Source organism: Misgurnus anguillicaudatus, chromosome 11 (assembly GCF_027580225.2).
Source record: "Misgurnus anguillicaudatus chromosome 11, ASM2758022v2, whole genome shotgun sequence".
NCBI classification, from domain to species: Eukaryota; Metazoa; Chordata; class Actinopteri; order Cypriniformes; family Cobitidae; genus Misgurnus; species Misgurnus anguillicaudatus.
In genome coordinates, this window is record NC_073347.2 from 12,075,974 (window position 1) to 12,194,321 (window position 118,348).

The window sequence follows — 118,348 nt, forward strand, 5'->3', positions numbered from 1 at the left end:
TAAAAGCTAAATAGTATATAGCGGTGGTTCTCAAACTGGGGGTGCGAGATGGTGTCAGAAGGGGCCCGTTTTTTTGACATTTTATAAAAAACAAATATTTATCACTAACACAGTGCTATTATTTTCCTGAGGTTTAATTACACAATGTTGTATCATTTAATATGTTATGTTTAATTCAAATTCTAAGTTATAGATTGTTTATGTCATTTGGGTGGGGAGGTTGCGAAGGAATACAACCTACATAAGGGAGGGGGGCGCGCCCCGAAAAGTTTAAAAGCCATTTTTGGTATATAGGAAGTTTTAACTGATGCAGACAAATTTAAACCACTGAATTATTGAATTCACCAGCTGACCTAGTTCAATATTCCTATTTAATCCCTATTTTTAATGTTTAACTTGACATTTCATTCATAACTCTGTTTAAAACCGATAACTATCCTCAGGCAACCTTAAATCAGTGTCTAGTAGTCATAAACAATCATGCACAGTATAACAATTTATTTGAAACATAAAAACACACACATAGAAACACTTCTTAGCAAAATGGACCTCAGTTAATAGCACAAAAGAGAGACCTAACATGAACGCAAACATCTTCAAGCAGCTTTTATCTTTTTATGATTTCCTCCTTCGGATACCAAATCCATTCTGCTCCGTTTACTGTGCTGAAAAGGCATTGGGTTAGATGTTGTAGGCGATACCTGACAGCGGCTTGTCATCTTTGACAAACCTCCCTCCAGACACGCTGACAATCGTACAGACAGGTGTGTAATACATTCCGATTAGATGGGAGTACTTTGAACAGTAAGCAGTCTGAGCCGGTATGAAACATAATGGCATATCAAAATACACTGGCTATAAAAAATATCATTTGACTGTAATTCAGATCAGATTTTAATCGTAATCGTTGCACCGGCACATACATAAATAAATATCCTTTGTATGGGTTATAAATCTCAATACAAAGTTTAAGTACTAATATAGTTGAATTTAGCTCCATGCCTCTTGATTCTACGACTATATACTGTATGTAACTCCACATTAAAAAATGCTGGGTTATTATTTAACCCAGCACTGAGTCAAAAACGGACGAACCCAGAGGTTGGATTAAATAAACTCAGAAAAGTTAACATTTGACCCAACAATGGGGTATAACAACCCAGCATTTTGGGTTGAAACAACCCAGCATAGGTTCAATTACAACCCAACAGGCTGGGTTCATCTCTTTTTGACCCAACGCTGGGTTAAAAATAACCCAGCATTTTTTGAGTGTAACATATGAATCTCAGTCATTTTGATGCTATGCCAACTCAATCGCAGTGTTACCGATGTAACATTTAGCACTTTTACCCATGGCCTTGGTCCCCAGTTTGCTGGCCCATCTGCTCAGATCGAGTTCATAAGCTGTCACAAATGGCCGTGACTGATGTAACTCCACGTAGGTCAGGTGTCTTGGCTGTGTGTGAGGCCCAGAGCCGTTGTGCTGAGCTGATACAGACCATAGCTGGGGCGTCTGATCCGCAGCTGTCTGAGCAAAGGTTGGGGAGCGACGCCCCAACGGTCACCTTAGCTGGGCTGACACTCGTTCTTGCTGCAGGTGGCTTGCCGTTCGATACGCCAGGTGCCCTCCTCATACGTGCAGTAGCAGATGGTGCATTCATCGATCTTCACCTCTCGGCCGGCTGGGATCACCGCCGTGTCGGCAAAGCAGTTTGGCCCTGCGTACAGACAGGAGAGGGGCTGCATTAAACTGAAAGAATAAACCTGCAGTTTGTGGAAACATGCCAACAAAACTGCAATCCATGGCATTGAACGGCTGATCTTATTTTAGAGTGGCAATAACTCTCTGAAATGATGTCAACTGACCTCATATAAGCTTTATGATGTTGTCACATTATCAGTCAGTCAGAACAGAATACTGTACCGTACGTCAGCTGTGTCACTGCACTCTCTCTATTGAATGAGGGACTTTTTTCTTTTAAGCTTGAGGGAAAGCTTGACAGCTAAACAGCAGAGGATGACAGTTGTCACACAGGATTGTCTTTGTCACGTTTTGTGTTCGTATTTCAACTGAAAGTGATGCTGCTGCTTTTATAAAACATGATCGTATCATGACATCCAAGAGCTAATGGATGAGATTACGGTGAAGCGTAACCATTTATTAGGCTTCAAGTGCAGACTTTAACTTTTGGTGTTCAAGCTCTTCCATTGCATGCATTTTTAAATACACTTATGTAAGTCCTTTTCCAAAATGTAAAAAATGTATACTTAACTTGAGTTTAAAACTGAACTGCAAAACTACTACAGAAACCTTCGAAAAGTTTCAATGTCAAATTCCTTGACTTTTTCCTGATTTTGAGTGACAAAAACGCTGAATCTTCACGAATGGAAAAACAGGCCGCTGTTGTGCTGAGAACTGAGCAGACAAAACCAGATACAGACAGTAAAAGTGTCTTTTAAAGGTGCATTGTGTAACTTTCAGAAGGATCTCTTGACCGAAATTAGGGCTGCATGATTAATCGAAAAAGAATCATAATCTCGATTCATACATAAATGCGATCTTCACTTTAAATGACGGCGATTCACTTGCATATTTAGGGCCAATCCCATTTCTCTGTCTTACCCCTTCCCCTTACCCCTACCCCTTAGTTTTGCACGTTCACGTGAGAGTAAGGGCTATCCCAATTCTCGTTTTGATCAAGGGGTAGGGCTAAGGGCAAGTGGTAGATACCCCTTAAAGCCAAGAATTTCCGTGAGCTTACTTGAAACCAAGGGGTACCCAGAATACACTGCGCAACCGGCAAAAATGGCGGCCAGAGAGTCCCATAAATGTAAGTATTTTCGGCTTTATAATTAATTTAAAAATTACTAACGTCTTGTTTTGTGCTCTACACAGTCCTGTTCATATATATTTGAATTATGTTCTTAATTTAAATGTTTTAAAATTTCGCTAGTTTGCTACGCTAACGTTACGTTGCTGATTTGCACAACATTCCCGTATTTGCTGATTTGCACAACATTCCCGTATTTCTCTAACTAGCCATGAATGGACTGCATGCTTGTTTACAGTTTTAACTAAATTCCATTAACGTTAGCAGCGAATTTCATTTGATATCAGTGCATAACACTACTTGCTTTGGAGACATCGGTACGTGCTTTACGTATACCGTCCTGTATCACACAGGGACGCCAGAAGAAACTCGGCGGCTGATTCACTTTCGCTTACACTTGCACTCGGCATCTTGGAAGTTTGTGATCAACATTTGTCGCGTCTGGTGATGTTGCAGCCAGCAAACGACGATGTATGATGACGTAACCGTAACGAAGCGGTGTCTCATTTCATAGGGGTATGTTTTCACCCCTAGCGCTTAACACTTGGTTTTGAGGGACAAGGGCTAGGGGTAAGACGAAGTGGTAGGGGAAGGGGAAGGGGTAAGACAGAGAAATGGGATTGGCCCATAGTATTTCCCTGTATTCAGATGCTGCGTTCACGTGTTCAGTATTTACATTACAATCCAAGATGCTATAATATCAGTCAAACTTGCTAAGACATTCATGCAGGGTAAAACCAAACCCTATTCATTCTCCAATCAAACCCGATCGTTTCTCTCATCTCATTTGCGGCGTTCCGCTGTCACTCGCGTGACGTATAACAAGGAGGCAGACCTAAACACAGTCGTTTACTTGGTGGATTTGGAGTGGCAATTTTCACAAAAAAGAGAGAATAAATGAGCGTCATTGTGGAAAATCCTGGTGGCGACGGAGAAGGTGACAATGCAACAACCTTGGTTACGAAAGAAGGCAAGGAAATTAGTTACCTCCAGACATTTCTAAATCGGAAGGCTGCAGCCTCCGGAGGTCACATCTGCAGGCTGCATACGTCATCAAGCCTCGTTCATTCGAGTTAACGGAGCATTACATTCGCAAATCATAAACATACTACAACAATTTATGATTAACTAAAATACTAGTCAACTTTATAACGTTAATTGTTAATATTCTGAAATTATGATGCGCAGCTTAGAAATGCGACCTCCAGAGGCTGCAGCCTTCAGATTGAGAAATGGCCTCTGTGTCACTGCCACAAGTTCCCCATTAGAAAGGGTTTTTAGCACGAGAGGAACATTGTAACATGTCTGCGTTTCTCTCTGATGCCTTAAAATGTTGATCGTTTAGTCTTTTAAAGGTTTTAAGGTTGGCCAGTTTGATAGTACAAAAAGCACAGGTGCTATTTAACAGCCAACCAGTTTGAAATTACTCTAAATTTTAAGGGGTCTAAAATAAGGAAAAGAGACTTTTAAGACACGTTATTTATAACTGAAAGTCCTGTAGTGCATTTTTTTAAAGTTAAGTGCATAATAAATGTTTTTGTAAAAAAAAAGGGAATCGGGCGAGAGAATCGGGATCTCAATTTCCATGGAGAAAAATCGTGATTCACATTTTGCATGAATCGTGCAGCCCTAACCGAAATGCAATATAATATACATAATAACTATATTATTAGTGGTATATAATGATCTTACATAATGAACTGTATTGTTTTTATTACCCTAAAATGAGCCGTTTTTATCTACATACACCACGTGTCACATGGAAGTCGCCATCAGGTTTCTACAGTAGCCCTAAATGGTCAACCTGTTCCTACGTTTTCTCAGGCGACAACATGTTTGTCCTGTGGTGGCTACCATACGTGTTTTGAAATTGAGTGGTGAGCTGTTGGTTACAATTTGCAATCTTACCACTAGATTTACACACATCACATTTTAAAGGGTGGTTGCTTTATGGGACTACAGACGTTGTCGGGGACCAACCATCATTATGCATGAAAACCTCAAAAACAATGCAACATGGGCACAATTCCCAACAAAGATTCATCCACAGAGTATGTCCTTATCAGGGAATATGTTTTGTGCCGCTATTTTCTGGGCTGGCCTACAAAAATACATAATTCCTAAACAATATGCAACATGCGTGAAACAAGGCAATAAAAAACATGGTATAGAAAAATGGAAATTAAAATTTAAAGCAACAAATAAAAATCCCTGATATTCCAAGACTTGAACAAAAAAAAATATAAAATTCCCTGGAATAGACGTTTTAAATTCCATGATTTTCCAGAAATTCCATGAGCTGTGGTGGAAACCCTGCATAAAAGTCTTGTTACGCTTATGAGGGTACAAGTTTGAATCCTTCTTACACTCTCAGAAAAAGGTACAAAAGTTGTCACTGGGACGGTACTTTTGAGGTACCAGTATGTACCCCAAAGTACGGGTGGGCAATACAGCCTCAAAATTATATCATAATAATTTAAGAATTTTTGCTGTAATGATATTTATGACGATATTTACAAAAAATATGGAAAAGGAAGGGCAATTTCCATCCAATGAGCTGTCATTGATGACAGACTACTGTCAGGATCCTGTCAGAATCATGTCTTGAATTATATCTAATCTGTGTGACGGGGTCCTGGCAGTAACGTATTTTATGTGGGAGATGTGTGGTTTTAGTATTGGTTTATTTTGACCACGCATTTACCGGGTCTCGTCACTTTTTCCCCGATCCCTTACTTGTAATGATTTCCAGGTGTATGTAATTTATTTTGTCCATATTTAAAGTCCTTTGTATTTGATGTTCTTCACTCGTGCGTTTTGTTTCTCTCTAGTTCCAGTCCTGTTTCCCGTGAGTTTATATCGAATAATGTTTTTGTGCCTTGAGTATCTTGTCTTGTTAATTGTGTAGTTTAGTGTTATTTATCTTGTCTAAGTTTAGTGTCAGTTTAGTGTCCTGTTCTTATTGTTCTGTTTTGCCCCCTCGTGGGTTTTTGTTTTCTTGTTATTTGTTTAATAAATCATCTGTTAAACGTCATCCGCTGTCTGCGTTCCCCCTTTTCAAAATCCTCACAACTACCTAATTCAAAGTGTAAATCCAATTTCATAAAGTGGCAAAAGCAGCATTAAAGTGCAATAGTACTGACCCAATCACACAGCATGAGTCAAATGTAATGAAAATGGTATAAACATTTTACATCAATATGACACTACCGCAGATTTTCAGTAATTTTCACAGATCCCAGTAACTTAAGTAATTTGCTAACTATTTAACATTTTGATTATGAAATAATTTTACATGTAAGTGCCCTCTTGTTTGCATAAACCTCAAATAAATAACATTAACATCAATCATGGCACATTTGGGGTCGTGAGATAAATGTTAATCCAGATCAGATAAACACAAGTGAATAAATCAGATTTTCATATAAACACAGAAGAAATCAGCAAGTCATCCGTCTGTCTCTATGTGCTTGTGCCTCGCGGCAGTCACTGAAGAAACAAGAAACAATGAGTTTTAAACTCATCAGATCACATCATTTCATGGTAAATAAATAGAAAAGATGGATCTGTCTAATTAAACATTAAGTAAACGTGCGTCAGTACAACTAGAATGTGAACATTTGTGAAGATTTTTGGGATTTAAATTCAGTCAGTAAAGTAAGTAACAACTCCTTAACACTTCAGTTTAACAGTAACTAAAGTAATTTGCACAGCGATGCTCGGTTGAGTCATTAGTTTACTTTTTGGCCGCACATCACCCGCTGCTAGTATCTCCTCTTCGCGTACCTTTACAGCTTGGTTGTACTCGTGACGTGTTGCTGACATGCTTCTCGTGTTGTTGCTGTGGGCATTAGGGAACATAAATGCACCATACGTCATCGCATCGAAATGAAAATTTTTTATCATGTAAAAATTTATACCCATATTATCGTGAGCGGTATGATATTGCACACCCCTACCTCAAAGGTACCAATATGCACCTTTAAGATACAAAAGTGTACTTCTTGAAGGTACCGCCCCAGTGACAACTTTTGTACCTTATACCTTTTTTTTACTGAGAATGTACATAGAGTTGAATTCCTCCCTTACTCTGCTATATTGTTTTTGGTCTGTCTTTTTACTAAAAAACAAAAACAAATTTTGTAACATCTAGATTGAGTAGAAGATAATTTGGCACTGCAATGACACACAAGTCCTTAGAGACTCTGATCATTGAATTAACATGCACTGGACCATGCAAGTCTAAAATGACTCATGAAAACAAAGTGAGTCATCATTTTCTGAGATAAAGATGGAAAACTGAAAACTGCAAACAAGCAGCAGAATAATGACCAGAGATGGGAGAGTCGCTGTGAAAATTCAGTCAATGTACACGGTCAAAATTAAATGTTAATGTGTCTAAATGTATTTGTATAAACACATGTCATCTGTGAAAGGCGTAGGACCCAAAACATTTTTAAACAAATCATTGAACTCGGACCGAATGCAATAATTGGACATATGCAATTTTGGACATTTGCTCCTCTTCTGTGTACGTGTTTTGCATGCCACTGCGCAACCTGTTCACGCAGACATTATACAGCATTATTAGCGCGTTTATGTCCGCTGTGTAAACAGAGGGAGAATGGCAGGCAAACAGCAGCAACCAAACTTTCCTGCTGAACCGGCACAAGAGGCACAAAAAGAAAACCCGTTTTTGAAAAAGCGACAATAAAAAAGATCTGGATCAGCAGAGGGCAAAAACCCGAATTAACATCAGTGTTACTGCTTTTCCACGATGCAGACAATTGCGCACGGCAAAGTGTCTAAAAACAATGCCATGGTTGCAGTGTTTCTTTTAGACAGTTAGGAACATTTTGATGGATTTCGATAGTAATGCATTATGTGGGTACTTTGTAGACAGCGTGACTTTGGGTGGCGATATGCATGAAGGGTGGGATTGTGATTTCAATGCTAGCAGGCTAGAGTTAGCACTTTCAAAATCAGCTACACTCAAAAAAATAAAAAGTTGTATTTACTTAAAAAAAACTTTTTCAGGTGGGTTCCACATAGCTGTGTTAAGTAATGTAAACAAATAAAATGTAAGTTGTATTTACTAAAAAAGTGTGTGTAAAATTGCCAATTTAAATGTTGCATGGACTAAAGAAATCCTAGTAAAGTCACTACATTTAATTGATGAAAACAAAATTAAAAACAATGAGTTAACAACTCCATAACAACAAATCAATCAATCAGAGTGCAGCTGTTAAATACAATCTTTATTTAATTACAGTTTATCAAACATCACAAACAAATGTGAAATGCAATGTTACATTTCAAACCATTTGTTGGTTTGTTTTGTTCTTAAATATATCAGAACAAGTTCATTGACTCATACTTGGCCACTCATGTACCTATCTAATGGTGCTACACTTCTGCAAGATGGTGCCAGAACAACAATTACCCATAATACACTGCAGCATCATCAGCCAATGAGATGCAAGTCTGTATTGGTTTTATTAATCTGTTACTTTTACGCAACAATGTTATATTGGCTGAACAAATAATTTTGAAGTAAAGCTGACAAGACACAGTCTTTTGTTAAAATTACTAAGTTAAAGTAATTATATGCAGTTACTTGTGTTTGTTAAGTAAAGTGAACAAGAAATTATTTAGTAAAACTGACTCCAACCAAGTTCATTTTTTTGAGTACACTGCCTTTAAGTATAATCTTCAGAGGGCATATTAGTACCTCAAAAGGTAAATGGTACATATTAGGGACTTTTTAAATGGAAATCTGAATTTTTTTATGTTTAAGTGCTATAATTGGGTCCCTAGTGCTTCTATCAACCTAGAAAATGTGAAAAAGATCAACCCAGTAACTTAGTTTTGGTAAATCATTCTCTGCAAGCATGTGAAAAAATAGGTCATTGAAATGTGGCTCCCCTTGTGATGTCAGAAGGGGTAATACCTCCCCTTAATCTGCACTATCCAACCACGGCACTGCCATTTAGTACAGAGATTAGGTCATTTGCATTTAAAGGACACACCCAAAAATGCCACATTTTTGCTCACACCTACAAAGTGGCAATTTTAACATGTTATAATAAATTATCTATTTGGTATTTTGAACTAGAACTTCACATTTGTACTCTGGGGACACCAAATTTATTTTACATCTTAAAAAAGTCTTGTGAAATGTCCCTTTTAAATGGTAAGGTCTCTTTTGTGCCTTTTTTGACAGTGCACACTAAAATGATAAAGATTTTTAATTTATTTTCCTTTTATTAATTTCATTTACATTTAAAGTCTAAAGTCAAACCCAGCTTTTGGGTTAAATTGACCCAGAAAATGTGCTTAAAACAATGCAGAATTTTGGGTTTAGACAACCCATCATAGATCAACTTGCAACCCAGCATGCTGGGTTAATCTCTTTTTGACGTAACCCTAGTGTAGGTTAAAATAACTCAGCATCTTTTAAGTGTAATGTACCATTGTGGAAAAATATGGATAAGTTAATAAGACCCTACACTTCTGCACTGTAGTATAAGTCTAGGGAGATTTAAGGGTTTATTTAAATTGCAGTCCAGAAAAGTCTATCCAGCCAGACAAAAAAATAAAGCCTAAGCCACAGCCTGAAACACTTTGTTAGTTTGGTGGCATCTACAGTAGCAGAAACGTCTACTGAAAATCTATAGGATTTTGATTATCATATAGCCGAAGTCCATTTACTTTGAAAAGATAGCAACCCGTGTCAGATTACCTTAACTCAGTTTATTCAATTACAAAATCAATACAATTAATTAGAAAAATTTGGAAATGCCTCCTAGGTCTATCTGCTGCCAAACAAGGACAAATTGCTCTATTCATCCTATTCAAATACAGCATCACAGGGGACACAACACTACCTAATGAGGGCACACATGAGGGCCCATCAATCATCTTAAATATTTGTCCAGTGCTGTGAGGATGTCACCCCAATCATATTTATAATCATTTCAGAGCGAACACTTCAGATTCCCTTTCCTCAAATAACAGCTAAAAGAGTGTTTGTTTCTCACATCATACTGGGATATGTTCATTAATACAGCTGTTATGCATATTTTTCACACATGTATATGTTGTCATTAGAAATGGAGGAAAAATAGGAGGAGGAAGATACAGCTGCAGTATAAACAGAAACAAACTGAACTGCAGAGGAACAGTTGTACACTTTGGCATCAGCGAGTGTTTAATCACGCTGAGAAGACTCTTATCCTCACCGGGCATCAAAGCACTGCTGTAGAGGCTAAATTCAAGAGAAAGCACCATTAAAGACTTTGGTCCATTCAGAGATGAATTGCATTCCCCATGGTACAGGGGTAATTGAGATAAAAAGCAAAGGAGGAGAAAAGGGAAAGCAGGATCTTGAAAATGACACGATCTTTTAAAGCTCATTAGAGCCGATGCTCTCTGAAACAGCCTGAACTGAGCAGATACTATTCTGAGAATAGGTGAAAGAAAAGACTAATGCAGTTCTTTAGTACACATGCATTATACATTTACTTGCTTTTTGGAAATGATGTGGATAGATAAGGTATCGTTTTTCTGCAAGGGTAAATTTTGTAGATGTTGGTGGATAGACTCTTACTGAAATATTAATGACAAATTCACACATTATAATAATTGTAACACTTGCACGGCTAGCACTTTTATTTTTGTTACTTGATCTTCTACACAAATTTCTGCAATTAATTCAGCTTAATGTCAATTCACATGAATTTATTTTAGTCTTATGTGTTCCTATTAAATTACACTTTTAGTTTGAAATTACATTGAACGACTTCTAAATATCTGTATATGAATTCTGATTGGTCTTAAATTTATTTGCATACTAAATAGAGTGTCGCAGGGATGACGTATTTTTGTAGTACAACCCGGAAGTTACTGGGACATTGGTTCCCTTGCCAAAAAGCCCATTTTATTTTCAAAAAGCCCATTCATAATCACTTTTGGATTGTCACAGAAATAAGCTTTTGTGCAAAGGTTTAAGAAACTTACCTTTTTTGCCCAATAAGATAATCTTCACAAATGAATACAACTTTTGTAAATTTCGAAGTCTAAGTGCATTTGCTAGGTATAAAAAGCTAATCGCTAAAAGCAAACATTCTCCTTGAATCTTTAAGCAGCTTAAAGCACTCGAATGTGTGATAATAACCCAAGATGTTATTTACAAAGCAGGAAGCAAAACAACCCTCCGCATTCGTCATACTTCACTACAAAAAAACGTATAAACTAAAAGTTGTAAAGTTTTAAATATGAATATTTTTCTTACAAAATCACATCAATTACCCTCAGAAGGCATTTATTTTCCCCCTGGATCAGTGTGGATTACTTTTACGAAGGATGGAAGCATATTCTTTAAACTGGCTGGACCCTATATACATCCATTATAAAGATTAAAAGAGATAGTACATTTAAAAAAACATCTTAAGATGTGTTCATATGAAAAAGGATGTACATGTAACTCGGATGGCTTGAGGATAAATCATGGGGTAATTGCCTGAACTATCGCTTTAAAGGGACACTCAAATAAATAAAAAAATAGGCTAATTTTATAGCTCCCCTAGAGTTAAACATTTGATTTTTACAGTTTTGGAATCCATTTAGCCGATCTCCAGGTCTGGCGGTACCACTTTTAGCATAGCTTAGCATAATCCATTGAGTCTGATTAGACCATAAGCATGGCACTAAAAAAAACACCAAAGAGTTTTGATATTTTATTAATGATATTACGCAGTGGCCAAAAATAGTCCCCTACTATTAAAAGTTTCCAAAGGGACTATTTTCGGGCTGTGTGTAATATCATTGGGCCTGCTGCAGCCATGTTGCGGCGGCAAGGTCCTTGATTATTACACCAGAATGAGAGTATAGTTCCTAGCCATATCAGCTTAGAAAATCACAACTTTTAATTTTTCTTCGGTCTTAGTACACGATGTAACTACAAAAGAGTAAAGTTTTAAATAGGAAAAATATTGAACCGCTTAGGTCTTTTTGAGCATGTTGCTAGTGGTCTAATCAGATTCAATGGGTTGTGCTAAGATATGCTAAAAGTGGTACTGCCAGACCCGGAGATCAGCTGAATGGATTCCAAAACGGTAAAAAGCAAATGTCTTAATTTAGGGGAGCTGAAAAATGAGTATTTTTCAAAAAAAGTGGAGTGTCCCTTTAATAGTAGTTTTTGGTAACCAGTGGCGCCGGTGACTTCTTTATGTGAAACTTTTTCGATGCACAATGCGAAACTTGTCACAACATGTATGTTGTCCATCATGTGGTTCGTCATTTTAAATTCATTTCTTTTATCAGACACTTATTTTGACAAGACACGTGATGCACATGGTTAAAATTACGCAGCAAACACATATTTTGAAAACACGAGCAACACACATGACACTCCGAACACATATTTTGACTTCGTGCCCCTCGGAAGAGCAGTTAACAGCCATTCATGAACAAAGCACTGATTCTAATAATCTTAAAATAAGTGCAAAGATCCTGATGCAGTGCTATTTACACAGAAACAAAGCCTTTAAAGGGCACATACTATCCTACTATATGTAATATAAGTCTCCAACCCTATATCAAGAAATTACGTACCTATATCACGTATGGACCAACGTGAAAATGTCACGTTTTGCCGCGTTTGAGCGTGAGCATGTCACGCTTTTCTGTTTGTGTCACTGTCATGTATTGGTTACTCAATTTTTTGTCCTATTTTCAAACCATTGTCGCTTCGGTTTAGGGTTAGATTTGGTGCTTGCGTTATATGTCACTTTAAGTATTTGTCACTTTAAGTATTGGTTTATAAAAAAGATACAAGACTTATTCTTTTATATTTTCTAAACTTTAACCAATTGTCGCCTGATGTTGGGGTTAGAGTTGCGTTTGGGTAGGGATGTCACTTTATGTAAATCTAACCCTAAACCGAAGCGACAATGGTAAGAAATTAGGACAAAAAAGTTGAGTAACCAATACGTGACAATGACACAAACAGAAAAGAGTGACATGCTCACGCTCAAACGCGGCAAAACGTGACATTTTCACGTTGGTCCATATGTGATATAGGTACGTAATTTCGTGATATTGGGTTGAAGTCTCAGGTGTGGCTAGAATGTGTCTGTGAAGTTTCAGCTCAAAACACCCCACAGATCATTTGTAATAGCATGTCCAAAATGACCCTACTTGGGCAGGAGCAAAAAAGTGCTGTTTTCATGTCCGTACAGCTCCTTACTCCCCTACCAACAGACAGTGAGCGCTTTCGGTTAAAAATAGATCTGAAATCTGTGAATACAGTCTGAGACAATAGTATATTTAGCTACAATCGGCCCGCAAACACATTTAGAAAAGCTTTCGTGTAAAAATAACCAGTCAGTCAGTGGCCATGGGCGGGGCTTTGTTTGTATGACGTCAAATTAACAAGCAAATCAAAACAGCTTGTCAATCGAGACTGCTTTGATTTAATGGGAAATATAAAAGAAGGAAAGGGGGGATTATTTCATTGTATGGTTGTTATGTTCACATCCCACTGACACACATTTACGTCCAAAGTGGATTTATTATAATAACGTGCCCTTTAAAGGAATATTCCATTTTCTTAAAAAAAAAAATCCAGATAATTTACTCACCATCATGTCATCCAAAATGTTGATGTCTTTCTTTGTTCAGTCGAGAAGAAATTATGTTTTTTTGAGGAAAACATTGCAGGATTTTTCTCATTTTAATGGACTTTAATAGACACCAACATTTAATACTTAACTCAACACTTATCAGTTTTTTTCAACAGAGTTTCAAAGGGCTATAAACAATCCCAAACGAGGAATAAGGGTCTTATCTAGCAAAACGATTGTCATTTTTGACAAGAAAAATAAAAAATATGCACTTTTAAAGGCTCTCTAAGCGAATAATGTGCGACGTCACTTCCTGTTGATGTTTGAACTGTTTTCAAACAAACGGAGCGTAGCTAACACCTCCCCCTCCCTCTACCGTCCGTGCTTTCATGAACGCGCCCAAACCCCACCCCCAAATCCTTCTTGTCGTTTATTGGCTGGAACACTTTGTTATGTTTTGTTGTGCTAGGTTTGGCCACTATGTTGATATTGCCGTTTGTCGAGCCTGAGCTGTCTACAGAGATTGCGTTTTTTTACAGTTTGATCAGCGGACAGGCAGCAAGCAGATAGTGAGGAGATGTTTGCTGTATGTACCAAAAAATGTTTTATGGTCTAAAACGCGTCAATTCGCTTAGAGCGCCTTTAAAGCACAACTTCTCGCCTAGATCCGGTCGTGATGCGCCAGCGTGACCCCACGCAATACGTCATGACGTGAAGAGGTCACAGAAGACGAACGCGAAACTCCGCCTCAGTGTTTACAAGTGGTTTAAAGAGGACCGTTCCTACGTTGTTGTATGTCAACTGATACTAATTAATGTCTTTGTGTCAGTTTATTGTTTACAATGGTCCGCAAATGTGCATTGTATATATGTAACACGTGACCTCCCTACGTCACTACGCATTTACGTTAGGTCGCGCTGGACCGGATCTAGACGAGAAGTTGTGCTTTAAAAGTGTATATTTGTTATTTTTGCAAAATCCTGCAATGTTGTCCTCAAAAAACATAATTTCTTCTGGACTGAACAAAGAAAGACATCAACATTTTGGATGACATGGTGGTGAGTAAATTATCTGGATTTTTCTTTTAAGAAAATGGAATATTCCTTTAACACTTAACATAAGATTATTGCTACTCTATGCAGGCTATGAATCTTTGTCTTTGCAGGCTATGAGAGCTTTCATGTATGCATCGCTTTTAGACATTTAAGACATCTGTTACAACACACTCTTATCCGTACAGTTTGCTTCTTAAATCCTCTTCTCCCACTTTGAGCTTATATATCTCCCAGGCAAAAAAGACAGAGGACGAGTTTAGCGAACGCTGGAGGTGCCGTGCATATAAAATCACTGTCCTTTGCTGTTCCCCATACTATCAAAGAGAATCAAGCCCCATTACAAATGGATAAAACCATCAGCGCAACAAATCCCGACTAACATATATCTCCAGAGGAAGAAAGAGATGCAAGAAAAATGTAAGATGAGCCAAGGCCTGAAAGTGTTTCTAGGGCCGCTCTTAAGCCCCCATGAATATTTCTCCCCGATTTGGCCTTTTTGAAATGCGAGCAATCCTGCTTCCCCCCAGCTCCAGTTTCGAGACTCGCCGTCGCAATTTTAAGAGCTTTCGGCCCACGCTCAAAATATTTATCGCAACCTCCCAAGATAAGCAGCGACCCCAGTGTCTGAGCCCTTCAAAAAGTGGGCTTTTTTCCCTGCACGTTGCCAAGGAGATACTCCACATGAGAGCAGGTCAACAAAGAAGATGATGCAGCAGAGAAATACAAAGCATCTTTTCCTGTTTGCAACAAGCGTCCAAGCATCCTTATTTGCTCTACCGTGTCCAACTCTATGCTATTAAAATTATGACACAAGCAGCGATGCTTCTAAAAGTGCATCGATATCAATCCATTCCCAACAGGTGCATTGGTGCGGCATTCTCCTCAAATCTTAAAGCAGCTAAAAGCACTCAAAAAATCATTCGATGCCAAGTTTCTTATTTACCGGCAGGCCCCCGGTGCGTGAATTCAACGCCGGAGCATGATGACTGGATCCGAATGTTTTTTGAGACCTAATGTCGCTCGCAGATGTTCTTTGATATTCATGAACAACTGCCTGGGGTGGATATTAGCAATAGCGCTCACTTTCATCTCCCCCCATGGCACTTCCTGAAGTGTCTCCCAGCACACTCCTTCAACAACAGACTCAGGCAGTGAGCTGCACGCGAACATAATACTTCATTCAGTGGCTAAGAAAGAGGTGCTTACCTCTGCTCTTCATGAGCAACAAATAGAGATATCAGCCCTCGACTGCCTTATAAACACTTTTCACATATTAACATCCACTTAAAACTAATGAAATTGCGGCTAAATAGGCCGAAATGTAATCCATGGTGTCAAAGGTATTGGTAATCTTGAGCCACGTTTACGGCATCTGCAGCCGCGAATGAATCAGCGTGAATGAATCAGCTCAATTACGAAGCATTTACTTCCTTTGAATTGTGCGATGTCTGTGACCTGAGCTTAAACGGCGAGGGGGGGGCGGTTTTTGTGGCCCCTGCTGGGTATGGCGTGGTTAGAGCATAAGATTATGAGAGAAATGCTTGCAACCCATTTAGAAATCGATTCTCCTTGCCGTTGTCCCCATTCAGCATCAAGTCTGCCAACCAAAATGAAGACGACAGCCCCACTTTCTTCGTCTGCGGCTATTATCATTTCATAGACACCACATTTTTCTCAAAGAGCCGGTCTGAGGGCTTTCATTCACACAATGCAGCAGTCAATCCAATGGTAATTGGCTCTTAATGACCCCAATTAAATAATCATTCCGCTTAGATTTATCGGAACCTCAACTGCAGTGAAAGTTTCTGGGTTTTCAAACACCAAAAGTTGGTGTCATAGCCAATTTGAGCTCAGGTGGTTGTTATCAGCCAGTACAGGCTAAGTTTGAACCGGCTTTCACAGCCCTTACACAACCGGCACCCGTCCCGCAATGTCAAGCCACCAGTCTTTGAAGTCTTACTTTGAGGAGTGTGAGTCTCAGGGGGTCAGAGCATCTGTCTGTTTCTCTCGCTGCACCTGTGCTGAAGTCTTTGTACCTCAGACACTTACAGCAAAAGCCTCAAAGGTCTCAGACACCCTATTTGCGTTTCCACCTCCGCTCGACATGCACAAACACAGCCATTGTAATGATTTCACCTATCTATACAATTACGAAATCAAATGGCAAGCGCCACACAGACTGCATTATGATGTGCAGTGAAATCATCACCAGGCAGTGAAAATCTGAGCATGTTTGAGCACGCATGTATATTTTGTAAAGCTGATGGAGTCCCACACACCAGACTCAATGAAAGCATTTCGCACCCAAACACCAACTGAGATATTTGATCAGGAAATCTTGACAGGATCTCAGCAAATGCCGAGATGATTCATTTAAACGTGTGTGCTCTTTAAAATAATTGGCCCACATCACCCCTCCTCCACCACCGCCGCCGGTTTAGCTGCGGAGATCCATTTACCAAGTCATCATTTCTGCTTTGCTGAAGGAGGCTGTGCGGCTGCAGGTGCCGTATTAGATCAGGATCTAAGTGAACAAAAGAAGCAACAGTCTTGGACGTGCTGTCTAAGGCCATCTCAAACAGCTCTGTATAACCCACACTGATTCGGAAATCTTCTCCCGAGACATTTTAATGTGTTCCAATCGTGCTAACCCGGGGTCACAGCTTTGCTTTCCTCTTCTCGTCTGGCCAAAAAGGGAACAAAAAGACTCACGAGGCAGATAACAGCTCTGTCCCAGATTGTAGTGAACGGCTTTGCTGCCAGATGCCTACATGGACAGCTGCCTTTTATGGTAAGACTCCAGTAGTCATGAACCCTCATTAGTGATGCAGATTTAAAACGCTCTGCATAGGTAATTCATGTACTGCTTCTTGCACATAAGGCTTGATTCTCAATTGGGAATAAAGTATTTTTTTCCCAGGGTTGGGTCACTATTAGACCGAACACACTGTTGGGTCAAAATGTCCAATAGTGACCCAACCCTGGGTAGAAACAACCCAGGATTTTTTAGAGTGTATGTTCAGTAGCGGCTCCTGACTTTAAATTTAGATTCTGGTTCGTATCGTGGGCTGTACGACTAACCTTTGATTAACTGCTAGTGGTATATGTTTTACAATTAAATAACTGAACACATGCAGAACACTGAGCAGATGTCTAGTGTCCTTCCGTAACTCAGCCTGACGGGGGCGCTCTAATGCTGAATAATTTGGATTTAGCCATTTCAGACATGTGCTTTAAATTACACGTAAGCATGGGAAATAAAACACTTTATTCAGTTTAGTACAACCAGACAACCAAAGCTTTGTCATCTCACGACCCTTTAAATTAACTCTTTCTCCACCATTGACGAGATATTTTAATTAAGGGTGTACTCACACTATCCAAACCAAACCGCGCTCTGGCGCATTTGACCCCCAAAGCCTGGGTTTGTTTGACTAGTGTGATCGCTCTGTACCGCGGCTAGGCACGGATTGGTTAATCGCGCCACGGCCGGGTTGCAGAGGTTGGCCGGAGCATGGTTCACTTGGGCTCAGGCGCGGAAGGCTGTGGTGTGAGTGCAATCGTGCCTAAGCCCGATTCAAAAGGTGAAGACGTCAGTTGCGCGACCACTCATCTTCATCTGCCTCTGTGAAAACGTTTTGATGCGCGCAGCGGGGTTACGTGAATGTCCGAGCTGCACACGTGACAGATCAACTACGCAATATGATGACATGTGAGAAGGCTGTCTGTAATCGCGCACCAAACGACTCCGAATAAAAAACACAGACTTATCATTACGGTGGGTTCCAGTGTTAATGGAATAGTCTACCCTTTTGCCATATTAAACTATGTTATAACCTCAACTTAGACAAATTAATACATACCTATCTTTTTTCAATGCGTGCACTGTACAGCGCGTCGTGAATGTGTTAGCATTTAGCCTAGACCCATTCCTTCCTATGGATACTTCCGTGTTTTCCCTATTTAAAGACTGTTACATGAGGAGTTATACCAGTAAGTATGGTGCCACAAAATAAAACTTTTTTTGGTACCATAGGAATGAATGGGGCTAGCTAAATGCTAACACATTCACAACGTGCTGTACAGTGCACGCATTGAAAAAATATAGATGTATTAATTCGTCTAAGTTGAGATAATAACATAGTTTACTATGGCAAAAGGGTAGACTATTCCTTTAAAGGAGGGCTTTCCTTCCTGCTTTTTTCAAAACAATCGCATCTTAATGACGAAAGCGCGCCCGGACTCGGATCGATAAAAGTGCAATGTGAGTACGTGCATCTGTGGGAGTAGGGAGGGGTGACAATCACGCTGGGGCATGGTTTGGTTTGGATAATGTGAGTGCACCCTAAAAGAAAACATTTCTCTGCTAATGATGCTTTCCTGACGAGTTTTTACAGTAATCTGTAATTCCGCTATTATACACTAGATGGCATTCTTACCCAGCTTATAAAAAACTGAAGAAAAAACTAATTTTACAACAGTTAAAACTCTGTGTATGTTTTGATAATCATTCTGAATTTGATCTCTAAACTCTGTGTATGTTTTGATAATCATTCTGAATTTGATCTGTAACTAAATTCCTTTGGTATTTTTGATGACACCTCATATTAAGGAGATTATAAAAAGAGAACAAATTAAATTTTTCCCTGTTCTTTCATTTTATATATTTTTATGTTTATATATTAATAAAAGAACATTTTCCTGAAAGGCATTTTGTAAAACTAAAAAAAAAAAAAGGCTAGCGGGAAATAAGACAATGCCCTGTTGAACAATGGCTGTTGCACAATTTTTATATCTGGCTTGTTAGAGCAAAATTGTTTGATGTCCATTTTCTCATTAACTAACAATCTTTCAAACGAATTCTGTAAAAAAAGCTCTACATTATTACAATCGAGTTGATTTGTACCACTGACAGTGTTCACAACCTGAAAAATCAGCCATACTAACGCTGTCACACAGACTGATATGCACTTCTACATGTAACATAAAAGCTAGAGGGCTCTCTATTAGGGCTCGCTGCAATTCCTTTTTTCACCACAGATTTACATTGGAAAATGTGGGGCACTGTTGAGCTCGGGAGGGCAGAGGTTTGTCCCTCTCAGTTCGATCATTACATACAGTAGCCAGCAAAGCCCTGGGCTAAATTTCCAAACATATTCATCTTACTTTATGATAGAGATGCTCCGATCAGCATTTTTGGGGCCGATTACCGATCACCAACATCATGATCTGCTGATCGCCGATCAGTGCCGATCACAGAATGGCAGTGTAATGGGAATATTTTATCTATAATCTAGCAGAGTTTGCACCATTTGTAGAAATGAAACTAACTATAAATTAGGTATATTATTGTTTTAATAGAGAATCAACTAAATAAGCACAAAAAATATTTCTTTTTGCAAAGACAAATGTAATATGCCTTTAAAAAGGTTTATGTCTGTTAACTGTTACTGTTAACAGTAATTACTGTTAACAGTAATTAAAATAAAACACTTCACAGTCTTTACTGTATGAATTAAATATACACGCATTCGTATGAAGTACAACAGTTCTTCACTGATGAGCAGAGAGTGATTTTATTGAGAGATGAATTAGATTACTGTAGCTTTAAGACGTGGGAGAGATCGTTCTCTTCACGTGCACTGATGACCGCCTGCTGTGTATGCGTGTGGCGGGTGTCTGCAAACAAGAGCAGCTGTGAGGAAAATGGAAGTTTAAACCTTCAAAACTTTAAAACGAATGCAAATAATAAACTTTCGGCATGAGGATGCAATTGTCCGCGATAGATATGTGTTGTATACGCTGTTTGATAGGGATGTGAAGACGCATCGCGCTGAGGACCGGAGCGCGTCCTCATAGAAAATACGCATACCTCTGTAAAGGCAGAGAGAGAAATCCAAATCTGCACGGCACACATGAGCAACGGGTTACAAAATGCTCGCACTGTGTAAAATGGTCTCTAATTGCAGCCGCATCAGGAACGCTATGATCACAAAAGTAAACAGAAAGATCGGCTCATGAGATCTGCAAATTTAGCGAGTGCCGATCAAGCTACTTTGCAACTATGCAAAATCGTGAAAGGTGCTACAGAAATAAATTTAAATGTATTTTAATGCATTTTTAATAGCAGGAAACTATATTTTATTGATCATTTTCGGTTTACTTCCATTCAACAGTACACTCGCCTCGTTCACATTAATCTTAGATTTTTTACTTATCGCAATGGATTGTGTAATTGCCCCGTCTCCAAAAAGATGCAAGCAATCATGCCTTATGATCGCATCAGTACTTTTCAAGTGAACAAAACAAATGGCGAACCAAAAAACAGCTTTGAAAATGCTCCCTTCTGCACGCTGGGCGCTTTGACAAGAAAGACCTTTACTTCTGTAATTCCAGCCAAACAGACAACAAAACACTGTTTGCATGTAAAAGTTGAATCATTTGTGCCCTAAGGATGGCGTACACAGCCGAAACACCTGCCTGCGCTAATTACCTCACCTCCTGGATACAAGCAGAGAGCCTTGCAGGTTCATTAGCGATGCTATTGCTGTCTGAATAATGCATCTCGGGAACTATCCTAAACAAAGGCCTGCAGACAAATATAATCTCCTTTGTATTACCTCACTGATGTTAAACGGATGGCCATTACAGAACAATGAGATGGATGCACACGTAATGCATATAGGAAGAGGTCTGAGATCTGCAGCTTCGTGCATGCCTTGAATTTTCCTGGCGGCGCGGTAATTGAGTGCAGTGGTCGGGGCTCTCTGTGGTCATTTTAACAGAACCGATTCTTGCCTACCTTTCTAGCTCCTGGGGGACACAGCAGGGGTTTGGTACTTCAGAGGATAGAGGTGGAAACATGAGAGAGAGAGAGGGATTGGAGGAGCATATCCACTTACCGCTCTTACATACTGGGCAGCACCGGTCAGGTTCGTATTCTGGATCAACGCACTCCGTCTGTGGACAAGCTGACACTGAACACAAAACCTCTCCACTTGGCTCACAACGGCACTTCTCACATGGAGACACCTGGAAATATACATGCACCCCAATCAGGAAGACACTCAAATACTGCAGTTACAATCATTATCCCAGATTGATATGATGGGATCATTTTAATATCATCAATGTGACAAAAATGAAACAGAGGTGTGTGCATAGAGGGGAAATATAACTCATATACAGTTAACCCACAAATCACAACACTACAGAACCATAAACAATGCTTACCTAATTCCTTCTGGCAATTCCCCAGCAATCCCCATTGCCCTCCTTTTTCTCTATATTTATCCCCATGGGGATCTTGGCTTGGTTCATGCCTCATGCTCATTTATTACAGACGAGTATCAGAACCAGTCTGCCCTTTTCTATAGGGTTTTATAGGTGTTTCTTCAACTACAGACACTTCTAGGTCTCAGAAGTTGATTTTATGTCAAGAGTTACAACTAACCCCGCTGTGTAAAAATGTGTCCAATCCTAGTTATCAGTTACTAGGAGTTGCTAAAATCAAAACGATGTTATGTTTTAGATAATCAGTGATTAAAATAATATAAGGTTGTATTTGGTGACTAATAGTGCGTTTACACCAACCGCGTTTCAGGCGTCAAAATCGTGTCTACCGCGCCTAGTTTCCCGCTTGAACAGTTTGAATGCATTCGCGAGTGTAGAGCGGAGTAGACACGCGGAAAAAGCAAGCATTTGAGGCGCGTCAGAGGCAAACTCCACTTCTTGTGGGAGGGGCAAGTGCTATGCGGTTGTCTGTTTGCAAGATGACTGATGTTGATTGTGCATTTATCGAGAGAGTTACCAGTTTGTATTTGGTAAACGTACTATAGGGGGAAAATAAACGGCGCGGGACGATAAACGTCAAGCTCTGGTTGACTGCTTCGGACAATATCAAGCGTTCCTTCAGGTTGAATGAGTGACTCCGGGCGAGGCTGCCTCTACAGCAGCAAGCAGGCTCCTGATCCTGAACGAGGCGCGAAATTCCGCCAAAGTTCAAATTTTTCAACTCTGACGTCAGCCCGCACTTCGCGTCAAACACAAAATGTGCAAAAAGCACCATTCGCACGTACCGCTCACAACGCTCAATTCGCGCGAGCTAGACACACGAATGAGGCGGAAACACGTCTTACGCGCCACGCCAAATGGCTCATCCGCGCCGCGGGACCTCCAGATGTGTGTCAACGCGTCTTCACATTGACTTAACATTGAAATCACTCGCATTTCACGCCTCTACCGCGGTTGGTGTAAACACAGCAGTACACACCCAACTCAGAATTCGGGAAAAAAAGTATATGATCAAGCAATTTACTTTTATGCCTCCAAAACACTCTTTGTCCAATATCTTAAAGTCTGTGTAAAGTCAAATGTTTCTACACCGCGTTCCAAATTATTATGCTTATGCAATTTTTGCTTCTTTTTCCAATACAGTCAGTAAATTTACAAATTTTATTTTACCCTCAACACTTATATGAGAGTGTGGATGTTATTATATTTAAATTAAATAAAAATGTCAAAAGATACTTTAATATTTAAAAAAAATAATAATAATTTGCTTTTCCAAATTATTATGCATAATGCGCTTTAAAGGAATAGTCTACTCATTTTCAATATTAAAATATGGTATTACCTTAACTAAGAATTGTTGATACATCCCTCTATCATTTGTGTGCGTGCACGTAACCGCTGGAGTGCGCTGCGACGCTTCGATAGCATTTAGCTTAGCCCCATTCATTCAATGGTACCATTTAGAGATAAAGTTAGAAGTGACCAAACACATCAACGTTTTTCCTATTTAAGACGAGTAGTTATACGAGCAAGTTTGGTGGTACAAAATAAAACGTAGCACTTTTCTAAGCGGATTTAAAAGAGGAACTATATTTTATGGGGTAATAGCACTTTTGGGAGTACTTCGACTCGGTGCAGTAACACCCTCCCTCTCCCATAATGAGAGGGAGAAGGGGAGCGGACTTTTCAGGCGAGTCGAAGTACTCCCAAAAGTGCTATTACGCCATAAAATATAGTTCCTCTTTTAAATCCGCTTAGAAAAGTGCTACTTTTTATTTTGTACCACCAAACTTGCTCGTATAACTACTCATCTTAAATAGGAAAAACGTTGATGTGTTTGGTCACTTCTAACTTTATCTCTGATTGGTACCATTGAATGAATGGGGCTAAGCTAAATGCTATCGAAGCGTCGCAGCGCGCTCCAGCGCTTACGTGCACGCACACAGATGATAGAGGGATGTATCAACAATTCTTAGTTAAGGTAATAACATATTTTAATATTGAAAATGAGTAGACTATTCCTTTAACCAAATTTATGATATGCTCCACAGACTGATAATTTAAAAAAAAAACCTGATACAACGTAAAATAAATAATGTATTTACACAAGCTACATAATAATATATGAGCATATCTTTGACATGACTTTAACTCTTTCATTCATTTAACTTGTAAGTATACCAGTATAGGTTTTGTCTTTATTTCACTTAAAGACGCTAGTATTGCATCCCTAAGTTGATGTTTCGAACTATAGTGCTGTCCACCTCACAGATCTTTCATATAATGATTCTTTACAGGCTCGTAATAGGACTAAGATCAGATGATAATGGTGGTCACACCTTGATTTCTTTTTTATTTATGTATTATCCTCCATAAAAGTAAATTTATTTCACAAGACATGATTTCCTTTATATTCCATTGTGAAAAACCATCTTATATTAGCTCTACATATATTCTAGATGCCCCTTTGACCCCCTGTGGGACCCTAAAGGGACCTACAATCTTATTTCACAATATTTCATCATTACTCTGCCACCTCTCCATAATGTTACAGTCTTGTTGAACATAGTGGCTGGATATTCACCAACAATCCAGAATGACAATCATCTCTACTATTCAGTGTATTATGGCATGCCAATGAATAAAACTGTGTGAAAAGAGTCTTCTTGTATTCTGAGCTCACAGCAAATGTTTCATTTTTGCAAGTTTTAGTTTCGGGGAAGGGTGGAAATACAGCTTTATGTACTGAAGGATCCTGTATTGAGGGGTTCTTGGGATTCCAGAGACACCAGCAGGTTTAAATACAGGTTTTCCTCTTAACGGTGGCTTTTTATGGATGCCTTTTCCTAATATTTTCCTTAAAAAAATTTTTTAAAAAAACTTTAAATAGTCACATCTTTCTGTACTGTGAATCACTCATAAATCATAATAGTTCAATGATTTCTGTGTAGATCCACCAAATATAATTTGCTTTTTTAAGATAATGCACACTTTTTTGTCTTTAGAAAGAACTTTTTTCATACCCATATTGTAGAAGAATTACAACCTGCTTTATAATTTGGAACAGCATATTCTGCATGTTTTTCAAAATATGAAAGTATCTTTTGACAGTTTTATTTCATTTAAATATAATAAAATCCACACTCTCATATAAGTGTTGAGGGTAAAATTTAATTTGTAGACTTACTGACTGTATTGGAAAAATAAACCAAAATGGCATGTGCATAATAATTTGGAACACGATGTAAACACATTATAAAGGTTAGAAATGCATTGCTGAAACACGTTAAAAAGACTGTCAACTATGTAGTACTGAATTAGAGTTAGATCATTAAAACAATTATTCAACATTAAAGCCCCCCAACCTCAAAAATACACTTTTAAATGTGTTTCTAGCAGAAAATGAGTCGACAGTGTGTGCAGAAACATTATGTTATTATACAAATCCATCTACTCTTCTTTGTGTAACTGCCTTTAAACTGCAACAATCACACAAAACAGGCTGTTGGGGATCCCCTATCAATGTAATGTCACATTGATTATGCCCCACCCATAACCGCTCACAGACCTTATGAGCACGTACTTCAAACTTCTGTCAGAGACACATCTTTTGATGTAGTCCAAAGCACATGTGTAAGTGCTCTACCTAGGGCTGTCACAATTATTAAAAATCATCTCATCGGGATTGTTTGACCTCATCGCGATGATTTAAGATCACCGCAATGATTGCACATCTTTCTAAAAAACCCAAGGGGGAGCTGCAGCGCCTGTAAATGAGACATTATCAGATTACAGTTTTTCTCGGTTGCTTAAACACATTTCTTGAAACTATGCCTCTTATTCTCAAAACAATAAACACAATATCATAACACCTCACACAATTTTCCAAACATCCTATTTTCAGGTCAAAATGAAGCTGTACACTCAAAACCATTCACTCTTACTGAAAAAACAACATTTTCCCTCAGACAACACACACAAGCTTTCAAAAAACACAGACACTACAACATAGTATTACACACTGGTGCAATAAATTAAAAACAATATATCCAAAACTGGTAAGTTGCTTGTGGTTCTCCTGCTCAAAAACCTTTTCACATGACCAAAAAGACACAATCAGTGTATGCATTAGGACATTTTTATTCATACATGTGCTACACAGCACAACTGTAAAACCTTTTAAAAAAATATTCTTCCTCAACATCACGTCTTTGTTTTGGGTCAGGCCAGAGAATCTCATCCACATCACAGACAATATTGGTCCTAGCCAAACAGCGAGGGTAAAATCCTCTTGCATGATCCACCCCTGGCATTCATCTACTGATATGTCAATCTGTATGCAAGACAATTTGATGCATTTCTTTATTCCAGTAGCATAGTCCAACAGTGTATGCACACTAAAGTTACTGTACAGAGCAGTCTTACTGTAAGTACATCTATCCGTTTTCCTCCCTGAAGGCTCTGAAGATGGAGGCAACAGTGAAGCGACTCAAATTAGGCTTTACTCGTTGCTCAGCCTCCCTCATAATCATACCATGGACAAGGACATGGTCAACTAAAGTGGCTTGAGTTTCATCTGAGATTGCTTGTCACCTTGCCCTACGTCTTCCTGCTCCTCTTTCACCACATACTCCTCCTCCTCCTGCTCCTTCACCATGTCCTCTTCCTCCTCCTTCTCCCGGTCCTCCTCCTCTTCCTACTCTTTCACCATGTCCTCCTCCTTTCCCTCCTCTTCTGCCTCCTCCTCTGCCACCTCCTCTACCTCTCCCTCCTCTTCTTCCTCCTCCTTCTCCTCAACCTATTCCTTCATTTCTTTGTGGATTAATTGTTCCAAAGCTCAGTGAACTGATTCAGGCCCTTTTATCTATCTATTTTGACTCTTTGGGCCCTATTTTAACGATCCAAGCGCATTGTCTAAAGCGCACAGCACAATGTCTAAATGGGTGTGTCCTAATCCACTTTTGCTAATTTAACGACGGGAAAAATGGTTTGTGCGCCGAGCGCATGGTCAAAAAGGGTTGGTCCTATTGTAATAAGAGTATTTTGGGCGTAACGTGCAATAAACCAATGAGAGTCTCAGCGCTCATCCCCTTTAAAAGCCTGTTGCGCTGGCGCTATGTCTAATCCCTATTTAGATGACGAACTTTGTAAACTGAAAAACTAAGCGGAGGAAGATCCCCAGTTTAAGATTAATGTTAAATAATTGTGTTGCTTTTCACGTGTACTGAAATTGTTATTTTTTATTAAAACCTTCAAACCTCGTTTTCTTTTAGTCATGGAAGTAAAAAAGCAGGCTTTTAATTGCTTTAAAAGTATGGCTATCCAATATCATCAAAAAATTATTTACAAGTAAGATAAGGTTTGTACTCTAAAAATACTTTATTTGTAACAAACAGGAGATAAAGAATTTACAAACGGCTCTCCGCACGTTTCAGCACTTGGACAGTGTCAGTTTTTTTAAGCAAAGAGTTTTTTTAAGCATTACTTAAAAATGTTTCTCATCTCACCATATCCGCAGGTACAGAGTCATCATATACAATAAATCCGTGAGGTAGCATTTAAAAAAACATTTAAAAACAGATGCATTTGTTTAAAGCAAAGCATTTATTTACTTACCAGGCTGGAGGTGAAGCAGCTCTTTGCGCCTTCTAACGTCTCATAATTAGTCCTCATTTATGTCCAAGAGACTCAATAATAATCTTTTACATTCAATCCTTTAATCTTTCATATTTAAAAGCGTTTTTGTGCTGCTGCGCATTTATGTACTTTGTGATAAGCAAATCCGCGTTGTCCTCCCGTTTATAGGCGCATATTACTGCGCTCTTTAAATAACAAAAGACATATTGCGCCATTGACTTTAGACTTTAGACTAGGTTTTTGTTGGTCAATGGCGTAGTCTATTTTAGTTGCCTCAAAATAGCAACGCGCCAACAATGCGCCTGAACACACCTCGTTTTCAGACCAGAATGCCCATTGGCGCCAAAGTGGGCGCAAATGCATTTTCTATTTAAAGAACGTGGCGCTAAACGTGAAAATTATAATTGCGCAGGGTGGAAACTAGCGAAAGACACGTGTTGCGCATTGCGCTGCATTGCGCAGGGTGTAAGATAGAGCCCTTTGTGTTTCCACCTTGGTAATTGTTTGCTAATTGAGCCTAAGCTGTGCTGATTTGAGTGAACAGCATTGAATGCTAGTGCTTTCCACATGACCACATGGTGTAAGCACTGAGAAATGTAGGGATTTGTGTGTAGAGTTTTGAAGTAACAGTTTACCAAATTTGACTCATGTGTTAAAACTGGGGAGTAGTGTTTATAGTTCAGCAAAATGATTGTGCTTCTTGAAAAATGGCGTTATGGTTTTGAAATTTTAGTTTAAAAGACTGGTTATAGTGTTTTAGCAATTGAGAAAAACTGTAATTTTAACTCTTTCCCCGCCATTGACGAGATATCTCATCAATCAAGAGAAAACGCTTCCCCGCCAATGACGAGTATTTCCGTCTTTCCGCAATACCACTATTATCCACTAGGTGGAGCCCTTCCGCAACTTTTTAAAACTGGAAGTATTGCCCTATGGCAAGCTGCTGCATGTCCGTGTCTGTTTTAAAGATCGCTCTGAATGGGATCTCTATGAAAAGTCCGTCACAAAAATTGAATTATCTCTGCTTTTTGCTCAAAATGTGGTGTTTTTGCAGAAACCTACCCATATTCAAAAGCTGATTACAAAAGAACCACTGGATGTTTTTTTTTTTTGTTTGAAAGCAAAAGGTCTGTTCTTTGGTATATTGTATGTTTATATATTTAAAGAAGAACATTATCTGAAAGGCATTAAACTTTTGTGAAAATCATGAAAAAAGCTGGCGCTGGCTGGCAACTTTTTTTTAAAACGCTGGTGGTGAAAGAGTTAAATATGTGTTATGTGTATTAATACTTACTGCCATGTGTGAAAATTACTTCATAAACAAACAAAAAAAAATATAAGAGAAATAAATGTCAAAGCAATAAAACAGACAAATAATCGTCATAATTGTAAAAGCACTAAAACAGGCAATTAATCATCATAATCGTCACAATTTATTAGACAATTAACCGTTAGCCAAATTTCACAATTAGGACAGCCCTAGCTCTACCCCCACTTTGCATACAGGGTGAGAAACAGCAGCTTTTTACATTTTTCTTTAAGATTTAAAGAAACACACACAAAAACAGCGTTTTGCATTGCAGCCACAAATGGCCCTGTTCAACATCGTATAATGATGTATTTTGAGCTGAGAATTTACAGACACATTCTGTGGATATTTTTATATTGCTGAAAACACCTAGGTTTTCGGCCCTTTAAAACGGTGGCTTGATCCATTTTGCACCAAAAATACAAGCCAACCTAGCTATCTAAACTCTTTGTCTGCAATTTAAAGATCCCGTTTTTCCTGATCCCGTTTTTCAAGCTTTATTTAGTGTGTTATGTTGCTGTTAGAGCATAAATAATAGCTGCAAAATGATAAAGTTCAAAGTTCACTGCCAGGCGATATATAATTGGTTAGGGGTAAAGAGTTTTTGACTAAACTCCACCCACAGGAATACGTCAGTCGGCAGCTTTGGCTTAACGGCTCTGCTGCTGTCGAAACACAACACACTACACAATCATAATTCAATATGTATTTCTGAAGGAGGGACTTCATAGAACAAGGAAGACATCAGCCCGTTTTTAGGACAGTGAAAGCACTGGAATACACACAAAAATACCGCGTTTTTTACATGTGAAACATGAACACATGTTATATTGCGCACTGTAAACACAATCAAAGCTTCAAAAACACAGACAAAATGGGACCTTTAAGAAAACAGACCTATTACATTTGCTATTGTTTTGAACATTATCAGTCTGTTAGTCAGAGACTTACAATGTTCAACCCACAAGTGGTCGTGGTTTCAGCACCTACAGCACAGTCCCAGGTTTTGAGAGCGGAGAATCCTGCCTATTATTCCAAGATTTTAATAACTTATTTTACTTACAGTACTTGGCAGTTTTTAATCATCCAAATTTGCCTGGGTGGCTTTCAGAGGTGGACACAACTTGAGTATTTTGTTACATTTTCCAAGCATATGTGTTTTATCAGAGTGTTTGTATTGGGAAAAAAATTACTTAACTTTACTAAAATGTTCACTACATTCTAAAGCATAGAATCATACTGTGTATTCCTTTTATATTGCATATTAAAATTGATTTAATACCTAAAAATTGTGTACTTTTATTTTCTTGAGTAAAAGTATGAAAGTACTTTTTACTCAAGTAAAAGATGTAGAAGTAAAAAAGTAAAGTTAGGTAAAAATGTACTAGATGTTTAATGAACTTTATTATTAAATATAAACCAAAGATTTGAAATTATGAAATGAAGTAAAAATTCTGATAATATGCTTTGGAATGTATGTTTTCCAAAGAAAAACACTGATAAAATACAAATACTTGAAAATTTACTTTTATGTAGAAAGTAAAAATACTTAAGTAGTATCTAAAAAACACATCAAAACTATGAACAAATTTGTGAGACATCCCTTCTGACAGTGAGAGAAAATGACCAAAAGCACAGTTTGCATGAGTAACTATGTAAATTAGCTGTGTTACAATTAACCCGCGTTAGTTTTTGTCCCACTCACGCCTACTTAGGATACCTGTATTCCCAGGTAAAAAGTAGTACACTTCCATAGTGTAATTAAAGTGCTTTATTTTCGCACACTAATTTTGTACTTATGCTAAAAATTCATCTTTGGTACTTCTTAAGATGTTCTTAAGATCATCTAAGTGTACTTCACTGTGCTATTTTGAGACACCATAAATATGAACTAAAAATGTGCTAAAAATGTATTTAAAAAATTTATTTAGGTACCACTTGTAGTAAACTTGAACCCATCTTTGTATGAAATTGAATTCAAGTTTAATAGAATCGTTAACTAAATACATAATACAGAGATAGTATGTTAAAAGTGCATTTTAGTTCATATTCATGGTGTCTCAAAATAGCACGAATAAGTACACTACGGAAGTGTACTACTTTTTCACCTGGGTTGCTATTCATAAAATTAGCTTTAACAAGAAAAAATGTCTAACGTTTGATTACATTTCTTTTTACATTTCCTTTCCATCACAAAATGGAAGTTGATTTACGAGGTAATAGAACCTCCATTCGCTCATGACAACTCAGAGGGGGGAAAAATAACATAATTCTCCTTTGATGTTTGTGCTGACGGATATTATTACAAGACAAAATCAATAAACAAGTTTAAAAAGTGCATTGCAAGGTACAGTAGTTTAATTTCTAAAACCATAGGTTTGGCCTATAGTTGAAGTAACACCCATATATAAACATGAACTGAGCTGTATTTCTGTGATAGATCAGAGACTTTCTGTCTGCACCATTCATGTAACATCTCTACAGATGGCCTAGAAATCACATACCGTATATATATGAACAAACTGTTCAGTTCTGCTCACGGCTTATTCTCTGCCTCCAAGCCCAGGAAAAACACAAAGGACTTCTTAGCCATTAGCATTTCTGTGAAAAGAACCTTCTGCACACAGTATCTCCTGAGACCATCTTCGGCAAATAAAACAGAGGACAATGTGTCACCTACAATTGGTTGGAAAATAAAACACAAGTCCTAAAATTAAAAAACTTCTACAGAAGTGAGCAACAATTCTCTCTGCTTTGTGGGACTGTACAGATACGATACAGGACTCGTTTTAATTGTCAAGTTTGCATTTGCATTTGGTGCCGTTGAGCTAAACCAATAAATCCAGGCCTGGCCATTGCTGCTCTTTGTGAAAAGCGCTAAAACTGACTGCAATAATAAATCTGACTGCTTGCCACAGAGCTCAGGTGTCTTGGAAAACAACTGCAATGATTCAGGAAGAGAAGGGAACCAATGGCAATTAAATCCGCAGAAAAAAAATTAAGCGAAACCGGCTAATAGCCCTCTGGATGGACAAGATACGCAGAATCATTGTGCACCTGCCGTCTGAAACTTGATGACACACTAAAGAAGAAATTTGCAAACATCATATTTGGGCCATCATATATATCACAGTGTGTGTGAGATTTGTCCTTATTACCTTCATATAATACTTGGACTCTTAACACCCTTACACCATAAAAACATGAATAAAGCATTTTTATCTTCTTGTGAGCCTTTTCTTGAGCTCAGGCTGAGAGATAGATATAAAATGTGAAAAATGTGCAATGTTAAAAACTCATTTTTTGGGCTGTTGAAATCAATACATAATCAAGACATGATGTGCGCGCATTAGATTTTTTATACTTGATAGAAGCCTCCATTGGAGCAAAAAAATCCATTCCACTCAATAATGAATCGAGAGTCAATGAGTAAAGGTCTAAACGCAGTGATAACCTCTCTTCAAACAATCTGCCATAAAATAAAGGCCACTCTGGCGTAAAACAAAGAATAAGAACAACAAACTCTGACATTTGCATAATAAAGCATTTAATGCGGTGATCTAACCTTAAACTCCTCCAAAGATGAGTAGACCTTTCCTCTGAATTCACAGTAGTTTTTTTTCTCTTTGCACTGTGGACAGCACTGGCTGGTGTCGACACGTAGACAACGTGGGTGAAGTTTCGGACACTCGGGTTGGGCGCACAAAGGACCTTCGTCGGTGCACAAGCAGGGGCAGGTGGAAGGTCCCGGGGTAAATTTCTCCCCTATTGCAAACACAAACCCCGTCTCATCCATGCACCCTTTCCCCCTGTAATCAGGGTACGCATACTCATCGATCGAATCGAGGGAGACGTTCGCCTCTTCCGTAGGAGCCTCTTCGGTTTGCTTTGGTAATTCTTGCTCATCTAAGGACTTTCCCTGCAGTTTGGATCCTCTTCTCAGGGGGCTTAGCTTTGGTCGGGTCCGGCTCGAATTGGATTTGTTTTCCCCCAGTTCAAGATGACTGATCTCCTCCAGACGTTGCTTTGCACTGGAACTCAGCGCGCTCTCTTTGTCCTGGGTCAAACGCTCTTTTTCTCCGCCCTCTGGCACAGACACAGTTGGGTTGCCCCATGCAGTGGTATACAAGAGCCAGTTGACAAAGATAAGTCCTGTTGTCATGGCAGCTGAGTGAAGCATCTCTCAGCATAAAATGATGGGACTTCACCTGGGCTCACATAACAATCCTCAAACCACAGGCAGAGCTTTCAGCAACAAAACTGCTGTCATATCTGTAAAAAAAAACCCAGATCAGTTCAGCACCATGGACAGGGGTGTGACGTGAGACAGCTACTAAACAACTCAACCAAATGCAATGCCCTTACTACAACATTAAATACACAAAACTTCTTTAAAGTCACTGTGAAATTAAAATTGAAGTTGTTTGGCTTATGGTGCGAATATATCAGCCTGCAAAACAATGCCATAATTGCATTAAGAAGAGAAAAGCATTCAAAACGTGTACCTTGCATCTGTAATTGTGACAGTACATACTGAATTAAATGAAGTAAATTAAATGTTTCTGCTCAGTGGTACAGCAATGCATTAGCAGAACAAAAGGTCATGAGTCAAACCCAGCAAACACAAACAGTGATAATAAATGTATACTTTGTAATGCACTATAAGTCGCTTTTGGTTAAAAGCGTCTGCCAAATGCAAATGTTAATATTTCAGACACACTACATCCACCATGTTTTCTTAGTCATGTAACCTGTATGTAAGTCAACCTACTGTGTGTTGAAATAACCACCACAAACATGACTTTAACAGATAAGGTGCTGTTAAACATGCAGGAAATCCATTTCTTGGTAGATATATCCCTTACACGTGAAAGAGCCGACTGGCTCACAGTTTTCTTGTATTTTTAATTACTTCCCTATTTTAAATTTAACGGCTCTTCAGCTCCCGTTGCCATATGGGATACAAATTAGTGTCCATCTGATGCATAGTAAACTCTCAGTAGAAGCACTTGGTTATTTCTCACATATTGTTCCATACTGAAGTATGGACACTTCACCAGTACAGATCAACATTTTTTTACATCATCCTTTTGCACTTCAGTTTCTAATCACATTCCCAGCTGTGAGGTAAACTAAACGCTATTTTTCAAAAGGGGGAGGAGCCAATCAATAGAGGGTATGCACATGATGTCACCGTCGGCGAAGGGGGCTGCAGTTACGCCCACTGAGTGGCAAAAGACAGAGCGGCAGCATTTGAGTACAGCATGACATCAGCGAAAACGCTGTGAAATGGGAAAAAGCTGTTTTGCGATAGACTGTACTTACAGATTGAACAAGAATTCGGAGCTATCATTTTACAGACTACCAAAAAACACCGAAAGGAGAAGTAAATTGATAATTCATTCCAACGTCCACAGACCACAGGTGGGTTGACAAGTTGCTAGGGTCACTATCAAGCAGAATTTTTACTTTCTACTTAAACATATTTTTTCAAGTATTTGAATTTTATCCGTGTTTTTCTTTGGAAAACATACATCCCAAAGCATATTATCATAATTTTTACTCTTTTACATTTTATAAACAATACGTTTTTGTTTTACATTTAATATTTAAGTACATTAACATACAATTGAAATGTAATTACGTTTTGAATAAATTTTAATATGCAATATTAAAGAATACACAGTATGATTCTATGCTTTAGAATGCAGTTAATTAATGTTTTTCCCAATACAAACATCCTAATAAAGCACAGATGCTTGAAAATGTAACTAATGTAACTAAGTATTGTCCACCTCTGCTATCAACAAAATGGCTGGTTTTTATAGCGACTGCTGCGAAAATGCCAGTAAAACTGACTATTATCAGCTTAAATTGAATTTAGTTAGTTACATTAGTTACATTTTCCAAGCATCTGTGCTTTATTAGGATGTTTGTATTAGGAAAAATTTTACTTCACTACATTCTAAAGCATATAATCATACTGTGTATTCTTTTATATTGCATATTAAAATTTATTTAATACCTAATTACATTTAAATTGTGTACTTTTACTTGAGTAAAAGTACGTTAATGTACTTAAATATTAAATGTAAAACAAAAATAATTATTTATGAAATGTAATAGAGTAAAAATTATGATAATACGCTTTGGAATGTATGTTTTCCAAAGAAAAACACGGATAAAATACAAATACTTGAAAAAATACTTTTAAGTAGAAAGTAAAACCTCTGCCTGATAGTGACCCAAGCAACTTGTCAACCCACCTGTGGACTGTGGACATTGGAATGAAAGATCAATTTACTTCTCCTTGCGGTGTTTTTTGGCAGTCTGTAAAACGATAGCGCAGAATTCTTGTTAATCTGTTAGTACAGTCTATCGCACAACCGCTTTTTCCCATTTCGACGCGTTTTCACCATGTTTTCACCAATGCCAATGCTGCCGCTCTGTCTTTTGCCACTCAGTGGGCGTAACCGCAGTCTCTCTCGCCGACGGTGACTTCATATGCATACCCTCTATAAGTCCGACCCCAACTTCCTGTTTTATTGGAAATTATGCAGAGGCATCAAACAAACCTACGCATTTTGCTAATGGGAATCTCTGACAACATTCAAAAAACATCTACAAGGCCACCTATGGCCTGTTAATCGGTAGGGCACCTATAAACCACAAAATTTTGTCTTCTGTCTCTCCCTAAACATGTTGCATCTTAATGGTAAGTGAAACTTTGTAAGCTGTATGGCACTTCTCATGTTATTGCTTTCCTATGAGAAATCGCTTTTCTGTTGTCCCTCCCTTTTGGTAAATTGGGTTGAATAAAAGCATCAGCTAATGCCTAAATGTAAATTTCAAGACACTTCATTGAGTTAACTTATATCAGTAAAATATTACAGAATTTTTATTTTTTATATATATATATACACACAATCGTTCCTGTGTGTTTTAACACACAGCCAACTTTCCTCTGGAAATGTGTGATGGCTGACAACCTCGAGTGTGGTCACACATAGCGACAGCAATCTCTAGATCGCACCTCCACGCATCAATTTCCACGGGGGTGATGGACACGAAACTAAATTGCCTCAAGGGAACTTGAGTCACGAGCTTTCTCTATTCTCCGTCCAGCTAAGCGCAATCAATTCACTTCAATTGAATCTGTTAAATGACACCAAGAGGTTAATCGTCAAACACATTCGAGGGGAAACATACTGAATGGAAAAGCCTATACGAAACAAAATACACTGTGAAGTTGATAAAATGTCAACATTCCGTCCGTGAATACCATTTTATATTTAATTGTTAATCTAAAATCGCATGGCTGCATTAATGCGTGTATTTTAACTCGCTTGTCTGTGGAGCCTGTTGATGCAATGCACAGGTGTCTTTTCACAGCAGCATCCACGCGAAACATCACATGTAACAGCGCGGGCGCGCGCGAACACTCACACACACGTTAAAAAGATAAAAAAGTGCAATATTTCAGCTGTCAAATCACTTTGAGAACTGACACAATTATTTCGGTTTCATACGAGGCGTTTTGAGGCGATGCCTGACTGAGAATAACAGAAACGAGGCGCAGATAATGTTGCGACAGAAAGCAGATACTGATATTCAAAACCTTAATACTTAATCCGTAATAATGTATGCTAATGAAAACGACTTTACAGAGACAAGAAAATAAAAATCGATCAAATTTGTTCATTTCATACTTCACTCTTCCTCTGCAAATATCACTTGGTCAATTTTGGCACGCGTAAGCGCATCGTTCCTGCAGCGCATCGACTGCACTCACACGTCTAACTTTAACTTTATAATGCCATTTACAAATATTTAAAGACATTGCAACTCTACAAATATCACATATCCGATACCTGCATTTCTCCTGTTGGGTGTCGTTGATCTGTTGTGTAGATAATTGTTGTGACACGATAGCGTTCATCAGTCCAGATGAGACAACCTCACAACTGCACTCACTAAACACTGCTGATCGCTCCCATTACTCTGCTTCCTAGTCATCGTGTAGTATACTGTACGCTTATGTTCAAATAGTGTCACTAACGAGGGGCTGTGAATATGGCAAGCCAGAAAGTCCACATTTACGCTATAAATGAATCGCGTTTTGCATCCAAACGCCGTATTTAATGGCGTTTAATACAGAATTTGCGCCGCTAAATACGCCGTCGGGATTCCAAACGCCGTAAAAAACGCGCGAAAATCGGCAATAACGCCGTTATTTACGGCGTTCTATAATCCGATCAATGACGTCGTTTTGTGACGCCGTTTGTCTTGCCATATGACGCCGTAAATAACGGCGTTATCTTCTCCCAAAGACGGCGTAAAAAGCGGCGTTTGCTAGTGGTATAATGAGCCCCTCCCATCAATCTCCACAGCCAGTAGGCCTGAACCGCTCCCATCCAATCAACGACGAACTGAGTCAGGCCAGAGCAATCAATTACTGATCATTCATGATGAAACAAGTGTTCAAAGACTACATGCATGCGCAGCAAATCACAAATGAGCAGTAAATTATAGTTTTTCTCTAACTTTACTAAGATTAAATATATGACTATAGTAGCTTAAGGAAAATACTGCATCTCTGTATCATGTTAAAATAGGAGCGGTAATAGCACACCAACCACATTGCACGCCAGGTGTCCCAATCACTAAGCAAATACCTCGACAACAAGCAAGGGGTCTAAATATTTCACAGCTTTGAGCAAACATGAAATTGAAATCCCACCTGGTGTAACAGAGGCCAGATCAACTGTATAAGTCGACTTGTCATTCAACGTCTCAGTTAGCCTGGTGGTTAGAGCGTTCGGTTCCAATGTCAAAGCTGCAGTGGTTCAAGTCCGGTATGGAGCGGATTCAAACTCTTATAATTTTGTTTTGTTTATCAACATCGATGAAGATGAAGAGCAAGCTGTGTTTACATGTGTTTGTAAGAGGCTACAAACTTTGTGTAGGAGCCTAATATAAATTCTATGTTGAACCAGTAGGGGGCAATCTCTTTTAATCAATAAAGGAGTGCACCAGGGATAGAGGGACAGGTGTTTGTGTGTACGGGGGAAGCTTACAGTTTTTTGACCGTGAAACAGGACTTGATCTTTACCACAAATATGTGAGATTTATTGTGTGAGACTGAGCATATACTTTCACCGTTTTGGATTTTTGTTTAGCTACACTTGTATATTATGTCCAGGATTGGCGTGGACTATAAATTGTGAATGAATGAACAATGGAAATATGGTGACTGTAGCCTATGCTTGTTCCAATAAAATACACGCAATTTCAGCATATAAAGAACATTTGCCTTTATTGACACGAGTCAATTAATCACTCCCCGGAGACGATTCGCCTCTGACTTTGGTGGTAAGTCATTTACACTTTATATTATAATATAATGAGAATATTTATAATATTTATCTGCGGCAAAAAAGAATCCATTTGAAATATATCAAGATTTATTTATTCATTTGCTGGATCAGCACTAAGCGAAACTAGGCCTAACACTGAACTGCAATAAGTAAATGAACTAGTGGGTTATCAGTGGTTAATTCGGTCTCTTTTTCTATTAAATTATTTTATTAATTCACTGTATTTATTTCTATATTTGTTTTGGAAATGCTGTATTTTATCAAATTAATCTGCATGTTTTTATTGATTGTAAAGTTTGCCATTATAATGGAACGGGCGGACTCGCAGTATTTCTATCATGTCAGTTAAACTTGATTGAAATATGCGGTCCAGCAAAAAACTAAATAATTTAGTTCATGTAGGCTAATATTTTAATTATTAAGTGTATTTGTTAAACCCATGCATAATCTGACAATCAGCCTTTGTGATGGGACGCAACTTGAACAGGTTACTTTAATCGTTTCTGTAAGTACAAATTATTGCTACAACATGATATTTCACACACCGTATGTGCTGCTTATTTTATAACAACAATATATGGCCCTTTTCTATTCTAACACGGAAGGTTCTATTATACAACCAAGATTTAAAAAAATGATTGATCGAGTCTGTGAACTTGAAGAACTGACATTCATAAAAACCTGGGCCGGGTTTCCCAAAAGCATCGTAAGGCTAGATCGTAAAAACTATCGTACGAATCATCTTAGAATTACGGGCCGTTTCCCAAAGGCTTCGTAACTTAAGTTGCACTTGAAAATCATCGTAGATCTACGCAGTGGCGGATGCAAAACGTGACATATGGGTGGGCATTGATTAAGTCCGGGTGGGCCTGAATCTATGGGTGTCACTTTTGAATAAGAAATTATAACAAGTCTATAAAATTCGTCAAGACTTCAGAACACTAATTTAAACAGCATACACACAGACCCGAACTGCACGTCACATTTTTGACATTATTGATATTTTAAATTGTAATGCAACGTGACATTAATTAAGCCTTTTTGGTAAAAAGCCTACAAAGAAGAACCTGCACACAGTGCCAAGAAATATAAATGAACCCCAAAAAACCTTATACTTTTTTAAATAGCCTATTAAAGTGTTTAAATAAAAACGGCTACTAAATGCTTAAAATGAAGCTTCTAACATCATATTCTCTTCATGCAAATCACTAAAAATTAGGGCTGTCAAAATTAACGCGTTAATAACGCGTTAACGCAAATTCATTTTAACGCAACTAATTTAATTAACGCCGATAAACGCAACGCGCAATTTCTGTTTGACCCTTGGTCCAGCCCATAGTTGAATGAACAGAGACGCAGACAAATGGGATCCTGTCTAAATGATTCAAAGGTTTTCATAGAAATAAGAACATTAACCAAATCGTCTAGCAAATCCAATGCTCTAAATGCTCGTTGGACATCTGAAATGATCCATATTTATACGCCTGAGAGGTGTAACGTTCCCGTCCTCCTAATGCTTAATCTAATGCAAAGATGCGTCTCAATTCATTTTGGTTTCGCTTTTATGCATGACTTAGAAAATAGACTGCAGGACTTGCTTGATGTTAAAATAGTCATTAAGAGAGATAAAGTTCGGTACCTGATTAATGTTAAAGAGTTATTAAGAGCGACAAGACTCAAAAGCGATCTCCTCACGCTGACTGACTGACATCTGAAGCGCGTGCACACAGTGAAGGCCCGGGTATACTTTTTTTCCGCGTCCGCGTCCGGCTCGCGCGCGCACGCGTCCGCGCAGCTTTCCGAGTATAGTCCCCGCGGCTACACGCGGATGGCCGCGTTCGACACTATACGCAATACAAATGATTTCTTATTCAAATTATTAGTGTAACAGGCTGTCAGGGCAGCACTGATTTGGAGACATTTACAGTACATTAAAACATTAGGATAGGTGAAGAAAAGTAACTGATCCACCATTGCAAACACAGTTTAGAACAAACAACAAGACAACTAAGAACAGGAATCAAACAAACATGCTCCACAGCTTTCTGTTCTTGGAAGAACTAAAAGTTAAAGAAGAAAAACCATAGTATGTGTGCAAATGCTGTCTATTTCCTTTGTATAATTGTTTATAGTGTCTAAATATTTTCACGCGCATGCGCTGTTGTACGCGGACTGTACGCGCACTGTCCGCGCGGTCTCAAATTTTGGGCTGCACGCGGACGGTCCGCGCGGCCGGCCGCGGACCCTCTTGATGACGAAAATGTCGTCATGCGGCCGGCGCGCGTACGCGGACGTCCCTAGTATACTTTCGGCTTGACACAGACGCGCGAGTGCGCGACCCGGATATATAGACATCTACACAAAATTAAAGTTTTACAAATATCTGCTTTGATAAGAATTCACGCAGGTAGGATCTATAATCTGTTATGTCTTAAGTAAATGTTTGGTTAACTGTTGGGTAAAAATATCTGATGTGTAACATCATATTAGATCACTTAGATTTTAAGCAGTCTGTCACAATGTCAATCAAACAAAAGAAAAAAAGTTTAACATATATTGATGATGTTTTTGCTTTGTGTGTGCTACATCTTATAGTTTTATCAGTGATTTGAAGGTATTGATGTGGTAATTTAATGTATGGATGTGGTAATTTTTCTGGTAATTTAACTTTGCTGACTCTTTCAACTTCAAACAGGTGTAGTTCTGTCATATTTTGTTATATTCCACCAAATCATGCATTGTTCTATGTTTTAATAGAGAATGTCAAAATATGAACAACCATTTTTTTGAAAATTTGCTAATTTTCTACAGCACATGTCACAAATGATGTAGCATCAAATAAAAATGAAGAAAAAGAAAATTCTTCTTAAAGGAAAATGCATATACAAAGCAATGGCTTGATGGTTCTGTTAAAAATGTAAACAGGCTGTTGTTAACATGCATTTGCATAAAGCATCTATATATGTATATATGATCATAGTATTAAAAACCTAACAAGTGTTAAATTAGGGTAAATTTAGAACGGATAAAAATGTGCGATTAATTTGCGATTAATCGCGAGTTAACTCATGAAATCATGCGATTAATCTAGATTAATTTTTTTAATCTATTGACAGCCCTACTAAAAATATATTTTCGTTCTCACATATTTAAGTTAACTTACTAAATAAAGAAAGAAAAAGGGAATGGCTACAATAATGACTCTGAGGTTAAACGAAATGACAAATAAAGAAACATTTAATATACTTTTTGATGAGCACAAGAGCAAGCCTACTCGTGAAGAGCGGAGCCGAGGAGCGCGCATATCAGACGTGAACGAAAGGTATAATGGGTTTAATTCTATCCAGTTCACTTCATTTCCTGACAGTTTCACTTGTTAGTGAGAATATTAATGACTAACAAGATGACGCCGAATTACATACAATATAATTACCTAAATCTGAGAGAATGCAAACACATTACAATATTTTTTCCTCCGCCCGATGGCCAGGGCGCATAAATTTTTTTTAGCCCGACAGGAATTCGCCATACCCCCGGGACTTCGGGGTAGCAAATTTGCGAGTCCTGCATAGGTTTGTTTTGTAGAAAGACTTTCTTTAAAGTGAATTTCGTTTTGTATAAATTGTATCTTAATATTAATCAATGTTTGATCAAACAATTGCCTCGATTTAATAAATAAGAAGCAAACCAAGAACGTCTGTGGTGTGGATTGAAGTGAACCCACTATAATTCCGCAGCCTACACGTCTTTCTTTTAATGCATTTCTTAAATTAATGTCTCAATTACACAGTAGGCTTATAGGTTGTTATGATAGGCTATTTGTTGCTTAAAAGCAATAGGCTATATTGTATAAAGTGTAGCAAAAAACGTGGCGTGACTTATAGTGCTGAGTTAGAGAGCTGGTATTGCTCTCGGTATAGGCTATCAAACAACATCACTGTGATCAGATGTTTTCTTTCTATTTTTTACCCCGCTGTCATATTTGTTGTGTGTTTATGTTATTGAGAGGAAAGCGCGCAGCACATATTTATAACGTGTTGTTATTCAAAATACGTTTTCCACTTGCTTGCAAAAAAGTTCTCAAAGTGATCATGGCTGAAAGCTGCTCGGGAATATTTTTCTCATTAACCATAATGTAACGCAACATTCAACTGCTTTATAATAGTTTTTAGTTATCAGGCTTACTTATAATTTTACTGTTTTCAACATAACATGCAATAGATAAAATACACCACATAAAGTAGTCTAACTATACAGAGTAGTATTTTTTACATTTCTGATTGGGCGGGCCAGCTGTCAATCTACGAGTGGTCTGGAGTAATCGTTAATTCATAAGTGCATCGTAAGACAACAGTGTTACAAGGTCACCTGCAGGACAACTAGCAAATTACACTCCTGCAATGACGATAATGTAATGTTTTAAATGTAGGCTATATTTATTTATTGTCGTTTTCTATGCTTATTTGTTTAAATTACTTTAATATAATATATTTAAAATTCTAATGGAAAATACAATTTAAATGACTAAACATAAATTAACAAAGAAGGAAAACGTATTTGGTAAAATTTAGGTAAAAGTTGGTACTAGCAAATTGATAATTGTTCCAACCACTTTCTGCGATAATTCAGCTGGCTATAGTAAAAAATGGCTTCCTATGGTGTTTGAGATGCATAAAAAGCAATACCAACAAAAGCATGTAATTCCAAAAATCTTACAATTGTCTTGAACCAGCATATGGCGGTGGATATAGCCTAAACGGAAAAGCAGTCGATCAAATTATTAGAAACATGCACACCCGCTGGCCGTTCGTCCAAGAAAGTCAGCGCAGGTGTGGGTATTCCCGTAATTTCGGTGGTTTTAAATATGCATAAATATAACATACATATAAACACATCAACTATGCTTTGCCTAGTGAATTTGCCTAAATTACTTTTCAAGTACAATGCGCTCAAAATGAACAAAAATGACTCGGATAGAACAAAAAGTTAGTTAAGTCCAGTAGGAATTGTCCGCACACTTCATGATGAGCACTTAAGAAAGCATGGATTGAAACGTCTGCTCTCTAGTCTGTTTTTTATACACTTTGCACTGTTGTCACTTTTTCACTTTTGCATAAAATATTTTTGAAATATCACTTATAGACTATATACGAAATGTGTTAAATTGCATGAACATTAAAAATCTGTTATTCTATGCGTTCATTTTTATTGACAGCCATTAAAAAATAAGCGATGTTGATAAACAAAACAAAATTATAAAAATGTAAATCCGCTCCACACCGGACCTGAACCGCAGCAGCTTCGGCTTATGAACCGAACGCTCCAACCACCAGACCAACCGAGCCAGTTCATGACAACTCGACTTATACAGTTTATCTGGCCTCTGTTACACCACGTGGGATTTCATGTTTATTCAAAGCTGTGAAATATTTCAACCCCTTACTTATTGTCGAGGTATTTACTTAATAATTGGGACACCTAACGTACAATGGGGTTAGTGTGTTATTACCGCTGCTATTTTAACATGATACAGAGATGCAGTATTTTCCTTAAGCTACTGTAGTCATATATCCAATCCTAGTAACAACGTTAGAGAAAAACTACAAGTCACTGCCCATCCATGACCTGCTGCGCATGCATGCAATCTCCAAACACCCATTTCATCATGAATGATCAGCAACCAATTGCTCTTGCCTGACTCAGTTCATCATTGATTGGGTGAGAACGGTTCAAACCTACTGGCTGTGGAAATTGATGGGAGGGGCTCATTATACCACTAGCAAACGCCGCTTTTAACGCCGTCTTTCGGAGGAGATAACGCCGTTATTTACGGCGTCATATGGCAAGACAAACGGCGTCACAAAACGGCGTCATTGATCGGATTATAAAACGCCGTAAATAACGGCGTTGTTGGCGATTTTCGCGCGTTTTTTACGGCGTTTGGAATCCCGACGGCGTATTTAGCGGCGCAAATTCTGTTTTAAACGCCGTTAAATACGGCGTTTGCATGCAAACGCGATTCGTTTATTGCGTAAATGTGGACTTTCTGGCTTGCCATACTGTGAAAGTCTCCACGGCGCTTTCTGGAGTAGTGAAAGAAAGGAGTGGACTCCTCAGCTTCTTGTGACAAAAACATAACGTCACATATTGAGGAGTTTGATGAAAATAGTGCGTCACCTTTCCGACCAGCAGATGGCACATTCTCGTACTCCACTCGCAATATGATTAATCACTCGTGCACGTTGTTATGGCACAGCCTATCCATTTTAAGTTGCTTTGTAAGATGCGTAGTGTGATTACTGTTTTGGCCTTGCTTCAAGAGATTCAGAGGACAAAGTGAAATTTGAATGTGCAAATGCAAACCTGATGAAAAATGCACTTGGAGATTAAACTTTTTTTGCCATGACTTGCCAGCTCGCATCGATTGCTTTTGTTTGCTGCACTGTAATGGTATCCATACTAAGTATGTGTGTGTGTGTGTGTGTGTGTGTGTGTGTGTGTGTGTGTGTGTGTGTGTGTGTGTGTGTGTGTGTGTGTGTGTGTGTGTGTGTGTGTGTGTGTGTGTGTGTGTGTGTGTGTGTGTGTGTGTGTGGGTGGGTGGGAACAAAGTAAAATCAGAAGACAATAAGTGGGGACTGTTGGCTGGTGTCCACGATCTATGATTGTGGGGACATTTGTCATCACAGCGTAGGCAACACCTGACATTCACATAAACATTGTTTTTTATATAACGTAAACTTACCGTGCACCTAAAATATTGCAATTAAACTATTTACAAAATATGGAAAATTATAAGGGGGAAATTATTAGGAATGCACACATACTTAGTATATATAGGAGCAGTTTACTGGACAGGGTTTAGATTGATCCAGCACTATGTCTAATGCTGCGTTTACACCAGCCGCGGTAGAGGTGTCAAGCGCAAGTGATTTCAATGTTAACGGTAGGCTACATTCGCACAGGGCAAAAGCGTTAACGCTTGACGGAAGGCTTGCTTGTCTGAAGCGTGGCCAACGGCGAATCACAGTGGCCGCAACACATGCTCCATAAACGTAATTGGCTGGCTCTGCCTAGGTTATTTACATAGGGCGATCTGATTGGCTGACGCACGCGTTGCCGCTTGAAAAGTTGAGCCTCAACGCTTACACCCCGTGTGAATGTACCGTTACTGTGGGTTTACACCAGACGCGAGTTCAACGATTTGCTTGAGTAGATTACATACAAAGTATGTAATCTTGCGTGGGGCGATGCGAATGACGCGATATGGGCGGCGCGTTTGCCGTGAAAACACGTGCTATTCCCCTCAAACGCGTCCTCGCCAAAGTTGAAAGTATTCAACTTGAGCGGAAAATTCACATGACGCAAAGTTAAATCCTGCAAGTAATCTAGAGCGAGTAACGCGATGACCCACGTTTGGTGTGTACGTAGCATTAGTCAATGTGAAGACGCGTTGACGCGCGTCTGGAGGTCTTGCTGTGCGAATGAGGCATTTAGCACGGCGTGGTAGACGTGATTCCGCCTAGGAACTAGTTTGCACGAATTGAGCGTTGCACACAAGTTGAAAAAATTTAACATTGGCAGAAAAACGCGCTGCGTTAACCAATCAGGAGCTTCCTCTAGTAGTGATGTGATTACAGGATGCAAGCAGAGTCGCAGAAGCCCCTCCCACGTGAATGTTTCGATGACTAGAATTTCACTGGCGAATAAAGCGAGTAAACTCAAAATGTTCAAGCGGCAAACTAGACACGGTAGACGCGAATTTGACACCTCAAACGTGGCTGGTGTGAACCCAAGGTTATATTAAAGGGGACATGCTATGAAAATCGGACTTTTTCCATGTTTAAGTGCTATAATTGGCTCCCCAGTGCTTTTATCAACCTAGAAAATGTAAATAAGATCAGCCCAGTAACTAAGTTTTGGTAAACCATTCTCCACAAGCATGTGAAAAAATTGGTTATTGAAATTTGGCTCCCATGGTGATGTCTGAAGAGGATAATACCGCCCTTAAAGGGACACTCCACTTTAAAAAAAAAAAATATGTTCATTTTCCAGCTCCCCTGGAGTTAAACATTTGATTTTTACCGTTTTGGAATTCATTCAGCCGAACTCTGGGTCTGGCGCTGCCACTTTTAGCATAGCTTAGCACAATCCATTGAATCTGATTAGACCATTAGCATCTGGCTCAAAAATACATAAAGAGTTTCAATATTTTTCCTATTTAAAACTTAACTCTTCTGTAGTTAAATCGTGTACTAAGACTGCCAGTAAATAAAAATGTGTTATTTTCTAGGCAGATATGGCTAGGAACTATACTCTCATTCTGCCATAATAATAAAGGACTTTGGTGCTGTAATGGCTGCAGGAGACACAATGATATTACTGTCACGACAGGGTTGGAGAGACAGGACGCAAACGCAAGGTTCAAAATAAATAACATTTAATAATAAAAACACGAGGGCAGACATGGTGAAGGCAGGAACACAGGAACATTAACACAGGAACAGACAGGGTATCAATGACAATGATCCAGCAGTGAGCAAACAGAAGACAGAGGTATATATACACACAGACTAAATGACAAACAGGTGTGATGAGGCAGGTAATTAATCAATGAATGTCCAGGTGATAACAATCGGAACAGAGACAAGACATGACACGGATTAACCGTGACATTACCCTCCCCTCTACGAGTGGCTACCAGACACTCACATAAAACACAACAAAACAAAGTCTGGTAGCGAGAGTCCAAGGGAGGGGTGGAGGGCTTGGGGACCCTGGCGAAGCCGGCAGCCGGCGGGATGAGACCAACAGGACGGTTGGCCGGACTGCGCCAGGAGAACCGGAGCGATCGCTCTGAGAACCGAGGCAGACGAATTACCCCCCTCCTGGGAATCGTCGACGATCAGATGCCCCCGGAAATCATCTCCCATCCCCTCGCGGAAACGGAGACCCTCGGTAGCCACCCCAGGGAAATGATCGGGCGTGGTCCGTTCCGGATCCCCCTGCGAGCAGGATGGTGGTCCTCCGAGGGACCGTCGACGACGACTCAACCGTTGGGGGACCGCCTGGGCCGATCCTCCTCCCGCAGGCCCGCAGGAGTGAGCGATCGCTCACGGTGGTCCCCAAGAGACATCGGGGCTGATGGGGAATGAACCCCGATGTCACTACTCCCCCTCGACGAAACTCCTGGGGGAGCCGCCCTCCGTGAACCCGCTGCGTCCAGTTTGGCTGGATCATTCTGTCACGACAGGGTTGGAGAGACAGGACGCAAACGCAAGGTTCAAAATAAATAACATTTAATAATAAAAACACGAGGGCAGACATGGTGAAGGCAGGAACACAGGAACATTAACACAGGAACAGACAGGGTATCAATGACAATGATCCAGCAGTGAGCAAACAGAAGACAGAGGTATATATACACACAGACTAAATGACAAACAGGTGTGATGAGGCAGGTAATTAATCAATGAATGTCCAGGTGATAACAATCGGAACAGAGACAAGACATGACACGGATTAACCGTGACATTACCCTCCCCTCTACGAGTGGCTACCAGACACTCACATAAAACACAACAAAACAAAGTCTGGTAGCGAGAGTCCAAGGGAGGGGTGGAGGGCTTGGGGACCCTGGCGAAGCCGGCAGCCGGCGGGATGAGACCAACAGGACGGTTGGCCGGACTGCGCCAGGAGAACCGGAGCGATCGCTCCGAGAACCGAGGCAGACGAATTACCCCCCTCCTGGGAATCGTCGACGATCAGATGCCCCCGGAAATCATCTCCCATCCCATCGCGGAAACGGAGACCCTCGGTAGCCACCCCGGGGAAATGATCGGGCGTGGTCCGTTCCGGATACCCCTGCGAGCAGGATGGTGGTCCTCCGAGGGACCGTCGACGACGACTCAACCGTTGGGGGACCGCCTGGGCCGATCCTCCTCCCGCAGGCCCGCAGGAGTGAGCGATCGCTCACGGTGGTCCCCAAGAGACATCGGGGCTGATGGGGAATGAACCCCGATGTCACTACTCCCCCTCGACGAAACTCCTGGGGGAGCCGTCCTCCGTGAACCTGCTGCGTCCAGTTGGGCTGGATCATTCTGTCACGACAGGGTTGGAGAGACAGGACGCAAACGCAAGGTTCAAAATAAATAACATTTAATAATAAAAACACGAGGGCAGACATGGTGAAGGCAGGAACACAGGAACATTAACACAGGAACAGACAGGGTATCAATGACAATGATCCAGCAGTGAGCAAACAGAAGACAGAGGTATATATACACACAGACTAAATGACAAACAGGTGTGATGAGGCAGGTAATTAATCAATGAATGTCCAGGTGATTACAATCGGAACAGAGACAAGACATGACACGGACTAGCCGTGACAATTACGCAATGCCCAAAAATAGTCCCCTGCTATTGAAAGTTACTAAGGGGACTATTTTCGACTGTCTGGAAGTGGTCTGGAATAGGCTATATTTTATTGTACATGGATATTTTCATTTACTAATGTCAGATAAAATGTAAAGTTAGTGTATTAGCTAAATAACTGTTTGACGGACTACATTTTGTATAAGTAAAACTATCTAAAGTCTCACAGTCCCACCCCTACTAATAATCAGTGTCATAGGTAGCTTACATATCATGTCAACATAATATTATAAATGCTAATGGGCATTTACTGGGCAATAAACTTCAGTATAAGCTATACATTTGAGTAAGCTATAGCATGTAAGCAATAGCATTTGTTTCGTTTTGCCTTTTTTCTCCAAATAATTTTTCTCCAGATTTAATTTATGCCTTTAATAAAGCATAATAAAAATAAATGTTCTAAGTAATGAAATGTCTTGTTCATTCAGCAAAATAAAATATGACTGAATAAAGTCTTGTTTGGTTATCATACAGTTTGTTCATGCAGTGATTAGAAAACTAAAATGGAAAAATGGGGGGGGGCATCAGGACTGCCTATGCATAGGGCCTGGGACCTTGTGCTACGCCCCTGGCTGTGTAAAACAGTCAAGTTTTAAATAGGAAAAACATAGAAACTCTTTGGTTATTTTCGCACTATCCAACAACGCCATTTAGTACAGAGATTAGCTCATTTGCATGTTAAAGGACACACCCAAAAACAGCACATTTTTGCACACACCTACACATGATATAATAAATGATCTATATGATATTTTGAGCTAAAACTTCACATATGTACTCTGGGGACACCAAAGATTTATTCGACATCTTAAAAAGTCTTGTAAAATGTCCCCTTTAAGACATTTAAGTAGTTTTTACAAACATACCTTACAAAAACATAACTCGTGTGCATCTGATAAATGTTAAGATCAGTGCAAGATCTTTAAATTAAGGCAAATCAAAGATGCATTTTAGTCTGGTACTAGGATAAACCCTGTCCGGAAAAGCACCCCATAAGTTAATCATGTTTTCATGCTATAGCCAATATGCCAATGGTTTTAAATGGATGAATATTGGCAGCCGATGTATCTGTGCATCTCTAAAAATGATGACTATTTACTTAGTTTGATAGCTAAGTAAATAGAGAGAGAGATTGTGGTGCTTGAGGCTAGATTATAATGCACTTCATATCCAGCACAAGCTGCATTAATATAATTGATTATTCAGGGTCGGTCGAAGCCATTTCCATCATCTTCTTTTGATGGGGTGAGAGGGGAAAATCATTAATTCAACATTAACAAAGAGGCAGGCAGATATGTCCGCAACACTACATTTCACCACATCACAGAGCGCATGCTGTTGGCACTCACACGACCCCCATCACACAAAAGAGAGGAGTTTTGCTTCTGACTTGTCCATTCCCATTAGGAATTGATCCAGTTCGGCCACACTCGGAACATACAGACCTGATTCAGATCTTTCAGCAGCAGGGTTTAGGTCAGATTCGTATGGCTTTGCAGTGTTTGTTGGAAAGCAGAATTGTGTTTTATCAATGTTGAATGGGGCCGCTGCTCCTTAAGAACAGAACAAGGGCTCTGCATGCAGTGAGTGACAGGGTGGTAATGGTTCACTCAGAGCACATGCATGATTGAGCAACCTAAAGGAGAAAACCTGTCCCAGCTGTACCTGTGAAAAGGTATTCGAGGGTAACGCAAAGTTCATGGCAGTTTAGCCAGAACAACAAAGTTTGTTGTCCCCTGGACATTTCTGCTGGGTAGAACGTTCGAACAAACTATTAATATTCATTGAGGTCTGTCTTAGGACAGAAAAACAAGTCAAAAAACATTTGAAAAAGGCAGATTTAAAACCTGAATTGTAAAGTTCAAGTACCTATTATAATGCATTTTACTGCCCCAAATTGTTATTGCTTGCACTGTGCTATGACAAAACATGCAATTTTATATTGAAAAGCTTTACCCAGATATAATGGCTATTATTGGAAGAATTTTATTATGAATATGAATGCTGCTTTCATAAAAGCCAGTGGCATTGATGTATCCAATGGGAATGTTATGTTCTGGAGCGAAATTAGATGAATAACATTCAGCTTGTCAGAATGTCTGTTCTCCACTGCTAACATCAGTGATGTACTGATGGCATTTTCAAAAACAGCAGACATCTATCAGAAATAAATGACAGGTAAGCAGGACAAAATAAGCTCTCTAAAATAAATATGATTTCTGGAGACAAATATAAATCATGCACAGTGCATGGCAACAAACTTCCCCATTGGGCCACGTGCTGTACGGTTTTTACTTTAGCTTACTTTAACCAAAATAACCCTGTTTTAAGCACAGCATGTATTATTGAAAGACCCACAGCAACGTGGGCATGCGTTTACAGAAGCATAAAAATTTCCTTTGCTCTTACCTTTAACTTCAAACACAACAGGTCGGGCACTGAAATGCAAGGGTAACGGAGGACATTAGAAATATAAGCAGGTTTGCTTAGTCATCGTCTCGAAGATTATTTCAGTGTTGGGAAGTCGTTGGATATAAAAATGAAACTGAGAAAACGTCTGTACAATACTAAAAAACTGCCAGTGTTTAATCTATACATTTAATTTAAACAATACATGGATTTGTTTCATACATTAAATTACAACATTTAAATGTGTACAGCAATCTACAGTACATTAAAAACAAGCTCAAATCATGTGATTGAAATGTTATAAAAGAACAACATTTACAGTATATCTGTTTATCAAAAAAAGCATTTTTTATTATAAAGCCATGTTCTTTAGTATTATTTGAGTCCATACATATCCATTTCATGACTTTATCCAATCAGAGATTTATGATAAACAGCAAGGGTTGCATTACAGACCTGCTATCACTGAGGACAGCCTAGAAAGAAAACACACAATCAGATAGTAAACAAATCAAATTGTTGTCAGTGATATGACATGCATGGCTCTAATGTTATTTTTTCATTTGTTTGTTTGTCATTTTATTTAATTTTGTTTTAGATCAACAAAAAATGTAAATTATCATACATTGCATTGTACTTAAACTCGCATACACGGTAAAAAAAAAATTACCCAAAGCTGTCACCGGGGCAGAATCCCTTAAAAAGGTCCTTATATGTACCATTCAGTTACAGATATGTATATATTTCTGTACCTCTGGGGTATTAAAGGGCACATATTATGTCAATTTTTAAAAGATGTAATATACGTCTCAGTTGTGGCTAGAATGTGTCTGTGAAGTTTCAGCCCAAAATACCCCACAGATCATTTGTTATAGACGGTTTCATCGGACGCACGTGTGGTGACGCGATACGCGTCTAGTCTGAACTTTACTTCCAGTTTCGGTTTTTTTATTGTCTGACTAGTTGCTAAACTGAACTCTTGAACAAATACCAAATGTTTTGGTTTCCTAGGTAATCTATGTGTCGGTTATTTTGCTTGTTATATAAATAAACTACGTTTAAAGTACTTTGTTGTTATTTATTCTTAGCAGACTTTACCGGAAGTTACGTGAGGACCACGAAAGCCACTTGTTTTTGTTGTTACTGCTGAAACCGTCTATAGCATGTCCAAAATGCCCCTATTTCGTGGGAGCGAAAAAGCGTTGTTTTCATTTGTGTAAATGCAAATGAGCTACTGCTTTTGGTTAAAGGAAAACACCACAGTTTTTCAATATTTTACTATGTTATTACCTCAACTTAGACAAATGAATACATATCTATCTTTACTCAATGCGTGCACCCAATCTTCGCACAGCGCTCCATGAATGTGTTAGCATTTAGCCCAGCCCCACTCACTCCCCAGGATCCAAACAGGGACGAACCCAGAAGCCACCAAACACCTCCATGCTTTCCCTTTTTAAAGACTAGTAAGTATGTAAAAGTATTTTCTAAACGGATATAAAACGGGAACTATATTGTGTGGCGGAAGAGCAATTAGTTTGCAGCACTTTGACTCAGGCGCAGTAATATTGATGGAAGTTTGAGCGAGAGGGGAAGTAGTCGGTAGTGATGATGTTAAAAACATGGAAGTGTTTGGTGGCCTCCAAATTCATCCCTGCCCGGACCCCAAGGAATGAATGGGGCCAGGCCAAACGCCAACACATTCATGACGCGCTGCACAAAGACCAAGTGCATTCACTGAAAATTATTAATTTGTCTAAGAACATAGTAAAATATTGAAAATATGTTTTACTTTAAATATAGATCTGATTCATGTGTATACAGTCTGAGACAATAGTATATTTAGCTGCATTAGTGTTACAACATGCTAACAAACACATTTAGAAAAGCTTTTTGGTAAAATTAAACAGTCAGTCAGTCGCTGTGGGAGGAGCTTTAACAATGTGACATCACATTAACAAGAGAATCAAAACAACATGTCTAATGAGACTGCTTTGGTTTAATGGGGATTATAAATTAAGGAGTGGAAATTTTTTTTTTTATTGTAGGGTGGTTGTGTTCACACTGCCAACACAAATATATGTCCAAACACGTTGTAAGTGGATTTTGCATAATAGGTGCCCTTTAATATGAACACCCTAGTGAATATAAGGGATGATTTTTTTACCATTTTTCTGACAGTGTATCATAAGCATGCTTTGGCCATGATTTGCATTATGTGTACTAAGCTAAATCAGCACTAAAATTCCCAGGGGTTGGGACAAAATTGTTAACGGTGGAACAAAACAAATAGGTAGTGTTTAAATTTTCATTTGAATATTCATTTAGGTGGATCAGTTTTAAGTAGGTGTTTGCAGAAAGATTTATTTCTGTTTGTTCAGGTTGTTATGATGATGTAGGGTGAAAAACTGAACAGCAATATCAGTATGAGATTCAGACCATCACAATCTCTCCGAAATGACTTTGTTATTTTGTTACAATAACAAAGTCGTTTGCCTGCTGCAATCAGAACATCAAAAATCACACTCAGACAAAAAGCACAAAAAAATCACACGTCCAGATACAGAAATTCCCTGCGAGCTGCATAGTACCAATAAATCAAATTCTTGTTGGCTTTGGTTTCTCATGAAAAAAGAGGTGTGTCAGATAAATTATATGGCGAGAGATGAATATCTCAAACACTCCCGGATGAATTGCGAAACAAAATGGAAGACTATACGAGGAGCGATCAATCTTGTCGTGCGCTGCCTACTTGTTTGCAAAAACATTTTTTCTAAAAAAAAAAAAAAATGGGAGATGGGAAAAACACTTTTAATCTTCTTAAAGTTCATGGACGGATGACAAACAAATAAAAAATTACTGATGAGATTAAAGACCACTCAGTATGGGGCGAACTTCTGCCTCTCTGATTTTTTGTTGCTGGACGATGTGGGGATCTTTGCGGTGTAGGGCGTGAGGCCGGCTGGGAGGCCCGCGGAGCCGGCCGTGTGCACTGCCAGCAGAGGAAAGGATTTCATGCCAAGCAGACTGGAGACAGGCAGGGCATAGTGGGCACTGGGAATGGATGAAGGGCTGTGGACATTAAAAGCAGAGGGGGAGGCAGCCAGGACAGCCATGGAGGATGAGGACGCTGAAGCAGAGGGGGTGGACTGAGAGAAACCGAGGCTGAGGTCGATAGGTGTGCTGGAGGAGGAAGTGGACGCAGCCTGGATGCTCAGTTTTGCCATCTCTAAACTAAAAACACGCATTCACATACACACAAAAATGGAGGATGCGATGGAACGTGGTTATTGGGGAGTTTAGAGGATGGAGAGATTGACATTGGGAAGGGGGGTGAGAAAAATAGAGAAAAGAATAATCAATATAGGGAATGTTATGTGTTACAAAAGGAATAATAATAAGGGTATAACATGCGTGGATGAGATTAATAAAAGAGTGTCAAATAGATAAGATGAAATAAACCATGTGTTTGACTGCTTTCTAATATTATCCAACATATTATGCCTGATTTACTTTGTGTGAAATAGACAGAAATAATTCACCCCAAAATTATGGCTTAGTAGTCCACACTACCAATGTGCTAAGTCTTCAGGAGACCATGTGTACAGACCATGTTTAAGTTTAAAGGTTAAACATTCCCCTTTAGACACGGTTTGACATCAATGGCATTTGGTCATGTGACATGCAATGACATTTCTTGACACCCAACATGACTTAATGCTTTGAAAACTGCCATAGTAGACAGTAACAGGGAATTGTGAGGTGCATAACAAATAATGATATACATTTCAGTCTGCTGGCTTTTGAGAATACAGTACAACACACAAGCCAAATAGGCTTTTATGATGTGTTTATGAAGTTAGCCGTGGCCACTTTGATGAACTATTGCTATACAGAAACATATTCTCCTTTTGTAATGTTTAAATGTCTTACCTAACACTGATGAGGTACTGGGCCACGCTGATGTTGACTGGAGAGCCTGTAATGGTGACATGGCGTACAGCCGACCCGTCTGTGGCACCAGCAATCTTAATCTGGGCACCAGACATCTGGCGAATTTCATTGATCTTACTGCCCTGTCTGCCAATGATGCAGCCTATGAGCTGAGAGACACAAAGACAGACGGCTGAGATGCAAACAACATCTGGACATTAAAAGTCTGAGGAAGCTGAGGTAAGACATGAAAGTACTGTAAGTCGTGACATGAACTTCTGAAAAAAAGCATTATATAGTATGTTTGGGAAGTGTTTCCCAATCCAGTCCTACGTGGCACTCCTCCCCGGATGTTTTAGATGTCTCCATATATAAAACACCTAATTTAACTCATCAGCTTGTTAGTGTGTTAATTAAGGAGATATCTTCAACATTCTGTGAGGAAGCTAATGAGGTGAATCATGTGTTTCACATAAGGAGAGATCTAAATCATCTTGGGACGGGGAAACACTAATATACAGTACAGTGCCCCACGAATAGGCACATATATGTACTGTATGTATGAATGCCATTGCAGTAGATAACAAAATATGAAAATATTCTGAGTGGTATTTATTTAAAAGAAAAAACATGCAAAATATTTTACAAGAGGTTTTAAAGAGCCCCTATCTTCATTTTCATGGTTTTACATTGCCTTTGGTGTGTAAGTGTGTGTTAGTACATGTTAACGATCTGCAAAGTTACAAATCCCAAAGTCTAAGATGATGTGAGTTATCGTCTCCAACGTAAATCTCTATTCTTGGGCTACAACAAACACACGGATTGTAGGCAACTGTTTACTTCCGCAGCTGGTGGATGTGGGCACAATGAACATGAATCTGCCCGCTTCTGACTCACAGCCTGTTAGTAGTCTATGTTTTCATATTTAGGGGATTTGCTACTGACTATTCAAACCTTGATTCAAACACAAGTTTTGTGCAGTGCACAGTAGCGCTTGTTGTTGGTCGTTTCTATGATTACAAATGCAGACATGGTTTTATGTTTTAGTATCCCTACCTTAGCAATCTGTTACGTTCTGCTTAAGCCACACTGGCAAAGTTGATTTTTCTGGATCTAATTTGATAAGACAGTAAAGACGATAAGGGGGCGTGCACACCAAAGCTTTTACGCCTGCGGCCGGGGTATGTTTTCAATTGGTTCCAATGGAAGCGGAGCGTTTTTCAAAAAAGCCAGCAGATGGCGTTTTGTTTTTTGTGCTGAAAGCCGGCCCTCGGCAGTTTTTCTGCACTATAAGGGGCGAAACACACCAAAGCTTTTTTACACGACTAAAAAGGCCTGGAGGACACCAAATGCCAGCTGTTTTTTTTCAGCTGAGCGCCAGCTTTCTTTAGATGAGCGCTTTGGTAGCTGTGATACTTGAGCTGTGAGCCGGTTGGTATATTTGTCCCGCCCTTCCTCCACTGTGACTGGACGGCCGTGTGAGAACTGACATTGACAAAAGGAGCTTTTCACCCAAAGTTGAATCTCTTTGAACTCTCGGTGCTCAGCGCTAAGCGTTGCTTAAACCGCTGAGTGCTGGCTTTCAGCACGAAAAAAAACCTGCCAGCTGCTGGATGTTTTGAAAAACACTGCGCTTCCATTGGAAACAATTGAAAACATGCTCCGGCCACGGGTGTAAAAACTTTGGTGTGCACACCCCCTAAATATTTAACTTTGAGTGAAATGCTCAGCTCGTCAATGTCAGTTTTGACACGGCCGTCCAATCACAGTGGAGGAGGGATGGGACAAATATCACAACAACCAACCGGCGCATCGTACAACAACTGATAAACAAAGCAGAAGTATCACAGCAACCAAAGCGCTCAGTTGAAGAAAGCTGGCAGTCGGGTGAAAAAAAGATGGCAGTCGACGTCCGCCTGCCGTTTTCAGCCGAATTTAAAAGCTTTGGTGTGCACGGCCCCTTTGCCACATTAACATCACTCGCTTGATCCAATATTTGGTCAATCACAACGCACTGGATAGCACACGGAGCTTTACAAAATGATGAGATTTGTAGAAATTAACGCGTTTCAAAGAGGCAGGACATAAGGAACAACATTAATGTGTGGTATGTGAAAAATAATGTTTTAACCATTAACCACGCGAACACATTGCATTACACCAAATACATCAAATAACATTAGTAGCGTTAACATAATAGGGCAGGGGTGTCCAAAGTCGTTCCTGGAGGGCCGGTGTCCTGCAAAGTTTAGCTAAAACTTCCCTCACCACACCTGCCTCAAAGTATCTCTGCCTAGGTAGACCTTGATTAGCTGGATCAGGTGTGTTTAAATAGGGTTGAAATAAAACTCTGCAGAGACACCAGCCCTCCAGGAGCAGGATTGGACACCCCTGTAATAGGGGCTCTTTAAGAAACTACTCTGACTCTAACCAGTTGTCAATATTTGTGTAACTATGTGTAAGGCCGTGTGTACAATGAAGTATTCAATCACAGATGAAAACAGCGGCAATGGGAGCTTTGGTGACTTCTGTTTTGTTTATCAGTCGTTTTAGGATGCACCGGTTGATCGATGTGGTTGGAGGTGTTTGACCTCCTCCACTGTGACTGAAGGCTTGAGTAAAAAGTGACAATAGTCCCTTTCACACATTAAGTCTTCACTGGTAATTTACTGGTAAATAGCAGTTAACAGGTCATGTGTGAACAGAACCTTTCTGGTAAATCAGTGCTGCCAATTTACCAGTAAGAGAGGTTGTAAGATTACCAGTAATTTACCGGTAAGCGCTATTTGTGAACAAAAAAATATAGACTGTACAACGGACAACGTCAAACCGCGCTGACAGCTTCAGGCCAATCATAACGTTTTGATACAGATGACGCGTTTACCCCCGCACTGTGCACAGACGTTTCCACACACACACGCTGCTTAAAAGTCGAGCACACCTGAAGTTACCGTCAACATTTCTTCACCAAAGTTGTTTAAAACAGCTTACCATCTATTTGCCGAATCGCCAACGTCCTTAGCACACCCTCTGTGAAGCAGTTTAAGACGCAGGTTCTGTTTAACATCGCCTAACGCAGTGTTGTTTGGTCACGAGCAACTTCGCGACCGTCAGCGTTTGCCACAGACGTTAAAACCACAAAATACAGACTGTGGATATGAAGTCATAACCCGCCATTGTTTACAAATACAACACTGAGCTCGCCGGCCGCGCGCCACAGGTAACTTCCACTTTCTCACCGAGTTTACCAGTATTTTGATACTGATGTGTGAATGATGTCTTACTGGTAAAACAGAAAGTAGGACGGAAAGTCACTGCATGTGTGAACAGTGCATTTTTGTATTTACTGGTAAATTAATTCTGGTAAATTCATGGTAATTTACTGAAATCACTGTGTAAAAGAGGCTGACGAATGCTGCATTTTACCCTGAATACAGTGCTCAGTGTCTTACCAGCTGCCAACCAAGAATATGTGGCTTTTCCCATTGTGAACTATTGAAAAAATTAGCTGGCCTCAGGGTAAAACACTTTGGTGTACACACAGCCTTATTGTGATGAACTAAATTTAAAGTTGGTGAGGGGAAATTGACTTACAAGTGACATTCAACTACTAAAAATGATCTTGGGACCAGTTGGGTAAAAATAATTGCAAAAATGTTCTTCACTAAAAAAGATAACCTTAGTTTACTTTGTAAATGCCACTTGGTTTGATATTTTGTTATTTAATGCAATTACATTCACATTTCCAAGCGTGACTAAGCATATTTTTGGGGCCACTTAACATTATGAGTAATACACTCTTTAAAAGGTTTCTTCACAGGTTTGCCATAGAGGAACCATTTTTGGTTCCTCAAAGAACAATTCAGTCAAAGGTTCTTTAAAAACATACCTTTGAATAATCTGAAGAACCACTTTCACCCTTTGTGATTCTTTGGAAGTTAAAGGACAAGTTGGGTATTTTGCACTTGGGGTCCTGTTTTCAGATTGTTTGTGATGAAGTAGAACGGTTTTGACTGGGGTTTCGACATGTGCGGCTGCCCCGAGAATTTTAGGGTGCTTGTGTTTCACCTCCCACCTCTACAATGGCTGCAATGGTGCACTGGAAGAATCCTTCCTAAAATGCATTAAACTTTCATTTATAAAAACACGAAACTCACCGAGTGGTCAGGGGTGTTCACTGATGTGCTCACACAAAAATCGCTGCAAAATACGCATTCCAACAGGTTTTATCGTAGTTTTTGCCAACTCCATTGACTTGTATTAGATGTGCTGTGAGGTACGGTATTACTCCGCGCCGGGAACTTTGTTTCTATTCTTGCAATTGGCATTGGCCGATTAGCGCCACCACCTGGGCTGGAGTGTCTATTATTCAAGCTCTAAGCGGAAGAATGTACACGTGTGAGGCGTTTGGAAAAATAGGTCCACAAGTTAACAACGAATGCTAAAACAGCTGTTGGAAAGCATCTTTTGAAGCGATTTCTGTGCGATCACACCAGTGAACACCCCTGACCACTCGGTGGGTTTCACGTCTTTGTAAATGAAAGTTTAATGCATTTTAGGAAGGATTGTTCCAGTGCACCATTAAACCCATTGTAGAGGTGTGAGGTAAAACACAAACACCCTAAAATTCTCGGGGCAGCCGCAAATGTCGAAATTTCAGTCAATACCGTTCTATTTCATCATAAACAATCTGAAAACAGGACTTTAAGTGTAAAATACCGAACTTGTGAGATGGTGCCAGGGGGGCCCCAGTTCTATAAAATAATAAATTTATCATGAATTCTGTGTAATTAAACCTAAAAAAAATAAGGCTACTAACCAACAGCACTACTTTGTATAATTTGATATTTTTTGTTGTATTAAAATGTCAAAACTATACTGAAAAGGGTTTGAGAACCACTGTTCTATGGCATCCTGAAGCACCTTTATTTTCATTGTGTGTATTAATGAAAAGCTGTTACAAAGATGCACAATACACCATTTATAACTTACATCATTAGGAATGGTCAGCTCATGAGAACTGGTCGCGAAGGCAGCATCCAGACCTATACAGAGAAATATAAAGATAAGGACCTGCAATTTTGAGAACATTTTCTCAACATCCTAAAACTGCAGTAGTGCCACTGGGAATGCTCACATTAACTGAGCCTGACATTAAAATTAGACAAGGTATAAAAGCATTAAGGCTGCTACAGTGAGTGAGACATGAATGCATTTCTAAATAATTTATGTCTGCTCGAGATTGAAAAACACCCATTAAAGCATTTCCAAATAGCGCGCATTATCGGAAACATCTATGGAGAGGCTGTCTCTTCAACTCCTTATTTCCATGGTAATAATTATGGACTGGTGAATACAGTGTGTGTGTGTCATGATGAATGTGGGCTGCTGTTAAGAGTGGGCTTGAGGTTTGCTTAGGAAAATGTTGTCGGTTTGAACAGGTCGGGGGGGTTGTGGAGGTATGGATTGACATGAAGGGCGAAGAAATATTACAGAGATGAAAGCATGACAAGGCAGTACAACTGCCTTATAGTTGACATATACATAGCTGTCATGATGCTGTTGTTATGATGACAGTAAGAAACTGTTATGTTGCTTTGAGAATATAACTTGACCCAAGTGGATATCAACATTACCATTCCTATTAATCTCAATGGCAGTTGAAATCTGCAATCTTTACTGCAGCCAGTTTTTTATTTACTATATTGTAATGAAACATTGTGATTTACTGCACATGTCACTTGCACAAATTTCATTTTGTTAGAATATACTAAAGCTACTTTTCAAATTGCTGTCAATGGAGAAAGGTGTAATTTCTTTTTGCCGCCAGATGGTCTTGGTACAACACGTACCAGCAGGGGCAAACTTAGCCATACTAACCGACCCCTTTATTACTTTCATCAGCACCGGTTAGTGGGGGCATTATGGCACGGCACACTGAATAATGTTGGCTCTCTGACACATACAGCATGATGAGATTTTTTGCCTTACCACAACATGGCCTCTCCCTCACTTTCTTCGGAGTGGAAAGTGGTGGTGAATGCATGAGGCGGACGAGTGGAGAGGGAAAGAGACAGATCGAAAAAGAGAAAGACAGGCAGAAAGATAGACAGACAAAGGGAGATACAGACTTCCCTGGGGAGATCTGGGTACGTACCAGGGAAGGTGGGGTTGCTCTGCCCAAGGGAGGTAAAGGGGATATGCTGCATAGCCAACTGGTGAAGCTTGGTCAACTGCGGGGCAGGAAGGGTGGTTAGAGCTAACCAATCAAAATGGAATCATTTCAGAGGAAAATTACATCTAAACACAAAACAGGACTCATTAAATCTCACAGTTAGATTAGTATTTGGTCTCTCCTCTGGATGTAGTGTCTATTTCTTTCAAATAAGACAATATGAAAAATTGACAGAAGATCTACCAATCCTTTTCAACCCAAATTAACTTTTGCTGGGTTGTTGAGTCAAATATAAACAAGGGATGCTTAACAATTAATTGTGATTAATCTATAGCAGAATAAATATGCACACATGCATGTATAATTTTTTTAATATTTATAATAATTTATAATATATTTATATATTAAGTATTTATATTTATATATAATATAAATTATACATAAATATACAAATGTATGTACACATGTTAACATTTCTTAAATATATACATGCATGTGTATGCATCTATCTATACAAAGTTATTATACACAGTTCCCACATATATGATATACACAAAAACTTTTATTCTGCTATAGATTAATCACAATTAATCGTTAATTATAAACATTTTCTGTGTTTATTTAACCCAACAGCTGGTTTCCGACGGGTTGAAAATAAAAGAAAGAGTATGCAAATAAATGTAAATTTCATGCTGTTTTGAATGGCATTTCATTATTTTTACGAATTTATGAAGTTAAGCAAAAGGGAATCTGTATGTAAAGCAGTTCAGGTTGAATTAATCACGGATTTAACTGTAATATTTGAGAAATATCAACACAGTGCTGCACTTCAAGCACTTGAATTACAATATTTATTTTGACAAGAGATATGAAATAACAAAGAAGCTACTGACGTTAGTGACACTTTAGATAAGAAATAATCACAAAGATCATTAAATCTATCCTCATTTAATAGAAGCTGTTAGAAGTTAGTAAACAATAAAGTGTGATCAGGACAGGAATATTGGCTCAGAGGTACTGTGGGAGATTTGTGGTTGTATAAGGGGTGGGATGTGGTTCAGGAGACTGCGGTGGTGTTGTGTGTGCTGTGAATGATGTTGATCAGGCATTGGGACTGAGACTCACGTCTTGGGGCGGAATGGCAAACTGTCCTGGAATTGCAAAGGCCTGCTGGGAGAAAAGTATGTTTAGGTGAGCTGGATTGTACACATAACAACAGCCATTAGCTCTTTTGTTTCATTAGTCTCGTGTGCCACGGCCAAGCCACTTTGTCATTAGCATAATAAAGTGTCATGTGGAATTTGGAGGAAGCTGTGTTGGGTTTTTCTTAAACCACAAGGGGGCATAACATGAACATTTCATGCTGCCACCACACATACACAATAATTTACAGAACAGCTAAATGTTTACCCAAAAATGATTTATTTACTCATCCTCATGTTGTTTTAAAGCTGTATGAGTTTCTTTATTCTGTCGAACACTAAATAAGATATTTTGATGAATGACACAGTTGATGGTATGTGTGGGGCGGGTCTATAAAAAAAAGGTACAGATTCTATTGGGGTAGGGGCGTGTTTGTTTAGGTGATTTCAAATGTCAACATTGGCTTTCAGAGATCATGCACCCCACCTTTAAAGAAACAGTTCACCCCAAAAACAAAGGCTACTCATATGGTTCATGCACAAGTATACTCCAATTATAAAAAAGTTTCAAATTTCAAATTCGTCGCATGGCTTCAAAACAGGTAAAATATTTTGCATGAGTCTTATTGAACACTGTAAACTGTGATGATTCTTCAAATATCTGTTTGTTTTCATATATGGTTGAAAATTTATTTTTTTGGATGAAATGTTTCTTTAAAAAAGCAAATAGCATATTACTCATATGACAAGTAAGGCTCGAAGCTGACAAGATTTTACTTTATACAGGCAACTAGCATTTCAGTCTTGCATTACCCTCAGTCAAGCAAAAGGTCATGATCACTCAAATGTACAAGAAGCCCTTTGGACACTTTACTGGGGGAGATATATGTCAAAGATAAAGGCTCAAAGCCTAGATTACTTCATTAAATGCGCAAGTCAATATTTCTATACGTCTTATTCTCCAAAGATCAGAAAACCTGGATTTAAACTCAATAAATTTAATGATCCCTACTGATGAGGTGCTGCACTCTTAAAAATAATGGTGCTTAAGGGTTTATCTAAGTGAGTGCGTTTAAATGCACAAAATAGGTGAATATCTATAAAAAAGACACCGGTTTCATGCATTAACATGCAAAACAATAAACCGAGTATGCATAAAACCTACACTGTAAAAATTTATTGTTGCACTTACATTTTTTAAATTGAAAAACTTGAATTTACAATTCATTTCTTTCTTCACTAGTGAGGAGTTGAATTAGAGAGCCCCTATTTCATTGCTAAAAACAACGTTATTTTGTCCATTTGGTATAATACAATATGTTCACGTGGTTTATGTAAAAAAACACATTATTTTCCACATACCGTACATTATTGTTGCTCCATAAATCCCTCCTTTCTCAAACGCACTGATTTTTACAAAGCTTGTTGTTCTAAAAAGCGCAGTGTCATCCGATTGGCCAGCTAATCTGTACGTTGTGATTGCCCTGAATACCTCTGACGTCAGCCGGAAATGTGACTGTGTTTTGAAGATTAGGTCACAATGCAATGCTGACAGGAATAAATATTGTCTTTACTACCTTACGAGATGAATCGGATCCAGAAAATGCAGATGACCAAATTGATCGATCAACTTCGCCAGCGCGGCTTAAAGTGTATGTTGCAGGTTAACCACCACTGTCGATTAATGGGTACATAAATCACTCAAGATATGTGTATAATTTTTAAAATGTCTCAAAAATGGTCTTAAAGACCACTTTTTTTTACGTTTTTGGTATTAACGGTTTTTTTAACGCAATTCTGCGATGACGTCACGTTGGGGAGAAGTGGAGAAAGACTCAGCCAGAGCCATAGAGATAGATGAGACATTTATTGCTGTTTAATACTTACGTATATAATTTGGAAATCATATATACATCGTAGGAAATATATAATGTGTTATACTGCAAAGTTACCTTGCTAATTATTATTTATGATATATGTGGAGATAAATAAAACTTCGCAAATCTGCTGATTTGATCCATTCATGTCCTGACCACCAGGCTAGAGATTTTTAAACATCCTTAATCCACACTTACTAGTCTATCAAATAATATCTCAAATATATTGTTTTGTGAAATAAAAGGATGCCTTGTTATATTGTTTATGCGATTATAACGAATCACACGATCATTTTATATGCAGCAGCAGTCAGCAGCTGCAGTATACTCGGATCCGACCGCATACATACTGTAATAAACAGGCGTTCGGCGGCTTTTTACATCACGACAGGCTAAGCCATTTGAGGAGGAACCGCTCATTGATCACCGTATTTTTATAAATCCTGTACATGTTTGGACCTGCCGAACAGGTTGAGCACTTTTATATACTTTATTGAGCAGAGAGGCTGCCTGCACAGTTTGACCAGCGGGCTGCGGGAACCGGCGCACATCACGCCGCCAGACGGTGTTGCTAATATAACTCGAAATGTATAAGTTAACTATTATCAGATCGGCCCGGGAAAGTCCCGACTCTCTCGATTGCCATTCCGTTACTGGCTGTAAGAAAGTGAGTGCGTTTGGGTCGCTGGTTCCCGCGAACAGACGTGACGTGCTTCACTCACCTTCCAGGATTAGAGACATGCTGCCAAAACCGTTTGTGCTGAAGATCGCATAAAGTTACACCCATTTCATGCAGGATCATGGACCCCCTCAAGCCAGCATGCACGAGTATGTTAATTGTTTGTTTACTTTCTACACGAAGATATGCTAACCTTATGCTATCTGGCTGTCTGCCTATCTCTCTATACTAGCCTATCCGTCTGTCTATCTATCTGTCTATCCAGGCCCGGAGTGGGTAATCGGGAGAACCGGGAGGATTCCCGGTGGGCCGCTTCACTTTTGGGCCGGTCGAGTTTTTTTTTTTTTACATTTGTCACGTTACTGAGTCTGTCTTCTCTTAAATGACACTTCACACGTTTCGCATTGACACTGCAGCGCGCAGCCTCTGCATGGGTTGTACCATGTGAAGGAGTTTTCCCCTCCCCTCCCATAGAGTTGGTTCGGTCCATAGTACGTCTTTTCCAAAACTTTTCTCCGGTAGGCTGGGCCGGCGCTACCGTAACAAAACGCGTCTGAGAGAGGGAGGGCGTAAAAAAAACAGGTTGAACAAAAAAAGCCATTGTAGGAGGATGCTGCCAAATGTGCCAAACTTACAGATTTATTTTCAAGAGGACAAACAAAAGTGACAACAGGTAACCTAAAGAGAAATAAGCCTAGTAATGATTAGCATTAGCAATGTAATTATTCGGCTAATACCGTTGTCAAACTATTTACAAGCCAACATTTTTTTGTTAAAATATTAGCCTTTTGTGTATACATGGCGATTCATAGACAGTTTCTGAGCAGCAGATAAGCCAGTTCCCCGCTAAAAACGAGGAGGCAATGAGTAAACAATAAGTTATTTAACCCTCAGGTTGTGTTCAGAACCATATAACACCTTTTGTGTTCCCAGTCAAAAATGAGCAGCAGCCTAAAAAAAGCTTATAAATCACTTTTTATGCTATATATTTACCCAATATTGGATTCAATATTTTTGTCAAATTGTTTTCTTTTTAAATTAGGACTGGGTTTTATATTTCTATTTGCACCTGATTAATCATAGGCGTCATAGCATTAGCAATGCTAATAATTTATCAACATTTCCTTGTGAAATAGACTCTAAACAGGGCTGGGTTATTTTTGACCCATAATGGGTGAATATTGGACAGAACGCGCTGCTGGGTTGAGGTTGACCCAATGCTGGGTTGTTTTAACCCAACTGTTGGGTTATTATAATCCATGGTTGCATAACAGCAGCCCAGCATTGGGTTATTTTTGGCCCAGCATTTGTTCTGTCCAGTGTTTGCCCATTGTGGGTCAAAAATAACCCAGAGTGTAGAGGAATATTTTTGTTAACTTCTTATCTTAAGTGAAATATTATTTAACTTTTACCTTATTTGTTGAACCATGATATAAATAAAAACTATAGTAAGAGCTGAACTGTTGCTTTATTTATCCAATTTGAAAAAAGTGCTAATTTGGAATAACACTATGGAAAAAGTGGGCCGGTCTTGGGCCTGAAACTCCCGGGCTGAAAAGTGGCCCCACTCCGGCCCTGTGTCTATCTATCTTATCTATCTATCTATCTATATATGTATCTATCTATCTATGTATGTATGTATGTATGTATGTATGTATGTATGTATTTATCTATTATCTGCGCTATCAGAACTGTACTTTACTCGTCTTTCTATAGTCATTCTCAATGCTCTCAAGGCGGCTTTGGTCAATTCTCTCCCCCCAGCGTGACGTCATACAGTGCGTTGTGAGGGAAAGGAGAATCATTGCAAATTGCTGTACTTTTTCATACTTTTTCGGGTTTTGTGATACCCAACAACATAAAATACAATGGATAACAGTTTAAATGTTTATTATCAACAAGCAAATGGCACAAGTTCGTTGAAAAATTTTACCTGCAAAACGCCCTTTAAGCAGGACGTAACAGATTGGTAAGGTACGGCTATAACATTAAAACCATATCTGCATTTGTGATCGTAGAAACGACAAACAACAAGCGCTACTCTGCACTGCAAAAAACTTACGTTTGTGCATGTTAACACATTCAGTAATGCCATAGATATTCCAGCCTGATCTCACAAGAATTTGTACATATTTTACGAGTAAGCTATTTCGTATGAATTAGTATGCAAAAACATACTGTTATCATTAATAAAAACAATAACGAAACCCTACCCTTAAAGGAATAGTCTACTCATTTTCAATATTAAAATATGTTATTACCTTAACTAAGAATTGTTGATACATCCCTCTATCATCTGTGTGCGTGCACGTAAGCGCTGGAGCGCGCTGCAACGCTTAGATAGCATTTAGCTTAGCCCCATTCATTCAATGGTACCATTTAGAGATAAAGTTAGAAGTGACCAAACACATCAACGTTTTTCCTATTTAGTTATACGAGCAAGTTTGGTGGTACAAAATAAAACGTAGCGCTTTTCCAAGCGGATTCAAGAGGAACTACATTCCATGGCGCAACAGCACCCTTGGGCGCACTTCGACTCGGCGCAGTAACACCCTCCCTCTACCATTATGAGAGGGAAAAGGGGAGCGGACTTTTCAGGCGAGTCGAAGTACTCCCAAAAGTGCCACCACGCCATAAAACATAGCCCCCCTCCTAAATCCGCCCAGAAAAGCGCCACGCTTCATTTTGTACCACCAAACTTGCTCGTATAACTACTCGTCTTAAATAGGAGGAGCGTTGATGTGTTTGGTCACTTCTAACTTTATCTCTAAATGGTACCATTGAATGAATGGGGCTAAGCTAAATGCTATCGAAGCGTCACAGCGCGCACCAGCGCTTACGTGCACGCACACAGATGATAGAGGGATGTATCAACAATTCTTAGTTAAGGTAATAACATATTTTAATATTGAAAATGAGTAGACTATTCCTTTAACCCAATTGCCACAGCGGTCAAGGCAAATACAAAATAGCCACCTCGTAAAATACGTACCGAAATGCCCTGAAATAGCTTTGAATATTTTATTGTTTGTTCCAAAAAAAAAATTTTTAGTCCTTAAAAGAGCCATTTTACTGTTACTTTGTTACTTCATGGTAGTTCAATTGATCAGTGACAATAGACTTGCCATCCCAGACATCTGCTATAAAATCTTTTTATAGTCTGAAGAACCCTTTTCTAACACAAACAAGCTTTTGTGAAACAGAACATTTCTGTGGAAGGTTCTTTATGGGATCACAAAGCCCAACAACCTCCTGGGAACCTTTATTTTTAAGAGTGTAAGCTACAAACCTTGAGACCAAAACCTACAATATCTGAACTGAATAAGTTATTTTAAACATGCCTGCGCTGCATGTTTAAGAGCTCTTGACATGGTCAATAGCCTTGTTGGTGACTGTTGCTGATTGGATCTAAGGGTGGGAATCATTATGTAAGCATCCATACTCGGAGGGTCCCACTGGGACTGCAGAGAACTATGGAGTCATTAATGCTTGTGAAGAGATATTCGATTGCATGGCTCTGCTGCTGATTGCATTGCTCTGTTGCATTAGGAGATGAATGCAGAACTTACCGGCGCAGCATGCGGCTGCGTCAACACTGTGTGGTTGCCTCCTGCAGTGGGTTTGGGTCGGTATGGAATTGTGGCTCCTTTAGGTGGAGACTAAATAAGCGTGTCAAACACATCAATGTTAGTTAGGAAACATAACATGCGATAACAGACATTTAGGGTGTTTTCACACCTAGTTCCCTTGAGCCCTCCAAACGCTCTCAGAGCAGTTCAGGGTGTATATGTGAACAAACCAAACCAAGTGATCTCAGACCCCCCTAAAAGGACCCAAAAGCGAACCGAACGCTTTTGGGTTCTTTTGTGGTTCGATTTCTTTTTGATATATGAAATCAATGAGGTCCTGGTCCATTTCGCATGTGGTTTTGACATTGTATCAAAATCAACTGCTGCACAGAAAGCTGGGATCTGAGTTCGTATGAAGTTGTGATGTGAACAAGAAAGGGTCTGAGATCACTTCAGTTCTGAAGAGGACCAAAAAAAGAACTAGGTCCTCTATTGAGTCCACTATATTGTGAACACCAAAAGGACTGAGGTCACATTCGGCTAGTTCCTTTTCTGGTTCACTTTAAGTGAACTGGGTTTGGTTCTTTTAAAATGAACTATATGTGAAAACACCCTTAGAGTACATTGCATGCCAGGTTAATTTTTTGCTAGGTAATATAGCACATATCATATAGTACTTTTACTAATACTAATACTTTAAAAATAAGAAACAGTTCCCTATTCGTGGAAAGCCTAATATAATCTGAGGACACGGTTATAAAGCAAAGGCATTCAAGGTTGGATGCTGGAAAGTAATGAAGCAAATAGGAACATTAAACATGTTCTGCATGCGTTGCAGCTGAATGCAAATGAAGCTTGAAGGTGAGAAAGACCTAAAAAATATCCTGCACCTGAAATAACAGTTAAGCGCAGGGGAAATAATGCTTAATCGCACAGATTTCCAATTAAAAATGCAGACGCAGTCCCACACGCACCCTGACTCACCTCCAGCATGATGGTGCAGATATGTCTCACACACTGAGTGATGGCATGTGGGGTGCCTGAGATGGTCACAGCTCTCTCAGTAGAGTCAGGCAGTAAGTCTCCTGCTACCTGAACCTGTGCACCTGTGAGCTAACACAAAGTGGTACTGTTAGTGAATACACAGATAAGACAGACAGACAGAGAGATACATATAGATAGATAGGTAGATAGACAGATATGGTAACAGACAGACAGAGAGATATACAGTGGCAGCTTGTGACTGCTCTTACGAGGGGTGCAAATTCAAAATATGTGATTGTAGTGTCATGTGTGTAACAGTAAACTCTGATTACGCATGAGATTATGCTAGTATCTGGCAAACGCGAGCATCTCTTTTATCATAAACCCTTTAGACACATATGCAGCAGGCATTTATTTTGACAAGACACGTGATGCACATAGGTCCACTCAATGCGCCGAACACATGAAATTACGAACCACACACATGACGGGCTACATACAGTTTTGCTGCCGAAACTGGATTCCTGGACATCAAGTGTTTTTGGTGGAATCATGTGCTGAGTACTGTTGCTTCCGACTTCAGAGAATTACTGTTGGGGGTGGGTGATGTAGTGTTCAGAGTGGGTTTTAAGTCAAACTTGTTGAAACCACTGTCGTTCACCATTACTCCTCCTGGTTGTTTGAGGCCGGTAATTTCCTTTACACCACCCCAGACCTCATTTCCCCTATTCATCCACATTTTTTTCTACAGTTTTCACCAACTAGACTCTCTGCTTTTGAGTTCATTGTTTTCGCACCTCACCTTCTCTTTTCCTCTCTTCTGAAAGCTCTCTTCTCTCCATTAAGAGCTTTCAAATCTATGGTGATCCAAAGTTTATTGTTAGGGAAGCAACATACTTCACTAGTGGATGGTATTGTCAACAAAGTAATTGAAGTAGCCAGTTATATATACTGTGTATCCTCCCTGTGTTAAGCAGGCAAATAAATATCTCTAAATAACTGGGTTTGGGTCCTGGTTTGTCCATTTTACTCAGCCATGGGATGAAACAAAAATATTGTAATGAATACATTAAAAGTGTTATCCGAAATATTAATCAATATGATTAAATCAACCTGACTACATTAAAGGAACACTCCACTTTTTTAAAATATGCTCATTTTCCAGCTCCCCTAGAGTTAAACATTTGATTTTTACCATTTTGGAATCCATTCAGCTGTAACTAATTGCGTTACTAAATTTCATGAAAAGTAATGCTTATGTTACTTTTAAGTTACGTTTGCGTTACTTTTTCTTACATGCAGATGTTTTTTATGACTAAGAAGTTCTGCATTCAGAAATTGCATATTTTCATCGCAAGCTCTGGTCTGCCATCTCCATTTCTGACTGAAACTGACCATGCATAGAGTGTGTAATGACTAAGCCGGAGCATTAAGGGCTCGTTATAGTTGTGCGTAGGTCCTCCGGCGTAGCCGCGATGGCGTAGGTTTCGCGTCGGTTTTCATTTTTACTTTTGCGTCGTCGTCCGCATCGATGTGCAAACACAGGTAGGCAGTATCCACGCGTGTAACCACAGCAGCAGCGCGACCGTCAAAGAAGAATAAGCTTGTTGTGTATGATTTGAGAAGACCAGCAATGATGGAAGTAAATAAACAGCGACTTTTGTTGCAGTTTGAGTTAAATCACTCCTCAACTTGGCCCATCTTTGTTTTCACCTTCGCAAACGGAAATACCTATGACGCAGTTTTTTTTACCTGATGTGAGGGGTTCTGGTGGACCAATCACAGGGCTTGCGGTCCGCGTAGAACTGACGCGCTGTTAAACATTTTGCGAGGTGTACGTCAGCTACGCAAAGCTACGCACAGGCTATGGATAACCTACGGCGTAGAGCATATGCACGACTATAAATCGGGCTTTAGTATACGATGTAACTACAGAAGAGTCAAGTTTTAAATAAGAAAAATATTGTGATGCTAATGGTCTAATCAGATTCAATGGATTGTGCTAATCTATGGTTAAAGTGGTTCCACCAGATCCGGAGTAAAAATCTAATGTTTAACTCTAGGGGAGCTGGAAAATGAGCACACCTTCAAAAAAAGTGGAGTGTTCCTTTAAAACACCAAAAGAAAATAAGGATCAGATCAAGATCGGGTAAAAATACAGTGATAATATAAAAAATGCATTGTAACCCTTTTTACAGCGTATGCCACAAGCTGTACCAATGAGAGCAAAAAGAAAGATCACTCCTGTCTAACTCTCCATCACTCTATTAAACAGATACCACCATAAACACTGAAGAAATATGGCTCAATCACAAATGTTGGGTTACTCAAACAAACAGACCAACATTTTAAAAGCACCACAAATGTGTGTTTACTCTTTTAAAGGGGATTAATGGCCTACGAATTTCTTACCGTCTCTGCACCATAAAAGAAGACAAGAGAAAGTATTACACACTTAAGCACAAAGTACATTTAAATGCGTTTACCGATGCTTTCTTTCTAAAAAAGCCCATCATAAAGTCATATTGCTGCTATTCTTATGTCTAGAACATTGTTACGGCCTGGGCAGTTATTTAGGTCAATCTATTTAGATACTGAATATAAATGTGAGACTATTTAAGCTTTGGTGGGCCGTCCTGTTCGAAACAATCATAGCTAGGGAATAAAAGCAGCCAGTTCAACAGAGAGGACAGCTATATTTATTCAATGAGGGCTACCAGCTGAATAAAAAGCAGACCTTAAGCCACAGTCCTCATGTCAATTTCAACACTAAAAAAACAAATGCTTCCGCTTTTCCGAGGATTGCTATGTTTTCCATCAACGAAATCCATGAATAAAATGCATTTTGAGGAAAATTTAAAGTATTTGGCGGTATGAAATGAAAGCTCAGGGGCGCAGGGGTCACATAGCTTTCGGACTGAACAGAAGTCTGAACCCAGAGGCTCACGAATAAAAAGTTTGACATGATGAGCACAATCAATCATGGTGATGCTAAGCGTTTCTGAGATAAAGGAAACAAATTTGTTAGACAGATCATTCAGCGCATCATCTGGGATTCGCTGTGCGCTGCATCACAAACCCTTTTCATTCTGACCGCTGACTAATTTCATATCTACCTCTCTGATCTCTTTGATCTTGGATCCTCCTTTGCCGATGAGTGAACCGCACTGACTGGCTGGAAAGACGAGGCGCAGTGTGACAGGAGGTCTGCTTGTCACTGTGCTGTTTATCATGGAGGCCAAGATATCCTGATAGAGGCGAGAAATGCATATTTATCACAGAGCAGCTCAAATTACTGTCTTTATTTCTATAAACAATCCCTGATGTGAATACTAACATACACTATTTGCATTTGTTTTGGTAACCTGTACTTTGGGGATTGGGACTGTAACATATCAGCCAGATTTAAACTTGCATGTGCTCGACCCTTTACTTGTCTAACGTGACGTTTTGGATTTCAAAAAACTATGGTGGTAATAAAGGATTGCATCCACACACATTTACAGTTAATAATAATAATAATAATAATAGCAATAATAATCGTTGTCATCATCATCATCATAATAATAATTTAGACACACATTATTGTAAAAATAATCATGCATACCTCCTCAAACTTCTCTGCGATCATGGCGAATGCTTTAAAGATCACCTCAGATGGACCGGTGATGGTCACGATGCGCTCTGGACTGGAACCATCTGATATATTAATACGAGCTCCACTCTAAATTCATATAAGAGAGCACAGCTGCAGTAAATTAAATTGATCAAACTTAGCTCAGTGTGGATATTTGGATCCTCTGCCAATGAAAGAAACGGTTAACTGATCATGCAAAGAAAATCTAATAAGCTGTTTGCTCAAACTGAAAATGATTCCACGTGTTTTCTGTCATTTTTAAGTGGGGTACCTTAATGTGATCATTAAGGTAGTCGGAATTAATCTTCTGCATTGCATTTAATATGTGAGCAACAGAGTTTGCAAAATATTTTGCAAACTAGATTTATATTTGGAACATTAATATATTTATATACTGTACATACATGTAAAGACATGTATGTATGTACAGTATATTAATATATTAATTTAGAAATTAATGGTTTAGTAAATCTTAGTAGTCTTACTCATCATCATGTGGTACTTACCTCATCTCTCATTTTTTTGACAGTCTCTCCTTTCTAAATACAAAAAAGTAGTTATTTTAAACTACATGAAAATATTCACTGTAAAAAGTGAATGTTGGATCTACTTAAAAAGTACTTTAATCGGTAACACTTAAAACATTTAAGTTTCTATCAACTTAAATTTTTCTCACATTAATTGAATTTTTTTTTAAATTAAAAATAAAGATTTTTCCACTTAAAATTTTCAATTAAAGGCGCTCTAAGCGAATCTGTGTGATGTCCCTTCTTGTTGACGTTCGAACAAAATGGAGCGTAGCTAACTCCTTCCCTCCCCCTCCCTTCTGTGCTTTCTGAACGAGTCATGAACGCGCCCAACCCCCACTCCCAAATCTATTTTGTCGTTTATTGGCTGGAACACGTTTGTTATGTTTCGTGGTGGTAGGTTTGACCACTTTGTTTTTGTTGCAGTTTGCGAAGCCTGGGCTGTCTACAGAGACCGCGTTTTTTACAGTGTGTTCAGAGGACAGGCAGCTAGCAGATAGTGAGGAGATGTTTAGTGTATGAAACAAAAAAATTTTATGGCCTAAAACGCGTGAATTTGCTTATATAGCACCTTTAAAGTGAGAAAATTTAAGTTGGAAAAAAATTTCAGGTGTTACCAACTGAAGTTATTTTTCACTTTTTTACAGTGTATAATAAATAGAAAATATCTGATTTTAAAATAAAGATTCAAGCAATAAATACTGTACTACTAACAGTACTAATTAAAGGGGACATATCATGAAAATCTGACTTTTTCCATGTTTAAGTGCTATAAATGGGTCCCCAGTGCTTCTATCAACCTAGAAAATGTAAAAAAAGATCAACCCAGTAACTTAGTTTTGGTAAACCATTCTCTGCAAGCACGTGAAAAAATAGGTACCGTATTTTCCGAACAATAAGTCACTAACCGTAACCCTCATTCAAAAATGCGTCATGAAGACGAAAAAACATATATAATTCGCAATGGACTATACATTGCATTTTATTTAGATAATGATTTTGCAAATTCCAAGCGAAGAAGAGACATTTAATCCGGAAAGGCAAGTTATTTAACTAAACATTAGCACAGAACAGCAGGCTGAATAGGTGTCTCTACATGTTAAAGTAACATTATCAGTTATTTACACGATACACAATAGCATACTGAACATACCTGGAAGGCTGAATAGACTAAATTAACATAACAAGCCAACGCGCATCAAGTTCGCAGGCTCGTCATTCCAAATCACAGAATTCACTGAATTACATAAATACAGGAGCAGCATATAGCGGACTCTCGCGGCTGTAGACAGTAATGTTGTCTCTTGGTTCATATATACCAAAATTAATTCATACTGACTTACAAGTCGCGCCTGACTATAAGACACAGGACCAGCCAAACTATGAAAAAAGTGTGAATTATAGTCCGGAAAATACGGTAATTGAAATTGTGGCACACCCTGTGATGTCAGAAGGGGATAATACCACCCCTTAATCTGTACTTTCCAACCACAGCACTGCCATTTAGGGCAGAAATCAGCTTATTTGCATTTAAAAGGACACACCAAATAATGGCACATTTTTGCTCGCACCTACAAAGTGGCAAATTTATCATGTAATAATAAATTATCTATGGGATATTTTGAGTAAGAACTTTATATACGTACTCTGGGGACACCAAAGATTTATTTTACATCTTTAAAAAATCTTGTGAAATGTCCCCTTTAAACCACCAAAAATAAAGATATTATGGTTTGCCTAATTTACTTTAATTTAGGTATCAGAATAAAACATAAATTGTTTACCTTTCCGATGATACTTCCGACTTCCTGAAAAACACATGCACACAAATAGCTTTGTAAGTTTGTATAAGGCTAAACTAATTTGATAGTAAACTGTGAAATATCTGTATCATGATGTATTGTTGTCTATTTGACTTTAACATTCTGCATTATATAAGTTATAAGGTGCATTTGTTTATGCCTTAATGTAATACAATATAAACTGTTACTATTTTTAAAATATAAGCATAAGTGGTTTTCAGAAATTATTTAACAAAATCTAAAATTTTTATTCAGTGATGCTTTAAACCTGTTCCCTTTTTCAGATCACACTCTGAAAAAATGCTGGGTTATTTTTAACCCAGCTTTGGGTCAAAAAGGATGAACCCAACCTGTTAGGTTGTAATTTAACCTGTGCAGTGTTGTTTTAACCCATTGTTGGGTCAAATATAAACAACAGCGGGCCAGCGGGGTTCATTTGTCCCTTTTTGACTCAGCACAGAGTTCAAAATAACCCAACATTTTAAGGAGTACATGTAATTGTTTATGCAAAAAAAACATGATAATCCTTATATCAACTTAATTAAAAAAGGATCAAATTATTTCTTATGCATATTTCTTATGTTTTATTTCTGACTGTTGCCCTTGTGAAATACAAGCGTGAGAAGAACAAAACAAGCCAAAGCTCAATGAGTAGCAGTGATGCGTCTTACTTTCCCATGCATTAGCAGGCGGATGGTGAGGGTGACATTTAGCCCCCCCTCTAGTACTCCTGCTTCATTCATATTCATTCTTCTCTTGAGTCTGCAAGCTTTAAATCGACTGTCTCTGTGCACACAAACAGACAAATTTACAGTTCAGTCAGAGCATCGATGCCGTGATGAATTTCAGTGAGCAACAGCGAACATTTCAGGCCTGACAACACATAATTCCAAGACCTTCACAAATTTATTTCCTCCCTATTACCTCTCTCAACCATAAGAGTCTTTTCAGTCGTGCGTAGATTATGTTCTCCTGTAGATATTTGTTGTTGTGCTCTAACATTAGGCCTGGTGTTATTTAAGCATGTGAGAGGATGAGCTGGGTCCTGCCTTTAATAAGCTCTATATATGGCTGCTGTAATGATCCTGTATGCTTTAATTCAACCAGAGTAACAGTGTTTGGTATGGCTAAACAGGAGACACTTGTTTCTTTCTTTGACTGTGGGTCAAGTGACATCTGTGTGACCATGTCTAACCAGGCCCATTAATTTAGCAGTGAGGGAACACAACGCTGTTTGTGCCTACAATCATCTTCTCTTCTCATTGGTGAGCTTTTGTAAGTTTAATTACATACACAGATATCGACCTATAATGGGGTATCGGCAGATAAAAGCATTTTTTTGTTAGAGATGCACCAATATTAAATGTTCCACCGATAAATATAGCAGATTATTCAGACTGATATCTGCCGATGGCGATAGTTTGGTGATTATATTAACTTAGTGGTGGCCAGTGAGGGCACTCGATGCGAAGTTCATCACAACATGTATGTAGCCTGTCATGTGTGTGGTTCGTAATTTCAAAATATGTGTTTGGCGCGTCTAGTGATTTTATGTGCATAACATGTCTTGTCAAAATAAGTGCCTGCTGCAGACGCGTCTAAAGGGTTTATGATAAAAGAGACGCTTGTGTTTGCCAGATGCTCACATAATCTCATGCGTAATCAGAGTTTAGTGTTAAGTTAGTGTCTTGCGTGTATTTTGTCAAAGTGAGCGTCTCTTTTGTCATAAACGGTTTTGACGCGTGTGCAGCAGGCACTTATTTTGACAAAACACGTGATGCGCATGGTTCGCATGACGCAATAAATACATATTTTGAAAACACGAGCAACACACGACACTCCGAACACATAATAATTTGCGCCCCTCGGATGAGCAGTCACGAGCTGCCACTGTATTAACTTGTGTTTGATAAATTCTGAAGATTACAAATTCTGAAAATTATTCATTCATATAATGACCATTAATATTAAACTTAAACTAGTGATGTTTCTTTACATTTTCTATAGAGCTTAAATTCATAGCATTTTCTTTTAACTGACAGAATATATCGATCATGACTATCGACTGTTTTTAAACTATTGGCCAATTGGCGATTGTGTGGAAAAATTGCTTTTATAAACCGATACCGATTATTGGCCGATATATTGGTGCAATCTCAATTTTTTCCCCACTATCGGACATCAGCTGATTGTTTAAAAACAGCTAATGATCAAGGCATATTATATCGTAACAATCAGAACGGGCGAAAACTTCAACAGAATTCATACGGTGTGAATATTTTTAGTTGCGTGACAATGTCAACAAAATAGCAATTTGCACAACAAAACACTTTGAAAAAATTACAAATTATTGGTAGCCTATCTATCGGTATCAGTAGATGTCATTTTAAGTAACTGAATATTAGTATCGGCACAGGAATTTTGTATTGGTGCATGCGTAGATTATCATCATCACCATCTGAACAGTGGCGGCCGGTGACTTCTTTTTCGAGGGCGCTTGATGCGAAGTTCATCACAACATGTATGTAGCCCGTCATGTGTGTGGTTCGTAATTTCGAAATATGTGTTCAGCGCGTCAAGTTATCCTGTGTGCATCATGTGTCTTGTCAAAATAAGTGCCTGCTGCAGACGCGTCTAAAGGGTTTATGATAAAAGAGACACTCGTGTTTGCCAGATACTCACTTAATCTCATGTGTAATCAGAGTTTAGTGTTAAGTTACTGTTTTACGAGTATTTTGTGAATGTAAGCATCTCTTTTATCATAAATCCATTGGACACATCTGCAGCAGGCACATATTTTGACAAGACGCATGATGCACATGACGCACTGAACACAAATTTTGAAGTCACCAGCCGCCACTGGATCTGAATCAATTACAGTATGAGCCAGTATATGGGTCAAAGCTGTAAGTGTCTTTTCTATACTATGTTAGGTAAATTTCTATTTAGGTGAGCATATGGAAAGCATTTGTTAGCATTCTTTGCTCTTCAAAAGTGCTTTTGAAATGAACTGAGACTTACATAAGCTGTAAAATGCAACGTGGCTCCTCTTGCCATGACACTCCAGCAGAAAATGAACTTGCAAAAGTGCTGCGAACCGCTGAATAGAAAACAAATGTGGTATGTAATTAGTTTTATGCTTTTCTTCAGTAACTGCAAAAGACAATAAATGGGTCATTCATTGAATTATGGTTGTGTAAGTGCTCTCAAAGCCATTTCGCTGTTTAAAAGACATCAAATTCAATTTGCAATCGTGAACAAGACTATCAGTGTGGAGGTTATTAAATGAATTATAGGGGTGGCGTTTGTAATAAAAACATGAATGTTAAATGTAATGATGAAGATTTGCAGCCCATTTCTTTTGTTTCACTATTTAGTTTCATCAGGTAATGCATCAAACAAACGGCGCTGTTAATCCTATAGGCCAGGATTTGTTTGGCTAATGCTAAAACCCATCTGACCCATTTCCAAAGCTTGTCAGCATCTAATATATTGCATAGCGCCAATAGGCCGAGATATAGATATCACACACATTGTTTTTCATATGTCACATCTTGCAATGAATTGCAATGAAATGTATTTGTGTAACCACCATTCAATTGTCGCTCCACAAATCATATGGTGGGCAAATGGCAGGTAGGATAAACAAATGTCTTTCTTAATACGTAATCCTAATGCTAAACCCTTGGTTGCAAATGGCATTTTACATTACATGTTGTAAAGTAAAAACACTGGGATCAACATCAAACTTCATTTTACAATCTTTATCTTTACATGTTTACTAAAGCATGATTATATTAAAGCAATACTCATGAACTTACATGATATTCATGAAGGCATTCAAAACAATTGAGCATTACATAAGGTGTATTTGTAGTCAACCAAAAAATATGCACATATATGAAAGATACAATATTAATAACTATAACTGACGGTTTGTTAACAAGACAAAACAAAGTACTGTTGGTGCCCAAAAAAGCATTAATAAGCGTATTTGTTCTAGTCTTTTGGAAATCTCTGAGCGTGATGAGCAGCATTACTTGCAAGTTACAGCAAACTGACCTGGTGAAGTGATGTAGGTTGAGACTTCACGAAGATGCCATAAAGTTTAACAACTCTTCTGGTCTTCCCTCTCCAGGATGAGTTGATGTTTGTGGTGCAATGTGTGTATGGTTCCCTGAGCGCACAGTTGCCCTCCTTTGTTCTCAGTTGTATTTAGAGAATGGACAGATGGCCTTGTGCCCGTACCTCTGGTCGACTGAGACTAGCTTACAGTTTTTTCCCCTCTGGCTTAGCCTCGGATAAGCCCTCGGACCATGATAAGCGAGTCTCTCTCTATTCCTAAAGCTCACGTAGTTGATGCCACAGAGGAACAGGTCCTTCATCCTGAGATCTAAGGGTCACGGTGCTGTAAGACAAATAGAGAAGGTCCAGAGATACAGTATAAGGCAACAGGTTTAGATACAGCTGCAACATAAACTGTAACAATAGAGCAAGATGTAAACACTTCTCATCTCAAAATCTCTCGAGTTTTTGCAGGACAGAACAGATATATTTATGGACATTGGTAGGTTGCAAGACACAATAACAAAAATGTGGGAAAATTTTTTTCCCTACACCCTCAATCACAATAATTGTCTCTAAATTGACTCTGTCACATCATTTGTTCAGAAAGACACAATGTCTTTGTGGTCACTTCCCCCTCCTCCACAACCAGCATCTACTCCTGCTAATGAGGACAAAGTCCTATGAAAACAATGCATCCCTTTAACAGAAAACCAAGCGCTCTGCTCATAGCAAAATTTCAAAGTGAATGAATTATTGGAAAAGAAGTTGCATATTTAATTATTGCAGACTGTTTGGGATGGAAATGAACGATAATCTCTGTGGATCTCTCTTTCTTCTTTGCATCCATGAGAGTGGATAAAGACGTTTGCACGTCGAGTGATCCTGTGTGCATCAAATGTCTTGTCAAAATAAGTGCCTGCTGCAGACGCGTCTAAGGGGTTTGTGATGAAAGATATGCTCGCGTTTGTCAGATACTCACATAATCTCATGCGTAATCAGAGTTTACTGTTAAGAGAGTGTCTTGTGTGTATTTTGTGAATGTAAGTGTCTCTTTTATCATAAACGGTTTGGCGCGTGTGCAGCAGGCACTTATTTTGACAAAACATGTGATGCATATGGTTCACATGACGCAACGAACACATATTTTGAAAACACGAGCAACACAAATGACACTTCAAACACATATTTTGAATTTGCGCCCCTCGGATGAGCAGTCACCAGCCGCCACTGTATTAACTTGTGTTTGGTAAATTCTGAATATTACATTTACTGAAAATTATTCATTTATATATGACCATTAATATTAAACTTAAACTAGTGATGTTTCTTTACAATTTCTATAGAGCTTAAATTCATAGCATTTTCTTGTTCTCCTTTTACTGACAAAATATATCGGTCATGACTATCGACTGTTTTTAAACTATTGAGCGATTGGCGATTGTATGAAAAATTGCTTTTATAGACCAATACCGATTACTTGCCGATAAATTGGTGCATCTCTATTTTCCCCACTATCGGACATCGGCTGATTGTTTATGATCAAAGCAGATTATATCATAGCAATCAAAACGGGCGGAAAAACGCAACAGAACTCATGCGGTGTGAATATTTTTAGTTGGGTGACAATGTCAGCAAAATAGCAATTTGCATGACACAACACTTTGAAAAACTCACTTATAAAAAAAGAAAACATTTGTTTTCTTATTTTCATTTAATAATTTTCTTGTGGGTCCCGGGATAGATTACACCTATTTGAGTGGGTCACAAAATGAAGCGTTCGGGACGGGAACCCATGCAGTAAATATGCATTACAACAATAAATACAGAATCTCTGTTTTTTTTACTTGTTAAATACCAGATCTCACAAATGTCATACACCCTAAAAACAAACGGTGCTTAATAGCACTAAAAGTGGTTCACTGGCTCATAATCATATACCATTTTAAGTGACATATAGCACCTATGCAGCACCTGTGTAGAACCATATTGTGCTATATAGAACCATATCTGGTGCTATAGTGGTTCTATATCACCCCCAGATGGTTCTTCATAGATGCTTTATAGGTGCTAAATAGCACTAAAATGGTTCCCATATGATTATGAGCTTTTAGTGCTATTTAGCACCAATATTTTTAGTGTGTATGAAACCAATCCACTTATACAGAACACCAAAAAAATGATGCTTGGTTAACATAATTCACTATGGTATGTGCAGTACAACTATACTGTAGTAACCACATATCAACCATGGTTTTGTTACAGTAAGCATAGTTTAAAAATGATACTCTAAAACTAGTAAAACTGTGGTTATACAAATAGAAATCAATCATCCAAAAAAGCATGCTTACTACAGTACCTTTTATTGTAATAAAACCCATGGTCAATTTTCATAAGTGTTTGCATACCATAATATTTACATTGTAATTCAAATTACTTCAAAGAATAGTACCACACTATTTCCAAGAAGAAAATCAGGTACCATGAATGGTATTTTATTACCGCGCTGGAAAAACCAGCATGACCAGCATGTGTTTTGGTGCTGGTTTGCTGGTGACCACCAGCTAAACCAGCATGGGAATGATGCTGATATGCTGTATTTTCAGCAGGGAAGTGTTCAGTTTGTTTACATTTTGTTTGTAAAATGTTAAAACATGCTCAATACAATTTTCTACAGTTTTTCTAATCTGACAAAAAAGTTACCGTAGCAAAAATTATGCTGTAAAGTATATGAAGCTTTGTATGATTTCATTATTTTGAAAAAAGCTAAAGATTCGTGACAAATTCATCTTTACTTTGTATTTTAAAGGGTTGTCGCAATTGCTTAAACTCGTGGGATTGGTTTCAGAAATGGCTTAGCTAAAACCAGGTCTAGATCTATGTTTAAAGCATCTTTAATAAACATGCCTTAGAAAAAGAAAAATAATGGTGTGTATCCTGAGAAAAATCAATTGCATTGGCATATTTTAAGGTCTGTCAGTGCTTTTTTTTCGGATGACAGCTCAAACACGTGTTTTAGTTTATAGCCTTAAGCTTTGTTTGTGAACAGGGGGATGGTGTTACAATGAAAGTGACAATCTTCGCCATATTTGCACAGTTAGTCACGCAGCAGCTGTACTTTGCTCAGTTGAATCAGTTGAGTTTTGAGAAAATAAATTCGTGAAAGAGGGAGCTGCTCTCGTGACAACATGGAGACTCTGCAGGACCTCTGCAGCTTTGAACGTTTTAACGCTTTCTGGAAACATTATGGTTACGGCATTGATCAACAAGAACTGATCGATCTAGAATTTAAAAGGATTAAAGGTAAGAGTTTACATAACTTAACTTACTCTATTCAGCAACGTCAAAACTTGCATTGACGTTGTTCTTCAAATCACTAATAATACTTCCACTTTTAAGATCTATTAAGCGGTTTGTAACAAATATCCGAGTTGTAAATAATACATATATTAAACTTACTGTTGTAAAAATGCTTAGAAAGTAGCGCACCGGCTTGTTGTTCTTTTTAAACTGTTCTCAACTTCATGCGGTTCCGCGCCCAGACCGACTGATGACATCAAGATAACGCGAGAGCGATTCGAACGCATACCGGGCAGTCTACACTAGAAACGCTCTCGCGGTACTTTGTTGTATGTCTGTACTACGCCCTAAAAGTATGTGTTGTTTTGTTATGGGAAGTAGGCTATAGATATTTGAGTGCATTAAAAGAGATTTTACAAAATCTAATTTCATCTACTTTAGTACTGATAGTATGCGAATTGGAATAGTTTCACTTTATCACAATTTCTTTATTCTGTTATGCATGCAGCGCTCTCTGTTGATTTCACTGGGGTATTACATGTAGAGTCTGAAGCTTTGATATTATTGGTCCTCAAGACCCTTGTCCATAACAATATTTGGGGACCCCCATTCATAGTCTCTACCCAGTAAAATGTTCTAGAGCAGGGGTCTCCAACCTTTTGGTGAGCAAGGGTTACCACAATGGATAAAACAAAAAAAATCTGGAGGGCTACTTTTTGATAGTCTACTCAAAACTGTTTTGTTTTACTTGTTGATTTTATTTTTTTATTTTACTTGTTAATATGTGTAAGTATTGTTTAAAATGTTAACATACATAAACCAAGCCAATATAAAAAAAATTAATAAATAAATATTACAATTGAGACTATTAATAGAATGTGCTTTGGCGGGCATTGGAGACCCCTGTTCTAGAGCTTGTCATAATTAGAAATATGTATATTAATTATAAAAATAGCCAAATACAAAAGAATCTTGATATTTACTCATGTTTTGTCTTATTATTTTAAGTCATCTTGGGGCCCCCTGGTTGAGAAAAAAAAATGGTGTAGTATATCTTTTCTCTTTTTCTTTTCTTTCTTTAAGGTATTACGTACCTTGATCATGCAGGGACTACCCTGTTTCCTGAATCTCTCATTAAAGGATTTTACGAGGATATAGCAAGGAATGTTTATGACAAGTAATTTTTACTCTCATACACAAGGTTTATAAAATAACCATTTTCTTACCTTTTATAGTTTGTAGAAGCATTTTTTTGTTTCAATTAATCTTTTGGGCAACAAGAACAGTTCTGTGGATGTTAAAGGTTCTTTAAGGAACTATTCACTCCGACAAAGACCTTTTTAACCTTTCTCTATATAAGAGTGTACTGCATGCATTATGCACTATAAATTTGCAAAACATGACTTTTCCATAGGTAATCCTCACAGTCACAATCCCAGCAGCAGATTAACACATGACACTGTTGAAAGTGTCCGATACAGGTAAGCAGCATCCTCTGAATTGGGGCCATGGCATGAAAATCTGACTTTTTCCATGTTTAAGTGGGTGCTATGATTGGGTCCCCAGTGCTTCTATCAACCTAGAAAATGTGAAAAAGATCAACCCAGTAACTTAATTTTGGTAAACCATTCTTTACAAGCACATGAAAAAATAGGTAATTGAAATTTGGCTCTCCTTATGAGCTCTTATTATAACAACACCACCCCTTTATCTGCACTATCCAACCACAGCACTGCCATTTAGTGCAGAGAAAAGCACAATGAGTTTTAATTACAACAAACCACCACCATGTTTGAATTTCATCAGCTCATTTGCATTTTAAAGGACACAACCAAAACGGCACATTTTTGCACACACCTCCAAGTGGCAATTTTAACATGCTATAATAAATTATTTCTATGCTATTTTGAGCAAAAACTTCACATATGTGCTCTGGAGACACCAAAGATTTATTTGACATCTTAAAAAAGTCTTGTGCCATGGCCCCTTTAAGCTGTGGTAATACACCAATATGTATTGTCATAGTTGTGTCTTTTTTAAGACCTTGATAAGCTCTTTGTAATGAAGGATACTGGAACATTTTAATACAACTCCTGAAGAATACTCAGTGATATTTACATCAGGATGCACCGCAGCACTGAAATTAGTGGCTGACTCTTTCCCCTGGAAGTCTGCATCGACTGATGGGCCTGGAAGTCGGTTTTGCTACCTCACCGACAACCACACCTCTGTGGTCGGGATTCGTGGTGCACCTGCTCTTCGGGGGGTAACCGTGGTTCCCATCCAGCCTCACGAAGTGGAAGCCATTATTAAGAAATCGACTGATGAAGAACAGAGGAGCTCGACTCCTCATCTTTTTTGCTATCCTGCCCAGAGTAACTTCTCAGGCAGGAAATATCCCCTGAGATACGTGAAAGGAATTCAATCTCAACAGCTCTATCCAGCATGTGAGCACGGCGGTCGATGGTTTGTGCTTCTCGATGCTGCCTGTTTTGTAAGCTGCTCACATCTGGACCTCAGGAAGTATCCAGCTGATTTCGTGCCAATATCTTTCTACAAAATGTTCGGCTTTCCTACTGGACTCGGAGCCTTGCTGGTTAGGAATGAAACAGCTGAGATCTTGAGAAAGAGTTACTTTGGTGGAGGGACAGCAGCAGCGTATCTTATGGAAGAAAACTATTTTGTACCAAGACCAAATGTTGATAGCAGGTAATTTATGACAGATGGCTGGAAAGCGGTTCGGTTGGTGCTAGTGTACCAATCTGTATAATGTGTAATAACTTCTTCAGGTTTGAGGATGGCACGATCTCCTTCCTTGACATTATTTCTCTTCATCATGGTTTCGAGACACTTCAAAAACTTACAGGTTTGGATATGTGTAGTTTATATTTGTGATATAGTGACCCATATAGCATGTTTTCATTTAAGAATGTTTTTGTTTTTAGGAAGTATGCTCAACATTCAGCTTCATACATTTGGTTTAGCTCGCTACACCTACACCGTACTCTCATGCCTGTGTCATAGTAATGGAAAACCTGTTGCACAGATCTATTGCGATAATGAGTTTCAGAATATGGCTGAACAGGGTGCGATCCTCAACTTTAGTCTATTGGACTGCCATGGACGAACAGTTGGATATTCCCAGGTATACCAAATACATTATATTTATACAGTCTTAAAAATGCTGGGTTATTTTTAAACCAGTGCTGGGTCAAAAAAGGACAAAACAAGATGTTGGGTTAAATTAATCCATAAAATATATTTGACCCAATGGTTAAAAACAAGCATTTTTAATTTGAAACAAATCAGCAAATTACAAACCAATGGTTTGGGTTTGTTCTTATTTCACCCAATGCTAGGTTGAAAATAACCCAGCATTTTTTAGAGTGCAAATCATTATTTTTAATAATATTTATTATTATTATAAAATGTCAAATAATTTCCAGCTGTATTTTGTGTAGATACTACAGCTATCGTATGAAAATTAGATGTGCTTTTATTTTGCATCAGGTGGACAAAATGGCCAGTCTTTTCAACATTCATATTCGCACAGGCTGTTTTTGCAACACAGGAGCTTGTCAATATTATCTGGGTATCAGCAACCAAGACGTAAAGACTAACTTACAGGTAAGTGAGGGTAATAACCGTTTTATTTGTAACTACAAACAGGGTTCCCACACCTTAGTTAACTTCAAATTCAAAGATCGTTCAAGGACTTTCCAGGTGCAAATTCTCCTCAAATTCAAGGACTAAATGTGGGGACATTTCGAGTGAGAGCGAGGTTACATTGTGTTACCTTTTAAGATACATTGTTACAGTTCACTTTCGAGGGAACTCGCGCTGCGTCACTGCGGTGACACTTTGGGAACGCCTCCAGGGGTAAGTGTGTCTGAATGTGTATATCAAATTCAACCAATGGTGTGGCTTAACTACAAAGACAGGATGATGCAGGAGCCAGAAAATATATCGCTTTCTGAAATATTGCCAAAGATGACGTTACAGGGACGCACGAAATATGGCAAAGGAGATGCAGTGTCTCGTTCCCTTCTCAGGGAACAACAGTTACTTACGTTACACGAGACGTTTTCATGTGTCAAACACAACTATGCAATAAAGCATTTTGAGATGAACTAACATTCGCATACAGAAGATATAAGTGAACAGTTTGGCACGTGTGCTTAAAAAGTCTAGAATTTTTATGATATTATCCTACACTACATAGGGAATAATATGGATTTTTTCCAGAAAACTTTTTGCATAAAATAGATTCAAGCATTTTCAATGACCTGTATCCATGTATGTGTATTTTCAAAAACTTCCCAGGGCCTTGAATTTTTCCCCCAGATTCACAATCTTTCAAGGATTTCAAGGACCTGTGGGGACCCTGTACAAAAGATTGTCAATAAAAAAGCCTTTTAAAAATCCTTTCTAGGTTGGTCTAGGACTTACAGATTGATAGATTGTTCTCTTTGGCTCTTTTCAAGGCTGGTCACGTCTGTGGAGACAACATTGATCTGGTTGAGGGGCGTCCAACAGGGTCCATCCGTGTGTCTTTTGGCTACATGTCTAGTTTTGAGGATTGTCAGAACTTTCTTCGGTTTATTGTGAACTGTTTTGTGTACAAACCATTAACACTGGACCAAAAGAGACTGGGAAGGCTGATGACACCAGCACCAGTGGATCCATCAGCATCCTTTCATCCAACACCAGTAACAAATGGGCAGATAGGACATGAGAATGGGCAAGACATCAACCTCTCTTTCAGAGAAGCACCATCTGAAGAGCATGTGTCCAAAGAGAGAAAGAACAATGGCAGTACCCATACACTAACTAATCTTTTCATCTATCCTGTCAAATCATGTGCTTCATTTGAGGTATGAAACATTTGTATGATGCCTAAATCCAAAGAATGAAAAGCACTTTAATATAATGATGGCAGTTAACATTTCAAGTACTCTTTGTAGTAATTGTGATTGATGTAACAGGTGGCAGAGTGGCCACTGGGACCCCAGGGTTTGCTGTATGACCGTTTATGGATGGTTGTAAATGAGAATGGAGTGTGTCTGAGCCAGAAAAGAGAGCCTAAACTGTGTCTCATCCAACCTGTTATCTGTCTGGCCTCTAATACGCTGCAGCTAAAGGTCTCAGGTCAGATATATTCTGCACAAAGCTATTCATGTGGCTTAAGAGTAATGCTAACAATGAAAATGTGTTACTGTTTTTGGACTGTGTTGTCATTTTTCATTATTTAGTATGAAATAGTACAATGAAAAGGCAAACTAGTATTTGTATTAAATAATAATGTATTACCACCCATAACAGGAATGAAACCAGTCACTGTTCCCTTAGATGCCAATATAAAGTATACAGGTGTAAGAGCATCCCACACCAAAGTTTGTGGTGACAGGTATGAAGATAAAATGTGTATATTTTTATATAATTGTATATAATGATATTAATTAGAAAAATAATTGAGACATCCAACAAACTTACTTAAAGGGATAGTTCAGCCAAAAATGATATTGGACCCATGATTTGCTCGCCGCGGGGCCATCCGAGATGCATGTGTCCATCATTTTTCGGACAGACACATTCAGTTATTTTAAATGTCTTATATCTTTCAGCTGCTAAACAGGAAAGTTGCGGGGTCCACGTCTTTCAGGGCCAGAGGATGTGCATATATACTTCCCCAAAGAAATCCAAACGGCTCCAGGATAAAAAACAAAGGTCTTCTGGGGGTGATCCGCACGGTGTTGTTGTAGAAATATCCATAAGGCTTTGTAAACGAGAATGGCTACCTTCCGGTAGTGCCGCCATCTTGGACTCCTCTGTATTCAGGAGAGAGTATCAGTGAGTGTACACACTTTTCTTAATGACGTATGACAAATTTGGAGGGCGGGGGCACAGAGCAGCAGCACAGAACCCTGCGTAAACTGCGTACGCTTGCATCTTGAATGTGGACGCGACTAAGATGGCGGCGTTACCAGAAGCTAGTTATTTTCGTTTATAAAGCCTTAAATATGGATATTTCTACAACAAAACGGTGCGGACCACCCCCAGAAGGCCTTTGTTTGTCATCGTGGAGCCGTTTGGATTTATTTTGTGAAGGATAGATGCACATTTTTTGGACTTGAGGGATTTGGACCCCATGGCTTCACATTTGATTAAGTGAAAGATCTAAAACATTTTCTAAAATGGCAGAAAATGTGTTTGTCTGAAGGGTGATGGGCGTGTGCATCTCGGACGGCTTCGGGGTGAGTGAATCATGGGTTTGGTATCATTTTTGGTCGAACTGTCCCTTTAAAGGTGCAGTGTGTAATTTTTTAGAAGGATCTCTTGACATAAATGCAAAATATTATACAAAACTATATGATCAGGGGTGTATAAAGACCTTTCATAATGCACCGTTATGTTTTTATTACTTTAGAATGAGATGTTTTTATCTACATACACAGAGGGTCCCCTTACATGAAAGTCGCCATTTTGTGCCACCATGTTTCTACAGAAGCCCTTAACAGACAAACTTTTTTTTACTAAGTTGTCTCCGATGATGACATGTTTGTCTGTTGGCGGCTAACGTAACTCCTCTATGCGTTTCAAAAGCGAGGGGTGAGCAGTGGACTTAGCTCTTGGTTGCAATGCGCAACCTCACCACTAGATGCCACAAAAATTTACACACTGCACCTTTAAATGTCACCTAATATGGCAATTTTTTAAGATGAATAATATTAGTCTCAGGTGTCCCCAAAATGTGCCTGTAAAGTTTCAGGTCCAAATACCATTTATTACACCATTTTGAAAAGACACATTTTTGGGTGTGCAGGAAAAGTGCTGTTTTTGTGTGTGTCTCTATGTAAATGAACTCCTGCTTCCCTCCTCGTTTACTGTTATCTATACCGAATATATCAACATTTACTTTGCTTCATTATTCATAATGAACGTGCAGTAATGAATTATGTAAAGAAGATTTAAAATAGAAATAATGACCTAACTGTGGTCTTTGCATGGTTGTGGGCGGGGCCTGCACAAAGTGATGCAAGTTTGCTCAGAAAATGCCAACAGATTTTTTTAAGACACACAGGTGACACACAATTATGTTCAAACAAAAAATAAAAGTGACTTTCTCATATCAAGTGACCTTTAAACAAATTAAAGTTTTTTTAAAGCGCATGTTAAAACTTACTGAATGTTTAATCTTTCTTTGGTGTAGTGTACTGTCAGTGGATTGTGGGAAGGAAGTTTCAGCATGGCTTTCTGAGTTCCTTGGAAAACCTTGTCGTCTTTTAAGGCAGAGTCCTGATGTCCTGCGTGAAATGAAAATTGGCAGACAGAAAGGTAACAGTAGTCCTGATATTGGCTACAGCATTTTAACTGTACATTTAATCCAACAAAACCCATCTGCATTCACATTTAGTAGCCTATTCTGCAAGAGTATTAGGCCACCAGCTTTGTAATTTTAGCAAAATTTTAAAGGAATAGTTCATGAAAAGTCTGTCATCATTTTCTCACTCTCATGTTGTTACAAACCCGTGTAGATTTCTTTGTTCTGATGAGCACAAAGGAGGATATTTTGAGGAATGTTTGTGGACCCCATTGACTTCCATGTAGGATAAAAGAATACTATATGGAAGTGAATAGGGTCCATGAACCGTTGGGTTACAAACAATTCTCAAAATACCTTCCTTCATGTTCATCAGAACAACGACATTTATACAGATTTGTAACAACATGAGAGTGAGTAAATGATGACACCATTTTTGGGTGAACTATCCCTTTAATGACCATCTATATTTATTTTTCGTTTTATTATGGGATTTTTCCTTTAACTCTGTCCTATAATGGAGAACCGATGGAGATTGCTTCTCAGATTTTCCCCAGGGGTCTGCAATCAAAAGTCAGACAATTTATTATTTCTCATCAAATCCGCACAAAACCGAATTATCTGAGCTGTGCTATCCACACTCTGTACTATTACTGTAATGCTTGTCTCATTAATTTCTATAACTCCATTACTACTCTCTAATAGGAAGTAATTTAACTTCAATGATGCTTTTCTCCCCAGCAGGGGATTGTTGCCTCGCCGCTCTCTCTCTGGTGAACGAGGCTCAGTTTCTTCTCATTAACAGAGCTAGTGTGTCTGTTTTACAACAACACATTGACAACAGGTATAGTTTATTCCAAGCACACTTTACCAGCTGCAGATTAACAAAACAGTGCATTCTGCAATAAAGTGATACTTTTGACACTATAACCTTTGATGCTGCCAAAGTGTAATAGCATAATTTATTTCTGCATGTTTCGATAAATCTGGCATGCTTAGACAGGAAAATGAGAGTAAAGACATGAGGTTGGATATGGAGCAGTTGGTTCAACGTTTCCGGGCGAATATTGTTGTCTCAGGACAGGAGCCGTTTGTAGAGGAGGGCTGGTCCCACCTGACAATAGGAACCACAAAGTTTAAGGTAAGCAAAAACCCATACAGACACTGTCATGAAGAGCAAGAAGATGAAATATATAATAAAACCACATTATAAATTAGGGCTGCATAACGATTAATCGTTTGTAGAATAAAAGTTTTTGTTTACATCATATATGTTTTTGTACTGTATATAATTATTATGTATATATAAACACACACACACACACATGCATGTATATATTATTTAAAAAATGTTTGCATATGTATATACATTTGTACATTTATAAATACTTAATATAAAAATATATATTTTTCTTAAAGTTATGCGTCTATTTATATATACATAAGTATTATACAAAGTACACAAATATGATGTAAACAAAAAGATTTATTCTGCAAACGATTAATCACGATTAATCTTTATGCAGCCCTATGATAGATTAATCTTCTCTTTGTGTTTAAGGTGATAGGAAAATGTGGCCGTTGCCAGATGATTGGAGTTGACCAGAAATCGGCAGCTAGGACCCAGGAACCCCTCAGGTCTCTTTCTGAATGCAGAAGTGGAAAGGTCTGAAAAATAAAAAAATGTATTCTTCTTTTTGTGTTTGGAGTCGGTTAAAATTTTTTATTTCTAAACTGTGTTAAGTACTTTATGTGGTCTTTTCTGTTCTTGTTCTTATAGGTGACTTTTGGTGTTTACTTGACCCAACAGTCAATAAGGAGTTCCACTGCTCTCCCTATCTTATCTGTAGGGGCTCATGTTACTCCACAAATATCAGAGTCTGCTGATAATCCTTAAAAATCTTTAGGAAATGTTATTTCATTTTATGCACATGTTTTACAATTTATGCAATATACTTGAAATACATGGAATGTGCATTAGGCCTACATTATCTACAGATATTATCAACATATTTGTATTCAATATAAAAAAATAAATCAGATTTTACAAAACTAATTATGATTCCCTCTATGGTGTATTTTTGTATCATAATAGATTACTGAGAACGCACCAGAGAAAGCATTAAGAAAGGGATTTGGTCTTGTTTTATTAAATGTATGATGGTTGTTTTAAGCAGGCACTTCAGAGTATTACATAGGGTGTTTAAAAACTTAATTAAGTTATTTTATGTCATTTATATAAAAATTAATTTCCAGGCTGGTTAAGAGTAGTGAGGTTAGTGCCTGCCCGGTGTGTAGTAGGCTACATATGTCCATAGCTCGAAGGCTATTCAACCAGCTTCCAGAAATCCTATTCTTGACTTGTAGTTACCGTAAATTTGGAGCGCTTCTGTTTGCATGTGAATGTGATAAGCTGTTAAGCTTTTAATAACGAAACCAAAACTCTAAAGACAATTTCCTAATCGTCATATTTACGCACACATGGGCGTGGTCGAGTTTAAGGGCGTGTTCTGCTCGGCAAAAGGTCCACACAGTTTATTTTACACTAGTGCAGGGTTTCCCGGTTTTGGCTAGAATGGATAGAGCTACGGCCTAAATCTCACAAGAGGTTGGTAGGATTAGGATGAAAACAGTGGTTATGGATGGGTTTTATAGACCTACGGCCTAAATCCCATCAAATTTGGGGTTTATGGGTAGGATAGGATCAAACGGCGCTCATCCGTTGCGATTTCACGAGATTTCGGCGTCTGCTTTATCCCTTCTAGCCACAACCGGGTTTCCCACACTTTGGTTCGCGAGGGAATTGCAGGGGGCTGAGTTTATAAATATATTTCATTACAGTTCATTTAATGTAAATACACAATCTTACAAATTTTATATAAACTTACAAAAAATATATATTTTGTCATGTGACAATTACACTACAATATATCAGAAAACTAATGAAAGAACAGATTAGAAAAGATTGAATTGCCAGATGAAGGTCCAATAACAGGCAATGATAACAAAAATTAGGTCAAATACTTCTGATAAAAACTTTAGATGAAAAATAAATGTTTTGGAAGTTAAACATGCAAATGTGCTATTACTTCAAGTACATATTTAAGTCAAGTCAAGGGGGTTCAGCTGACAAAATGTTAGAAAATCCCTGCACTACTGGAATAAACCCATCTTTGTAATAGTTATTATTTTGTTATATAAAGACTATACACCCAGCCTTGAAACGCACTTATACTCTGATCTTTTAATTTTTAAATAACACATTTTTAACTGTAAACGGTAAACTGGTTTACATAGGCTATGAGAGACCTGGTGGAAACGAATACGTAACGACGTTATTACCAAACAACGTGTGAGTCATTATATATGAAAGAGTCACGTTTGTATTAGTTATAGATTGTTTAGTGTATTAACAGTCATGGAAAAATGGAGCCCATCGGAAAGTACACGCCCACTTGATATATAAATATGACACCAGCGCGCCTCCCACGCACGCACGCACGCACAAGACAGACAGAGGTACACTGTACCTAGGAAGTGACGGACAGACCAGCCCGTTGCTAAATCTGTAAGTAATATACTCTGTTATCCATAAATGTTCTGTTTATGCGTCCTTTTATAAAGGTTACGCTTGCCGTTATGTATCTGCCTGTGTCTTACTGACATGCCTGAAAGTACACGAATGCGTTATTTTAAGATCGTTTAGCCTCCTAGCTAGCATTCCAGAGTTTCCTCAAATATAACTTTGCATGTTATTCATGCGCTTTAATTATGATTATTTCTCACCGTTTATTCTCAACTTTTTAATAACTGATCTTCACTTATTTTACATCTTTGTGAACCTAGCAGATGTTTAGATGTGTGACATAATGTTCGTCTTTAGTTTGTAGGGTGGGACCATAGACTGTATAAAACAAGCTATTGAAACCGTCATGTTTACTGTCTGCAATGCATCGGATAAGACACTAACAGTAACTTTTTTTGTGGAATAAATCGAAGTATGGAAGTCTGCATATTAAGCATATAAGTTAACCTGAATAGTGCATTTTCATTCAGGCCTCAGTAAAGAAGGTTACTGGGTCGTATATAATTAGAGCAAATACTAAAGTTGTAATGGCTTATTTTATCTTTTAAGGAACAAACTTAAACGTACTTTACATCTGTCTGTTCTTATGTAACATCTTAAACTTGTTTTAAAAAACACCAACAAAGTCATGTCATATATTTTATGTTATAATAATTTCTGGGCCATTCTATAAGATAAGACATTTATAGCAATAATGTTAAAAATATGTAAGAAATTGTGATGTTGAAGACTTTACCCAAAGATTTAACCTAAAAATAAAAATGAAACAATTAAAAGAAAGAAGTAAGAAATTATTTTTGCTCAATAAAAGAAGCCTATTTTCAGAAAAAACATTGTCTATGACCTCTACCACCTATTTAGGGCAGCCAGTTCACTTTTGGATGAATAATTCATGGTAAAACTAAACAAATGTATTGTCACAAAGAGTGTATTTTTCATCACATGTTGAGGTGTGGTGCTTTCAATAAGTGGAGTTCATCTCTACAAGTCTGTTTGTATTGGCCCTTGCCTTTACACAACATGTATGCGTTTTATGACCGGTACCACAAGCAGCCACTCCCACACTGAGTAAAGATAAGGCTGTATGCGTATTTTACTTTCAAATACATTGGTATTAGTTTCTATGGCCACAAAACCTTATTAAGTATGGACATGCTGTGTATTTTGTACAGTATATCATACACAGCTCTGTATTTGTAACTTCTTAGTAACTTAACAACATAATGAGGCATTGCGGTAAAGATCAATAAGCAATATTGTACATGCTTGCATTTTTCATATCTTATCTCTTACCGTTGCCTTAACTCGGGTACCATTTACCTTTTTATTACCCTTGCTGTTTATTCTAGCAGTAGGTACCATTGTCTTTATTTACTGAAAATACTCAGAAAAGATCTTCAGTTTTTACTTTTATTTACGCAATGCATTTCAACGGCTCCCCCAAACGTGAGCTTTTCTGAGAAGGGGATTAACTTTTACTTTTTCCGTATCGTATCACATATCCATACCGTATGTGTTATCCATACTCGTGTTCCATGTACCTGTTTATTACTCACTGTTTATTCTAGCAGTGGGTTCCATTGTCTTTCTTTACTCAAAAGACCTAGAAAAGACCTTCAGCAGTCTTTACTTTTGTTTACGTAATGCATTTTCGACGGCTTCCCCAAACGTGGCTTTTCTGAGAAGGGCATTCACGTTGCTGTTAATGTTCATAGAAAGATGTCTGGCTGGATTTTGAGTGTAGCCACTAATTTCCATTACAGGTTTATTTTTGCATTTCAAAGGAAATTTTGAGACATCTGGGCAGTCATATTAAAAGTGAAACACAAATTTGGGGTTTGAAATGAAATGATTTTAATTTAATGTGAATTTTATTTCGACAAACTTTAACTGTACTGTAGCTTTGGATATGGTGACGCAAAGCACTGTGGATTTTATGCTCTGTTTAGTACCACCACAGTTAAATGTTGCTGGGTTAAGCAGACCACCATCTCATTGCAGGTGTTAAACATAGCAGCAAAAAAAGTTCTGTTTTTTTCACAGATGTGTGAACTTGAAGGAAATAAGTGATGCATATCTAAAGGAAGACCACAACTGCAAAGTGTTTATGTGTGAAGCAACACGTTCACACATTAAAAGAAATGCCTAAATAGATGAGCTTGTGTTATGGGTTAGATGAGGTAGAAATGTAACTTTATTGCACTCTATAGTAGTACATTTCTCAATAAGTATGGATTTAGAAAAAGTATTTTGATTTAACAGTATATTGTGATTTATTAAAAGCTTTTTATAAGTTCGTAAACTGGACAAGGCATTGTTTTTATAACCTATATTTGCCATAATCATGTAAATACTACATGATTAAAATATATAAATAGAAAGTATTTTATGACAGATGCTGTCTTAGATCTGCCAAGAAGCTCACTAAGGTACCATATTACATACCCTGTTATATTTAAGTTACTTAGTTGTATACAGCAACAAATAGCTGTATGGGATAGTAAAGTAGTGGCCCTAATAAGTTAAGGTTTTGTGGCTCCTAAAAATATATCAGCTGGTTTAAAGGTGCAGTGTGTAAATTTGAGTGGCATCCAGTGGTGAGGTTGCGAATTGCAACCAACGGCTCAATCCACTACTTACCCCTCGTTTTGAAATGCATAAAGAAGCTATGGTACTCACCACTGGAAAAGTATGTAATTGACGGAGACAACTTAGTAAAAAAAAAAGTTTGTCCGTTAAGGGGTTCTGTAGAAACGTGCCGGCACAAAATGGCAACTTCCATGTAAGGGGACCCTCTGTGTATGTAGATAAAAACATTTCATTCTAAGGTAATAAAAACATAACAGTTCATTATAAAAAGGTCTTTATACACCTCTGATAATATAATTTTGTATATCATTTTGCATTTCTGTCAAGAGATCATTCTAAAAATTACACACTGCACCTTTAAAACATATTTTTGTACACACCCTACAAAAAAAAAACAATACTTGTGTACATGGAGACTAAACAATGGCACTGATATGTCAGTGCAAAATGTTTTTAAAATTAATGCATCTTAAACATGCATTTTAGTCTGGGACTAGCGTAATCCCTGTCCGGGAAACCACCCCTCAATCTTACATTTTTGATCTGTAATCTAGGCTGGTGATGGTTTAATTCATACGCAATTGAGGTAGATAACACTTTCCCTTTTTTTTCCAGACACAACAATGAGCTATCCAGGCTATCCTCCCCAGGCCGGTGGATACCCTCCTCAACCAGGAGCATACCCACCTGCAGCAGGCGGTTACCCTCCCCAACCTGGAATGTACCCCCCGCAGGCGGGTGGATATCCCCCCCAACCCGGTGCTTACCCACAACAGCCGGGTGCCTACCCTGGTCAGCCGGGTGCCTACCCTGGCCAGCCGGGAGGTTACCCTGGTCAGCCAGGTGGTCAGCCAGGTGGTTTCCCTGGCCAGTCGGGTGGCTACCCTGGTCAGCCAGGTGGCTTTCCTGGTGTCCCATCAGGTGAGTCATATGTGTGCCTTCACTTATTCACATCATGCTTTGAAATGCAGTTTGCACTTGAGGTTTATGTGGATAACTAAAACATAGAAAGTCAATAAAAATTGAATATGGTGGCCAACCACTGATCTATATAACTGACTGGATTGCACATACAATGCTAATCGAATAGCAGGAGGTGAAGCCACCAGTAATTCTATGGCGGCGCGTTGGCTTCAATATTTTGACGTCATGTGCAATCAAAGATATTGGATATAGCAAGATTGAGCACTGCTATTACTATGAATAGGGGGATAATGGAACGCTCAATATGTCGACAGAAGTCCTGCCTTTCAGTTAAATGGACCAATGATCAATCCCTATAGAGAGACTGATGACTCTGTACAAAGTCTCTGTTCACATGCGCATTTGCTTAAATTACCTTAATAAAGGTGTTTTTAGCACAATTTGAGTGTCAAAAAAACAAAACAAAAAAAACACAGTTGATATCAGGTTAAATTGTTGGTCAGAAATATGTTGTTTAATTTTTAGCACGCACTTTTAGAGATATCTGTCTTCCCCCAGTTAAGTCTTTAGGACTTTAGGCTTGCATGACTAAAAATAACTGCTGGAGATGTTGCAAACATGGCCGCCTAGTGGTGCCACTTCCTTAAAGGGACTTTGTGGCCAACATGCAATCCAAGTTGACTGGGTCACCATAGTAATGGGGAATTTTGAGGTGGAGCCAATGGAAAAAGTCAATGAGGGAACTTACTAGTAATACACATTAGTTCGTTTCCAACATTGCACTGACTTTGTGTTACTGTACTTATTAAACGGTCATTCCACTTTTTTTTAAAATATACTCATTTTGCAGCTCCCCTAGAGTTAAACATTTGATTCTTACCGTTTTTAAATCCATTCAGCTGATCTCCGGGTCTGGTGCTAGCACTTTTAGCATAGCTTAGCATAATCCATTGAATCTGATTAGACCATTAGCTAGGGCTGCACGATTAATCAAAAAATAATCACAATCTCGATTCATACATAAATGCGATCTTCTTTCTAAATGACGGCGATTCTCTTGCATATATTTCCCTGTTTTCAGATGCTGCATTCACGTGTTCACTTATTTACATTACAATCCAGGATACTATATCAGTCAAACTTGCTCACAGTTTAAAACCAAACCCTATTCATTCACCAATCAGACACAAATCGTTTCTTTCCTCTCTCTCTTTATTTGCTGCGTTCCATTGTCACTTGCGTGACGTAAACAAGGTGGCAGACCTAAACACAACGATTTACTTGGTGGATTTGGAGCGGCAATTTTCACACAAAAGAGAGAAAAAACTATTCCTATTGCGGAAAATCCTGGTTGCGACAGAGAGAGGGACGGTGCAACAACATTTTTTTCCGAGAAAAGGCAAGGAAATGCGTCTTATTGTTTCTCAATCGGAAGACTGCAGCCTTCGGAGTCATTAAGCCTGGTTTATTTAAGTTAACTGAGCATTACATTCGCAAGTCATAAGTATACTACAACAATTTACTATTAACTAAGAATAATAGTCAACTTAAAGGAATAGTCTACTCATTTTCAATATTAAAATATGTTATTACCTTAACTAAGAATTGTTGATGCATCCCTCTATCATCTGTGTGCGTGCGCGTGGGCGCTGGAGCGCGCTGCGACGCTTCGATAGCATTTAGCTTAGCCCCATTCATTCAATGGTACCATTTAGAGATTAAAGTTAGAAGTGACCAAACACATCAACGTTTTTCCTATTTAAGAAGATTAGTTATACGAGCAAGTTTGGTGATACAAAATAAAACGTGGCGCTTTTCCAAGCGGATTTAAAAGAGGAGCTACATTTTATGGCGTAATAGCACTTGTGGGAGTACTTTGACTCGGCGCAGTAACACCCTCCCTCTCCCATTATGAGAGGGAGAAGGGGAGCGGACTTTTCAGGCGAGTCCAAGTACTCCCAAAAGTGCTATTACGCCATAAAATATAGTTCCTCTTTTAAATCCGCTTAGAAAAGCGCTACGTTTTCTTTTGTACTACCAAACTTGCTCGTGTAACTACTCGTCTTAAATAGGAAAAACGTTGATGTGTTTGGTCACTTCTAACTTTATCTCTAAATGGTACCATTGAATGAATGGGGCTAAGCTAAATGCTATCGAAGCGTCGCAGCGCGCTCCAGCGCTTATGTGCACGCACACAGATGATAGAGAGATGTATCAACAATTCTTAGTTAAGGTAATAACATTTTTCAAAATATTAACAATTATTAAAGAAATAGTCTACTCATTTTCAATATTAAAATAAGACAGTTTTGATGACGTGTACAGCTTAGAAATGCGACCTCCGGAAGCTGCAACCTTCAGATTTAGAAACGGCCTCTGTATCACCGCCACAAGTTCCCCATCAGAAAGTTGTAACATGACTGCGTTTCTCCCTGATGCCTCAAAATGTTGATCGTTTAGTGTTTTAAAGGTTTGTTTTTTATTTTGAGGTTGGCCAGAGTGTACAAAAGCACAGGTGCTATTTATTCTAATTCTTTTTATTCATAAATTTCAACATTGTTTATTTTTAACAGCTAACAAATTTTAAATTACTAATCTCAATGGATCTAAAATAAGAAAACAAGACTTTTAAAACACTTAATTATAACTGAAAGTCCTGTGTAGCACATTTTATTACTTGAGTGCAAAAAATATTTTTGTTGGAAAAAAAAGAGAATCGTTTGAGAGAATGGTGATCTCAATTCACACGGAGAAAAACCGTGATTCACATTTTAGCATGAATCGTGCAGCCCTTTTAGCATTGCGCTAAAAAATAACCAAAAAGTTAATTTTTCTATTTAAAACTTGACTCTTCTGTGGTTGCATTGTGTACTAAAACCGACGGAAAAATTAAAAGCTGCGATTTTCTAGGCAGATATGGTTAGGAACTATACTCTCAAACTGGCGTAATAATCAAGGACTTTGCTGCGGTAACATGGCTGCAGCAGGCGTAGTGATATTACGCACTGCCCGAAAAAAGTCCCCTTGGTTACTTTCAATGGCAGAGGACTATTTTTGGGCAGTGCATAATATCCCTACGCCTGCTGCAACCATGTTATATCAGTGATTGTTACGCCAGAATGAGCGTATAGTCCTAACCAACTTTTAATTTTCTGTTGTTCTTAGTACACGATGTAACTACAGAAGAGTCCAGTTTTATATAGGAAAAATATGTAATCTCTTTGGTTATTTTTTAGCGCAATGCGAAGGGTCTCATCAGATTTAATGAATTATGCTAAGCTATGCTAAAAGTGCTAGCGCCAGACCCGGAGATCAGCTGAATGGATTCCAAAACGGTAGGAATCAAGTGTTTGGCTCTAGGGGAGCTGGAAAATGAGCATGTTTTCAAAAAAAGTGGAATGTCCCTGTAATGGGATTTTTTTGTTGAGGCTATTGTGTTTTTGTGTGTGTGGTTTATTTGTCATGGGTCTCACAGATGGCATTAAGAACTTCAGTGTTTCATAACATTTCCATTAGGGAGGTGACGTTTAAATAGTTGGCTAGTGTGTCACACATTTTCCATAGTCTAAATGATGTAGCTGTTTTGTGTTTGTTCGTGTGTAAACAAACAATTACTAGATTTCGTTTAACAGTGTGTTTTTGGTTAGCCAGAATGTTCAGAATCACACAGGCTGTGGCTTATTACATTTTCACTATTTGCATTTTTGTTTCCTCTGTATAGTACACAGAGGACTATTATTTCATATTTTGATGGTTAAAAAATTCTGTTATGTAAAAAAATCCACAGATTCAGCAGGAAGACTTTGGACAAACTTAGTGTAGGAAATCCTGACCTTTATTATTACATAACAAAAACCCGCTGCTTTATATTCAGCAAAAAGAAATTGGAGGGAATTTCTGTTTTGTCATAACATGTCAAAACAGGTTCAGATGAAAATAATTTTGTGAACGTAATTACAGACTAATGCACTGCCTTGAGCATACACATTATTTACTTTACATGTGATACACATGGTACAGTATCTTATTCCCCCATCCAATTTACAAAAAGTCAACGTAATAACTAACGTTAACAAGAATTAATACATTTTGAAAAATGATATTATTCATTCTTTGTTCGTGTTAGTTAATGCATTTACTAATGTTTACTAATATGACCTTATTGTACAGTGTTACTGAATTTAATAATTTAATTCTTTGAACATATTTATTTACAGGGGGTTGGGGTGCTTCCGGTACACCAGGAATGCCAGGAATTGGTCTGGATAATTTGCCAAATCCTGGATTCACTGCAGCCAATCTCCCAGCAATGGTACGTTTTTAAAAATATTTTAAAATAATGATGTAAGGCATAATCAGAAGTGACATCAGTGATGTCCAGTCTCATATGCAGGTAATTTGATTTCATGATGATGAAGTCAGCATGAAATGCACAGCCTGAGCAAAAACCGCATCAAATTATTTCTTGATACGCTTTTTACACAATCATGCTCCTGTTACCATGACATTTATCTCTTGTAATTTAACTGTCATCACTATGTGCTTTGACAATCAAATTTGACCCTCTTCAATTTACTAATGCAAAAGCTTGTGTCTGTAATCAAATGTACAGACAGAAAGAAATGTGAACAAGTGTGGATCCATTAATGAACTACTGCAGTAGGGTATATTTATCCAACTATTGCTGTGTTTATCCATACAGCTTGTGCAGTTACAAAAAGGACATCTTAAGATAATCTGTAATATAAAATCTTTGTAGAAATTAGGGCTGCACGATTTGGGTAATTTTTCCCATTGCGGTTATTGATGCTAATATTGCGATTGCGATTATACTAAATGGTATCATGAGTCAACTTGATGGGTTTTAAGGAAAATCCACACACAGTTTAGCTAAAATGTGTATTTGTAAAGCTAGAAATGTTTTCGTATTGCCACGTGATGTAGCAACTGCTCAGTGTCAGTAATTCTAAATCCAAAATACCGACATAGAGTTTTTTTTAAGCTACCGAATCACTGTCAACCTCCTCTGCATCCATCTTCGCTCTGGTATAAGTGACGACGCACACCACACACGTGCATGCCACACGTGCACTGCCTTTTTTGTTCGTTTTTTTTTCTTTTTTTAAACAGCAAGGAAAATCATCGTGTTAACAAGTCCACACATTTATTTATTTAATATAATTGCAACATTTTGCTGTCATATAATCGCACAGGCTGACATCGCGATTGCGATGCGATTAATTGTGCAGCACTAGTAGAAATACAGATTAACAATTCAAGTTTTCTTTCTGAATTTCTTATTTTAAAATGATTCTTTGTTTTCATTCAATTGAATTTAGTACAGTTTTTAACACATTTATTAGCCAAAACCTATTGTAAGATCTAAAACGTCTAAAAACGCAGCACTTTCCTCCTTCTTTCCAACACACTTTCTGACGCAGCATTCTGAAAAGCTAAATTTAAGCATGCTTGCCACATTCAAAATAATGTATTTGCGCGTGCCAAATAATCTGTAATGCTTAATCCAGCAGCTATTTCGTCACAGTAGTATTTATAATTAAATATAATAAATAGAGCTGTCAAAAGGTTAATTGCGATTAATTGCATACAAAATAAGTTTTTTTTTGTTGCATGATTTATGTGTGTGCACTGTGTGTATGTAATTATTTAAAGGAATAGTCTACTCATTTTCAATGTTAAGCTATGTTATTACCTTGGCTAAGAATTGTTGATACATCCCTCTATCGTCTGTGTGCTTGCACGTGGGCGCTGGAGCGCGCTGCTACACTTCGATAGCATTCATTCAATGGTGCCAATCAGAGACAAAGTTAGAAGTGACCAAACGCATCAGCGTTTTTCCTATTTAAGACGAGTGGTTGTACGAGCAAGTTTGGTGGCACAAAACAAAACGTAACACTTTTCTAAGCAGATTTAAAAGAGGAACTATATTTTATGGCGTAATAGCACTTTTGGGAGTACTTCGACTCGCCTGAAAAGTCCACTCCCCTTCTCCCTCTCATAATGGGAGAGGGAGGGTGTTACTGCGCCGAGTCGGGGTGCTCCCAGAAGTGCTATTGCGCCATAAAATATAGTTCCTCTTTTAAATCCGCCCAGAAAAGCGCTACGTTCCACCCCGTACCACCAAACTTGCTCGCACAACCACTCGTCTCAAATAGGAAAAACGCCGATGTGTCTGGCCACCTCCAACCCCATCCCCGATTGGCACCATTGAATGAATGGGGCCAAGCCAAATGCCATCGAAGTGTCGCAGCGCGCTCCAGCGCCCACGTGCACGCACACAGATGATAGTATCAACTCTTCTTAGTTAAGGTAACATAGTTTAATATTGAAAATGAGTAGACTATTCCTTTAATATAAATAAATACACACACATTAATGTTTGCATTTAAGAAACATTTACATGTATATTTATATATATTTTATATTATAAATATTAATGGAAAATATACCTAAATAACATTTTTCTTGAATTCATACATGTATGTGTGTAATTTATATATACATAATATATACACACAGTACTAGGGGTGCAACGGATCACAAAACTCACGGTTCTGATCACATTACGGTTTTTGAGGCACGGATCAGATCATTTTTCAGCAAAAAAAGTATGGGAAAAATCTAATAACAAATCAAAAAATTACAAACATTTATAAAAAAGAACACAGTTGCACATTAAATAAGGTCTAAAATCATTAGGTACAGAAATCAAATGAATAATAACACTGCATTTATTGTATTAATTAAATGTAATTATTATTTTTTTAAAGCTTCAGAAGTGATTTTCTCTTTGTCTTGATTGATTAACATTAATGACACAGACTTAATTGACTTATTGAGGTTACTGTCTCTTTAAGACCAAATATACACAGACTGCATATCTCTCCATGTGTGCACTACTCAGTGCCCTTAAACGCGCGCACACACACAGACAGAGGGCGAATTACAAACGGCGCAGCATAAACAGACGTCCCACATAAAAACTTTATGTTGTTTTTCATTGCTCTATTAGCAAAATGTATTTTAACACACTACAGTATGAGAGAGAGTAGCACAACTCTCTAAAGTTTACACATCAAGAGTTCTGATCTTTAAGATGATTACATCTGACTCGAGCTAGACTGGAAGCATTCAACCGCACGTGCGTTTGTGCGTAAACTGCTCAATTTAGGGCCTTTTTGCAGTTAAACCGTTTAAATTCACTTGAATGTTAACATTTGCAAACCTTTGAAACACGTACAAATTATAAACTTTCCCTATTTAAATTTGCTTATTAATCCACAAATCACATGCGAGCCGAACCGTGGGTCGTGATCCGTACAGATCACTGATCAACTGCGATCCGTTGCAGCACTACACAGTACACACACATATATAATGCACACACAACATTTTATTTTGTATGTGATTAATCGCGATTAATCTTTTTTGACAATTATTGTTATCCATTAATGTTCTAATATATTACTTTTACAAGAAAAGTTACAATTTGCTTGCTTTAATATTTAGTAGTCTTAATATTTTGAATGTTACTCTTGATTCATTTCTGACTTCTGAGAAAAGTTAATGCGGCCGGCACAAAAATTTGGGTATAAAAACGTTGATTTAATTAGACAAAATGGTGAAATGTCAACAAATGGTACATTTGTTCTTGCTAATAAATACATCAAGCACTGTTTATATTAGCAATATAACAGTCATCGGCGACAGTCAGTTATATCTGTATATTTTGTTTTATATTAAAATATTACATTATTTTTAACGTTAACAAAGGGAAAGTTTGGTACTTTACTGTTTCAGTGTATGAATAATAGTATCTTTATAACACTATCATGCAATATGGTGAGAGTAGCTTAAGTCAACACATGTTTTAGTTGAAAGCCACACTATCTAAACAGGCCTCTGTATGAATGCACACTTGTCCACCATTCATCTTATCTCCCTTTCCTGCCTTTAATCATCTCTCTTTCCATCAGTGTTGTCATTTCAAGGCCGTATGTTTATGTTTATATGCCTGCCCTGCAGCATCAGTGGTTCTGTCCTAATTGTATTAATGGTCATGCTTGCTTTTGCTTTGGACATTTTTTCTCGCCCCCAATTTTTCTATCACAGGCCAATCAGATTGCCACTTCTGGTGGATTTAATCCAAATCCATCCATGTTCTCGCAAGGCCCTGGTGGCTATCCTGCCCCCCAAGCCGGGGGCCCACCTGCCCCCTCCCCTAACCAACCCTATGGCATGTACCCTCAGCCAGGAGGAGGTATGCCCCAAGGTCCAGGAATGGGTTACCCTGGAGGGCCAGCCCCGGGCCAGCAGATGCCAGGCCAGCAGATGCCGGGTCAGCAGATGCCAGGCTACCCAAATGCACCTTCACCCAATCCGTCCATGCCAGGTTACCCCAGCAACCCCTCACCCAATCCGTCTATGCCCGCGTATGGAGGAGGTTACGGAGGAGGCACACCGGCCGTTCCTGCAATCAATGTAATTAAAATGAGTTATTATGTGTGACAGTGTTTTTTGCGTTATGTAATCGTGGCCTTACTTGATTTGTGGTCGTCTTGTTGATCTTAGCGTGGATTCAGAGGATCGATACCAGACTTCCCTGGTGCTGACCCACTGAAAGATGCAGAGGTCCTCAGGAAGGCAATGAAGGGCTTTGGTTGGTTCATTTTCTTCTCCATTTTAGTTTTGTAAAATACAAGTTAGTAATTTATCATTGCGATAAATAATGTTTATTCTTTTGAAGTATATTTATTATTCGTCTCGTTAAGTTTGAATCCTTTGTGATATATCTAACTAATGTTCAATACTGATTGTTCTTTCAGCCTAAGAGAGTAGGAGATTTCCAAGAAAATAACTAATTTGTTTACATTATAAAGCTTTATACAGGCAGTTCATTTAAATGCACATGTTTTTACAGGCACCGATGAACAAGCCATCATTAATTTGCTTGGAAGTCGCTCAAACAAGCAACGTGTGCCTCTCTTGATATCCTACAAGACTGCCTATGGAAAGGTAATGGAGAGCATTTGAGCTTTTTTTAGTTACTTGCTAGTCAGCAGATCTTGTCTGCAGCAGCAGTCCCCCTGGAGCCCACTAAAGTTAAAACTTTAAGAGCATAAAGGCAACTCTTTCCCCAGCAGGATTTTTTTAAAAATAAGTTGCCAGTCAGCACCAGCATTATGATTATCACAAAATTATTACTCCATTTCAGAAAATGTTCTTTAAATATATAAACATACAATATATCAAATTCATTCATTCATTCGTTTTATAAGTTACCTAGTGTATAATAGCAGAAATATAGATTGCTGTAAAAACTCGTCTTTGGCAGGGAAGCGGATTTTCTTAATTGACGAAATAACTCGTTAGTAGCGGGGAAAGAGTTAAATGCATTAAATAGCTTTTGTTCAAGACAGAAACAGATCTTGATGAATCTAAGGGGCTTGCTGAATCTAATGATGCTTTGTCGTCTTAGTGTAAACTACGCAAACGTGAATCTGTGATAACGGTGACATCACGCGCCTTACTTTAGTTTATAGGCATGCGCGAGTATACCCAAAACAACAATGGCAGCCTACAAGACTGTCGCCGCGTCCAAAACCGCCTATTCCATACTATATAGTAGGCAAAGTAGTGCTTTTTGCATACTATATAGTATGGTAGTAGGCGATTTCGGACGCAGCATGTGTTTGTGCTGCTCAAGATATTGAGTTTATTAACGCTTCTTCAATATAGTTTACAAATTATCCCACGTTATAGTTCAGCGTCGCATGTAGTAATACTAAACAAAACTGCTCAATGCGTTCGTCGTCTTCATTGTATTTATCGCTCTGTAGACGAATGTATAAGGATTGTAGTATTTCCTTACAAGGTAACATCGCCATCTACTGGCCTGACACGCGTAATACAGCTCTTTTAGTCGCATTTGCAGAACTCCTTTTTTTTATAAACGCAAAGGAAAACCTTTTATGTTTTATACTACATAGTGTCATGTAGCCTAAATGTGTTTTTAAAATGTTTTAACTGAGATGATGGAAAGACGTGAACTAGACTACTGACAGTTATGACAAAATAAATACTGTAGAGTCCTGGGAAGGATGTGGTGCTGATGTTTAGAGGTCATTATGTAACGGTTTTAATGTTTGATTGGATGAGTGGTAGCAATAGAGACAGAGTGCAGCGCGTCATAACCTGAAAACCACGCCCACCAGGGGGAAAACAATCCATTACAGTCTCCATTAACTTTGTATTGCGTGAGGCCGCCTCCTTGTCATTTCTGGCTTATAACAAAAAACAGAATAATGCCTAAAAGCTGCTGTGTGACAATATGTACAGCTAACAAGCCAAAGAACCCAGAAATACATTTTTATAAGCTGTCGACCTCAAAAAACGAGCATTTTAAGACACAAAAGTGGAAAACAGGCAACTTTTCATAGTCCTCCTATTAGTAGAACTGCGTCCACTAGGGGGAAATGTAGTCGGTGATCCACTTTTTTCTCCTTAAAGGCTGGGTTTTACTGCTCGACAATTTATAAAAACTTATTTCTGGGTTTTTGGCTTGTTAGCTGTACATCTTGTCACACAGCAGTTTCACGCATCATTCTGTTTTTTGTTATAAGCCAGAAATGACAGGGAGGCGGCTTCTCGCAATACAAAGTCAACGGAGACGGTTGGATTGTTTTCCCCCCGGTGGGCGTGTTTTTCAAATTTGCGTAACTGCGCTCTGTTTCTATAGTATACGAAAATAAGAAGGGAAGTGGTAGCATATGTGACCCTGGACCTCGAAACTGTTTTTTTTAATTTTTCTTAAATTGAGATTTATACATCACCTGATAGCTGAATAAATAAGCTTTTTATTGATGTTAAAGCAACACTATGTAGTTTCTATGTAAAAATGACTTACAGCTCCCCCATGTGGTTGAAAAGCGCAACAGTGCCTGGTATCAGACTCTTCTGCAGGCAGGGGGAGGGGCGGGGCTGTGTGCTCTACCCTCCACCGCCACTTTCAGAGTGTGCTTGTAGCATCTAGGAGGCTGCTCACGTTGCAGCAACAGTACAATTTGTCCAGTTAAGAGTTGTTCTATCACTGAAATAATTTTAGAGACATTATTTAAAGGTAAAAAAACTACATAGTGTTGCTTTAAGATAGGACCACTTTTGGCCGAGATACAAAAATCTGGAATTCGAGAGTGCAAAAAAAACTTTTGAGAAATTCATCTTTAAAGTTGTCCAAATAAAGTCCTTAGCACTGTATTCACTCACAAAAATAAAAGTTGTTGATATATTGATTTTAGGAAATTTTCAAAATATCTTCATGGAACATAATCTTTACTTAACTCATTCACCGCCATTGACGAGTTATCTCGTCATTTATGAGTTCATATTTAACTAATAAATATGCCTTTCTGGACGAATTTCAAAGTGAAAGTGTAATACCGCTTTTATCCACCAGATGGCCAAACCGAATTGATCAAAAACGGAAGTTAAAAAGATTTAATGATTTATTTTAACTGCCTTTATGTTTGATAGTCATTCTGAGTCTGATGTCTAACATAAATTCCTTTACAAAAACACAATTTTTTAAGCTTTTTGCTCAAAATGTTGTATTTTTGAAGAGAAATATCCTTATTTCAGTGGTTAAATTAAAGGAGGAGTCCACGATGTTTGATAAATGGTTTGGAAAAAGAGACGGGCCGACTACCAAAACACACTTATTGCCAATCAAATGAAATCAAATGCCGGGTTGCGTATGTGTGGGTGGGTCTATCAACAGAAGGTCCAGATTCTATTGGGGTAGGGGCGTGTTTGTTTAGGTGATTTCAAATATCAACATTGGCTTTCAAACATCATGGGCTCCGCCTTTAAGTAGAAAAAGTAAATATATAATGAAACGTTTTTTCCCCATTTTGTTTGTTTGTTTGTTTGTTTGTTTATTGTTTGTTTGAAAGCAGAGGGTGTGTTCTTTAATTTGATATCATTTGTATGTTTATATATTTTTAGAAAAGAATTTTTCCTGCAAGGAATTTTGTGAAAATTTTGTTAAAATCACAAAAATGCAGGTGGGCAACTTTTCTCAAAAAGGCTGGCGGTAAATGAGTTAATATCCTAATTATTTAAAATGTTGTTTTGGCTATTGCTACAAATATACCAGTGCGATCACTGGTTTTGTGGTCCAGGGTCACATATATTAAATTGTGCACAATGTATAAGTTGAGATATACATCAAGTCATCTCACTGCAGTGTATTAGTATGGTTTGGAAATAGATAGTATGTACTTATGGAAATTGAATTGTAAATGTAGAAATGTTTTTAATAAAACTCTCATACTCAATGTTTACAGGACTTGATTAAGGATCTGAAGTCTGAGCTTTCAGGGAACTTTGAGAAGGTGGTGCTGGCCATGTTGAAAACTCCAGCTCAGTTTGATGCATACGAGCTCAAAGAGGCCATCAAGGTATGTCAAAATACTTCTGACTTATAATTGTGTCAAATGTTATGTATTAGATATTAATTTTAGTATTGAATTTTAATACATTTTAAAATTGGTAGAGCATTGCCTTGGCTCAGATGTTTTTATCCAAAATAACTTGCAGTTAATTACAAGGTATAGATTTTTATCAGTATGTGTGTTCCCTGTCAAATGCATAAATGTAAGTGCAATCAATGCAGTTGAAACATTATGCATACAAAGAATATAAAAAAGTGAAAGGTAATTGGCACATTTTTGGACATGGAAGAGAGTAAATAATGTAGTAGTAGCAGCAGTAGTAGTAGTTTTTGGGTAACTGTTGCTTTAAGGTGTGAAAATAATAGAACAGTCAGTTATGTGTTTTGATATGCGACTAACGCAAGTGATTATCTGACTACACAGGGGGCAGGAACAGATGAGGCCTGTCTGATTGAAATCTTGTCCTCTCGCTCTAATGCAGAGATCCGAGAAATCAATCAAGTCTTCAAAACTGGTGCGTACTCGAATCATATTGTTTAATCCCTTTCCTCTGCAATTACAGATCTGATTACTTCCCAATCAGACATCTGGTACGTGTCATGTGCATTTTAATTGAACTGTAAAGTCTAGTGAACCATGATCCACCGTGCTCTATGTGCATCCCAAATTCCATACTAATGCCCTTTCTATGCCATTTTTGTAGAATAAATAATGAAAGTAGTATTGGAATTTTTTAAAAGAAAGTGGCCTTCAAGTACCGGGATGATGCATTTATTTAACCGATAAATGAAGTGTGTAACGGTGTGAAAGTTCACCTGCAGAGACCATTTACCAATGGAGTATAGTTTTTTTTTTACATGTACGAACATGCACAGTCAAACCCACTGCCTTGCAAAGCACAGTTTATTTTATTCAAACTTGTACACAGATGTTTGACGCATGTGCATTGCGACCACAATGCAATGCATCTCCAGGTCTACATAATACATTTGCATATAGAAAACTGCTTATACTTCCGGTTAGCAAAAAAGCGCTGTTTCATTTGGGACGATGCAACTTTTCTAAAATCCGTACACTAGATGGTACAGTACATAATGCATAGCTTAAGTGCATAGTGTATAGTTTATCATTTGGTACATAGCTTGTGTTTCTCTTATATAGAGAATAAGAAGTCACTAGAGGACGCCATCCGAGGAGACACATCTGGACACTTTCAAAGACTCCTGGTCGCTCTTTGTCAGGTACACATTGTTTTATGTAATTAAATGGATTCGATTAGAAAATGTTTTCTCTGGTTAAATAATAAATCAGTACGAGAAAAGTAAAAGTCTCATAATTTTTTTGTCCTGCTGTCTTTAAAGGGTAACCGAGATGAGCGTGATACTGTGGATATATCATTAGCTAAACAAGATGCCCAGGTATTTATTCAAAGATTGTGCTTATCATGCTTTTAAAGTTGCATTGTGTAACTTGTAGGAGGATCTTTTGACAGAAATGCAATATAATATACATAACTATTTAATGTTTTTATTACCTTAGTTTGAGCCGTTACATACACTGTGGGTCCCCTTATACTTGGAAGTCACCATTTTGTGTCGCCATGTAGCCCTAAACTGACAAACTGCTCTACAGAGCGTGTTTCGTCACTTAGAGGCTGTTTACACTTGGCATTAACATGCGTTTTCGTCGATCGGATCACAAGTGGACGACGTTAATGCCAGGTGTAAACTGTGTTCAAAACGTTTTGAGCTCGTCCACTTTCGACCACTTTCAACCACATCCAGAGGTAGTCAAAACCACTTTCGATCTGATCGCTTTGGAGTTGCGGAACGCACATGTGGTTGAATGTGTTCGAACAGCCACACGCGACCGCCTTCCCTCCGCCCATTTATTTAATCTGAGGTATTAAACACAAGTTTTACGTCTTTTCTGACTTCTGGTGTGAACAGTGCTATTTTTAGCCTTTCATTGATAAAACAAAAGTGGCTGTTCTCCGTAGTTTCGTTTTGAAAGCGTGTGAAAGTTGCGCGATCCTATTTCATCAATTGCGCCGAAAATTCAGAGAAAGCTCTAACATGCACACGCAAAAAAACACTGTGCAGCATGTTTACCTGCTAAACAAGCAGCGGACTCCGACATAATATTAGTTTGCATCCATATAAACTCATAATTACTCCCGCTCGGGTGTGAATGACAGCAGAGAGACTCGCCCACCGTCTCACAGACCACCCCCTCACAGTATTCAGGACAGAAGCGGTCGAAAGTGGACAAAAGAGACGGATTTAAATACCAGGTGTAAACGTAATGTGTCTCTCGTCCACTTGTGATCCGATCGATGAAAACACATCTTAACTCATTCACCGCCATTGACGAGTTATCTCGTCATTTATGAGTTCATATTTAACTAATAAATATGCCTTTCTGGACGAATTTCAAAGTGAAAGTGTAATACCGCTTTTATCCACCAGATGGCCAAAACGAATTTATCAAAAACGGAAGTTAAAAAGATTTTATGATTTATTTTAACTGCCTTTATGTTTGATAGTCATTCTGAGTCTGATCTCTAACATAAATTCCTTTAAAAAAAACGCAATTTTTTAAGCTTTTTGCTCAAAATGTTTTTTTTAAGAGAAATATCCTTTTATCAGTGGTTAAATTAAGTAGAAAAAGTAAATATATAATGAAACGTTTTTTCCCCATTTTGTTTGTTTGTTTGTTTGTTTGTTTATTGTTTGTTTGAAAGCAGAGGGTGTGTTCTTTAATTTGATATAATTTGTATGTTTATATATTTATAGAAAATAATTTTTCCTGCAAGGAATTTTGTGAAAATTTTGTTAAAATCACAAAAATGCAGGTGGGCAACTTTTCTCAAAAAGGCTGGCGGTGAATGAGTTAATACCAAGTGTAAACAGCCCCTATGTTGTCTCAGACAATGACATTTTGTCAACATGTTTTTCCCTTGGCGGCTACTGTAGCTTCTCTGTGCGCTTCGAAAGGGGGGACAACACTTTTCCAGCTCCCCTAGAGTTAAACATTTGATTTTTACCGTTTTGCAATCCATTTAGCCGATCTCCGGGTCTGGCGGTACCACTTTTAGCATAGCATAGCATAATCCATTGACTCTGATTAGACCATTAGCATCACGCAAAAAATAACCAAAGAGTTTCGATATTTATCCTATTTAAAACTTGACTCTTCTGTAGTTATCGTGTGCTAACACTGAAGGAAAATTTTGCGAAAAAGTTGCGATTTCCTATTCCGATATTTGGCGTAATAAACGAAGACTTTGCTGCCGTAACATGGTTGCAGCAGGCGGAGCGCCTGAAAATAGTCCCATTGGACTATTTTCGGCCACTGCGTAATATATTGTCTGCAAATTAGCATATTTTCTAAAAAAGTGGAGTGTCCCTTTAAGAGTTTCTGATTTGATGTGTTTGTCTTGTGATGCAGGCTCTGTATCAAGCAGGAGAAGGTAAACTTGGCACAGATGAGTCTAAGTTCAATGCCATACTGTGCGCCCGGAGCAAACCTCATCTGAGGGCAGGTAAGAGCAAAATAGTAGTTTTTTAATCAAGTGACTCTTTCACATGCTATGTTTAAAAGAAAAATAGTAAGCTAGTATTTCATTCCAACATAGGCTATCAGTGTGTGCAGAAGCATATAAAGTGTACTTAGACGTGTTGTTTATTTCTGTTGACAGTATTCAATGAGTATCAGCAGATGTGTGGTCGAACCCTTGAGAAAAGCATTGAGAGGGAAATGTCTGGAGATCTCGAGGGTGGAATGCTGGCTGTCGTGAGCTATTGAATTTTTCATGCTTAAATGCATCGTGTCATCCTTTAAACACTTTATAATTGTATTTCTTAACTTGCTCTCCATTCTGCTGGCCCCTTTAAGAGTAATGCTGCTATAGGGTAAATATGAGGGAGACGTTTCTATCAGTAACACATAGAGTGGTTGACTTGTTTTGCTTGCTGCATGACTTTTTTCATTCGCTGTCAATTTCAGTGTAAGGAGTGTTGTCATATTACTATGCAGTCACGAACAGTCCGGTTTTTCTTTTCAAATAAATGCCTTTGGTTTTATTTGCGTGTGGACGTTTCAAGATCTTTCTTGCTTGCCCCTTTTGTACACTGCTTATTAGCTGCAGGGTAATTGTGCATGATGAGTCTAAACTTGTTTTTTCTGTATGCAGTGAAATGCATTAGGAACACACCAGCCTACTTCGCCGAGAGACTCTACAAGGCCATGAGGGTGAGACACATGCTTCTCACTGTGAATAAGATGTATTGACTGCAAAGAGACAGGGACTTGATGACAAATCATGTGTAGTTACAAAAAAGAGAATTTGGTTTTAAAATGGTTTGTCCTAGAGCAGAGGTTTTCAAACTGTGTTAAAGTATGCAGCGCCCCCAGGTGGTACAACTGATTTGCAATACACTGAATATAATATGTATAGCTTAAATATCTATACATGTATAATTAAACAAAATAGTACATAAATATTGGACATTTTTAGTGCAAAGCATGGTAATACACATTTATGGCAAGTATAGTATATCTGTCCACCAACCCTACAATAGATAAATACATAAAGGAATAAATACAGAATATTTAAATTAAAGGAGAAGGGGAGGAGGAAAAATAAATATGCAATATTATAATATAAATATATCATTCGAGTTCCCTCGAAAGGGAACTTTAACAATGTATCTTTAAAAGTAACCCAATGTAACCTTGCTCTCACTTGAAATGTGTCCCCACATTTAGTCCTTGTATTTGAGGGTATTGGACCTGGAAAGTCCTTGAAATGTCCTTGAATTTGAAGTTATCTAAGGTGTGGGAACCCTGATTTATAAAATCAACCTTTGTAACTGTTAACATTAATTAATGCACCATGAACTAACATGAATAACTTATGAATAATTCATTGTTTGTTCATGTTAGTTAATGCATTTACTAATGTTAACCTTATATAAATATTAATAACTGAAAATAAAACAAGTGTATAATTAACCATCAGTGACCTTAAATGTATACGGCAGGTGCAAAGTGTTGCATTTAGGCACTTCTTTATCCAAGTCTTATAGATTTTGAGATTACCAAATAATGGAAAAAGGGATTACAGATGTTGTTGAAAAGAAAGGGTTTGTCCTCCATCGCTGTATAAAAAGTGGAATAACGTTTAAAACTGTGTGCAGCCATTGATATAAAGTGGGATCATTATTAATCTACCTGCTCAAGATACATTTCTGAGCAGAATAAACCAAAATGTGAAGAAGGTCTCTTTTCTGAAAGTCCGAGGGTATCTCGTCATTTAAACCTTACTGTAGTGGGCATTTAAAATGTATGTACGATTGTAATTAAGCTTTGTAGTACACATAAGACTCAAAAATGTATAAACCGTCAATTCAGTTAAAGGATTAGTCCATTTTCTTAAAAAAAATCCAGATAATTTACTCACCACCATGTCATCCAGAATGTTGATGTCTTTCTTTGTTCAGTCGAGAAGAAATTGTGTTTTTTGAGAAAACATTTCAGGATTTTTCTAGTTTTAATGGACTTTAATGGACACCAACACTTAACAGTTTTGATGCAGTTTGAAGTTGCAGTTTCAAAGGACTATAAACAATCCCAAACGATGCACAAGGGTCCCATCCAGCGAAACGATTGTCATTTTTTGACAAGAAAAATAAAAAATATGCACTTTTGGACCGCAACTTCTCGTTTATCTCCGGTCCTGTGACGCGACAGCGCAACCTTACATAATTGCGTAATGCTGTGGAAAGGTCACGTGTTACATATATGAAACGTACATTTGCGGACTATTTTAAACAATAAACTGACACAAAGACATTAATTAGTATCATTCGACACACAGCAATGTCGGAACGGTCCTGTTTTTCCACACTTGTAAACACTGGGGCGTAGTTTCGCATACATCCTCTTTGACCTCTTAACGTGATGACACATGAGGTCGTGCTGGCTCGTCACAGGACCGGAGATGGATGAGAGGTTGTGGTTTGGGGGTGCATATTTTTTATTTTTCTTGTCAAAAAATGACAATCGTTTCGCTGAGACCCTTGTGCTTCTTTTGGGATCGTTTGGAGTCCTTTGAAGCTGCAATTTTGAACTGGATTAAAACTGCTATGTGTTGGTGTCCATTAAAGTCCATTAAAATGAGAAATATGTTTTCCTCAAAAAACATAATTTCTTTTCGACTGAACAAAGAAAGACATTAACAATTTGGATGACATGGTGGTGAGTAAATTATCTGGATTTTTTTTTTTTTTTTAGGAAAATTTAAAAATACTTTAAAGTAAAGGAAAATTTATTTATTTTTTTATTTATTTTAGGTTTGCTTTATAAACTTAAATTAATTTACTTAAACCTTATGTTACAATGCAAATCTGAAAGAATTTAAATTCAGGTCCCTTGCATGCATTGCCACACCAGTCTGACTTTTAAACATTACTTGACAGGCGGCATACAATTAATTTTACATTTAACACATTAATTTTACAGGATTTTCACCTGTTGCCTAAAACTTAAGCACAGTTGTGTATATATTTGTGTAAATGTTTATGTATATGTTTATGCACAGGGAGCGGGAACAAAGGATCGAACTCTGATCCGCATCATGGTTACCCGCTCTGAGGTCGACATGCTGGACATTCGTCAGGAATACATGAAGCTGTATGGGAAATCGCTCTATACAGCCATATCAGGAGTAGCTGCAAACCAACCCAATTAATTAAACATCACACTTTTTAAAGGAATTATAGATGATGTGTGCATACTGTACTACTTTGTAAAGCTCTGTTGTATTCATAACTGTAATAAAATCTGCGTTTATAGGGAGACACCTCAGGGGACTACAAAAAAATACTGCTGAAGCTATGCGGTGGAAGCGATTGAGAGCCTGCGAATCTCTGCAGGCCACAGAAGACATGAAGCCACCATTTATACACATGATACACATAACTCTAATATGCACTTATTACACACCTGCATGTTTTATCTACTCTGTGCTGATATGCTGCACATTACTTCATGCTGTTTTTTTAATACTACATTTTCATTTTAGCATTATCTCTTTATGTGCCTTCTATGCTGAAAATGGTGACTTAGCCAATTATTGAAATATAGAAAATTTGCATATATATTTTATATATTCGTTGTATCCAGATATATTTTGTTTGCAAGCTAATGGCAATACACATTTTGTTATTAGTATTGTCTACACGTCTGAATGCCAAGTTATTACAATAATGTATTTTGAGTACTTTGCAGATGGGGAAAATGTGCCATAATTTGAAGTTTAGTTGTCATGTTAGCCAAAGATGAATGTGCATTAATTTGTGTCTGTTTCATAGTAAAAGAATTACATGTATGAATCCAGCCATAAACTTTTCTTTTGTTGCCGCCATGATGATTGTCAATCAGCTGTTTATTAAAGCAAATAAAGTAATAATGGTGCTGTCTTTGTGTGTTGTTATTTGTTTTCCCTGTGTGGAGCCGATCATATATATATAAAGTGCTAAGTTAATAGAGATTATTAGATATGAGTTCTAGTTCACTTTGACTGGGCTGTGACCTCAAAAATAAAAACATTAATGTTAATCACCATATATTATTCTTTACAGATCAGACAAACATAAAGCTCCCTCTAACAAAACATGTTAGTGTTGTTTTTATTTACTGCCTCTATGGAGGTCCACTTACTTTGGCTAACATTAATACATTTTAATGACATTAAAAAATGACAGAACATGCAACAGAAGTACAAAAACATGTTTCTTGCAATTAGCTGTGTTTACAAAAGATTATAATAGCCAAAAGGGATCTTAGCTCACTTTGAATTATAGGATGCATCATAGAAAGCCTTCTCCCACATGCAAAATGTGTTTACAATCCCTGCTCCAAAATCAGCTTGTTCATCTCTTCATTTTATGTATAAAATGCAAATACAAGAAACAAGTAAAATGCTCCATCAAAGTCAGGTTTTGAATTCATACCAGATACATTACATCATTTTCAGTAAGGTTTTATTAAAGGGCGCCTATTGTGGCCTTTTTACAAGATGTAATATAAGTCTCAGGTGTGCCCTGAATGTGTCTGTGAAGTTTTAGCCCAAAATACCCCATAGATCATTTATTATAGCATGTCCAAAATTACCCTATTTGGGTGGGAGCAAAATGCGCTGTTTTACTGTCTGTACCTTAAATGCAAATGAGCTACAGCTCCTCACTTCCTTACAAACAGACAATGAGTTCTTTCAGTTAAACAGATCTGATTAATACAGTCTGAGACAATATTATCTAGTGGATAAAGTACAACTCGGTGAGGGTGGAAACTATGGTAATGCAGGAATGTAAGTGGGCGGAGCTTTATAAATGTGACCTCACATTGATAAGAAAATCAAAACGGTCTAATGAGACTGCTTTGGTTTAATGTGAAATAAAAACAAGGAGCGGGTGGATTTTTTTCATTGTAGGGTGGTTTTGTTCACACCTATTATGGATTTTGCATAATAGGTGTCCTTTAATATGTTGTTCTTAAACTGTGCAGTATTTCTTAGGATATTGTGTAGTCTGGATAATCCTTTAGATAGTGTTCTTATGAATAGATCCAAAATTCTGAAAACATAAAATATCAATATGGATGCAACAGTGTGGTGACCTAACCAAAGTCTCGCATCTTATGACTCAGCTCTTTAGCAGGTGATATCATTATAAACACATGGTGAAACGTCATGGTTGAATCATGAAAATGATGTTATGTACTCATTTACA

At 38.2% G+C, this 118,348-nt stretch overlaps 4 protein-coding genes across 8 annotated transcripts; 2 read left to right on the forward strand and 2 right to left on the reverse strand.

Moving 5' to 3' along the window:
* Positions 1-483: 483 nt before the first annotated feature.
* On the reverse strand, positions 484-36,816 carry vwc2 (von Willebrand factor C domain containing 2). The gene is made up of 4 exons (XM_055170099.2): positions 36,622-36,816; positions 32,316-33,022; positions 21,414-21,543; positions 484-1,718 (listed from the first exon to the last, which is right to left on the reverse strand). The coding sequence occupies exons 2-4, from the start codon at positions 32,928-32,930 to the stop codon at positions 1,567-1,569; spliced, it is 897 nt and encodes a 298-aa protein (XP_055026074.2). The 5' UTR covers positions 32,931-33,022; positions 36,622-36,816; the 3' UTR covers positions 484-1,566.
* A 14,305-nt stretch (positions 36,817-51,121) lies between these two features.
* On the reverse strand, positions 51,122-83,026 carry LOC129415907 (poly(rC)-binding protein 3). 3 transcript variants are annotated; one of them, XM_055170097.2, is made up of 15 exons: positions 82,820-83,026; positions 79,358-79,703; positions 78,317-78,395; positions 75,967-76,081; positions 75,278-75,301; positions 73,473-73,505; positions 72,937-73,053; positions 72,446-72,577; positions 69,330-69,458; positions 68,346-68,435; positions 62,204-62,245; positions 61,061-61,136; positions 59,896-59,948; positions 54,904-55,073; positions 51,122-54,204 (listed from the first exon to the last, which is right to left on the reverse strand). In XM_055170097.2, the coding sequence occupies exons 4-15, from the start codon at positions 76,042-76,044 to the stop codon at positions 53,850-53,852; spliced, it is 1,299 nt and encodes a 432-aa protein (XP_055026072.1). In that variant the 5' UTR covers positions 76,045-76,081; positions 78,317-78,395; positions 79,358-79,703; positions 82,820-83,026; the 3' UTR covers positions 51,122-53,849. The 3 variants fall into 3 exon arrangements, with proteins under 3 accessions (XP_055026072.1, XP_055026071.1, XP_055026073.1); XM_055170096.2 differs by having other exon boundaries at positions 62,204-62,248; positions 82,820-83,006; XM_055170098.2 differs by having other exon boundaries at positions 51,122-51,446; positions 62,204-62,248; positions 82,820-82,994.
* Positions 82,360-92,037, forward strand: mocos (molybdenum cofactor sulfurase). 2 transcript variants are annotated; one of them, XM_073873040.1, is made up of 15 exons: positions 82,360-82,663; positions 83,744-83,832; positions 84,074-84,141; positions 84,728-85,369; positions 85,450-85,526; positions 85,606-85,805; positions 86,171-86,287; positions 87,145-87,534; positions 87,646-87,808; positions 87,983-88,067; positions 89,871-89,995; positions 90,726-90,825; positions 90,981-91,122; positions 91,543-91,647; positions 91,762-92,037. In XM_073873040.1, exons 1-15 carry the CDS (start codon positions 82,549-82,551, stop codon positions 91,876-91,878), a joined length of 2,535 nt encoding a protein of 844 aa, XP_073729141.1. In that variant the 5' UTR covers positions 82,360-82,548; the 3' UTR covers positions 91,879-92,037. The 2 variants fall into 2 exon arrangements, with proteins under 2 accessions (XP_073729141.1, XP_073729140.1); XM_073873039.1 differs by having other exon boundaries at positions 82,362-82,663; positions 90,723-90,825.
* A 1,357-nt stretch (positions 92,038-93,394) lies between these two features.
* On the forward strand, positions 93,395-117,037 carry anxa11a (annexin A11a). 2 transcript variants are annotated; one of them, XM_073873041.1, is made up of 15 exons: positions 93,395-93,549; positions 96,772-97,077; positions 101,298-101,392; positions 105,214-105,582; positions 105,673-105,760; positions 106,022-106,116; positions 109,446-109,559; positions 109,977-110,067; positions 110,715-110,794; positions 110,915-110,971; positions 113,004-113,097; positions 113,254-113,348; positions 113,748-113,807; positions 116,158-116,280; positions 116,412-117,037. In XM_073873041.1, the coding sequence occupies exons 2-15, from the start codon at positions 96,780-96,782 to the stop codon at positions 116,469-116,471; spliced, it is 1,719 nt and encodes a 572-aa protein (XP_073729142.1). In that variant the 5' UTR covers positions 93,395-93,549; positions 96,772-96,779; the 3' UTR covers positions 116,472-117,037. The 2 variants fall into 2 exon arrangements, with proteins under 2 accessions (XP_073729142.1, XP_073729143.1); XM_073873042.1 differs by having other exon boundaries at positions 105,352-105,582.
* The last annotated feature ends 1,311 nt before the right edge of the window (positions 117,038-118,348 follow it).

What these genes read in the sequence shown, in the direction of transcription:
- anxa11a (XM_073873041.1), top strand. Translation starts at nt 96,780, where the DNA reads ATGAGCTATCCAGGCTATCCTCCCCAGGCCGGTGGATACCCTCCTCAA. An exon ending in CGGCCGTTCCTGCAATCAAT is followed by an intron (nt 105,583 to 105,672) that starts GTAATTAAAATG and finishes TGTTGATCTTAG; the next exon opens with CGTGGATTCAGAGGATCGAT. An exon ending in GACTCTACAAGGCCATGAGG is followed by an intron (nt 113,808 to 116,157) that starts GTGAGACACATG and finishes GTTTATGCACAG; the next exon opens with GGAGCGGGAACAAAGGATCG.
- mocos (XM_073873039.1), top strand. Translation starts at nt 82,549, where the DNA reads ATGGAGACTCTGCAGGACCTCTGCAGCTTTGAACGTTTTAACGCTTTC. An exon ending in ATATAGCAAGGAATGTTTAT is followed by an intron (nt 83,833 to 84,073) that starts GACAAGTAATTT and finishes GACTTTTCCATA; the next exon opens with GGTAATCCTCACAGTCACAA. An exon ending in GACACTTCAAAAACTTACAG is followed by an intron (nt 85,527 to 85,605) that starts GTTTGGATATGT and finishes TTTTGTTTTTAG; the next exon opens with GAAGTATGCTCAACATTCAG.
- vwc2 (XM_055170099.2), bottom strand. Translation starts at nt 32,930, where the DNA reads ATGCTTCACTCAGCTGCCATGACAACAGGACTTATCTTTGTCAACTGG. An exon ending in CATCTTTGGAGGAGTTTAAG is followed by an intron (nt 21,544 to 32,315) that starts GTTAGATCACCG and finishes GTATATTTCCAG; the next exon opens with GTGTCTCCATGTGAGAAGTG. An exon ending in CTGCCCAGTATGTAAGAGCG is followed by an intron (nt 1,719 to 21,413) that starts GTAAGTGGATAT and finishes GTCTGTACGCAG; the next exon opens with GGCCAAACTGCTTTGCCGAC.
- LOC129415907 (XM_055170096.2), bottom strand. Translation starts at nt 76,044, where the DNA reads ATGAATATGAATGAAGCAGGAGTACTAGAGGGGGGGCTAAATGTCACC. An exon ending in AGATCAAAGAGATCAGAGAG is followed by an intron (nt 69,459 to 72,445) that starts GTAGATATGAAA and finishes ACTTTGTGTTAG; the next exon opens with CTCACAGGTGCACAGGTTCA. An exon ending in TCTGCACCATCATGCTGGAG is followed by an intron (nt 68,436 to 69,329) that starts GTGAGTCAGGGT and finishes ACGCTTATTTAG; the next exon opens with TCTCCACCTAAAGGAGCCAC.